Source organism: Pyrus communis, chromosome 9 (genome assembly GCF_041283825.1).
Source record: "Pyrus communis isolate YQ-2024b chromosome 9, ASM4128382v1, whole genome shotgun sequence".
NCBI lineage: Eukaryota > Viridiplantae > Streptophyta > Magnoliopsida > Rosales > Rosaceae > Pyrus > Pyrus communis.
Window position 1 is genome coordinate 23,179,903 of NC_142573.1, and position 121,896 is coordinate 23,301,798.

Below are 121,896 nucleotides of genomic sequence, written 5' to 3' on the forward strand. Positions count from 1 at the left end.
TCAGCAATACCTAATGATTATTTTGTGTACCTTGAAGAAGTGGAACTAAATGAAGGCATATCAGATGATCTTGTTACTTATCAAGAAGCTATGAGTAGTTTGCAATCTGAATTGTGGCAGGAAGCAATGAGTGATGAACTGAAATCCATGCAAACAAACAACGTTTGGACTTTAGTTCATGCACCAGATGATATCAAGGTAGTGGGGTGTAAATGGGTGTTTAAAACTAAAAAGGATTCGACTGGAAGAATTGAAAGGCACAAAGCCAGGCTGGTGGCTAAGGGCTATACACAAACTGAGGGAGTAGACTACTCAGAAACGTTTTCTCCGGTATCGACTAAAGATTCACTTCGGATTGTGTTCACTCTTGTGGCTCATTACAACCTTGAACTGCACCAGATGGATGTAAAGACAGCCTTCTTGAATGGTGATTTGGAGGAAGATATTTATATGGAACAACCTGTTGGTTTCATTAAAGAAGGCGAGGAGAACATGGTTTGTAAGTTGAACAAATCGTTGTACGGTCTAAAACAAGCCTCGAGACAATGGTTCTTGAAATTTGATGAAAAGGTAACTTCTTTTGGGTTTTGTGAGAATAAGATTGATGATTGTATTTATCTCAAGGTCATTGGATCAAGATTCATTTTGCTTGTGCCTTATGTAGATGATATTCTCTTGGCAAGCAATGATCTTAATCTTGTGCTTGAAACTAAGAGATTATTGTCTAAGACCTTTGAGATGAAGGATATGGGAAATGCATCATATGTGCTTGGTATAGAGATCAAAAGAGATAGGGCTTGAGGTTTGTTGGGACTTTCACAAAAGTCGTACATTGAAAAAGTGTTGCACAAATTCAATATGCAAACTTGTGCTAATGGAGAAGTACCAATGGGAAAGGGAGACAGGTTGAATAAGTCTCAATGTTCGAGGAATGAAATTGAGAGACAAAGCATGGTCAATAAGCCTTATGCGTCTCTAGTAGGCAGCTTGATGTATGCACAGGTCTGCACTAGACCTGATTTGGCATTTTCCATTAGTGTGTTGGGAAGATATCAGTCGAACCCCGGTGAACAACATTGGGTTGCAGCCAAGAAAGTGTTAAGATACTTGCAAAGGACAAAATCCTTTATGTTGGTTTACAAGAAAGTAGAGAACTTGGAACTAGTTGGCTACACAGATGCTGACTTTGCAGGTTGTGTGGATGACAGAAGATCCACGAGTGGCTACTTGTTTTTCTTGGCAGGAGCAGCTGTATCATGGAAAAGTGCTCAACAAAAGGCGTTAGCCACATCAACTATGGAGGCCGAGTTCATAGCATGTTTTGAAGCTACCAAGAGAGGTTTGTGGTTAAGAAATTTAATCAGCTGCATGGCTATTGTTGATTCAATTTCGAGACCACTAACCATATACTGCGATAACAAAGCTGCAGTATTTTTCTCTAAGAATAACAAGAAGTCTGAGGCAACAAGGTTGATGGACATCAAATATCTATCAGTGAAAGAACATGTGAGAAAGGGTGAAATCACGATTGAGCATATTGAAACAAATTCAATGATAGCTGACCCTTTGACTAAGGCATTGGCAGTAGGAGTATTCAAGGATCATGTCTCTAAGATGGGAGTGCTTGAATCTCTAGAATCTGCTGAAGTGTGGGAGTGAGAAAAACTTGATGTAAGTCACATGTATATTTCAAATATGGCTTCGAATGTTATTTATGTTGTTCACTATCAAGACCTACTGAATCATATGCGCTTGTTGAGCCTATTGGTTGTCTGAGTTGCTGACTGTATGCATGTATATGTGTATTCTAGTGTCTTGATGATTGGACATGAATAATTCGAGGGATGCAATTCAATGAATGCATCAGGAACGTCCAAAGTTGATCCATGAAATGACTGTTTTGAATGAATGAAGGAATATAAATTCATTGAAAAGTCTAAAGTTTCTTTCTACATATTAGTTTTAAGTATTTGTGGTTTCAGGGTGCTTGTGTTGTCTATAAACACATGATTTTCTGGAGTTCAAATATTTAAATTAATTATAGTAGTTGAAAGGAAGTTAGTATGCGTGAAACTTGATGTGATCACATGAGGTATCAGTGTTGTGAAAGGGCATGACTTTGATTATAATGTTTAGTCTGTGTCCATGTGGGAGAATGTTGGATACCTAATTGGACTTGGCTAACATTATAAGTATATAAATCTATGTTGCCAATATGTTACAAACTGACTAAAGAGTTGTAAGCGTGTAAAACTACTTCCTAAAAGTAAGGATACGTGGATAACATGCAGCAAATGCTTATCCATTGCTTGGTGAAAACTGCCAACAACTGCAGTAACTGATTTCCACGATAGATGGAAATCAGATGAAATCTGTGTATATATAATCCAATTCCCTACTTGTGAAGTTTTGTTCTGAGATTATAGGGTTCTATCACCTTTGGAACATAAGGTCTTAAACAAGTAGAAGAATTGCATTTCAACAAAGAAGGATGACTGCTCCAGGTATCGTATATAAATTGCATGAATGTAATCTGGGATACTTGTTATACAACAAGTTTATATTTATATCAGTTTCCAACAGTGGCACCCCTTATATTTTTTTCCATACAGAATTTGATCAGCAACAATATCCACGAACCAATTGGGGAATAAAATAATCTAAGCTAGGGTTTTCCTTACATCAGAATTTTTGGAACTTCGAAGATTACAAAACAGTAATCAACGCCTTCTTAATTATAAGACATAATTAAGTGTATTAGCATTATCCCTCGTTGTTTAAATAAGAACCCACTACCGCACAAAAAGATAAAGGTTTAGCGTCAAACCCAAATTATAATAAAGATTAACATATTAATCTTAAAGGTCCATATCAACATAAATTCTAGGGCACGTACGTATATTGCAGACCAATTTTTGGGGCACGGCGATAGCTCGAGAGGCCATTATGTAGTACCTGGAGCTGGATGGACAAGTATATAAATTCCCAAGCAATCTAGCATTTCAGTATTATCTGCTCATATCCTTTACTTGGTCAAAACTTAGCTGCTCCATTCCAGTACACTAGCTAGCCAGCTAACATGGAGTTCATTAACCTGCAGCCGTGGAAATGTATGTGCTTGAGCTTGATCCTCATGATGGGAGCCTGGTCATCCGGAGCCACTTCTCGCACTCTACAAGATGCATCGATGTACGGGAGATATGAGCAATGGTTGACTCGTTATGGTCGCGTATATAACAATGTTAATGAGAAGGAGACTCGTTTCAAGATATTCAACGAAAATGTGGCGTTTATAGAATCTTCCAATAAGTATGCAAACAAACCTTACAAATTAAGCGTCAATCAATTTGCAGACCTTACAAATGAAGAGTTCAAAGCCTCAAGAAATGGATTCAAGGGACACGAGTGCTCCACGAAGACAACTTCGTTCAAATACGAAAATGTGACCGCATCATTACCAGCAACAATGGATTGGAGAAAGAAAGGAGCAGTAACCCCCATCAAGGACCAAGGCCAATGCGGTACTAGTTATATAAACTTCTAGCTTATTTATTTATATCAACTGGTTTGATTTGATACTTATCCTAACTAGTTTTAATTCCAATATGAAAATACAGGATGTTGTTGGGCTTTTTCAGCAGTGGCCGCCACAGAAGGAATTACACAGCTTACAACTGGGAAATTAATCTCTTTGTCTGAGCAAGAGCTCGTTGACTGTGACACTGCAGGTGAAGACCAAGGATGTGAGGGCGGGTTGATGGACGATGCCTTCCAGTTCATCCAACAAAATCACGGGATTAGCACAGAAGCTAATTACCCCTACGACGGTGTTGATGGTGCATGTAACTCCAAGAAGGAAGCCAGCCATGCAGCCAAGATAACTGGCTTTGAAGATGTCCCTGCAAACAGTGAAAAGGCCCTTCTTGCCGCAGTAGCTCACCAACCTGTTTCTGTTGCCATTGATGCTAGTGGTTCCGACTTCCAGTTCTATTCAAGCGGTGTCTTTACCGGAACCTGTGGAACGAGCCTTGACCATGGTGTTACCGCTGTTGGTTATGGCGTGAGTGAGGATGGGACTAAGTATTGGCTAGTGAAAAACTCATGGGGTGCAGAATGGGGTGAAGCTGGGTACATAAGAATGCAAAGAGATGTTGCTGCAGCGGAAGGACTTTGTGGCATTGCTATGGCTGCCTCTTACCCCACAGCTTAATTAATTTTACCACCAACAGTTAAATCAATACCTACTATATATATGCGTTATAGGTACTGTGAGATCTAAGAAATTCCTGTGTAAAATACTTGTGAGATCTACGTATTTTGGCTGTAAGAACTAGCCATTTTATTGAACTTTATATCGTAAAAGCGTAGGCTTTCCTATCAAAATGGTAAACAACTTTCCATGCTTTAATAAACTGGTAACAGCCAACTAAATCATTCAGGTAAGATCAGCGTGACGATTTATTCTAATTATTTAAAGAATCCCTGCACAATCGCAATATTAATTCTAGACGGATTTTGTGAAACCGTACACTAGGGCAATTCAAATTCATCTAAATTACAAGGAGGGAGGGAGAGAGTCTAAACTTGGAATGAAGATGAAGACCAATCCACAAGGGAAATCCACTAATTTTTGTGATGTAACAAATTTTGCTCTCCACATTTGTAGAGTCTACTGTAGATCTCTACTCATATCATTTTCATTTGTTCTAGTAATATCGTGCTCGTGCTTGTTCTTAGACCCTGTGTTTTCTTTGATTTTCCGAAGTTTAATTATGTCAATATTATGTATTCTGATAACCTAAGCAGCACTTACGTGACTGCCAATTCGTTGTTTCATATATGCCTGCACTAAACATATTAAGTTTGATTATCATTTTGTTTGTGAGTGGATCCAATTGGGTTCTCATCAAGTTCATCACATACCATCTGTCGATTACCCAGCTAACATTCTCACCAAGGGACTATACAAGTATCACTTGTTCGTATTCGGTCCGAAATTGTCTCTTCCCCGTTGCCGCTGGGGAAAATACCCCCTAGTTAGGATTCATTGTTATGCAAGTATTTGTAAACTAATTGTATTACGTTTAGTTCTCTTCAAGAACATGTTTCCTGATGCCCCAGGAGCTTTTGGTGTATATATATCATTGTACATTAATTGTTGGTTTGGTAATCATTTAAGTGTTTAGTCTTTTAAAGTATGTCTAGCAAATACTTTTAAAAACATAAAATAGAAACTAAAAAATGTTAGTATGAGCGTGATTCTCACAGTTTAGTAATAATCCTTGTTGTTGATGCAAATTTCTGCCGTCTCTAGATTTGATGAAATGCACTTGCAAAACAATCAACACCTTTGATTAAAGACCTAAGCCTCACGCGCCCGTGGGATTGAGGAGGGGGGGTTAGGCCAATGGATCTCTGATGCCTAAGTTAGTTTCTCTGAAAATAGTAAGTGTTTAAGGCTTAGGGTTGTAAAAGCTTACCGAAATTTGGTAGAATTGGGGGTATATAGAGGGGAGTGGTCAACCACGGTGTTAGGGGTTTGCCCTACACATGGCGGCATCCTATTAGCCAAGGTTTATGGAGAAATATTCTCAAGTCATTAAATAGGAAACATTATATTGAGATAATGGAGTAATTATCCCTAATTGATTTCAATTGGGATTACTTACTTCAATGGAGTCAATCTTCAATTGGGAATGTATTAAAGATAGGATTTGGGTAATTAATCCTTATCTTTAATGCTTTGACGTTTCCTTGCTATGGGCAGGTGAGCTATGCCCAGTCGTATTCAGCTGCATGGACTTTCAAGGGTGTGAATTGCGCATGGGAGCATCTGAGGAGTTTGCCTATTTAATGAGGGCAATCTTTTCTTTCTTGAGAAAAAGTCCACGTGTCGCCTCTAGAATTTTAGAATTATTTTAGGCTCCACAAATGCCCTCACACCTGCTAAGGGCAATAAGTGTAGAAATCCCAAGATGCATGGGTTTGTAGACTTGTTTCCTAATTTGAACTAGATCTTCTTCCTTGATTTGGAGATAGACTTCTTCTAGGAAAAGGAAACCAATTGCCCCCAGTACTTATTTAATTCTGCCTTAAGCAGGGGATTAAATAATTTTGGAGAACAATCATCATTCTAACAAGAAAGAGAGAAGCCAGAGGAAATTTGTTCCTCCTCCCCTAGCTTTCTTCTTCTCTTGCCTTTGCAAAGAGTTATCTCTCGTTGTTGTTCTTCCTCTTCGTGCCGCACCAAGGTAAGAAAATTTTGAATTTTTTATCTTCTTAATTTTTTGGAACTTTAAGGCTTGAAAAATTGGCTCGATGAGGACTGAGGAGGTGTGTGAAACGTGGCAGGGGTGCCATGGGGCTGCTGTGTTGCAGTGGGCAATGTGGGCTACTAGTGGCGCTGCACGGGAGTCGGCTGGCATGAGCTAGAGACTCGGCTAGGCTGGGCCGATATGCTAGTGCGTTGGACGTTGGGAGGCCAGCTTGGGCTGAGCCTCTATTGCTGCTGGGCACGGCCTGTGTAGGCGAGGTGAAAGAGAGTGGGAGAGACCAGCGTAGGTCGGCTTTCTGGTCATTGCGACCTGGGCTAAGAAGCCTGGGCCTTTCTGGGCTTGCGCGTAGGTCGACTCTCTTTTCCCATGCCCGGTCTTTTCTAAGAGGTGATCTGCTACATGAAATGGGCACTTGCTCAGTGCTCCCTGAATGCAGTACATGTGATGGTGGAGATTTCGAACTTGAGTAGGTTCTTTGATCTTAGCTTGACTATTAATGAGTTTTGGTACTTCTTCGAAATTAGCCATAAGGAAGGCGTGGGGCAGCTGAGGTTTTGCCATAGGCTGTTTGATGCTTCCTACAAAGATGATCATGAGTGGACGAGAGATACCTTGGAGGTAAGTGGAGAATGAGAGTCTAACTCTTTTCCTGAGCTGCATGTTCTGACTATCTTTATTAGTGGTAAGTGAAATGTTTTTTTCCTGGCCTACTTGAATTTTTGTTAAGTTACTTCATTACTTCAATTTATTGATCATCCTTCTTACTTTGTGTAGATTCAGATTTTGGCTCAACTCTAAGAATTTTGGTAGATATTAAGAAGGTGCACATCGTCTTGGGCATTCCTGCTGAATACCGAGAGTGGCGTTGGTTGCTCAATCCTCTTCACTGGGAAAAAGGTGGGCTACCTCCAAAGGAAGAAGTGTTGCTCGTCTGATCGCTGTTGTGGAGGCTGCTTCCAATGATGGTGGAATGAAGAAACCTTATTCACCTGGTTGAGAGCTTTCAGCCAAGAAACCAACGACTTATTCTGCTGCTCGTGTGGGCTCGTCTACTACTGAGAAGCTTGTCATCGATCTAACTTCTCCCAAGGGGGGAAGAAAAGGACTGTTAAGTTTAAGTATATGAAACCTGCCACTCCGAAGGTGGCCATGACCATTGCTAAGAGGATTGCCCAGCAGAAAGGTTTGATGGTGCCCCCGATGTTTGGGTTTGTGTTAATGCGTATCTGGGGAGCTAAGTCCGGTTCGACTCTAAGAGGCTAGCCACTATGAAGAGCGGGAAAGTGGATTTTGTTGCTAAAGTGGCGCTTTGACTTGTTTTTCCTTCTGCTACAATTGATTCTTCTGTTGAGAAAGGGAAGTCTGCTCGCACAGACAGTTATGAGAGATCCAATAAGTTTGGTTTTAGGGAGTTTTTTGAAATTTGTGCACTACTAAAGGCTGACCTGCTTGAGGACGTCGATGCATGTGCTAAGTTTGTTGATAGTGTCGGGAAAGTTGTCGTCTGCTCAAACTATTTTGTGAAGCGTCCTGCCTACTTGAGGAGATCTTCCATGCTTACTACAATACATAAGACATCAATCTTGGTAGCTGAGTTTATGCGGGTTGATCAAGATGTTGTCAAGTGTGCTAAGGAGGTCGAAGTAGCGTTGACGGCTCAGCTTCGCTCGGTTGGTGAAAAGATCAAAAAGCTCGAATATGAACTCGTCGTTTTGAAGGGGTCTAATGTCTTTGCTTCTACCTCTGTGCAGCTGAAGACCGTTCATCAGGAAGTCATCGATTTGAAGGCTAAGCTTAGTGCGACTCATGCGATTAGGGGTGGATGGTAGAGGAACCGCAGGTAGGGGCGGGTAGTGTAGGTTCGAGGTGGGTACGGGCCGGGTTTTCTTTTTTTTTGGGAACAAACGGGGAAGGGCTAGGTCGGGCCGGGCCATGGTTATTTACAGGGCAGGTTAGTTCTTAAACCTTAGAAAAACGGCCCCGGACCGGCCCATTTCTAATTATATTCAACGGTGGAGATTGAATGATAACCTATCATTCAATCTGAATCGCTAATTTGTAACATAGGTTTCTAAAATCCCAATCAATTTCAAACTTCAATGAATCAGTCTCAGTTACTCTCGAATCTCGATCTTTCCAACACTCCCCAGTCCCCAACCCTCTCAGCTCTCTCGAATCTGTAACACCACTCCTCCATCCACCTTTTCCGACACGACTCCTGCCAGCCACAAGCAAGCCACACATACAGACAAGCGCACGCACCCTGCTACTCACTCTCTAACTCCCACACCCCACCTCTCTAGTCTCCACCGTCATTCCTTCGAGCCTTGACTCCCTCAACAGCTACTGTCTACCATCGGCGTCAAGACTACCATCTACGTAAACAAGACTTTTTGGGGTGGGAAAGTCGAACCTGCTTTCTAGGTTCACTAGGAACGAGTTTAATTTGGAGTCCAAGTCTACCATCGGCGTCGAGTTTGCCACCAAGACTTTAACTGTTGATTCCAAGCTTATCAAGGCTCAGATTAGGGACACTGCTGGCCAAGAAAGGTGATATTTTTTCTCCTATTTCTCTTTTCCTCTCAATATTCTCAATATTTTTAGTTTTTCTGATTTGGGTTTGATTATCTAGCTAATTACTTGGAAATATTTGATATATATAATATCTTGGTTTGAGTTTGGATTGAATTGTATGCGCAGCTCAATAGTTAGTAGGGTTATTCTTTCAATTATTGATATCTGAAGTGAATAGGTGATAGGAGCATATTCATGCGACTTAAATGGCTTGTTCTCGTGCATTTACGTTATGTTTCTCTCGTTATTTTAGTCCTTTATGCTTCTTTTGTGTGTTTTCAGGTTCTAAGGGCCTAGGGAGCAAGAAAGTGCATTTTGAGGCCATTTGGAGCATTTTTGGGCATGGATTGGATAGCTTATCCATGGAGCCAAGAGGATGGACGAATTTGAAGGCCTTGTATTCACTTTGGACATAAAACAAAGGGCCTAGCCCATTCTCTCTTATTCTCTCCCTTATAGCCATGCAAAGAACCATCCATTCCATCAAAAACAATCCATCAATTCACATGCAAAACCACCATTAACACACATGCACCCAAACAAAGCCAACCTAGCTAACCCTACATGCATTCTTTATTCACTCTTCATCATTGCATTCATTCTCCAAACACTTTCATTAATTAAAACACATTTGCACATCCATTCATTCTTTCCCCAAAGCCGTGCATTCCCAATCCCTTTCCAACATTTCACATGCATTTCCACCTTGGTCATGCTTTCCCATTTCATTATTCATTCACTTTGCATTCATTCAATCAACCCACATGCACTTTAATCATTCAAACATGTAGCCACATAATCATTCACCCTATCCATTCTTTGTCACAAAACAATGTCACATACACTCATCATCACACAACCTAGCTAACCCTACATGCATTATTTATTAACTCTTCATCATGAATCAACATTTTAAATCATCAAAAACCAACCCATTGCTGTGCATAATCTCTCATCATTTCAGCCACATTTCTAACTCACATGCATCACATTCATTTCCAAACAACAATCACTTCAAATGCCATGCATTCACATGCATTTACACCACCAAAAACCCCTTTGCCGTGGGCTTTCAATGCCTTTCCAGCTTTCCCTTTTATTTTCCAGCTTTCATTCTTCATCATTGCATCCATTCCACATGCATTCTTCATCATTGCACCACAATTCAATTAATCCCACACTCCATGCCGTGGCCTATTCTCATTTCAGCACACTCCACATGCAATTCCAGCTTTTCTCCTTCTCTTTGCAGCCACAAGTCACATGCATTCACTCATAATCATTCACCAAACATGCAGCCACATTTCCACCCACCTCCTAGCTGTTATGTTCCCTCCATTACTCCTATAAATACCCTTGCATTCATTCATTCAAGGAGATCATCTCATTTCATACACAACACATTACAAACACATTCTCCCTTCCCTAGCCGTGAGCTTCCCATCTCTCCCCTTATAATCCAAACACCATTTTTCCATTCCCCTTCCACTTCTACACCACTCCTCATCCATTTCCATAATCCCCCAAACCTCACCTTAGACCTTGTGCTACAACAACGAGGAAGATAAGAGGGCCTAAACGTTCATACAATTCAAGTTTGAGTTGTTGGAATGTTTAGGTGTTTCTTTGATTTCAAAGTTTAAATTCAATTCTCTTTGTTTTGTACGTATGAGGAATGGAAGAGAAGAGTGCCTAAACGTTCATACAATTCAAGTTTGAGTTGTTGGAATGTTTAGGTGTTTCTTTGATTTCAAAGTTATGAGGAACTAATCCCCCTTTAGCTAGGGGGTGATTCGAAACTATGTTTATATTTGCAATATGAATTGATTAACTTTCGTTGGAATTTCATAAGTTGTTGATTCAATTTGTTTAACCGTTTGATTGATAACTTATTTATGTATGCTTATTAAGAATGCGCGCTTAATTTTCATGCATGAATATGACGCTAGAATATAAGTGAATTTCACCTAATCGTTATGAACTTATATTCACAAGTAGTGGAGGTTGCTTATAAACAATCGCGTTAAATGAATTCTTGGCACGAGTTTCATGCTCATCATAGTAACGAATGTCGCGTCAACACTTATAGTTTTCATAATGCTTAATGATCTTTGATTGTATCTTTATTGTGCTGTTCACGTAAAGGACTTTTGGAGAATGTTGTGAATTGCGTTGCGCTAACCCATCCAATTCATTAACTTAAGGAAAACTTGACGGTTAATTTAAGCGGACCTAATTAACCCGGAGTGTTGAGTTTCATAATTTATCGAAAGACCAACTGAGAATCAATCTTGTATGCAAGTGTAACATGTATGGAGATGAACCCCTTAGCTAGCATTCATCCATAAATTTCATATTTACATTCTGTCTAGTTTATTAACTTGTTTCGTTATTTCAATTTTCGTAAAAACCTCAATCCCCCTTTTGCTTTAATGTTCATTTTAGTTAGAATTCAATTTAGTTTGTGTTTTTAAAGCATTTTGAGTTTTTGGTTTGTCTTAGTGTTTTAAACTTTAATTTTGCATTCTTTGAGTCTAGTTTAGTGTTTTTAAACTTTATTTTACGTTTTTGAGTCAGTTTCCAAGAGATTTGCAATCCCTCCTAATCCCCGGTCCAGAACGATCCCTACTTATACTTATACTACAATTGTCAAAAGAGGGTTTAATTTGTGTGCGTATAAATCAAAAACTGACTCAAAAACTTGCCATTCTTGGAAACTGACTCAAAAACGTAAAATAAAGTTTAAAAACACTAAACTAGACTCAAAGAATGCAAAATCAAAGTTTAAAACACTAAGACAAACCAAAAACTCAAAATGCTTTAAAAACACAAACTAAATTGAATTCTAACTAAAATGAACATTAAAGCAAAAGGGGGATTGAGGTTTTTACGAAAATTGAAATAACGAAACAAGTTAATAAACTAGACAGAATGTAAATATGAAATTTATGGATGAATGCTAGCTAAGGGGTTCATCTCCATACATGTTACACTTGCATACAAGATTGATTCTCAGTTGGTCTTTCGATAAATTATAGGCCACGGCAAGGAGGAGGAATTCTTTGCAATGGGTTCTAGTGAAGAAATAATTGAGGTTGTGGCAGCCCTTGAGTCATTGCCACAACAATATGGTAAGGTTCCACTCTCACTTTCAAATTCAGTTTCCACTAAGATGCTACCTTCTGTTATTCAGGCACCATCGCTTGAACTTAAGCCGTTGCCGGACCATTTGAAGTATGTGTTTTTGGGAAAAGGCGAAACATTGCCCGTCATCATTTCATCAAGTCTCACGGCAATGGAGGAGGAGAAGCTTGTGAGGGTGCTGCGAGAGCACAAAACGGCCATAGGGTGGACTTTGGCCGACATTAAAGGAATAAGCCCTACCACATGCATGCACCGTATACTTCTTGAGGAGGGGGCTAAACCAACTCGAGAGGCTCAACGCCGTCTCAACCCTCCGATGATGGAAGTGGTGAAGAAGGAAATAATCAAGCTTTTGGATTGCGGAGTGATCTACCCTATCTCCGATAGCAGTTGGGTCTCTCCAGTTCAAGTCGTTCCCAAGAAGTCCGGAGTAACTGTTATCAAGAATGATGAGAATGAGCTCGTGCCTACACGCATTCAGACTGGATGGCGAGTATGTATCGATTACCGGAAGCTAAATGCCATGACTAGGAAATATCACTTTCCTTTGCCATTCATCGACCAGATGCTCGAAAGGTTAGCCGGTCATACTTTTTACTGTTTTCTTGATGGATACTCTGGATATAACCAAATTGTGATAGCCCCGGATGATCAAGAGAAGACCACATTCACATGTCCCTTTGGAACATTTGCTTATCGTCGCATGCCATTTGGCTTATGCAACACACCGGCCACTTTCTAAAGGTGTATGGTAAGTATATTTTCCGATTTTGTTGAAAAGATCATTGAGGTTTTCATGGATGATTTCAGTGTATTTGGGAGTTCATTTGATAATTGCTTGGATAATCTGACCTTAATTTTGAAACGATGTGTTGAAACTAACCTTGTCTTGAATTGGGAGAAATGTCACTTTATGGTGAAACAAGGTATAGTTTTAGGACATATTGTTTTAGAAAAAGGAATTGAAGTAGATAAATCGAAAATAGACCTTGTACGTCACTTACCCTCTCCTACTTCGGTTAGAGAGGTACGTTCGTTTCTTGGCCATGCAGGGTTCTATAGGCGTTTTATCAAGGACTTCTCCAAGATGTCCAACCCTCTTTGCCGATTGCTTCAAAAAGATGTGCCATTCAAGTTTGATGAAGAGTGTAATTCGGCATTTAACCAACTCAAGGAGAAGCTAGTCTCGGCCCCCATTATTGTACCTCCAGATTGGAGCCTTCCGTTCGAGCTCATGTGCGATGCATCCGACTATGCATTAGGAGCTGTTCTAGGACAAAGAAGAGACAAGCGGCCGCATGTCATATACTATGCCTCTCGGACTCTCAATGATGCCCAATTGAACTACTCCACGACGGAAAAAGAACTTCTAGCTGTGGTTTTTGCTTTAGATAAATTCCGTTCATATTTAATTGGTACTAAAGTAATCGTTTATTCTGATCATGCAGCTTTGAGGTACTTGCTCACGAAAAAGGAAGCAAAGCCGAGGCTTATCTGTTGGATTCTTCTTCTTCAAGAATTTGATATTGAAATCCAGGATAAGAAAGGAAGCGAGAATGTAGTGGCTGACCATTTAAGCCGAATGATCCACGAGGAGCATGAACATGCCGTACCTATCCCTGAAACTTTTCCCGATGAGCAGCTGCTATCCATTGAGGTAAGTGAACCATGGTATGCAGATTTAGTGAATTACTTGGTGGCTAAACAAATTCCTAATGAACTAAACAAGCACCAACGTGATAAGCTTAAAAATGATGCACGTTTCTATGTTTGGGATGACCCTTATTTGTGGAAGTATTGCTCAGATCAAATTGTACGTAGATGTGTGCATGATTCTGAATTTCACTCAATTCTAAGCTTTTGTCACACATATGCATGTGGTGGTCATTTTGGCACACAACGCACTGCCCTCAAGATTCTAGAGTGTGGTTTTTATTGGCCGACTATATTTAGGGATGCTAGAACCTTTTGTATGTCTTGTGATAGATGCCAAAGAACGGGCAATATTGGTCCTAAACAACAAATGCCGCAAACCCCCATTTTTAGTGTTGAAATCTTTGATGTTTGGGGTATTGATTTTATGGGTCCCTTTCCTTCGTCACATGGGTTTCTTTATATATTGCTTGCTGTGGACTATGTGTCGAAATGGGTGGAAGCAAAAGCCACCCGAACTAATGATTCTCGAGTGGTTGCAGATTTTGTGAAAACTAACATTTTTGCAAGGTTTGGAATGCCACGAGTGCTAATCAGTGATGGAGGTTCCCATTTTTGTAATCGAACCATCAAGGCGTTGCTCAAAAAGTACAATGTCACGCATAAGGTGGCCACACCTTATCATCCTCAAACGAGCGGGCAAGCCGAGGTTTCGAATAGGGAAACCAAGCAAATTCTTGAGAAGACCGTGGGGCCTACAAGGAAGGATTGGAGTTTGCGCTTAAACGATGCATTGTGGGCGTATCGTACGGCATACAAAACACCCATTGGGATGTCACCTTTTCGGCTCGTCTATGGTAAGCCATGTCATTTGCCCGTAGAGTTAGAGCACAAGGCACATTGGGCCGTGAAGACTTTCAACATGGACATAGATGCAGCGGGAGTTCATAGGAAGCTCCAATTGAATGAACTTGAGGAGATTCGGAATGAAGCCTATGAGAATGCCCGGATGTACAAAGCCAAGACCAAAGCATTCCATGATAAAATGATTCGAACCAAGACCTTCACAGTTGGGCAGAAAGTGTTACTTTTCAACTCTCGCCTACGTTTGTTTCCTGGTAAGTTGCGTTCTAAATGGATTGGCCTGTTTGTTGTTACTAATGTTTTCCCTCATGGTGCAGTGCAAATCAAAAGTTCAAGGACGCAGCAAGAATTCAAAGTGAATGGGCATCGATTGAAGCCCTATTACGAGATGTTTGAGGAGCATGTCGTGGAGGAGGTACCCCTCCATGCCGTGGAACCTAGTCAAGCTTAAACGGAGGTACCGTCCGGCTGCAAGACGTAAAAGAAAGCGCTACTTGGGAGGCAACCCATGCATTCAACAAAGGAAGACTTAGAAAGCACTCCAAATCCAGATTCCTAAAAAAAAAAAAAAAAAAAAAAAAAAAAAAAAAAAAAAAAAAAAACTCTTCTCTTTGTTGCTATTTCGTTTCTGCCTTGTTAGGTTGTTTAGTTGTTATTGTTTGTTTGTTTATTAATTGTTTGAGTCTATGATTGTAACATTGAGAAAATGTTTGATTTATTGATAGGCACTGCTAAACAAAGAAAGATGGTGCTTCACAAAGGTTGTTTGCTTGAAGCCCCACTACGTGGCTTTACTCTTGAAGCGGAAGGCGTAGGAACAGAAGGCATCGGAGCGGAAGGCGTAGGAACAGAAGGCACAGGAGCAGAAGGCATCGGAGCGGGAGGCATCGAAGATAGAGCATTCCAGGCCTCAATACTTGGCCAAGCGCTGGATGAGCCAGGAAAAAGGTGCCTCTGGAGGAAAGACGAAAACCTTTGACGGTCACTGTGAATCCGACCTTCAGACTCTTGCAGCTCATCAAGCTTCCTCTTCATGCCCGTCGAATAGTTGTTTGCAAGCACGTGCAAACTTCTATTCTCATACTTCAGCTGCTGGATCTCCTGCTTGAGACTTTCCACCTCTGCCATCAATGATTCCACCTGACGGGAGCGGGCAAGCAGGCGTTGGCCCATGTTGGATACAGAACTCGCACACTGAACACTAAGTGCGAGGGACTCTTGAACGGCCAACTCATCGGACCGTCCTGACAGCAGCCTACTATCTTTTGGAGTGAGGAGGTTCCTAGCTACTATTGTAGCTGTTGTGGCGTCCTGCATCACGGAGTCTTCACCTGTGAGAGGACCGTTAGAAGAAAAGAAAGAAGGGCGCCATACGTTACCTTGACACGGCGCGCCCGTATCACTGCTAAGGCTCAATTCCAAGCTAAGGTTCGATGAGTTTGCCATTTTTCAAAAGTGTTCAAAGAGAAGGGATGGAGTTAAATTTCAAAGGGCCGGAGTCGATTTTCTTCAGAGTGTGTTTGTTGTGGTGATCGATAGCTCAATAAAAAAGCCAAGGCGACGCGTCCACCAATTCAAAAAGCCGGAATTTCCGGCGTAATTTAGGCGACGCTTTCTCGGCTTTTCAGAAGGCGCGTTCAACTTTGTCAAAAGATTTCTTCTTTTCAGACAACACGTGGAGGCCATCATCACAACTACACATCTTTAGCTGACAAGCGCAAAGTTCGGCGACGCTTTCTCTACTTTTCAGAAGACGCGTGCAGCTTTGTCAAAAGGAGCCGCATCTGCACTACCACGTGTCGCTCAGAAATCGAAGGGGCGCCTGCTCAGAAATCGAAGAGGCGTATTCAGAAATCGAAGAGGCGCCACTATTTCAAAAAGCCAGAGTTGCGGGATCAAAACGTTTGTCGACAAAGGTAAAAAGTACCACCACTTGCTATTATCTCTATATATGTCGACCTTCGTCTTTTATGGCAGAGCAAACCTGAAGAAAATGCCCAACTCTCCCTCACCTCTGAGGGTGCACTCCCAGCAAAGCCTTTCGAAAATACTAAATTCTTTCTTTTTCCCCAAAAGATGATACCAGATGTCTGGAGTACAGATGACCCAGGAGGAAACAACACAACAAATACATGTGCTGATTCATTCACCGCTTCTTCAAAAGCAAAGGTATCTCATATCATCAAGGTCAAAAGCAAAAGTATCTCATATCATGCTCTTTCCCTGTCTTTTTCTTTGTCCTTGTTCTTACTCGCATAGCAAAGTAAAAGAAGCAATCAGCCGGCACTTGGAGTCAGTCTTCCGATCTGGAGCCAACTGCCTGGGATCTATTCCTGATTGCTTACCTAGCGTTGCTCTCGAGTAGTCATCTTCAACGGTTGATACACTTCCGGAGAAAGGACCACTTCTGCAAAGGGGAGCGAGTAAGGCAAGTGAAAATGATACATTGAAGCATGTGGAGACAAACATAGGCTGAGTTATCCTCCAACCTTTTTCAATACGAATTGGAAAGATTGAACAAAGAAACAGACCAAAGGGGTAAGCTCAGACCTTCGGGGAAGACCAAAAGAATCCTCCAGCCCAGTAGCACAAAGGAAAATCAATGATGGGCGGAAACCAGTTCGAGAGTAAGCCTGTGGAATCATCAAGATCAAGCCTCAATGCAATCAACAAAGAGAAGAGGGAATTTACACTCCATAACCAGATTTGCGTCCCTAAACTCTTCTCTTTGTTAATTACATTTTGCCATGTTTAGTATGTTTAGTTGTTGTTTGTGTGTTTACTTATGTTTTGTGTGAATCTATGCTTAAAACATTGAGGACAATGTTTGATTTAAGTGTGGGGGGGTAACTAATGTTGTTAATGCAAATTCGTGGGATTTTATCACCCATAACTTCAAATGTTGTTCCTTACTGTTTTAAGGTGTTTTTAAATTGTTTTAGAGTGTTTTAGTGTGTGTTGTTTTATAACTCCGAAAATCACATAAAAATTTGAAGAAAATGTTTTGAAAAGCCTAAAAAGAGTGTTTTGAGTCGTTTTTGTGTGTTTGTGTCTTAGGGTACCTTCCAACGTTTGACGAGGATTTGGTTTGTAATTGCATGACTGTTAAAAAGAGTTATAAACATAGAGAAAAGTTTGATTTACTCTTGGTTTATGCTTAGTTATGGTTATAATGTATGACTTCACATGCAATCATAAAAGAAAAATTCGTTTTTGTAACATGCTTGAAGGAAGGAACTCAAACAAACGCTACAACCCTGTGAGACTCGAGCCATTACCTTCTTTGGAGAGTTATTTTCTGTGATTCTTTGTTTTCTAAAGTTGTTGCATGATCTCATTATTCCTTGCTTGGTTACTACTTAGAATGCAATTGTATCATGATAGAACTAAATGCTAGAACTTATATCCGTTTCATTCAAAGCATGACATTGAATTGCATAACATATATCAAGATGAAGTTGTGTAGTTGCCACCATAGCCAAATAGCCTCACTTCCCATATTTCGTATATGTTGTAAGTTGTACCCCCGTTGAGCCGTGTTAGCCCATGTTCTTTGTTAACCCACTTTTTCCTCACCTAGCCTAGTTTAGGACAATCCCCACCCTTGTTCTTAAAAGATAGTGAGCATGACTTAATTGAATTCCTTTTGAGTTACATTATGAAAGAAAATAAGTGTGGGGGAGAGAATGTTTAAGTGTTTATGTTTTGAGATTCAAAAGAAAAGAAAAAGAAAAGAAAAAAAAAAGAAAAAAAGAAAAAAAAAAAGAGAAAAGAATAAGTGATTGAAGAAAGGTTCCAAAACACCAATTCTGGGCGTAAATTGTCTAAATTCTCCCTTTTTGTTCAAAAGTTGAGTTTTCATTCAAAAGTGAATTCTAAGTTGATTCAAATGCTTTGCTCACTATTTCTTTAAGAACCTTTGTTTTCCATATCCCTTCTTTGTTATCCACATACCCCAAGCCCCGTTACAACCCTTGACTTCTATCTTGAGTGTTGTGTATTTCAATTTGTGGAGTTTGAACTTGGTATGAGCTTATGGTGTCACTGGTTCTCGCGTCTAAGTAGTAGCATTCCATTCATGAGATCATATCTAAACATGCTTATTAACTCCAGATATTGCGTTTTTTGTGATACTTATATGTGAGTGTTCGTTTTCATGTTACATCAATCTTCTCACATATGACTAGATTAGGGTGTGTAGTTAGAAATTCTGAGTGAAAATCGAGTGCATATCTTGTAAGGAATTGAGCAAATTCTCTAAGGCATGTTACTACATTCAAAACATGGTTTTAAATGCTTAATTGTGAACTAGTATATGGTGACTATGATTAAGAATGTACTTAAGTGTGAAGATGACTAAAATCTGTGAGAATGATGATTTTTAACATGTCATGTGCATTGGAAATCCCTAAGACGGTTGTTGGAAGGTTTAGGTTGTGTTTTACGTGTTTAGTGTCGTTTTGTTTATTTGTTTTTATTCTGTTTTGCTCGAGGACTAGCAAAAGCTAAGTGTGGGGGTATTTGATAGGAGCATATTCATGCGACTTAAATGGCTTGTTCTCGTGCATTTACGTTATGTTTCTCTCGTTATTTTAGTCCTTTATGCTTCTTTTGTGTGTTTTCAGGTTCTAAGGGCCTAGGGAGCAAGAAAGTGCATTTTGAGGCCATTTGGAGCATTTTTGGGCATGGATTGGATAGCTTATCCATGGAGCCAAGAGGATGGACGAATTTGAAGGCCTTGTATGCACTTGAAGACACAAAACAATGGCCCTAACCCAATCACATAACACCTTGCCATGGGCTTAACACAAACACCATTCCTTGCCATGCAAGGAGGAACAATTTGGGTCCATTTCATGTACTTAAACTCTAGCCCAATCCACAATCACTTCAAAGCCATGCAAAACCTTTCAACACCCTTTAATCATCCCCCTTTAAGTTATGATTTTATTTCCTAACCCTACATGCATTATTTATTAGCTCCCATTCCCTTATGCCATTTTCAGATTTCCACCCACTAACCTAGTCATCAACACATGCATTCACTTCATCATTACACCACCACTCATTCTTTAATCCACATGCACATTCAATCATTCACTCAAGCACCCTTGTGCCATGTTTCCCCCTTTGTTCCCACCCATCACATGCATCATCATCAAACAAACATTGCAGCCACTATCCAACCACTTCCTATCCCTCCAAAACACTCCTCATCCCCCAAAAACTCACCTTAGACCTTGTGCTACAACAACGAAGAAGAGAAGAGTGCCTAAACGTTCATACAATTCAAGTTTGAGTTGTTGGAATGTTTAGGTGTTTCTTTGATTTCAATGTTTAAATTCAATTTTCTTTGTTTTGTAATGGAAGAGAAGAGTGCCTAAACGTTCATACAATTCAGTTTGAGTTGTTGGAATGTTTAGGTGTTTCTTTGATTTCAAAGTTATGAGGAACTAAACCCCCTTTAGCTAGGGGGTGATTCGAAACTATGTTTATATTTGCAATATGAATTGATTACTTTTGGTTGGAATTTCATAAGTTGTGGATTCAATTCGTTTAACTGTTTGATTGATAACTTATTTATGTATGTTCATTGAGATTGCAAGCTTAATTTTCATGCATGAATATGACGCTAGAATATAAGTGAGTTTCACCTAATCGTTATGAACTTATATTCACAAGTAGTGGAGGTTGCTTATAAACAATCGCGTTAAACGAATTCTTGGCATAGTTTCATGCGTATTCCATAGTAACGAATGCCTCGTCAACACTTATAATTTTCATTGAACTTAATGATCTTTGTTGAATGTCTCTATCATGCGTATTCCATAGTTAGGGACTTTGATTAAGAATAATTTGGTTGTAATGCGTATTCCATTCAATCCAACGAATTTAGGGAAATCTGAAAGTTAATCTAAGCGGACCTAATTAACTTGGAGCATTGAGTTTCACAACTTATCGAAAGACCAACTGAGAATCAATTTTGTTTGCAAGTGTAACATGTGTGGAGAAGAACCCCTTGGCTATTCCATCATCCATATTTTCATCACATTCATATTTACATTTTGCCTTTAATTATATTCTGTCTTTTTAATTTAATATCGTCCAAACACATTTCCCCCATATTTCGTTGAGTCTTAATCATTCGTATTTGTTTTATTTTTGTATCTTTAAGCTTTTGGAGTCATAAACACTTGCAAATTCGTCTAAATCAAGTTCTAGCTTCTATTTGAGTCAATTTGATTGTTTTAGACAATTTGAGTTTTTTCAAAGCCATTCTGAGTCATAGTAGTCTTGTTAAGAGTATTTTAATTTAGTTTTTATGTTTTTAAGTCAATTTAGAAGGTTTTAGCAAGCCCTCCTAATCCCCGGCAACGGCGCCAAAATTTGATGCGAGATTTACTTGACACTCAAATTAAACCCTCGTTTGACAATTGTAGTAGAATGGATAAGTGAGGGATCGTTCGGCAAAATTTGATGCGAGATTTTCTTGACACTCAAATTAAACCCTCGTTTGACAATTGTAGTAGAATGGATAAGTGAGGGATCGTTCTAGACCGGGGATTAGGAGGGCTTGCTAAAACCTTCTAAATTGACTTAAAAACATAAAAACTAAATTAAAATACTCTTAACAAGACTACTATGACTCAGAATGGCTTTGAAAAAACTCAAATTGTCTAAAACAATCAAATTGACTCAAATAGAAGCTAGAACTTGATTTAGACGAATTTGCAAGTGTTTATGACTCCAAAAGCTTAAAGATACAAAAATAAAACAAATACGAATGATTAAGACTCAACGAAATATGGGGGAAATGTGTTTGGACGATATTAAATTAAAAAGACAGAATATAATTAAAGGCAAAATGTAAATATGAATGTGATGAAAATATGGATGATGGAATAGCCAAGGGGTTCTTCTCCACACATGTTACACTTGCAAACAAAATTGATTCTCAGTTGGTCTTTCGATAAGTTGTGAAACTCAATGCTCCAAGTTAATTAGGTCCGCTTAGATTAACTTTCAGATTTCCCTAAATTCGTTGGATTGAATGGAATACGCATTACAACCAAATTATTCTTAATCAAAGTCCCTAACTATGGAATACGCATGATAGAGACATTCAACAAAGATCATTAAGTTCAATGAAAATTATAAGTGTTGACGAGGCATTCGTTACTATGGAATACGCATGAAACTTATGCCAAGAATTCGTTTAACGCGATTGTTTATAAGCAACCTCCACTACTTGTGAATATAAGTTCATAACGATTAGGTGAAACTCACTTATATTCTAGCGTCATATTCATGCATGAAAATTAAGCTTGCAATCTCAATGAACATACATAAATAAGTTATCAATCAAACAGTTAAACGAATTGAATCCACAACTTATGAAATTCCAACCAAAAGTAATCAATTCATATTGCAAATATAAACATAGTTTCGAATCACCCCTAGCTAAAGGGGGTTTAGTTCCTCATAACTTTGAAATCAAAGAAACACCTAAACATTCCAACAACTCAAACTGAATTGTATGAACGTTTAGGCACTCTTCTCTTCCATTACAAAACAAAGAAAATTGAATTTAAACATTGAAATCAAAGAAACACCTAAACATTCCAACAACTCAAACTTGAATTGTATGAACGTTTAGGCACTCTTCTCTTCTTCGTTGTTGTAGCACAAGGTCTAAGGTGAGTTTTTGGGGGATGAGGAGTGTTTTGGAGGGATAGGAAGTGGTTGGATAGTGGCTGCAATGTTTGTTTGATGATGATGCATGTGATGGGTGGGAACAAAGGGGGAAACATGGCACAAGGGTGCTTGAGTGAATGATTGAATGTGCATGTGGATTAAAGAATGAGTGGTGGTGTAATGATGAAGTGAATGCATGTGTTGATGACTAGGTTAGTGGGTGGAAATCTGAAAATGGCATAAGGGAATGGGAGCTAATAAATAATGCATGTAGGGTTAGGAAATAAAATCATAACTTAAAGGGGGATGATTAAAGGGTGTTGAAAGGTTTTGCATGGCTTTGAAGTGATTGTGGATTGGGCTAGAGTTTAAGTACATGAAATGGACCCAAATTGTTCCTCCTTGCATGGCAAGGAATGGTGTTTGTGTTAAGCCCATGGCAAGGTGTTATGTGATTGGGTTAGGGCCATTGTTTTGTGTCTTCAAGTGCATACAAGGCCTTCAAATTCGTCCATCCTCTTGGCTTCATGGATAAGCTATCCAATCCATGCCCAAAAATGCTCCAAATGGCCTCAAAATGCACTTTCTTGCTCCCTAGGCCCTTAGAACCTAAAAACACACAAAAGAAGCATAAAGGACTAAAATAACGAGAGAAACATAACGTAAATGCACGAGAACAAGCCATTTAAGTCGCATGAATATGCTCCTATCAATTATGAAACTCAACACTCCGAGTTAATTAGGTCCGCTTAAATTAACCGTCAAGTTTTCCTTAAGTTAATGAATTGGATGGGTTAGCGCAACGCAATTCACAACATTCTCCAAAAGTCCTTTACGTGAACAGCACAATAAAGATACAATCAAAGATCATTAAGCATTATGAAAACTATAAGTGTTGACGCGGCATTCGTTACTATGATGAGCATGAAACTCGTGCCAAGAATTCATTTAACGCGATTGTTTATAAGCAACCTCCACTACTTGTGAATATAAGTTCATAACGATTAGGTGAAACTCACTTATATTCTAGCGTCATATTCATGCATGAAAATTAAGCGCGCATTCTTAATAAACATACATAAATAAGTTATCAATCAAACGGTTAAACAAATTGAATCAACAACTTATGAAATTCCAACGAAAGTTAATCAATTCATATTGCAAATATAAACATAGTTTCGAATCACCCCCTAGCTAAAGGGGGATTAGTTCCTCATAACTTTGAAATCAAAGAAACACCTAAACATTCCAACAACTCAAACTTGAATTGTATGAACGTTTAGGCACTCTTCTCTTCCATTCCTCATACGTACAAAACAAAGAGAATTGAATTTAAACTTTGAAATCAAAGAAACACCTAAACATTCCAACAACTCAAACTTGAATTGTATGAACGTTTAGGCCCTCTTATCTTCCTCGTTGTTGTAGCACAAGGTCTAAGGTGAGGTTTGGGGGATTATGGAAATGGATGAGGAGTGGTGTAGAAGTGGAAGGGGAATGGAAAAATGGTGTTTGGATTATAAGGGGAGAGATGGGAAGCTCACGGCTAGGGAAGGGAGAATGTGTTTGTAATGTGTTGTGTATGAAATGAGATGATCTCCTTGAATGAATGAATGCAAGGGTATTTATAGGAGTAATGGAGGGAACATAACAGCTAGGAGGTGGGTGGAAATGTGGCTGCATGTTTGGTGAATGATTATGAGTGAATGCATGTGACTTGTGGCTGCAAAGAGAAGGAGAAAAGCTGGAATTGCATGTGGAGTGTGCTGAAATGAGAATAGGCCACGGCATGGAGTGTGGGATTAATTGAATTGTGGTGCAATGATGAAGAATGCATGTGGAATGGATGCAATGATGAAGAATGAAAGCTGGAAAATAAAAGGGAAAGCTGGAAAGGCATTGAAAGCCCACGGCAAAGGGGTTTTTGGTGGTGTAAATGCATGTGAATGCATGGCATTTGAAGTGATTGTTGTTTGGAAATGAATGTGATGCATGTGAGTTAGAAATGTGGCTGAAATGATGAGAGATTATGCACAGCAATGGGTTGGTTTTTGATGATTTAAAATGTTGATGCATGATGAAGAGTTAATAAATAATGCATGTAGGGTTAGCTAGGTTGTGTGATGATGAGTGTATGTGACATTGTTTTGTGACAAAGAATGGATAGGGTGAATGATTATGTGGCTACATGTTTGAATGATTAAAGTGCATGTGGGTTGATTGAATGAATGCAAAGTGAATGAATAATGAAATGGGAAAGCATGACCAAGGTGGAAATGCATGTGAAATGTTGGAAAGGGATTGGGAATGCACGGCTTTGGGGAAAGAATGAATGGATGTGCAAATGTGTTTTAATTAATGAAAGTGTTTGGAGAATGAATGCAATGATGAAGAGTGAATAAAGAATGCATGTAGGGTTAGCTAGGTTGGCTTTGTTTGGGTGCATGTGTGTTAATGGTGGTTTTGCATGTGAATTGATGGATTGTTTTTGATGGAATGGATGGTTCTTTGCATGGCTATAAGGGAGAGAATAAGAGAGAATGGGCTAGGCCCTTTGTTTTATGTCCAAAGTGAATACAAGGCCTTCAAATTCGTCCATCCTCTTGGCTCCATGGATAAGCTATCCAATCCATGCCCAAAAATGCTCCAAATAGCCTCAAAATGCACTTTCTTGCTCCCTAGGCCCTTAGAACCTGAAAACACACAAAAGAAGCATAAAGGACTAAAATAACGAGAGAAACATAACGTAAATGCACGAGAACAAGCCATTTAAGTCGCATGAATATGCTCCTATCAAACTCCCCCACACTTATCTTTTGCTAGTCCTCGAGCAAAACAAAAAAAAAACAAAACAAAACCTAAACCTTCCAACAATCGTCTTAGGGATTTCCAATGCACATGACATGTTAAAAATCATCATTCCCACAGATTTTAGTCATCTTCACACTTAATTACATTCTTAATCACAGCCACCACATACTATTTCACAATTAAGTATTTAAAACCATGTTTTGAATGTAGTAACATGCCTTAGAGAATTTGCTCAATTCCTTACAAGATATGCACTCAGTTTTCACTCAGATTTTCTGACTACACACCCTAAACTAGTTATATGTGAGAAGATTGATGTAAACATAAAAACGAACACTCACATATATGTATTTCAAAGGAAGCAATTTCTGGAGTTAATAAGCATGTTTAGATATGATCTCATGAATGGAATGCTACTACTTAGACGCGAGAACCAGTGACACCATAAGCTCATATCAATTCCAAACTCCACATTTTGAAACACATAACACTCAAGACAGAAGTCAAAGGGTAGTAACGGGGCTAGGGTATTGGCTAACAATGAAAGGTGAAGGATAAACAAACATTCTTAAAGCAATAGTGAGCAAAGTATTGAATTAGGTACTTAGAATTCCCTTAAGAACGCAGAAGTCAACTTTGAACACCCAAGGGAAAGTCACACAAAACTTAGGGCCATATTCAACTTTTTGGACCATTTCTTCAACCATCAACGCTCGTGAGTTCATTCTTACTTATTTTCACTCCCTTTTTTTTTTTCTTTTCTTCTTCTTTTTCTTTTGAATCTCAAAACATACATATAAACGTAAGAACAAACTTTTACTCCCCCACACTCATTTTCTTGCATAATGTAACTCAAAAAGAATTCATTTAAGTCATGCTCACTATACTTTAAGAACAAGGGTATAGGAAAGTCCTACTCTAAGCTAGGTAAGGGGTGATGTGGGTAAACAAGAAATAAAGGCAAAACGAGGCTCAACGGGGTTAACACTTACAACAAATACGAAATATGGGGAGTAAGGCTATTTGGTTATGGTGGCAACTACACAACTTCATCTTGATATATGTTATGCAATTCAATGTCATGCTTTGAATGAAACGGATATAAGTTCTAGCATTTAGTTCTATCATGATACAATTGCATTCTAAGTAGCAACCAAGCAAGGAATAATGAGATCATGCAACAACTTTAGAAAACAAAGAATCACAGAAAATAACTCTCCAAAGAAGGTAATGGCTCGAGTCTCACAGGGTTGTAGCGTTTGTTTGAGTTCCTTCCTTCAAGCATGTTACTAAAACGAATTTTTCTTTTATGATTGCATGTGAAGTCATACATTATAACCATAACCAAGCATATACCAAGAGTAAATCAAACTTTTCTCTATGTTAATAACTCTTTTTAACAGTCATGCAATTACAAACCAAATCCTTATCATTGTGTTGGAAGGTACCCTAAGACACAAACACACAAAAACGACTCAAAACACTCTTTTTTTTAGGTTTTTCAAAACATATTTTTCAAATTTTTATGTGATTTTCGAAGTTATAAAACAAAACACACTAAAACACTCTAAAACAATTTAAAAAAAACACCTTAAAACAGCAAGGAACAACCTTTGAAGTTATGGGTGATAAAATCCCACGAATTTGCATTAAATATACTTAGTTACCCCCCCCCCCCCCCCACACACTTAAATCAAACATTGTCCTCAATGTTTTAAGCATAGATTCACACAAAAAGCAACTAAACATACTAAAAGCAACTAAACATACTAAACATGGCAGAATGTAATTAACAAAGAGAAGAGTTTAGAGACGCAAATCTGGTTATGGAGTGTAAGTTCCATCTTCTCCTTGGTAATTGCATTGAGGCTTTGATCTTTGTGATTCCACAGGCTTACTCTTGAACTGGTTTCTGCCCATCGTTGATTTTCCTTTGTGCTACTTCTTGAACTGGGTAGCAGAATGGTTCTTTTGGTTTCCCCCGAAGGTCTGAGCTTACCCATTTTATCTGTTTCTTTGTTCAATCTTTGCAGGAGTGGTCCCTTTTCTGGAAGTGTATCAACCGTTGAAGATGACTACTCGAGAGCAACGCTAGGTAAGCAATCAGGAATAGGTTCCAGGCAATTGGCTCAAGATCGGAAGACTGACTCCAAGTGCCGGCTGATTGCTTCTTTTACTTTGCCATGCGAGTAAGAACAAGGACAAAGAAAAAGACAGGGAAAGAGCATGATATGAGATACTTTTGCTTTTGACCTTGATGATATGAGATACCTTTGCTTTTGAAGAAGCGATGAATGAATCAGCACATGTATTTGTTGTGCTGTTTCCTCCTGGGTCATCTGTACTCCAGACATCTGGTATCATCTTTGGGGAAGAAGAAAGAATTTAGTATTTCGAAAGGCTTTGCTGGGAGTGCGCCCTCAGAGGTGAGGGAGAGTTGGGCATTTTCTTCAGGTTTGCCTTGCCATAAAAGACGAAGGTCGACATATATAGAGATAATAGCAAGTGGTGGTACTTTTTACCTTTGTCGACAAACGTTTTGATCCCGCAACTCCGGCTTTTTGAAATAGTGGCGCCTCTTCGATCTTTGAATACGCCTCTTCGATTTCTGAGTAGGCGCCCCTTCGATTTCTGAACGACGCCCCTTCGATTTCTGAACGACGCCCTTTTGCTTTCTGAACGACACGTGGTAGTGCAGATGCGGCTCCTTTTGACAAAGCTGCACGCGTCTTCTGAAAAGCAGAGAAAGCGTCGCCGAACTTTGCGCTTGTCGGCTAAAGATGTGTAGTTGCGATGATGGCCTCCACGTGTTTTCTGAAAAGAAGAAATCTTTTGACAAAGTTGAACACGTCTTCTGAAAAGCCGAGGGAGCGTCGCCTAACTTACGCCGGAAAATCCGGCTCTTTGAATCGGTGGACGCGTCGCCTTGGCTTTTTATAGAGCTATCGATCACTGCCAACATACACACTCTGAAGATTTCCCATTCTTGAACATCGTCTCCGGCCCTTTGAAAAATTTTAACTCCATCCCCACCCCTTCTCTTTGAACACTTTTGAAAAAATGGCAAACTCATCGAACCTTAGCTTAGATTTGAGTCTCAGTAGCGATCCGGTTGCGCCCCGTCAAGGTAATGTATGGCGCCCTTATTTTTTATCTTCTAACGGTCCTCTTTCAGGTGAAGACTCTGTGATGCAGGACGCCACAACAGCTACAATAGTAGCTAGGAACCTCCTCACACCAAAAGATAGTAGGTTGCTGTCAGGACGGTCCGATGAGTTGGCCATTCAAGAGTCCCTCGCACTTAGTGTTCAGTGTGCGAGTTCTGTGTCCAACATGGGCCAACGCCTGCTTGCTCGGTCCCGCCAAGTGGAATCATTGATGGCAGAGGTGGAAAGTCTTAAGCAGGAAATCAAACAGCTTAAGTACGAGAATAGAAGTTTGCATGTGCTTACAAATAACTATTCGGCGGGCATGAAGAGGAAGCTTGATGAGCTACAAGAATCTAAGGGTCGAATTCACAATGACCATCAAAGGCTTGCATCTTATCTCCAGAGGCATCTTTTTCCTGGGTCATCCAGCGTTTGGCCAAGTATTGAGGCCTGGAATGCTCTAGCTCCAATGCCTTCCGCTCCGATGCCTTCCGCTTCTATGCCTCCTGCTTCTATGCCTTCTGCTCCTATGCCTTCCGCTTCTATTCCTTCTGCTTCGATGCCTCGTAGTGGGGCTTCACGTAAACATCCTCTGTGAAGGCTCCATCTTTCTCCATGTTTAGTATCTTTCTTTCTTTTTTTTTTTTTTTTTTTTTATTAACATAAATAAAATCAAACGGCATGGAATTGGTCCTTGAATGGAAGGTGATACTTGAAGTGAACCGGCATTGGTTTGAATTCTAGTGTAGGTGCCTGATTCAAAAAAAATAGCAAGTTAGTATAAAATCTAATGGAATTTGGAAAAAAAAAAACTTACTTGTTTTGTCCGACAAGAACTCAATTACAAACACTACTCCTTTGAAAGTTTCAGGGATATTGGACTTGGCCAGATTGCAAGTGATGGTTATGACTTGTCCAATGTCATCAAATTTAACTTCTTTGGATTTTGTGGTTTCAAGAACGTCCTCTTTGATGAATTCATGACATTCCCTACTTGTCACCTTTGGAAGGGCTTCCAAGATGTCTTTTTCACCTTCTTCTTCCTTGGAAGTCATGAATCTACAAGGAATAGGGATACTTGTTGGAACGGGGTTAAAAATAATGAAATTTGGAACAACCATACCTGTATTAGATGGCATAGGAGCAATAGGAGCCTCCGGTAAAGGTGTTTCCACCCTTTCCGTGGGTTGGGTGTATTCCTCTTCCTTGTGATTTGATTTTGATGGTTGAGGGTCCGTTCCAACCTCCTTGTCACTTCTCAACATGAAAGCATTGGTGGTTTCAAATTCTCCCTTCTGATTTGCAATGGTTGAACTAGGGAGTTCGCCTTGGTCGCAAAATTGTCCTTCGAACTCCGCTATCTGCCCAATTTGCTTTTCCAGAGTAGTAAGTAATTGAAAAATCGTATCATTATCATTTGAATTACCTACATTACTTTGGGCAGGTTGTGGTGGCTGCATAGGCGTTGAATAGAACTCCTCATACGGCTGCCAATATCCTTCTTGTTGAGCCTCATTGTCTTGATTTTGTGAGCCCTGCACCAAACAAATTAATTCATTAAGCTTTTGATTATAATCTATTGACGAACTTAAATTTGGTTGGGCATATTGAATATGAGGTTGTGGTGGCTGCCAATATCCTTCTTGTTGAACATGTTGAGGTTCCCACCACATAGAGTTTGAATGATCACTCCAATCCGAATTGTAAGTATTGGAAAACACGTTATTTCTTGATTGAAGATCAAATATATCAACACTTTGCATTTGAGACCTTTCCATGAGCTGTGACAAAAGAGAAGCATTATCCAGTGCCATGTTGTTCTTCTCTAGAATTTGAATTCAACAAACAAAACACAAATCATAAAAACTAAAACTAAAATACATAACAGAAACAAACAATCCAAGAGATTAGCAAATTTGCTAATTCCCGGCAACGGCGCCAAAATTTGATGCGAGATTTATACGCACACAAATTAAACCCTCTTTTGACAATTGTAGTATAAGTATAAGTAGGGATCGTTCTGGACCGGGGATTAGGAGGGATTGCAAATCTCTTGGAAACTGACTCAAAAACGTAAAATAAAGTTTAAAAACACTAAACTAGACTCAAAGAATGCAAAATTAAAGTTTAAAACACTAAGACAAACCAAAAACTCAAAATGCTTTAAAAACACAAACTAAATTGAATTCTAACTAAAATGAACATTAAAGCAAAAGGGGGATTGAGGTTTTTACGAAAATTGAAATAACGAAACAAGTTAATAAACTAGACAGAATGTAAATATGAAATTTATGGATGAATGCTAGCTAAGGGGTTCATCTCCATACATGTTACACTTGCATACAAGATTGATTCTCAGTTGGTCTTTCGATAAATTATGAAACTCAACACTCCGGGTTAATTAGGTCCGCTTAAATTAACCGTCAAGTTTTCCTTAAGTTAATGAATTGGATGGGTTAGCGCAACGCAATTCACAACATTCTCCAAAAGTCCTTTACGTGAACAGCACAATAAAGATACAATCAAAGATCATTAAGCATTATGAAAACTATAAGTGTTGACGCGACATTCGTTACTATGATGAGCATGAAACTCGTGCCAAGAATTCATTTAACGCGATTGTTTATAAGCAACCTCCACTACTTGTGAATATAAGTTCATAACGATTAGGTGAAATTCACTTATATTCTAGCGTCATATTCATGCATGAAAATTAAGCGCGCATTCTTAATAAGCATACATAAATAAGTTATCAATCAAACGGTTAAACAAATTGAATCAACAACTTATGAAATTCCAACGAAAGTTAATCAATTCATATTGCAAATATAAACATAGTTTCGAATCACCCCCTAGCTAAAGGGGGATTAGTTCCTCATAACTTTGAAATCAAAGAAACACCTAAACATTCCAACAACTCAAACTTGAATTGTATGAACGTTTAGGCACTCTTCTCTTCCATTCCTCATACGTACAAAACAAAGAGAATTGAATTTAAACTTTGAAATCAAAGAAACACCTAAACATTCCAACAACTCAAACTTGAATTGTATGAACGTTTAGGCCCTCTTATCTTCCTCGTTGTTGTAGCACAAGGTCTAAGGTGAGGTTTGGGGGATTATGGAAATGGATGAGGAGTGGTGTAGAAGTGGAAGGGGAATGGAAAAATGGTGTTTGGATTATAAGGGGAGAGATGGGAAGCTCACGGCTAGGGAAGGGAGAATGTGTTTGTAATGTGTTGTGTATGAAATGAGATGATCTCCTTGAATGAATGAATGCAAGGGTATTTATAGGAGTAATGGAGGGAACATAACAGCTAGGAGGTGGGTGGAAATGTGGCTGCATGTTTGGTGAATGATTATGAGTGAATGCATGTGACTTGTGGCTGCAAAGAGAAGGAGAAAAGCTGGAATTGCATGTGGAGTGTGCTGAAATGAGAATAGGCCACGGCATGGAGTGTGGGATTAATTGAATTGTGGTGCAATGATGAAGAATGCATGTGGAATGGATGCAATGATGAAGAATGAAAGCTGGAAAATAAAAGGGAAAGCTGGAAAGGCATTGAAAGCCCACGGCAAAGGGGTTTTTGGTGGTGTAAATGCATGTGAATGCATGGCATTTGAAGTGATTGTTGTTTGGAAATGAATGTGATGCATGTGAGTGAGAAATGTGGCTGAAATGATGAGAGATTATGCACAGCAATGGGTTGGTTTTTGATGATTTAAAATGTTGATGCATGATGAAGAGTTAATAAATAATGCATGTAGGGTTAGCTAGGTTGTGTGATGATGAGTGTATGTGACATTGTTTTGTGACAAAGAATGGATAGGGTGAATGATTATATGGCTACATGTTTGAATGATTAAAGTGCATGTGGGTTGATTGAATGAATGCAAAGTGAATGAATAATGAAATGGGAAAGCATGACCAAGGTGGAAATGCATGTGAAATGTTGGAAAGGGATTGGGAATGCACGGCTTTGGGGAAAGAATGAATGGATGTGCAAATGTGTTTTAATTAATGAAAGTGTTTGGAGAATGAATGCAATGATGAAGAGTGAATAAAGAATGCATGTAGGGTTAGCTAGGTTGGCTTTGTTTGGGTGCATGTGTGTTAATGGTGGTTTTGCATGTGAATTGATGGATTGTTTTTGATGGAATGGATGGTTCTTTGCATGGCTATAAGGGAGAGAATAAGAGAGAATGGGCTAGGCCCTTTGTTTTATGTCCAAAGTGAATACAAGGCCTTCAAATTCGTCCATCCTCTTGGCTCCATGGATAAGCTATCCAATCCATGCCCAAAAATGCTCCAAATGGCCTCAAAATGCACTTTCTTGCTCCCTAGGCCCTTAGAACCTGAAAACACACAAAAGAAGCATAAAGGACTAAAATAACGAGAGAAACATAACGTAAATGCATGAGAACAAGCCATTTAAGTCGCATGAATGGCTTGTTCATGCGACTTAAATGGCTTGTTCTCATGCATTTACGTAATGTTTCTCTCGTTATTTTAGTCCTTTATGCTTCTTTTGTGTGTTTTCAGGTTCTAAGGGCCTAGGGAGCAAGAAAGTGCATTTTGAGGCCATTTGGAGCATTTTTGGGCATGGATTGGATAGCTTATCCATGGAGCCAAGAGGATGGACGAATTTGAAGGCCTTGTATTCACTTTGGACATAAAACAAAGGGCCTAGCCCATTCTCTCTTATTCTCTCCCTTATAGCCATGCAAAGAACCATCCATTCCATCAAAAACAATCCATCAATTCACATGCAAAACCACCATTAACACACATGCACCCAAACAAAGCCAACCTAGCTAACCCTACATGCATTCTTTATTCACTCTTCATCATTGCATTCATTCTCCAAACACTTTCATTAATTAAAACACATTTGCACATCCATTCATTCTTTCCCCAAAGCCGTGCATTCCCAATCCCTTTCCAACATTTCACATGCATTTCCACCTTGGTCATGCTTTCCCATTTCATTATTCATTCACTTTGCATTCATTCAATCAACCCACATGCACTTTAATCATTCAAACATGTAGCCACATAATCATTCACCCTATCCATTCTTTGTCACAAAACAATGTCACATACACTCATCATCACACAACCTAGCTAACCCTACATGCATTATTTATTAACTCTTCATCATGCATCAACATTTTAAATCATCAAAAACCAACCCATTGCTGTGCATAATCTCTCATCATTTCAGCCACATTTCTCACTCACATGCATCACATTCATTTCCAAACAACAATCACTTCAAATGCCATGCATTCACATGCATTTACACCACCAAAAACCCCTTTGCCGTGGGCTTTCAATGCCTTTCCAGCTTTCCCTTTTATTTTCCAGCTTTCATTCTTCATCATTGCATCCATTCCACATGCATTCTTCATCATTGCACCACAATTCAATTAATCCCACACTCCATGCCGTGGCCTATTCTCATTTCAGCACACTCCACATGCAATTCCAGCTTTTCTCCTTCTCTTTGCAGCCACAAGTCACATGCATTCACTCATAATCATTCACCAAACATGCAGCCACATTTCCACCCACCTCCTAGCTGTTATGTTCCCTCCATTACTCCTATAAATACCCTTGCATTCATTCATTCAAGGAGATCATCTCATTTCATACACAACACATTACAAACACATTCTCCCTTCCCTAGCCGTGAGCTTCCCATCTCTCCCCTTATAATCCAAACACCATTTTTCCATTCCCCTTCCACTTCTACACCACTTCTCATCCATTTCCATAATCCCCCAAACCTCACCTTAGACCTTGTGCTACAACAACGAGGAAGATAAGAGGGCCTAAACGTTCATACAATTCAAGTTTGAGTTGTTGGAATGTTTAGGTGTTTCTTTGATTTCAAAGTTTAAATTCAATTCTCTTTGTTTTGTACGTATGAGGAATGGAAGAGAAGAGTGCCTAAACGTTCATACAATTCAAGTTTGAGTTGTTGGAATGTTTAGGTGTTTCTTCGATTTCAAAGTTATGAGGAACTAATCCCCCTTTAGCTAGGGGGTGATTCGAAACTATGTTTATATTTGCAATATGAATTGATTAACTTTCGTTGGAATTTCATAAGTTGTTGATTCAATTTGTTTAACCGTTTGATTGATAACTTATTTATGTATGCTTATTAAGAATGCGCGCTTAATTTTCATGCATGAATATGACGCTAGAATATAAGTGAGTTTCATCTAATCGTTATGAACTTATATTCACAAGTAGTGGAGGTTGCTTATAAACAATCGCGTTAAATGAATTCTTGGCACGAGTTTCATGCTCATCATAGTAACGAATGCCGCGTCAACACTTATAGTTTTCATAATGCTTAATGATCTTTGATTGTATCTTTATTGTGCTGTTCACGTAAAGGACTTTTGGAGAATGTTGTGAATTGCGTTGCGCTAACCCATCCAATTCATTAACTTAAGGAAAACTTGACGGTTAATTTAAGCGGACCTAATTAACCCGGAGTGTTGAGTTTCATAATTTATCGAAAGACCAACTGAGAATCAATCTTGTATGCAAGTGTAACATGTATGGAGATGAACCCCTTAGCTAGCATTCATCCATAAATTTCATATTTACATTCTGTCTAGTTTATTAACTTGTTTCGTTATTTCAATTTTCGTAAAACCTCAATCCCCCTTTTGCTTTAATGTTCATTTTAGTTAGAATTCAATTTAGTTTGTGTTTTTAAAGCATTTTGAGTTTTTGGTTTGTCTTAGTGTTTTAAACTTTAATTTTGCATTCTTTGAGTCTAGTTTAGTGTTTTTAAACTTTATTTTACGTTTTTGAGTCAGTTTCCAAGAGATTTGCAATCCCTCCTAATCCCCGGTCCAGAACGATCCCTACTTATACTTATACTACAATTGTCAAAAGAGGGTTTAATTTGTGTGCGTATAAATCTCGCATCAATAGGAAAAACCCCAAAATTCAGTTTTGGGAAAAGGGTTGTCCCCTGTTTTAGGAAATTTCATGGGGTTATGGAGTTTTTGTCTGTCTCCCTAATTTTCAAGCACTTATTTTGAAATTTTACCTGTAGATTTGCGAAGTTTTGCATACTCATATTGTTGCATTCCTCTTTTTCTTGAGGAAAGGTGACTTTGATACTTGTATATATAATTGGTTGAGGAAGATGTTATGTTATATGGAAGATGTTCTGTTATTGGTTGAGGAAGATGTTCTACTATATAGTATGTCTTATGTGTGTGTCATGTGTATCATTCCAATGCGTAACATATTCTGTTTGTAATGTGTATCACAACCAGATATGACGTGAGGGTAGTTTATCCCATACCTAAACAACCAGATTCATTCCTATTCTTCACTAACCCAATTCCAATCAAGTAAACTTGCCATAGGTGGGATAGTGAGCATGGCTGATTTTATTTGCTCATAGTCAGATTTTAGTGTGTGGGTTTCATCCAGTGTTTTAATACGCAAAATAGTATAGGGCTTTCTCTCTCTTGCAAGGTGAGGTGTAAGCTTTTGAGAAATGAATATTATTACTAAAAATATTTAAATATACATATGGTATAGAATTTTGTATATATACATGTAGAATATAAATGCAGTATCAAATACTTGAGCTAAATCGTTGTTTTCTTTGGACAATTGTTTATTTGTTAGTGGTTCCCATAGTCGTATTTTTAGAACACTGGCTGCTTTTCATTCTTTGAGTGTCTTGAATTAGTTGCATAAAAAGTGTTAAATAACGTGATATATATATGGTGGGCATTTCTGTGTGCTGTGCATTTAGTGCAGAAAAAGAAAAGCACCACTTATCTATGCAGAACTGCAGTTTTTGCTTCTTCTGTGTTGTGCATTTCTATGTGATATGCATTTATGTGTTGTGTGCTGAGCTTAGCTTGTGTGTTTTGATTACTATATGGTGGGAAAACAGTGAACGTGCTTTTTCCTTGTTTTGATTATTAATTGGTGTGCATATTTCGAAATATCTTTATTTGATTAATGAATATACTTTCATTATTTAATTTTTACAGATTTTTACATAATGTCTCAATCTCAAAGCCAAAGTACCCTTAGTACTAATTTAGCATCATCTATGGCTACATCACCATCACCGTCACCGTCACCATCACCATGTCCTCCACAACCACCAACACAAGCACAACCCACACAGTCAAAATCATCAATACCTCCCCCAAAACCCTCATCCTCCAGAAAAAGAAAAGCACCACCTATTCCAATGACAAAACAAGCAACTATATTAGCTACACTAAAGAGATCTTCTTCTGAGAGATCTTGGGTTTGGGATCATGTCACTAAGTGTACCGTCTCGAAAATACAATAAGTAGAAAAGGATGGAAAGAAAGAGATGGTGGAGGTACAAGTATTGAAGGCTAAGTGTAACCATTGTAAGTCCCTTTTTGCATGTGATACTAGTAAGGGTGGAACTAGTACTTACATTAAACATATCAATAAACATTGCAAGTCATATAAACCAACCGATGAGTTGCAAAAGGTTCTAGGCAGTTCTGGACCTTCTGGGGACGTTAATAACATGCTTGTTACTAAAGGGTGGAGCCAAGAAGAGGTAGTGAAAGGTATTGTTGAGTATATTGTGATTGATGAGGTGGCTTTTAGTTGTGTGGAGAGTGAGGGGTTTAGGTGGATGACGTGGAAAGTTCAGCCTAAATTGCATGTTCCATCTCAGAGAACTATTGGGAGGAATTTATTCACTATGTATGATACCATGAAAAATCAGTTAAAAAGGGAGATACACAAGTATAAAGTGAGCTTAACTACTGATACATGGACAAGTGTGCAAAATTTGAACTACATGGTGCTAACTGCTCATTTTGTGGATGATGAATGGAATATGCACAAAAGGATTGTAAACTTTTGTTTGATTTCAAGTCATGAAGGCAAAGAAATAGGGAAGTTGATTGAGCAATGTTTGGTTGAATGGGAGATTGAAAATGTGATGTGTATCTCAGTTGACAATGCATCGGCTAATAATGTGGCAATTGAGTATGTTGTTCTTAAAATGCAGAAATGGCCTAATACTAAAATGATTATGAATGGCAAGTTTATGCATGTGAGGTGCTTAGCTCATATTATCAACTTGGTAGTGAAAGATGGGTTGAAAAGATTGGATAGAAGAGTGGGTGTTCTTAGAATGCCGTGCCATTTGTGAGATCAAGTCCCCGAAGGTTTAGTTATTTCAAGAAATGTTTGGAGAATGAGAAGTTGCATAGTAGGGGTCTAGTTGTTATGGATGCGCCTACTAGGTGGAATAGCACATACATGATGCTAGAATCTTGCTTAAAGTTTAAAAAAGCATTTGAAAGGATGTACGAAGATGATGAAGCCAATATATACTCCACCTATTTTAGGGAAAAGGTGCTTAATGATGAAGGAGAAGAAGTGGCGAGTAAAAGGAGGGTTGGACCACCTAAAGAGGAAGATTGGGATGGTGCAAAAGTGTTTGTGAAATTTTTGAAGGCCTTTTATCTTGTAACTTTGAAAGTTAGTGCAAGTAAGTATCCCACATCTAATACATCTGTTCATGATGTCATTACTGTGGAGAACGAGATTGAAAAGCTTTTTTTGCCTGAATATATGCAAACTGGAGGAACTGTAGAGTTGTGGCTACGTGATATGGCAATGAACATGAGAGCCAAATATTGAAAGTATTTTGGTTCAATTGAGTCCCTTAATCAAATATTTGTAGTTGCCCTTGTCTTAGACCCAAGGTTCAAATTGAGGCACTGCATGCACTTATATAGAAAACAATTATAGCTTCTTGAAGAAGAGATTGAACAAAAAAGTAATGAAGTGAAGACATTGCTGAAGGCGATGTGCGATGAATATGTTCACCAAGCTTTCTGTTCACAAACACAACAAAAGGGTAGAGAAGATTTAGTTTTGACACTTCTTGTTCAAGGGTAAAACAATCATCTTCTAGTGTGGCAACTGAAAATTCAATGATATTTAGTCAAATGATGGATGATTGGGAGAAGGAACTAGAAGACACCGGGGATATTGCGCTTGCATATAAGGTGGATAGGTATCTCCTTGACACTCTGGAGAAAGAACCACATGGTTCACCATTTGACGTTTTGAAATGGTGGAAGTTGAAAGGGAAGAGCACATATCCCACACTTGCTTTGATAGTGAAAGATGTGTTGCCAATTCAAGTGTCAACAGTTGCTAGTGAGAGTGCATTTAGTGCAGGAAAGAAAGTAATTGACCCCTTTAGATCAGCTCTCCTTCCTCAAACAGTGGAGTTATTGATATGCCTCCAAAACTGATTAAGAAGTGAACCAATTAACAACATTGAGTATGAAGCAAATTTGATGGAGCTTGAATTTTATCATGAGTGTGAAGAAGGTAATTATTTTGTTTTGTATAGTTTGGTTTATAACTTTATAATAATTCGTTTACAATTAACGTGCTTTTGTTCTTTGTTGTAGAATATAAAAGAAGAAGAGCAGCAGCAAATACTATATCTACAACTATAAGTTCAACAATCTCACCAAGTGTTCCTGAAATTGAAGCTCCTCAAACAACTCGAACGAATAAAGGAAAAGGAATTGCGGTAATATTTTAAACTCAAATGAATAAACTTTAAATTTTAATGATTCAATGAGGATAATATGATGTTGGATGTTAAAAATGTCATGTTTATATTCTATTTTTCCTTACAGATTCATTGAGGAATGTTGTTGGAATGTGGACATTGGATGTGATTTGATTTTTGTTAATCTATGAATTTGGAGTCTTGGACGATGTGTTGTTATTTTGGATGATGTCATGTAATATTGTTATTTTGGACTCTCGGAATTTGGATATTATGTTATTTTGGACGTTGGTAGTGCGGTGGTAGAATCATAGAATATGTGCAATCGCAATCTATGCAGTTGTTGCAATATTGCTGCAATCTGTGCAAATGTGCAATTGCTGCAATATTGTTTCAACTTACTATCATAATTAATGTTAACAGATTTTTTTAAGATGGTATGATCGCATTGCTTATGTCATCACAGACTTAGCTTGGCTAATGAATGATGATTTCAACCATTCAAGAATGTGTTCTACCAGATTCACCAAGTGGATATATCTTTTTCTTTATCTAATATATTACTAAGATTCGGCTATAGTAAATCAGTAATCAACACATCCTCCACCTCTTTTTTTTTTTTTTTTTTTTTTTTTTCCAAATATGTCGATAGTGATACATGTAAAGAGCAAACAAAACAATAAACAACAAATTAAGCAGACAATATGATGAGCAACTTGCTGGAGCAAATTAAACAAAACGATAATTGTTTTTTCCCAAACAAAAAAAAAAGAAAAAAAAAAAGAGGGAGCCATGGACCCAGACCGGACCGACTCGTTTCAAACGGGCCGGGTTTGGTTCAATTCCTGTAATGAAATATGATGTACCTGGCCCGGCCCGGCCCGTGCCCAGGCCTACATGCGATGTTGAAATCTGCAAAGAAGGAAGTTAGTCGTGTTGCACCAGTGATTAAGGACCTTGACCGTGTTAATTTGGAGCTACGATCCACTTGTTTTGCAAAGGATGAGGAGCTTCTATTCATGTATGCTGAAGTGTTTTTTTTCTCAAGGATGTTGCTAGTAAACTTGAGTCCAAGGAAGTGGATCTGCAAGGTGCACTGTTTGCTAATGAGAACTTGAAGAAGGAACTGGATAAACTGAAGGATGCTCACATTAGGCTTGTTAAGGAAAATGTGTAGCTGAAGAATGAGAAGGTTGGTCACAAAGTGGCAGTTGCTTCTTGTCAGGCCAATTTCTACAAGCTTGGCTATGTAGACCATCTCTAGGGTAGGTCGTCAGATTATAAGTTTTTCAAGAAGGACTTCGAGACATTCTTCATTTCTCCAGTTGATTTGCTTGACTTCTCATTTAAGGCTTCCTTTGGTGGAGTAGATGAGGGCCAATCAGTCTAGGAAGGGGCAGCTGAGGATGAATTGATGGAAGCTTTGGCTACTAAGAGTGGTATGGCTGCTGAAGGCGTGGCAGTCTGGGGACCAATGGTTGTGCAGACTTAGGATTTTTCTTTTTTTCTTTTTTGTTCTACTTTATTTGAACTTTGTTGGCCTTTGAGCCGGTTTATCAATTTGCTAGAAATGTAATAAATAGTTTTTCTTGCTTTGCTTCATCCTTGTTATTTCGCCATGTCTTTTGCAAAACTTAAACCGTAGAATATTGGTCGAAAGCGCTGCTTTTGACTAAGTAGACGAGTCCGCATAGTCATAGTAGGTGTAAATCTTAGCTTATAGATTGCCTAGGGCTACCACCCATTGGGTCGTCGACCAGATGTCTTACTTACAGAAGTAGACGACCTGCGCAACCATTTTAGGTGTTGGCCCTGGCTCTCGGAGGTGTTTTAGGCTTAAGTTGCATTCGAAATTGTGACTTAGTGGCCATATCCTTTTGAGTTGCTGGTCTCTTAATTTTTTAAGCTGCATGCAGCTTGATATGGATCTCTTGGGCAGCAATTGTAACTAATTTCGCACATCGTTTGACTAGTATTGCAACACTTTAGAGCCGGGTTACATTCATGAAGATTGCACGTCGTGGATGGACCATCTAGTTACTCAAATTTTTCATGGGTAGGGATCCTGCACTTAGTGTCTCTTCCGGTTAGAGTCCCAGACTCCTGCGGAATTGAATCTTTCAATCGGTTAAGTCTTTTTAGGAAAAATTCTATTGTGGCCAATTCTGGGAGCTATCCGGCGCAAGTAGTCGAAGAATTCATGGAAACTAAGCAGTTGAACAACCCATCCGCGTCTGGATATCCCGGATCAATTTACCCTTTCCTGATGGGAGAGCATACGCCATGTTTGGAAGCGTAGTGACGTCTTTTGCTTTGGCAGGGTGTCAGTTGGGATGTTTATGCATTCGGCCCAGGCTTGTGAATAATTCATTCAATCTTCATTGAAAGGCCTTTTTAGCAAAAATGGTCCATGAGATTTGCATAACGCATCACTTTGGTCCCTGAGATTGAAAATCAATATAAATGGTCCCTGAGATTGTCCACCATCCATTATTTTGGTTATTCAGTTAAAAACTCTGTTAAGTGTCCTAGAGCTCTTGGCCGAAAGTTTTGGCAATTTTCAAAGCTTCATAACTCAATCGTTTCTTAACCAAATTCGACCCATAAATATCAAAATGAAGATAGGAAAATGTAGAGCAAGATTATACCTATTTGGAAGCCCAATGGTTGTCAGAAATGGCTGAAAAATAGCCTGAAAGGTGACTGGTAAGCAGGAAAACTGGAAAACTCGCTGGAAACTGGGTAAATTTAAACGTTCATAACTTCTTTAATACTCAGCGAAATATAGTGATTCAAAAACAAAAATCATACTTCTCGACGAGGCGATGAGAATGGTAATTTTTTTATGGCTAAATCACCATGGTTTGGCTGAAAAACGGCTTGAAATTGGCTAACTTAAGACCAAGACAACCACTTTTGAGCTGTTTTCCTGCCAAACCATGGCAAATTAGCCATCGAGAAAGGTACCATTCTCTTCGTCTCATTGAGAAGTATGATTTTTGTTTTTCAATCACTCGATTTTGTTGAGTATTGAAGAAGTTATGAATGTTTAAAGTTTACCCAGTTTCTGGCAAGTTTTCCATTTTTTTCACAGACCAGTCACCTTTCAGGCTATTTTCTGGCCATCTCTGGCAACCATTGGGCTTCCAAATAGCTATAATCTTGTTCTACATTTTCCTATCTTCATATTGATATATTATGGGTCGAATTTGGTTAAGAAACGATTGAGTTACAAAGCTTTAAAAATTACCCAAACTTCTGGCCAATAGCTCTGGGACACTTAACGGAGTTTTTAACGGAATGACCAAAATAATGGATGGTGGACAATCTCAGGGACCATTTCTATTGATTTTCAATATTAGGGACCAAAATGATGTGTTATGGAAATCTCAGGGACCATTTTGGCTAAAAAAGCCTCATTAAAAATAGAGAAATGTATTAACTTTGCTTGTAGGGAGAAATAGCATAATAACTAATAATCCTCGGCATGTGAGGTCTTGTTCATCAAGCTGCTTGAGTCTTCGAACTTTATTTGTCTTAAACAAGGTCCAAGGAATGATGGGAGGTCACACATGTACTTTATCATGTTGTAGGCATTCCATTGCTTCTCGATCTCCTTATCGCTTATAGTGGTGAGGGTGTAGCTGCACTTCCGCCTACTCGGATGATTTTGTACAGTCTTTCCCATATGGGAGACATCATTTTAGAGCCTTCTCGGTGGGCAGTTATGAAGACTTTTCTGAGGAGTATGTCTCTTAGGTAGAACTGCTGAATCTTCTGGTCTCTGGTTTTCGCATCGAGCAGAGTTGGATGTGTATAATCCAGGCAGTTAGGCCCCCAACTCTTCTCGTATAAGGGCTGAGCTCATTGCTACCTCTAATACCGCCAGATAGATGTACAGGTTCTCTTCTGCTTCCGGCTTAAATAGTAGTGGAGGTGATGTCAGGTACTGCTTTAGACCCTGAAATGCTTTCTCACACTCGTTGTCCCATTTGTCTTTCTACACCTTCTTGATCTCATTTAAGAAAGGCACATTGGTCGGTGGATTGCAAGAGGAAATGATTGAGTGCAGCTGCTCATCTAATCAGACTTTGGATCTCTTTCAGAGTCTTGGGATGAGCTTCTATTCCTCGCTGGGTTATAAGATACCCTAAGAACCGGCCTGAGGGGACTCCAAATGTGCACTTGGCTGGGTTAAACTTCATTTTGTACTCTCGAAAGATGTCAAAAGTCTCTGCCAATTGCCAATGTGGTCTGGCTGCTGGTTGCCTTTCACCATGATATCGTCATCGTAGACTTCCATGGTTACTCCAATTCGCTTCTTGAACATCATGTTGACGAGTCGAGGGTAAATAGCTCATGCGTTCTTGAGGCCAAAGAGCATGACCGTGTAGCTGTTTCCTAGATGTTGAGTCAACGAGCAGGTCGATTTGGAAAACTGGATAGTTGTCTTTAGGGCATGCCTTGTTAAGGTTGGTGTAATCCACATATACTTTCCATTTGCCATTCTCTTTTTTCATCACTAGCATAACGTTGGCCAGCCATGTTGAGTGTGCCACTTCCATAATGAATTCGGCCTTTAGTAGCTTGTCGATCTCCACCTCAATAGTCGCTACTTGTTCCTATGCGAAATGTCGCCTTTTCTGGATCACAGGTTTGGCAGCAGGGTTGATGTGCAGCTTATGGCAAGCTATCATTGGATCAATGCCAAGCATGTCAGAGGGTGACCATGCGAAGACTTCATGGTTTTCCCTAAGGAAAACTGTGAGTTCATCATTCTCCGTCGGGCTTAGACGTGAACCAATCCTAGCCGTCTTTTTCGACTAGTGGGGGTAAAAAATGATGTACTTTGCATCCTCCTCGGGTTTTCATCCTGATTCATCTGCCATGGCATTGTCAACCTTGACGCCATCTTCTTGACCCATCTACTGTGATTGCTATTTGGTGGAGGTAGAATCGTCTTTCTGCACTTCAGCTGCTATCGTTGAGGCGAAAGAGTTCTTTTTCGACTCCTTGAGAACTTGTACAGTGCATCACCAAGACATGGCCTGGTCACCCTTGATCTTTGCTACTACTCCTCTTGGGATGCAAAATCAGATTTTCTGAAACTCGATCGAGGTCACAACTCTAATTTTCACTAGCCAAGGTCGGCCCAATATTCCATTATGGGCAGATGTTTCTTTAACGATCAGGATGGTCTGCAAGGAGACAATTGGAGGGCTCGTTACGTCGAGTGTGATTGTGCCAATGACAGTTAAGGTAAGTCCATTGAATCCGGTGTCCACATGATTCTGTAAAATGTTGTGAAGTAACAAATTTTGGTCTCCACATTTGTAGAGTCTATTGTAGATGCTCTAATTATATCATTTTCATTTGTTCGAGAAATGTCGTGCTCGTGTTTGTTCTTAGACCCTGTTTTGTCTTCTTTGATTTTCCCTAGTTTATGTCATTATTATGTATTCTGATAACCTAAGCAACACTTACGTGACTGCCAATTTGTTCATCTATGCCCACACTAAACACATTAAGTCTGATTATCATTTTGTTTGTGAGCGGATCCAATTGAGTTCTCATCAAGTTCATTATATACCATCTGTCGATTACCCATCTAACATTCTCACCAAGGGACTATACAAGTATCACTTGTTCTTATTCATTCCGAAAATGTCTCTTCCCGGTCGCCGCTGGGGAGAATACCCCCATAGTTAAGATTCGTTGTTATGCAAGTATTTGTAAACTAAGTGTACTGCTTTTATTTCTCTTTAAGGAACGTGTTTCCTGATGCCCCAAGAGCTTTTGGTGTATATATGTCATGTACATTAATTGTCGATTTGGTAACCATTTAAGTGTTTAGTCTTTTAAAGTATGTCTACCAAATACTTTCAAAAACATAAAATAGAAACTAAAAAAAACCAATAAACTAAACTTCAGAATTTTTAAAACTTAAAAAAGGGTAGCTTTCGCTATTTGGTTTTTAGTATTTAAAGTAGTTGCCAAATATGCTTTTAGTTTTCAATTTAAAAAAGATGTGAAAATAAAAAATGAAAACGAATTGTTTATCAAATGAACTAGACTTGACAATTTCTGACACGACCCGTTAACACGATATGTAAAGGATAAAAAAATAATGCGTTTCGAGTAAACACGATAACTAATCGGGTCGTTATCGGATCACACGATAAGAGCTTGTTAATAACGGGTCCTTAACAGGTGTACGAGAGTGACACGCGGGTAACTGTTTTGACACGATAAGAAAAAAGTTATTTTAATGATTTTAATTTTTTTAAACTACTAAAAAAACTTACTATAAAACAATAGATATAAAGTTTAAAAATTAAGTTTTATTTATTTATTTATTTTTATAGTATACTATAGGAAAAGAGTGTTAAAAAATTATAAAACACATTAACAATAAAAATATCAAGTAATTTAAAATAACAAACATATTAAAAAAATTATAATAATTAATTTTTAAGTGCAAAAAAATGTGAAAAAAAAAAAGACAAATGCTCGTAATTGCTTCATCTATGCTTTGGGATGTGTACATCGTCGTTTGAAATTTTAAAACCATGGAGTTCAAAATAAGTAAAATTCATAATCATTAATGTATAAGTCTGAAAAATATGAAAGCATATATAAACACTCGTGATTGCACCTTCTACGCTTAGACGATGGTTACATGGTCGTTCAAATTTTTAAAACCCTCAAAATCTCATAAATAGTGTTTTTTATTTGAGTGTAAAATTAATAAAATTAATAATAATTATTGTAGAAGTGTGAAAAATGTAAAAAAAAATTTACAATCACTCGTAATGACAAGCTTTACAACTTTCGTGAAGGGGTCAACTCCGAAATTTGATACCATAGTCATAAACTTAGATTTAAATTTAACCGTCCATTGTCGTTTACACTTTATTCTACTCACCGAATTTCATTTTTCAGATTTTCTTATTTGAAAAGTGATCTGTTAGTGGATGTAGAAAAATGAACAGTTTGAATCGTTGATATGACATTCTGATATTTATGGTTAACTAAAATATGGGTTGATGTTATATAGTTTCTAGAGACTTTATAAACTCCGAGCTATATTTTCACTAATGGTAAAATTTTGAATGTAATATCAATGATCCAAACTATTCATCTTCATGCATCCTCTAAGAGATCATGTTTTCAAAAAAGAAAATCCAAAAAAAAAAAAAAAAAATTGGTGAAAAGAATGGAGCGTAAATATAAATGATAATCAACGGTTAAATTTAGATCTATAATTTATGGATTATGGAAAACCTTAGAGAAAACATTGTCAATATAACCTTGAAGACAATATTTTAAGCTAAAGTTCCAATACCATTTCCCTTGGTGGTTGATGAAAATTGAAGGATTTTATGGTAAAAAACATGCAAGGTTCCTCAACCTTGAAACACAACTCTATTCATTTTGCATATCTTTGAACATTTGTATTTTGTAATATGCACAAATGTTTTTTCATTAGGCTTTTATTCTGAGGTATCTAAACTTGAAAGACAAATATGTATATACTAATTTAGTACTATGTTTTACATTTTTTTGGGTCGAATTATGTTTTTCATTTTCATTATTTATTGATTTAAATATATTTTTCTTAACGGGTAATGGGTCGGGTCATATTACCTGATAATATTAACGGGTCGATTCTAGTTTGGGTCATATGACTCGTTTATTTTAACGGATGTTACATGACACAACCCGTTAAGCTATCAGGTATGACATGAACACGAGAAACACGACACAAATATCAGATCTAAAATGAACCATTAAAAGTATAAACTCTAGCCAAACACATACATGTTATAATATGGAAGAATAAGTGAGACTATCACGCTCAAACTTTCAAATGTGACTTCAACACCAAAATATAACTGAGGAATGTGAATTGAAGTATTAGAGGAGTCGGTTGTGGCGCCCCTTATATATTCTTTTCCATACAGAATTTGATCAGCAACAATGCACGAACCAATTGCGGAATAAAATAATCTAAGCTAGGGTTTTCCATACATCAGAAATTTTGGAACTTCAAAGATTACAAAACCGTAACCAACGCCTTCTGAATTATAAGACATAATTAAGTGTATTAGTATTATCCCTCGTTGTTTAACTAAGGACCCATTACCGCACAAAAAGATAAAGGTTTAGCATCAAACCCAAATTATATTAAAGATTAACATATTAATCTTACAGGTCCATGTCAACATAAGTTCTAGGGCACGTACATTGCAGACCAATGTTGGGGCACGGCGATATATAGCTTTATAGGCCATTATGTAGGACCTGGATGGACTAGTATATAAATTCCCTAGCAGTTTACCATTTCAGTATTACCTGCTCATTTCATTTACTTAATCAAAACTTAGCTGCTTCATTCCGGTACACTAGCTAGTTAGCTAGCTAACATGGGGTCATTAACCTGCAGACGTGGAGATATGTGTGCTTGAGCTTGATCCTTATGCTGGGGTCGTGGTCATCCGGAGCCACTTCTCGCACCCCACAAGATGCATCGATGTACGGGAGATATGAGCAATGGTTGGCTCATTATGGTCGTGTATATAACGACATTAATTAATGAGAAGGAGACTCATTTCAATATATTCAAGGAAAATGTGGCATTTATAGAATCTTCTAATAAGGATGCAAACAAACCTTGCAAATTAAGTGTCAATCAATTTGCAGACCTTACAAATGAAGAGTTCAAAGCATCAAGAAATGGATTCAAGGGACACCAGTGCTCCACGAAGACAACTTCTTTCAAATATGAAAATGTGACTGCATCATTACCAGCAACAATGGATTGGAGAAAGAAAGGAGTAACCCCCGTCAAGGACCTAGGCCAATGCGGTACTTATATAAACGTCTAGCTTATTTTTTTATTTATTTATGTTAAATGTTTTTGTTTGATACTTATTCTAACTTTTAATTCCAATATGAAAATACAGGATGTTGTTGGGCTTTTTCAGCAGTGGCGGCCACGGAAGGAATTACACAGCTTACAACTGGGAAATTGATGTCTTTGTCTGAGCAAGAGCTCGTTGATTGTAACACCGCTGGTGAAGACCAAGGATGTGAGGGCGGCTTGATGGACGATGCCTTCTAGTTCATCCAACAGAATCGCGGGTTAGCACAGAAGCCAATTACCACTACGATGGTGTTGATGGTATATGTCACGCCAAGAAGGAAGCCAGTCGTGCAGCCAAGATAACTGGCTTTGAAAAGGCCCTTCTTTTCGCAGTAGCTCATCAACCTGTTTCTGTTGCCATTGATGCTAGTGGTTCCGACTTCCAATTCTATTCAAGTGGTGTCTTTACGGGAACCTGTGGAACGAGCCTTGACCATTGTGTTACCGCTGTTGGTTATGGCGTGACTGAGGATGGGACTAAGTATTGGCTAGTGAAGAACTCATGGGGTGCAGAATGGGGTGAAGCTGGGTACATAAGAATGCAGAGAGATGTTGATGCGGCGGAAGGACTTTGTGTAAGAGGTAATTGAAAAACAAGTTACTAGGATCATAGATAAAATATAAATCATTACAATAAACCAATCAAACAATTAAGGGAAATAAACTTATCTTTCAAAGCAGAGGAAGAAGACGCCATGACTGCTAGGGTTTCAAAAGGAGTCTTCTACACTCAAGCAGCCGAGAGTCGTTGCTATCAAATAGGGTTTTTAGCACGAGATAGGATAATATTGTGAGTGCAGGGACCTCCCTATATATATCCATACTCCTTGATATCAGGCATATTAACTGATACCTTGGATATTCCAAACTGATTAGGGTTTCGGTATAGTCCTCATAGGTATTGAACTCTTGTCAAATCTTGATAATAGGTTACTTAAATATAATTGCATGTTATTAGGACTCTTAATCTTAGCCAAGTAGGATCGGAATTTTCTCAACATGATAACTCATACACTGAGCTATCAGTTTGTCGAGAACAAGAACTCATTCTTCTTGACACTCACATCTTACATTCTTCCACTTGAGTGTCCAAGAAGAATGATATTACATAGGCTAAGACTAAGGTGATCACAAGTTCCTGAAAGCTGCAATTAAACCTTTAACGACCTATCACTTATAGCTTCGAATATTGAATCATAAATGCAATATGTAATCTCTTCTACATGTGCACTTTATGATTACAAGTACCTACACCATAAGCACTGTGTTATTTGACAGAATTTAAAAGTTATAGGTTGATAAACAAAATTCAACTCCTGAACTGAGCCTTATGCAAGCATGGCTCATATTTTCTGTCAATTAAAACATAAAAATAAGAGAAGATGCAAATACAATATACTGTTACAAAATTACTCTCTTATCAAGATTTATGAATAAAATTTTACTATTAAACCATTTTCCACTAACACTTCAATTCAATAATACAAAAGCAATTTTAAACTCCCACCGATTAAAAGAGTAAAAAAAAAATCTCATAAACGCACATTGTGATAGCCCGTCCTGAAATATTTTTATCGATGGTGTGAAATTACTAAAGTAACCTTGAACGTTTATGGCGTTGTGTGATTTAAGTTTTGGTTGTGGACCAATATGCTAAGTCCCTAATATTTTTGGAACCAATTAGGAACTTAGAATTAGGTTTGTTTTATTTGTTTTTGGTTGGCTGCCATCTGGAACACTCACACACACACATCCAATCCCGTTGACCCTCTCACTCTCCTCCACATTCGGATTTTCTTGCCATTTTTGTACAACTTGTACGGACAACCCTCAAAACCCTTTCAAACATCGTGGATCAAGTCGTGAATGGTGTTTTTGGACTCTTTGCAGGCTTAGGAGTCGAATGGTGGTGGTGGTTGGACGTGAAACCCTCGGAAACCTTTGAAACCAGAATTCCTGATTTGGTGCATCGTTCATGTAAACATGATCGTGAAGTTTTCAGAGAGTTTTAAGCTTTTAGGGAACTTTAGAACATCTTCATGAAGCTCGGAGAAGAATTTTGAAGTGTTTTGGACGTTGGGAAGCTCGAGTTCATCGAGTTGTAGTGGTTGCCGGAGTGTTCAAGGTTTCCCTAGCGAGATTTCGTTTGTTTCAAACTCCAAAGTGGTAAGATCATGTTCTCCTAATTGAGAACTTCATTTTGGTACAAATTTTATGAATTTTGGTGTTGAACTGAGTAAGTTATCAAGCTTTAAAGTTTTTCCAGAAACCGGCGACGTATCGGCGACTAGCACCGGACTCCGGCAAACCAAGGAAGGAGAAGGAGAATATTCCGTCAACTTTGATGGAATGTACTAACGGCATCAGGTATATATAACAGTATATTCTATTTTTGGACGGAATATTCCCTAACGCTGTTAGGGTTTCCGTACATGTGCCAGGTACGTGCCTGCTCATGGTCGGTGCGTGGGTGGTCGGAAATTTTTTTCTAAAAATATGAGGATGTTCGTGGTGTTAAGTAAATCACATTGGTATATTCAAACACCCTGTTTAAGCAATGTATGAGAAGTTATTAGCTAGTTTTGTTTATGTGCTTTAAATTAACATTTATATAGTTGTTTTGCATATAGGTGAGACCCTTCCACATACCAGTGAGTGGGCTTTTGGTTTTCCGTATATACCTATATACTTGTGATTTTTCCCAGAAAATCGATTTAAATGAATTTATATTTGACATGCCATGCCTATTGATTTATGCTTAGACTATAAATTTGTACAATATGTGCATATTGTGATTTGACGCGGTGGACACTCAGGTAAGTACCAGGTGAGTTGTAGATTGTTTATGTAAATTTATGATTATGTGAGACGCTTAGGTAAGTACCAGGTGAGTTGTAGATTGTTTATGTAAATTGATGATTATGTGAGATGTGTTGAGAACTCATAAACCTGCACCCCGGTGTTAGTGCTTTCGCCCAGAGTTAAGGCACAATCCTTCACGTGATGTTCACCTCTTGCACCATACGCTCATCTTGGATCCAAGTTAGGTGCATAGTCCTGTCGTACAGACCACTTTACGTGGTTCCGACTCGTAGGTGACCCGTGATTATTCGCACAGTCTTCACGTGATCGTAGCACTTGAGCGTATTTATTTATACACAGTCCTGTCGTACATACCACTTTAGGTGGTTCCAACTCGTGTGCAGGTATATTTGTTGAGATGTGGATTTGAGTCGTACAGGTCACGTTAGGTGACTCCAGCTAGATGGATGAGCTATAGATTCAATCGTACAAGTCACGTTAGGTGACTCCAACTGACATATCATTTGCATTGATTTATATCACATGGCTTACATATTTTTATGTTGAGATATTTGGCATGGCATATTGGTGAATTTTTCTATTCTGAGCATAGTTGTGGTTTAGATATATATATTCTATTTTCTGAGAAATTATACAGGTTTTACGGCAAGGGATTAGAACTTTCAAGAAATGAAATGATTTTGAAAAGCTTTGTTTTTGGCCACTCACACTTTCTGTTTTGCGCGCCTCTAGGTTCTAGTTAGGAGTGCTTTTTTATGGCTTGCGAGGAATCCACAACAGCTCTGACAAATTATCACCATTGCATGGTCACCTTTGGGTGTTGTATAATTAGTATTTGTCCTGCTAGACTGCACTTAGGCTACTTATGCTCTGGTTGTGTATTTCACACTTAATCTCGCACTAGCACCTTTTCTTAGCTAGATTGCTAGTAGTTGGTTTTTATTTATTCGCATTTTTATTATTATTTTTGCTTCCACATTGTGTACGTGGCTACGTCACCCTCATGTGATGGCCAGTACGCCTTGATTTTGGTCGGGGTGTGTCACACATACCTCTTAAAAGCTCCCACTGATCAAGCATTAATCAAGGATTTAAAAGTATTGAGAATTCAACATCAACTACTAAATTTTCTGACTATATCTCTATGTCAGATATTGCGAGGAAGTGAGTGGCTAAAAACATATACAAAATCATATGGTCAGTTTTATTCATCTAAAATTTGACAGAAACAGAAAACTTCAACGGAACGTTTTTTTGATTGCAACAAAAACATATAATTCCATAATCATTTTTGGACATAATTTTATTATATTAGGTTTTCACAGCTAAAACATAAAATACAAGGGCAAACATATATAGTTTCAACACTTTTGAGCAGATGAAGTATATACAATCTTGTCAATTCCATGTTTAACTGTTCACTGATTTATAGTTGGACTGAATAAGAAAACACTTTTGAGCAGGTTAATTATCCATCAATAACATATAAATCACAAGTCCAATTTCTTGAACAACAAACAAGAATTAATAAGCAAAACATTTTTGAGCGGAATATACTCATTAACCCTTCTTGAATTTCTTGCAAGATTAGTTGCATATATAACAAATAAAATATAAACAAGTATGATGATGTACGTTTTATCTACCAAAATCATGACCATTAAAAGTATGCAAAATTGATGAGTGTGAAGCCCATAATACATTATATCTCCCACTTGGGCAAACACTCAAAATTGCAAGTTTAAACACTAGAGAAAGTGGTTTTCATATAACAAAATATAGGCTAGTTGAATCAATAAAGATCAAATACATAATTTTTTTTTTTTTTTAAGTAGGTTAGAATTAAAAAGTTCCATAAACAAAAACTTATGTAATGACTACAAATTTTATTTTATTTTAGTGTATGAGAGAAGACTCACATATGTGTCAAAGATTAGGTCATAAATTAAAATGAAACCTAATAAGAGAATCCAAACTCAAAATTTATGTTTTAATTCTAAAACAAAGTCGATTAAAATAAACACTTAGATATCTCAATAACATCAATTTTTCAACAATAATTTTAATTGACACACCCTGACCAGAATGTCCACTAGGACTCCGAGTCGAGTTGTGCTGGCCGGGCCCCCACCACATCCCGGGCTGAGATGTGACATTAATCCAATTTAGAACTTAGAGAAAATTAAGGCAAAAGATTGGCAAATTTACCTACTCATTCTCGATTCTGCAAGATTCATCATGGAAGTAGTCGAGTTATGGAGGATCGAACCAACTCCAAATTGCGTGATTGTTACACATTTGGGCAGAAACTAATCATGGAAAGAAAATACGTGCATAGCTAGCCAAAACATAAAATACACAAAATACATATAGCTTCAATAGCTTTGGCCAAATGAAAATATGTTAGAAGTACTTTATGATTTGCTATAATACTAATTTATAATTGGTGAGTGATTTCCTGAAATTCCCATTGGGACAAAAGTATTCACCATATAAATTAGAATTCTGATTTTTTTTTTTTCAAAATAATCCCTTAGAACAGTATTAAATAACTGTTTTGTTGGATATTCAATGATTCTCAAAAGATTAAATCAGATACAAAAGTATGTCATTATTGACATTGAACAATAGAGTTCTTGAAAAAAGAAAACATGGTTATTCAATTATATAATAGGGGCCAAAATGATCAATTAGTAAACTAATGCCACTTTCCAATTTTGTCTTAAAAGACAATTATCATCATAATCAGAATTGATGACCAAGCAAAATATTGGTTTAAGCAAAATAAATCAATACAGTTTTCAACCAAAATTTAATAAGTATTACCATTTCGAAAAAATTTCATGATTTTTAAATTTTTTTACAAGTGAGTAAAAAATTAATTCGAAACAATGCACGAACCAATTGAGCAATAAAATAATCTATGCTAGGGTTTTCCATACATCAGAAATTTTGAAACTTCGAAGATTACAAAACCGTAATGAACGCCTTCTGAATTATGAGACATAATTAATTGTATTAGTATTATCCCTCGTTGTTTACTTAAGGACCCATTACCGCACGAAAAGATAAAGGTTTAGCGTCAAACCCAAATTATATTAAAGTTAACATATAATCTTACAGGTCCATATCAACATAAATTCTAGGGCACGTATACGTATATTGCAAATCAATTTTTGGTGCACGGCGATAGCTCCATCGAGAGCCATTATGTAGTACCTGGATGGACTAGTATATAAATCCAAGCAGCGTACCATTTCAGTATTACCTGCTCATATCATTTACTTAAACAAAACTTAGCTGCTTCATTCCAGTACACTAGCTAGCTAGCTAGCATGGGGTTCATTAACCTGCTGCCGTGGAAATATATGTGCTTGAGCTTGATACTCATGCTGGGGGCCTGGTCATCCGGAGCCACTTCTCGCACTCTACAAGATGCATGGATGTACGGGAGATACGAGCAATGGTTGACTCGTTATGGTCGCGTATATAACGACGTTAATGAGAAGGAGACTCGTTTCAAGATATTCAAGGAAAATGTGGCGTTTATAGAATCTTCTAATAAGGATGCCAACAAACCTTACAGATTAAGTGTCAATCAATTTGCAGACCTTACAAATGAAGAGTTCAAAACCTCAAGAAATGGATTCAAGGGACACGAGTGCTCCACGAAGACTTCTTTCAAATATGAAAATTTGACTGCATCATTACCAGCAACAATGGATTGGAGAAAGAAAGGAGCAGTAACCCCCATCAAGGACCAAGGCCAATGCGGTAGTTATATAAACGTCTAGCTTATTTTTTATTTATTCATATTAAATGGTTTTGTTTGATACTTGTTCTAACTACTTTTAGATCCAATATCAAAATACAGGGTGCTGTTGGGCTTTTTCAGCAGTGGCCGCCACGGAAGGAATTACACAGCTTACAACTGGGAAATTGATCTCTTTGTCTGAGCAAGAGCTCGTTGATTGTGACACCGCTGGTGAAGACCAAGGATGTGAGGGCGGCTTGATGGATGATGCCTTCCAGTTCATCCAACAAAATCGCGGGATTAGCACAGAAGCTAATTACCCTTACGACGGTGTTGATGGTACATGTAACGCCAAGAAGGAAGCCAGCCGTGCAGCCAAGATAACTGGCTTTGAAGATGTCCCTGCAAACAGTGAAAAGGCCCTTCTTACCGCAGTAGCTCACCAACCTGTTTCTGTTGCCATTGATGCTAGTGGTTCTGACTTCCAGTTCTATTCAAGTGGTGTCTTTACCGGGACCTGTGGAACAAGCCTTGACCATGGTGTTACCACTGTTGGTTATGGCGTGAGCGAGGATGGGACCAAGTATTGGCTAGTGAAGAACTCATGGGGTGCAGAATGGGGTGAAGCTGGGTACATAAGAATGCAGAGAGATGTTGCTGCGGCGGAAGGACTTTGTGGCATTGCTATGGCTGCCTCTTACCCCACAGCTTAGTTAATTTTACCATCAACAATAAATCAATATGCCTACTATATTTATGCGTTGTTGGTACCATGAGATCTAAGAAACTCCAATGTGTCAAATACTTGTATGATCTATGTATTTTGGCTGTAAGAACTAGCCATTCTATTGAACTTTATATCGTAAAAGCGTAGAATTTCCTATCAAAATGGTAAACAGCTGTCCATGCATGCTTTTTAATAAACTGTTAACAGCTAATAAAATCATTCCGGTCCGATCAGTGTGACGGTTTATTCTTATCATTTAAAGAATCCCAGCAATAGCAATATTCAAGACGGATTTTGGGCAACCGTACACTAGGGCATTCAAATTCGTCTAAATTATAAGGACGGAGAGAGTTTGAACTTAGAATGCAGTGTGTTAAAGATGAATACCAATCCACAAGATAAATCCACCAATTTTTGTGAAGTCACAATTTTGGCTCTCCACATTTGTACTTTGTAGAGTCTATTGTGGATGCTCTAATCAAATCATTTTTATTTCATCACAAGCTTTTCCGTTTTACAACAATCTTGCCATTATGGAGTAATTTTTTAATGACCGTAACATCACTGAATTGTGTTATCAATTCTTTGTTTACGTACATGATAGAATAGCTACCTAGTTAGGATTCCTTGCTATGATTTTATCGCTTCAATTTGTTATTCGCAATGGCCTGACTTCGAGCACTGTCGACTATTCCCTTTATATCGCATCAGATCTTTCATTAGATAAGGTAGAATAGTTGATGAAGTCATCAGCACAACGGGTGAACGCAAGTCTCAAATTTAAGAAAGTATGCATTTGTAGTAAAACTTACAAAGCCTCGCTATGGTAAAACCCAATGGTATGGAGAAAATCCATAGACTAAAGTGAAAAGTGAGAAGTATGCATAATGTCTAAAACAAGCATCAAACAGGACGAAAGTAGTTAACTCAACGAAGTATGATCATCCCAGGATGGATGCCTCATTAAAACCTCATTAGGTAGCAAAAACCCAATCGGAAAAATGCTCTTAATCATAGGAAAAAGAGTACATTAAGATCAAGTAAGTATGCTTCTAGATACTCCCCCTAAGTTAGACATAACTTCTAAATAAGAGAACTACAAGTGATTCAACTCAGATAATTTATGCATAACGATTCTTGGACGAGCTTTTGAAAAGTAGACTTGGGTAATGACTTGGTGAAGAGATCGGTCAAGTTGTCCTGGGAATGGATTTGCTTGAATTCAATGTTCTAATGCTGCTGTTGTTGCTGGTGTGAGTAAAAGAACTTCAGCTCTATGAGCTTGGTGTTGTCTCCCTTGATGTATCCTTTCTTTAACTGCTCGATACATGCTGCATTGTTTTCAAAGATCATCATAGGAAGGTCAACGACTGATGTAAGACCACTAGTGCTTCAAATATGTTCCATAACTTCTCTCAACCAAAAGCATTCATGCAATGCTTCATGCAGGGCGAGAATCTCAACATGGTTCGACGAAGTCGCAACTAGCGTATGCTTGGTAGACCTCCAAGATATAGCGGTGTCTCCAACGATAAAGACATAGCCCGTTTGAGAATGTGCCCTATGTGGGTCAGACAAATATCCAGCATCTGCGTAACCAACAAGGCGAGAATCAATCTAAGGACTATAAGGGGAGGCAACACTCGAAGATTCGCGAGTATAGAACAAGCCCAAATCCATCATACCCTTAAGGTAGCGAAAAATGTCTTTAACACCATTCCAATGCCTACGTGTGGGCACATTGTTGTATCTTGCCAAAAGATTAACAACAAAGGAGATGTCGGGTCTAGTGCATTGAGCCAAGTACAATAAAGCCACAATTGCACTTAGGTAAGGAACTTCGGGTTCCAAAATCTCTTCCTCGTCCTCCTTTGGACGAAAGGGATCTCGTTTAGCATCTAGAGTCCGAACGACCATGGGTGTACTTGAAGGCTTTGCTTTATCCTCATTAAAATATCGCAACACCTTTTGGGTGTAGTTCGATTGATGTACTAGGATTCCATCCGGACAATGCTTGATCTCCAGGCTGAGACACTATCGAGTTTTCCCAAGATCCTTTATCTCAAATTCCAATTTCAAGTGTGCAGTAATTTCCTCAAGCTCTGGGGGAGTCCCGATGAGGTTCATATCATTGACATAAACTACAATGACTTGACCTCCAAAATATCCAGAAACGTCAATCTGGAATTTTGACACAATCATGTCGAAAGACTCATGAACATCCTCCAATTGGAATCATTCCAAAATTCATCCATTTGATCACTTTTTGCTTAAGAGGAAGTCGAATATTCTACATTGAAAAAACATAACAAAGTATCAAAATTCTACTAAAATAACCAATAAACTTTAACCAAGAATATAGTGAAATATATAGTATAATATGGACACATCAAGCATCAAACCCAAATTATATTAAAGATTAACATATTAATCTTACAGGTCCGTATCAACATAAATTCCAGGGCACGTACGTATATTGCAGATCAATTTTTGGGGCACGGCGATAGCTCGAGAGGCCATTATGTAGTACCTGGATGGAGTAGTATATAAACCCAAGCAATCTACCGTTTCAGTATTACCTGCTCATATCATTTACTTAATCAAAACTTTGTTGCTTCATTCCAGTACACTAGCTAGCCAGCTAACACGGGGTTCATTAACCTGCAGCCATGGAAATATACGTGCTTGAGCTTGATCCTCATGCTGGGGGCCTGGTCATCCGGAGCCACTTCTCGCACTCTACAAGATGCATCGATATATGGGAGATACGAGCAATGGTTGACTCGTTATGGTCGTGTATATAACGACGTTAATGAGAAGGAAACTCGTTTCAAGATATTCAAGGAAAATGTGGCGTTTATAGAATCTTCTAATAAGGATGCCATCAAACCTTACAGATTAAGTGTCAATCAATTTGCAGACCTTACAAATGAAGAGTTCAAAGCCTCAAGAAATGGATTCAAGGGACACGAGTGCTCCACGAAGACTTCTTCTTTCAAATATGAAAATGTGACTGCATCATTACCAGCAACTATGGATTGGAGAAAGAAATGAGCAGTAACCCCCGTCAAGGACCAAGGCCAATGCGGTAGTTATATAGACGTCTATATCGTTGAATGAGCCTTTCATTGTAACGTTCATCCCTTTGTAATGGTTCATGTTGCACGGGCTCATCGGTGGCGTCATGAGCACAATATATACGTGTTCTTGAATTGTTCATCGGGTCTGGCTCATATTCATCAACAGCTTCATAATCGTACTCATCTTCCACAATCATGTTGTGAAGAATGATGCACGTCATCATGATGGATCGAAGCGCCTCTACATCAAACAATCTGGCAGCACCCTTGATGATCGCCCAACGAGCTTGGAGGATACCGAAACAACGCTCCACATCCTTCCTGCACCCCTCTTGACAGCTTGCAAAGTGTTTTTCCTTTGCACTCCGCGGACGTGGCACTGTTTTGACAAATGTTGACCAGCGCGGGTAGATGTCGTCAGCTAGGTAGTATGGCCCGTCGTACATACGTCCGTTGACCTCATACATAACTTTTGGTGCCTTTCCTTGCAGGACATCGTTGAACACTGGGGATTGGGCAAGGACGTTGATGTCATTTTGAGCTCCCGGGACCCCGAAAAAGGCGTGCCAAATCCATGTATCAAAAGATGCCACCGCCTCCAGAATGATACTTTTTGCTCCTTTTCTGTCCCCGTAAGCGCCTTGCCATGCACTTGGACAGTTTTTCCACGTCCAGTGCATACAATCAATGCTTCCAATCATCCCAGGAAAGCCACGCATCTCCGCTTTCTTCAACAGCTGCTCCAAGTTCATGTGTGTAGGTTTGTGGAGGTACTCAGCGGTGTAGATAGATTCGATTGCTCCGCAAAACCTCATCAGGGACTCAAGAATGGTTGATTTCCCCATCCTCATTATCTCATCCACTTGGTCTGCAGATGCTCCATATGCAAGTATCCGTAAGGCGGCAGTAATTTTTTGCTCAGGCAGTAGACCCATAGCACCAAAAGCATCTTTTTTTTTGCACAATATAAGAATCATGGTTGCAAATAGCAATCATGATTTTGTTGAACAAATGTCGTTTCATTCTAAAACGACGTCTAAAGTACGTATCAGGGAATGCACTATTAGGAACAAAATAATCATCCAAGAGTTGCATACCTCGTCGTTGCCTGCTTCTATCAAGGTTTCCGGAATGGCTGGGCCTGCAGATCTGAGCCGCAGCTTGAATGACTCGACGGGAATGTGAGGCTCTGCCCTTTCTTACTTCGTCATCTCTCATTTGACGCTCCTCATCCTCTTCCCTCTCATTTCTTACCCCCTGGTGATTGAACATTGCTTCTGATTCGTTAAACAATTCTTCCTCTTCCTGATTGAATTCCCACATCATCCTTGAGGAAGAAGAAGAAGACATTGAAATAAAGAAACAGAAACTATGAATAATGATACAGATTTTTGTGAATAAGGAAGCAGAAACTATGAATAATGATAGAGATCTTGAGAATTTTGGTGTGAGATTTGTGAGGATGGATGGTGGATTATATAGAGGATTCAGAAAGGATTAGGTTGTGCATAATGCCACGTGGCATGCCGTCATTCGTTACAAATCTGATGGAAATCTATCCTCAAAGATTGTGAACAGATTATGACACATGGCATGCCGTCATTCGTTAAAAATCTGATGGAAATCTATCCTCAAAGATTGTGAACAGATTATGACACGTGGCGCGACGTGATTGGTTAATAATCTTATCAGAAATCTATCACCAATAATTGTATTATTTTGTATTATTTTGTATTATTTAATAATACTTCGGATAATGACACGTGGCGCAACGAGAACGATTAAAAATCTTATCCGATATTACAATTAAAATTATTTTGTATTATTTTATAAATAAAAAAAATACTAATATTTTATTACCTATTGCCAGGGCTATTGAAGTATAACGGTGGAGATGCAAATTCTATTGCCAGGGCTACTTACTGTTCATTAAGGGCAGTTACTGTTCATTAGGTGGATTGAATAGTGTATTGCCAGGGGGGAGGGCTCCAACGCTGGAGTTGCTCTCAGAGGAAGTCGAATATTCTACATTGAAAAAACATAACAAAGTATCAAAATTCTACTAAAATAATCAATAAACTATAACCAAGAATAGAGTAAAATATATAGTATAATATTGACTCATCAAGCATCAAACCCAAATTATATTAAAGATTTAACATATTAATCTTACAGGTCCGTATCAACATAAATTCCAGGGCACGTACGTATATTGCAGATCAATTTTTGGGGCACGGCGATAGCTCGAGAGGCCATTATGTAGTACCTGGATGGAGTAGTATATAAACCCAAGCAGTCTACCATTTCAGTATTACCTGCTCATATCATTGACTTAATCAAAACTTTGCTGCTTCATTCCAGTACACTAGCTAGCCAGCTAACATGGGGTTCATTAACCTGCAGCCGTGGAAATATACGTGCTTGAGCTTGATCCTCATGCTGGGGGCCTGGTCATCCGGAGCCACTTCTCGCACTCTACAAGATGCATCGATATATGGGAGATACGAGCAATGGTTGACTCGTTATGGTCGTGTATATAACGAAGTTAATGAGAAGGAGACTCGTTTCAAGATATTCAAGGAAAATGTGGCGTTTATAGAATCTACTAATAAGGATGCCAACAAACCTTACAGATTAAGTGTCAATCAATTTGCAGACCTTACAAATGAAGAGTTCAAAGCCTCAAGAAATGGATTCAAGGGACACGAGTGCTCCACGAAGACTTCTTCTTTCAAATATGAAAATGTGACTGCATCATTACCAGCAACAATGGATTGGAGAAAGAAAGGAGCAGTAACCCCCGTCAAGGACCAAGGCCAATGCGGTAGTTATATAGACGTCTAGCTTATTTTTTATTTATTTATATTAACTGGTTTTATTTGATACTTATTCTAACCACTTTTAATTCCAATATCAAAATACAGGATGTTGCTGGGCTTTTTCAGCGGTGGCCGCCACGGAAGGAATTACACAGCTTACAACCGGGACATTGATCTCTTTGTCTGAGCAAGAGCTCGTTGATTGTGACACTGCTGGTGAAGACCAAGGATGTGAGGGCGGCTTGATGGACGATGCCTTCCAGTTCATCCAAAAAAATCACGGGATTAGCACAGAAGCTAATTACCCCTACGAAGGCGTTGATGGTACATGTAACGCCAAGAAGGAAGCCAGCCATGCAGCCAAGATAACTGGCTTTGAAGATGTCCCTGCAAACAGTGAAAAGGACCTTCTTGCCGCAGCAGCTCATCAACCTGTTTCTGTTGCCATTGATGCTAGTGGTTCCGACTTCCAGTTCTATTCAAGCGGTGTCTTTAGCGGAACCTGTGGAACAAGCCTTGACCATGGTGTTACCGCTGTTGGTTATGGCGTGAGTGAGGATGGGACTAAGTATTGGCTAGTGAAGAACTCATGGGGTGCAGAATGGGGTGAAGCTGGGTACATAAGAATGCAGAGAGATGTTGCTGCAGCGGAAGGACTTTGTGGCATTGCTATGGCTGCCTCTTACCCCACAGCTTAGATAATTTTACCATCAACAATTAACTATATAATATGCGTTGTAGGCTGTATGATATGGATCAATTTGTATGAATATTATACGATATTGTGGCTGTAAGAAAAAGTAGCTTGCCAGCTTGTGAAAATCCTCTTCAGTTTCGTCTATTTGAACTAAATATATGGAGTGCATGCTCTTTTCAATTCATTTCCCTTACCAGATCCTGAATCTCAGCTGCTTCCAAGAATCTCATCAATCAAAATCATGAGATTAGCTCTGAGGCAAATTACAACACCGGTGTTGACCATACTTGCAACAGCCATGCCCCTTACGCATCAATATAACTAACTGGCTATGGCCATGAAGACCTGCCGGGAAGCAATGACAAGGCCCTTCCCAAGGCTATTGCTACTCAACTTGTATCCATTGCATTGATGCCGGAGGAGAAGATTTCATGTCCTATAAAAGTGGCGTCTTTCAAGGGGTATGTGGACTGGCCATCGATCATTGTGATTCCACTATTGGTTATGAGATCAGTGATGATGGAGAACTTACATGGCACAGGATATACAGCCACGTAGAGTTCCGTACCAATGAAATAAGGACATGTGAACAAACTTACACGCGTCTTTTATTTTGTTGGGTAGGATGACACTGTGGCAATGTCCCATACCATTTAAGTCATATTATTGTGTATCAGATTGTATACTCAAACGAACCACCAATTTCACAATTGCAGAAGCAGAGACATTGCTTCAAGGGGCATGCATAAGTGTGTGCCCTTTCTTTTCCCTTTGAAACTTACATCCATAAACCAATCACCAGACCTTTGAATGAACCACCATGCGCAGTAACATGGACTCAAAAATGCAAACATTATTAATAGTATAGCTACTTGTTACTCCCGCAAAATCATAATACAACATTCAGCGTTAAACACAACTTGCAATGTGCTGAAGTAAACATGTAAAGTAAAAACAGATTAAACTAGGCAAAACTACAGCACACCTTAAATATGGAGCCAAATGGAAGTTCGTAGGCCAGCTCAGGCAGAAGGTTCTTTGAGTTTTAGTTGCTCTGACGCAACTCTGGTCGCACAAAGTCTGCATCAGCAGGCACTGAAATGTCAACTGTAGGTCTCAGTTCAGCGCATAACTTGATGGCTCCATGCACTGGATCTGACATGAAGTTGCTGATGAGGTCTCCGTTGATGGGTGCACCATTGTCCACAGAAACTAAGGCCTGCTGAGTAAGGATGTAATCAAATCGTGGAGCCCATTTCCTCGATCCCAACCGAGCTGTTGTTGAACAGTTATCCACCATGAAAGAAACTCCCCGAGCATGCATAAAAGGATTCAAAGAATCCACCGACTCAATAACACTTTCATTAATGATCTCCGAATATGAATGTCCTTTCTTCCTCAAGACTTCGATCTGGAAATTCATAGAGCGGTTAAAATCACATGCAGAAGAAATTATCCCCAGTTAACTAACAAAATCATTCATTTCTTATTAGGAAAAAATAAAATAAATTCCCAGCATTTATGTTCCAAGGAACTGAAGTTTCAATTGATAGAAAGAAACCTACAATTTGCATTATGAAACATTCAGTATGAATGTTCATCGTTTCTACCACAGATCCTCTAAAAGATGATAACTTAAAATACATATTTGAAGTAGAAGTTTCATGATTTTGACTAGATATATTGACAGAATAATAACCCTTTATGAAATCCACAATCTTAACTATATGGTCGAGAGCTGATATGCATCTTAGTGTGACAAAAAGTAAAACCATCAAAATATTTTCATATACCAATCTTTTGTTGCCAATTTTCTAATATTTTATAGGCACACACTTGCTATTATTAACTTAGTCTGGTGTCAATATAAAGTAATCAATGAAACCCTAGTAATTTTGGCAAGTTAGTATGAGAACATGTATCATTATAGTCTACTAAACTTTGAGATCAGAACAAAAGGAAAATATCATTCATTTGTAAGCAACTCAGAACGATTGCTTGTTGGAAGGTAATCTCTTCTTTTGCAATGTTACGTTCTCACCCATTCTAAAGAGTTAGGCTAATACCTGCGCCATCATTAAGGCAACAAAAACACCAGCAGTGAAAGGATGCAATGGGCCTAGATCACCAGCTGGCCTTGTCGATCGGACACGCTCACCGACTTTCCACATGCGGGTCTGATCAATTTTACCCATTGGGAATGCAGGCAGACCCTCCTTCTCCTGTAAACAAAGGCATGTTCATTATCAATTTGCATAACATGAATATTTGTTTACTTAAAGTATTCAAAGTACTATGACACTGAGAATCATGTAATTAAAATAGGGATTTCACCAATTGAAAACAGATGGAGAACATACATAAAAGCGACGACCGGCCAAGACAACACTGCGGATCTCGCTGCCACTGGCAACATCTTCATAGCATTCATACAAGATGTCCATGCATGGATAAAATGAGGCACTATATGCAGCCTCAAATTCCTTTTTGCCATCTTCAGACAAAGAGTTGTAAATCTCTAACATGCCCTGTTGGGAAAAATAATTAAATTGATATACAAGCACGGATGTGCACAGGAACACACAGATCTAAACTACAAATAATGAAATCCATACGTGGGCAGTACCTTAGTCGAGATGGTCCTTGACACAACTCCAGTTATGCATTCAACAGTGTTTTTATAAGCCAAATCCTCACTCATTCCATTTTCGGTGTACCTTCTAAATAGTGACTCCACAATTCCATGAACAGCACCAAGTAATATGCCTACAAAGCAAAGAAGAAGAGATGAGATATCAAGTTTACTGGATTCAAAGCATAAGCAAAGAAAAGAGAGAAAGTTACGATGAAGCAAATAAAACATACCTCGTTCGCCAAAGATGTCACTTTTGTATTCCTGCTCTAGTGTAGTGGCAAATGTGAAAGGAGAACCAAGGGCAACTGACCAGCCCAGGGCCACATCTGTGGCTCTACCATCAACATCCTGTACAAACACAGAACATTTAGTATCCAGGATATCAGTTATATTAAGGCCAGAAAATATGTAGTGAGAGAGAGAGAGAGAGAGAGAGCTGACCTGGTGGACTGCAAAACTGGAATTAATTCCAGCACCATTTATCTCTTTGCCTTGGACATAAAGCCTCCTTACAGATGGACCCATTCCCTTGGGACATACAGCAATTACACTGATGTTCTTGGGAAAGTCAAGTCCCACTGACTGCAAATGCCCTAGAAGGAAACCATGGGAAAGACCAAGTATACTATTTGGTTTCATGTGTGAAAATACCTTCTCATAATTATCGGCCTGCAACATGAGACAGTTCAACCCTTTCAGAAAGATACTTTTAAGGGTACCCAGAAAACAGGCTCGTTCACCCACACACCCATGACTTCATTCCATTAGAGATTACTTCTGTAATATGACCTGATTCTCAACAAAGTAAAACTTCACCAAGCAAACTCTACTTCCATTAGCACGGCATCAAATAATTTCTAACCAGCAAACAAAATCATGCATAATTATGAAGATATCCATGAGATGACAACTACATACTGAGCCTAATACCACTCTGGTTTAATGCTAACAAATGACATGTTAAGTACTCACATGGTAGAGAACTTAAAAACACTTGATTATCAACACCATCTCAACACCTTTCAGCAGATACAGTCCGCAATATTACATCAAAGAAAAAAAAAAAAAAATATAACCGTGTAATCGCATTATCAGTACTTCAGTCTTTCTTAACCTATTTTCCTAAGTGACTTATTAGTAAGTACGACAAGTCAGTGCCCAGGGCCAAAAAGATAAAGATGGTTTAAAATGATAAATGGATTAGCAGACCAAAAATTATTTTAGCAGAACAGAACAGAAGCACCTGTGCAACTACAAGTTACAGCCAATATTAGAAGGAATAAAATTTCCAAAAGTGCAATCAACAGACCTGCGCAGAATCAGAAATTAGAAGCAACACGAGATCACTGCCTGAAACTGTTTCGTATATATCACCCAAAGTCCCATTCTCCTCAGTGAAACCAGCTGCACGAGCTTCAGCACAAGAACGGGAACCCTTCCTGAGCCCAATCTGTAAAGTCACGGCAGGTTATATAATATGTATGTATAAGAAAAAGATAACCGCAACACACTGAAAACATAAGTCGGTAACTAAATTTTTTTTTTTTTTTTTTCGTATGAAATGCATTTTTGAGTGTAAACAGGAAAGTATTTACCTTGACAACAATGTCAGACTTTGCTTCAACTAAAGAATCTCTTAGATTCTGAGCTTGAGCAGGTCCCTAAGGTGAAGATAGGTTAAAGACCCAAATAACATATAGTGACTGAGACAGAAAAATACATTCACATTTTACAACAGTGAAAAATGCATGGAAAAGAATTATGATATGTAGACATCCCCTCTCTTGTTCCCAAAGAGAAGGTTATTTGAAAGAAGCAATGTTAGAGCATAGTCCGCAAGCTAGACTTCTACATTCTCACATGCTCTGCAGTAGAATGTTACAACAAAACCTCATGTACCTTACTGTCAGTCTGTCAAACAACCCATGTGCAACTCACAAATTATTCCAACCGTCCGGCCTAATTATGGTGCTCCATGAGAAATTGAGAAGAGACAACACTCAGCTTATACACATATTCGGATTCAGTTTGTTAGTAATATAGGATCCTGAAGCAAATAAATTTACTCATACCAGATTACCATAAGTAACCTATTGACATAGAGAAAAAAGAAAACAGAAAAGAAATCAACACCCATAAGTCATGCATTTCTTTCTGCAACTCGTTTAAAAGGACAGATAATCTCCAATTATTTAAAGCAGGTGCTTCTGGTTTCGTTTTCACAGGTATCGTTTGGTATGCAAACAGGATGGGACGGAAGGGAATGGGACGGGACGGGACAGGACGGAACGGAGCGGGAGCAAAGATGCCCTCGGATGGAAACAAGGAGGAAGAAGAAGGAGACGGAGAGGTTATAATTTTGTGTTCCACGGATGTGGAACAAGTTGTTCCTGGGGGTGAGGCGGAACGAAAATTCACCCAAAACTCGTTCCGTGGAACAACTCGTTCCATCCGTTTTAGGCGCACCAAACGTGGGACGGAACGCCTTGTCCCACTCTGTTCCGTCCCGTCCCACGTACCAAACGGTACCACAAGGAACCGTACGGATACATAAATGATGCGAAAATCTAAGAAACAATGCAGACACAGATACTAATCATTATGTTCAATAAATACAACCATTTAACAAATAGATAAAAGATATGAGAGAAGTTCATTCACCTGAGAACCCCAACCAATAACACCAATTTGCTTAATACCCTTGAAAGCATCGGGCAATAAATGGAACAGATCCCTTCCTCCTCTCACAATATACTGCAGTTGGCATCAAACCCAACACACACACCAATAAGAAACTCCAAATGGAAATCATTTCTCAATCATTATCAGTAATATGCATAAATGCATATAATATCAAGAAATAGATAAAATGTACATGTATTTGCATACACGGAGAACAGCTCAACACTTTTCCATCATTTTCCATTCCTCTAACCTAACTGCCTTGTTTAGCTTTCCATTTCCTACCTTTCTATTGTTTGTTAGTTAATGATAAGTACAAAGAGCTTCCCATTCTCTATCCCCAAACCCATTTATCGAAATCCAAGCAAAACCCATAAACTCAATTAGTAAATTAACTGAGCAATATCGGAATGCGTTTGTACAAATAGACAGATAGTAAGAGAGAGACCTCGTCGTGACCAGCGAGGTTGATCTTCTCTTTGGTGAAAACAGAGGTCTCGAAATCGAGAGAAGGAGGGGACTTAATGGACGGCATTGACACCATGCAAGCTCCGAGAGCTGAGCCAGTGCCGGAGACATTATTACCGCCGCGGGTAGCTTTCGCTCTGAGAGGGTTGATAGACTTGGAGATGGCGGATGAAAACCCTAAACTGGAGGGAGCCACATGGGTTTTGGATGTTGACGATGATTGGGGAGCAGGGCAGAGGGCAGGAGAGAAAGAGGAAGTAGCCGCCGCCATTGATAACACAGAGCAAGAGCGCGCAGAGAGAATCAGAGGGTGTGAGTTTTGGCGTTTAAGCCCCTTTTTATGGTCAAGGTTGCTCTGGTGGGATGTGGCTAACGTGCGCCGAATGCTTAAAGCGTTTTTTCTTTTTCTTTTTTACTTCTCTTTTTTTTTCTTTTTTTTTTTGTGTCAAGATAGATTTTGTTAGATACTTCGACGGATTTTGAACTCACGTTATTATGCAAGAGCTCAACACATTTCTACCACTGTGGTAAAGCGTATTGGTCTTGTCTTTTTTGGGAAGGAGGATATGCCAGCTGGTTTCCCATTTGCCTTCCTCATAGCCTCCCTAACGAGGAGCTTTATATAGGGCTAGAAAAATAGTGGATATAGCTCAATTTAGAGCTTTGAGAAATCTTTGGAGCTCTAAAAAAAATATCTCCCAATGAAGGACTATACATTTTTCAGGCTCTATATGGGGCCATAAATTTTATTTATATAGTAATTTGATTATGGTAAATTTAGTTTTGTCTTAACTTTTCTTAACTCGATTTTTGAGCGTGTTATCTTAAATTTTAATTTATAAACATTTTAACCTAAAAAAATTCAAATTCTAACAAAGTTAGACTTCATAACTTATGCACTGTTGTAGGCTCTCTTATCTCAATCTCATTTGTTAGTTTGTTTCTATGAAATCAGACAAAATAAGATTTCATTTCATAACAACCATTGGATTTGATTATCTTATCTCAATCTCATATGTTGGTTTATTTCTCTGATTGACACATTCTCCAAAATCAAACAAGATTATCATTTCATAACAACTATTGGATTGAATTATCTTATCACAATTTAGTTATATTATTTGTTTATATATTCGGTTTAGGTCTCTAAACTACCAATGTTAAATTTCATCACTTTTTAATGAACTTTTCAATCTAGAAAATTAAATACAAAGCACTACGTTTTTTTTCCTAATAAATCTCACAAAAAATAGTCCTTGTTTGTATATGTTTTCTTAATCAAACAAACTGTGAAAATAAACCCTTAAAATCCTAAACAGTTGAAAAATAAACCCTTAAAATCACGTTTTGGAATTAAAAATAGGGTCACCCATTTCTAAACTAAAAACAAACAAAAAACCAAGATTAAACCCTCAATTTGGTGTGGGTCCCCTAATTTTTGGGTGGGTCTCGCGGTGAGGAAGGGATCCAGGAAGGAGGAGAAGGAGGGAAAACAAATCCCATAAATCATCCTAGTGCAGAGGGTGGGTCGCGCGCTGGGGAAGGGGTCCAGGCACGGAGGGTCGCTGGGCAGGGGGGAGGGAGATATGGCATCTGGGTTTTTCCCGGTCGCTGGGCGGGGGGGAGAGATATGGCATCTGGGTTTTCCCCGGTCGCTGGGCGGGGGGGGGGGGGAGAGAGATATGGCATCTGGGTTTTCCCCCGGGGGGGGGGGGGATATGGGATCTGGGTTTCGCGGGAGGGTCGCTGGGTAGGGGGCGGGGATGAAACGGAGCTGGGTTGGGGTGGGGGGGGAACGGGAGGGATAGTTTCAATTTTTGTTTTCCCCTCCCTCCTTCCCTCTTCCTCTTGTTGTTGTTGTTGTTGTTGTTGTTGCAGATGTGGGTCACTTCTTCTTCTTATTCTTCTTGTTGTCCATCTTCCTCTTCTTCTTCTTCTTCTTGCTGATGTGGGTCTCTTCTTCTTCTTATTCTTCTTGTTGTTGCAGATATGGGTCAATTGGGAGGGGGGAGGGATAGTTTCAATTTCTTTTTTTCTTTCTTCCTCCCTCTTCTTCTTGTTCTTCTTGCAGACTGTGGGTCGCTGTGTGTTTCAAACTTTTTTTTTTTTTTTTTTTTTTAGGTGAGAAAATTTAGGTTTTGGGTGGGATGGGATGGGTTTTTGGATGGGAGGGGAGGTGTAGAGAGTGGAGGAGAGGGAGGTGGTTAGGATGCTTGGGAGGGAGAAGAAGGGTTGCAGGGATGAGGTGGGTTTCTACTTTTTCAAGTTTTTTTTTTTTTTTTAATTCATGTTTTTCAAAAACAAAAAAATAAAAAATTATTTTTTTTGTCACGTGGCAGACATTTGGCAGCCACGTCAGCATTTAACGAATCAACGGATGGAAAATGTAACGGAGCTATTATTTTGAAATAAAATAGTACTTAAGGTATGAAAGTGAAATGTTTTGAATATGTTGTAGGGAATTGAAATAGACTCCAAACCTGAGGTATGAAATGTAATTTACCCTAAACAAAATGTTAGAATGATAATACAAACTATGACTTAGAACCCCAAATATAAGTTTCAATAAAAATTGATTATAGAAGTCATGAAATGATGGATATGAGGTTGTCATATTTGATGAAGCATTGATAGAACATTCACGATGGATCCATTGTGCTTGACAAGATCTCCTTCTTTAATAGTGGTAGTTTATTGATTATGTTACTCTGCAAGTGTACATATATTCATTACGTAGTAATAAAACATAATCATGATAAAAAGTATATAGTGTACCATATAGAAGGAGTATTACCAAAAACTATAGTATTAGGTGGTGACACTTGAGAGGTATGTGATGCGAAAATTAACTTAACACACAAATTAACCCTCTTTTGACAATTGTAGCATATAAATAAGTAGGGATCGTTCTTAAACCGGGGATTAGGAGGGATTGCTAAACACTTTAAATTGACTCAAATAAATAAAACTAACCTTTAAAACACTTAACTCAACTTAAAAAGACTCAAAACAAGTTCACAAGACTCAAAATAAGCTAAAAACACTCAAAACTGCCTAAAAACACAAACTGGGCAGTTTTGACTCTAAACACAAACTTGGACGAAAATTGGTTCTAACTTGACTCAAAACTCTTAAAAACACAACCTAAAACATATTTGAACTTATTAGACACTCTAAATTAAATTGGGTTTTGGTTTTGGACGAAAATCAAACAAACAAAACAATAAATTAAACTAGGCAGATTTGGACGAATTTGATGGAATTAAGTGGATGGTGAGATAGCTAGGAGGTTTTTCTCCATACATGGCATACTTGCATACAAAAGAATCTCCAATTGCTTATTCAATGAATTATGAACCTCAACACCCCAAGTTAATTAGGTCCGCTTAAATTAACTCTTAGGTTTCCCTTAGGTCATTGAATTGAATGGAATTAGCGCATTGCAATCAAATTATTCCTTAAAAGTTCTCTATATGAAAGCGCACAATAGAAAAACAATCAAAGATCATTAAGTTCTATGGAAATCATAGGTGTTGACCAGGCATTCGTAACTATGAAAGCGCATGATACTTATGCCAAGAATTTACTTAACATAATTGTGACCAACAATCTTAACTACTCATGAATATAAGTTCCCAACGATTAGGTGAAGTTTCCTTATACCCTAGCATCAGATTTATGCATGCAAATTAAGTGTGCACTCTCAATTCATATACATAAACAAGTTTTAATTAAAACAGATAAGTAAATTGAATTCACCATTCATGAAATCACAACTGAAAGTAATCAAATCATCATGCAAATATAGCCATGGTTTCGAAATTCCCCCTAGCCAAAAAGGGGATTAGTTTCTCATACTCGCAAAACAAAGATTATTGAATTTAAACATTGAAATCATAAGAAAGATTACACCTAAACGTTCAGCAATTCCAAGATGAATTTGATGCACGGCTAGGGCTTTTCTTCCTCCTCCTTGTTGCGGCACAAGGTGTGTGTGGTGGATTTGGGGGTTTTGAATGGTGTGTTCTTGTTTAGAGGGATGGAGGATGGCTGATTATGGTGGTAGGGGTGCGGCAGGTGTGTATGGAGGTGTATGGAGTTGTATGGAGGTTGAAGAATGGAGCATAGGGGTTGCGGCAATAGGGTTTCTGAATAGCATAAAAGGTGGTGCGAATTTGTGGCTGATTTGATGTTTATATAGTCCTAGGGTTAACTAGATTAGGGTTACACTTAACAGATTTAGTGGATTAGGGCCCTAGGGTTCGGCTATAGGTGATCAAATCCACTTAGGAGGGGGTTTGGCCCACTTAGTTTCATACAAGGCTTGTGTAACCCAAATCCAAAAGGAATTAGGCCCTAGAAATCAGAATCCACAAGGGATGCCTAGAAAGGTGCGGCACACATGGGGGAAAGGGTGGAATAGCTTGCAAGGCAAGGCAAGGCCTTCTAGAAAGGATTAGGTGCCACATTTGTAGGGTTTCTAGAAAGAATGAGCTTTGTGGCTGATTTGGGCCTTCTAAAAGAGGATGCTTCTAGAAATAGGTTCTAGAAATATCTATTTAGGTCCCCTTGCAACTAGGATTAAGACATGATAAGGTTAGGATATGATAAGATGAGATAAGGTTTGGATAGTGTTTTAGATAATGTTGGATAAGGTTTTAGATAGGGTTTTGGATAGGGTTTCCTCTTTTGAGCTACTTCCTTATCCACTTTGTCTTGAGCTTAGTTCCTTCCTCTTCTCATCACATTTCTAGCCTCGTGAAGTCCAAATTCGTCCATCCATGTTGGCCCATATGCAAGCTATCCACATAATGTCCAAAATTGCTCCAAAATGCATCAAAATGTACTTCCTTGGTACTTTAACCCTTAGGACCTACAAACACACCAAATTGAGTTGAAATACGACATTAACTAAGAAATACTAGCACAAATGCACAAGAATAAGCTAGCTAAGTCACCTAAAAATGCTCCTATCAGTATGTCTAATTTTTGCCACTTTCTTCAATTTTTCCAAAGCACTCTTCAATCTCTTATTGGTTACCACTTTAACTCTCACTGTTGGAAGATCCAATATAGGTCATCTTGAACTCCAGAAGTATAGAGGCTATTTTTCTTGTTAAGCTTATTTGAGACTTTCTTTGCTTTCATGCCTTTTTCAACAAACTTCATTGCTTTTGATAATTTTTCATCAACAACGTGACCAGCCCAATCACTCATTAACGCTAAGCTAAAAAGAATTTTCCCTTATGCATCAATTGAGTAAGACGTAATGAATGAGCAGATTTCAGATTTCTGGTGACAAATCATCTGTCACTACTTAACACTACCCCTTCCTTGACCGTTTTGATCCATCTCTTTAATACATATTGAGTTGATATGTAATATTTTGAATCAAACAACCCTCAAAGCATAATGACACAATATACCCTTAACTTCAAACATTTTTCATGAGCATGAAACCATGGAAGTATGAGAGATACACTTAATTGTGTTCACTTTTTTATGACCTTCTTTAGTTGCTTCATATACAGTAATCCTCGGACCGCCCTGAGGGAGTGCAGAAGGTGCAACCATAATTTTCGTTTTCATGGAAAAACTGGCACGGTGGGTGAAATTTTTTTCCTAAAGAATAAAAAGACATACTTGAATCTTTGGTGTGATCAGTCCATACAAAGAGCATTGACGATAGCAAACAACAAAAAGACTATTTTAACAATTGACCTACAACAAATAATGTGATGATTACTTCTTCAATGTATGCATTTGTAGGCGCACATCAAAGCGGGGAAGGCAAATGCTATCGTCATCAGGAAGAGTGCTTCTCTTCCATTCTTCATCCACAATATATCTATTAGTATACCCGAGTTCAACTTAACCATGTTTGCTTTATACCCAATGCAAAATTCAATCCATAATTTTTGTTCAGTTATTGTTATCGGTATATCTACAAAAAAGCAACATGAACTAACACATTAGTAAAAACACAGGCATTCACATTGGGTAGGACCGATTTATTAAACTATCAAGAAAAACACAACTCTACCATAACATGCTTATGTTACACAAGCAATCTCTAAGACCGGGTGATAGTATCTCTATTGAACTCAACCTAATGACATATAACTATAAGCAGCAACTTCATAGTTCATACCATAACAAACTAAAGAGTAGTGTAACACTGCAACATTTGCTATTTTAAACAAATGAAAAGACCGCACACAAAAACAGCTACCGCATTCAGTAACTCATGTTAAGTTGATTATAAGTTTCTGAACTTTATGTTTTTTGTGTTGTTTTCAGGGCAATCGAAATGTACTTATCTTGACATTATGGATCAGATCATGGCCTCTCTTCATTGTCATGAAGCAAGAAGACGGTACAGGTACAACGAAACAGCGATTCGAGAAAACTAATTGAAAGAAGAATAATAAAAATATGCCGCTTCCATCAAATATTCAAATCCAAAGTACATAACAGAATATCAAAGTACTAAGTTCCCAACCAACATAACTAAACATGAGTCATCTCATTGCCCTCGTCAAAGGCAAATATTGTTAACTCAAACTAAAGTTCATCAGGAGTAGCAAGAAATTAACACAAATTGCAACCAACTAACAAGCAATTATCAAAGCATTAGATTTAGAGCAAATAGAAAGCAATTAATTATAAAAATCAAAGCAATCAACTTAACAAAAAGTTAGTTAACAATTAACCCATATCACACATAACATACATTAAGGCAACCATTGAGAAAGAAGTAGAGAACCCACCTCATAACTGAGAAGAACGGAGAAGGGACAAGGGCGACTCGGTGACTCGGTGCAACCAGAAACTGAGAAGAACAGAGCAAAGAAAATAAATGGGCTATGGACCAATACCGAATTTAACCAGCCGAGCCCTGCCAAAATTAAGTAGGTCCGGATGGTTTGGTTATCATTTGAAAACCGACTTGAACCACATATTTATCTTGTTAGTTCGGTTCACAATTTTAAGAGTGAACCGGTATCAAGTCTATTGAAAGAATGGCCTATCTTATTAGCACTGGGCTCCACATAACATAATACATAAAATAATATTTGTGTCATGTTACTTTTTTTTTCAAGTCGGTAAAATATTGACCATGCTGTGGAGTACGTCATTAGTGTAGTTAGGATTTTTGAGTAATGAGGCCATAATATCAACCAAAAAAGTTTCACTGGACCATTTTGTTGAGCACCCAGTAAACACCTTACAATTCTTGTCAACATCTGCCAAAAATTTATGCCAACATATGTCTACAACTACTATTATTTGTAGAGGCTTGTCGATAGTGGATGTATGATATTGTGAGAGAAAAGGAAGACAAATATAATATATAAAAATAGAAGTAGTAGGAGGAAGAGATTGTAATTTAATTTTGCTTTAGCTATTTATAGGGATCAAATATAATATTCAACCAAACAAGCATGAACTTTTTAAGTTGTTGGGATCAAGGACAATCAATAATCTCATGCTAGTTCCGCCACTAAGTACATGTGACTGCTTCAGATTGCAAGTTGTTGAAGATGATAAAAATATTTAAAACTTATATCTAAATTTTATTTTTCTTTTATTTAAAGGTAAGTTTGGTTGGGTGAATATATTTAAAATTTTGAGAGTAAAAATAGCCCTTCAAATAGCCCCTCATAGGGCTGGGTTCGGTTCTCATCGGTTCGGTTTTTTCTCAAAACCGAAACCGAACCAAAATTTCGGTTCGGTTCGGTTCGGTTCAATTTTATTTCGGTTTTTTTCGGTTCGGTTTTTCTCGGTTCGGTTTCGTTTTTTATTTTTTTATTTTATTTTTTATTTCTCCCTCCAAAATTATTAAAAAAAAAAATGGAAATATGAAAGTTCACATTCAAAGCCACTTCTTCAAAGTCATCCACATGAAAACCTACAAGTATGAAATCAATTTTACACATCTACATTTGACATAAAAGGAAAGATATGCCATTTGAGAAGTGGTTACTACTATCATAACCTTAGAGACCATATTCAACAACAAAACCACAATGAGAATCCAAAGTTTAAGTCTTCTAAGTTCCAACTAGAATCATCAATCAAGTCTTCCAATTTCCAAAGTCCAAACTTCAATAAACATCAAAGTTTAAGTCTTCAAAAAGTCCAAATTTAAAATAAACATCACACAAGTCAAATAAACCTTCAACGTTTCATCATTTCATGTCTTGGGACAAATAAAATCTTCCAAGTCCTCAAGCTCAATGCTTAGGCGGCCTAGGCGGCAACATAGCACCTTTGTTTGAGTTTCCACTTGCCATTTCTACATACAAATAAAAAATGAAACATGTCAACATGATGTAAAGCAAGCATGTAATTAAAATAGTCTAAGTTCTAACAAAACCAAATGGAATAAGTAAAATTACCTTTCTCAACTTCTTCACAAAATTCAATCTCCTCAATGGTTGGCTCATGATGTAATGCTACATGAATTGACCTAAGCCAATTTTGTGTACAAATCAAAGCTTCCACCATTTTTGGACTCAAAGAACTACGATATGGATCAATTATTCGTCCACTTGTGCTAAAGGAGGATTCCGAAGCAATGGTTGATACGGGAATAGCTAAAATCTCTTTTGCAACTTGTGCCAAAATAGGATACTTAGAAAGCCCATTCACCCTCCACCAATTCAAGATATCAAAGTTTGCCTCTTCTTCCCCTTCAAATGGATCCGAAAGATACCTATCCAAATCATTGTGCACAATACGGGCTCTCTTTGCTTTTCTCATTTCACTTTTCTCTTTCAACTTTCTTTCAATCTCTGTCATGCTTGATAAAGGATCTCCACTTGTAGTTGTCGATTGAGAACTACCAACACTACTTGTGCTTTGTTGTGTATCAAAAGACAACTCTTCATGAATCTTGTAAAGATCAAACAACAAAATTTTCACCGCATTGGTTGCAATTTCAACTTTTTCCTTATCCTCGCCATATAGTATCTCATAATAATCAACCACCTTCTCCAATTTATGACGAGGATCAAGCACAAGTGCAATAAAAACATATTGATTCATATCATCAATTGAACCCCAATATTTGTCATATTTTTCTTGCATCAACATGGAGATCATAGACAAGAATTCATTATCTTTGTTTTCAAGGAGGAGACTTTTGATCTTAAACAAATCACCAAAAGTAGTATGAATTGTTGGAGTATTAGAACAACACACTTTTAAAGTGACTTCGTAGAAAGGTCTAAAAAAGGATGCAAATATTCCCGCCTCACTCCAATCATGAGTCGAAGGTGGCCCCTCCCTTATATTATCATGATTTTCTTTAGTAAAGTAAGGAAGGTAATGACCATCATCTACTTTCAACCTATCAAAAGTCATCTTGAACTTCAAAGCCGATTCTAACATTAAAAATGTGGAATTCCACCTAGTAGGCACATCTAAAATCACCAAGCCCTTTGCTTTCTATTCTCACCTTCTCAACACACCTTTTAAAGCTCTCCAACCTTTGAGGGGAAGATCTTACATACCTAACCGCATTACGAATGCTTTGTATGGCGGTATTCAACATCTTTATCCCATCATTCACCACCAAATTAAGGATATGAGCAACACACCTCATGTGCAAATACTTTCCATCATGCAAAAGTGCATTAGGAATCCCCCACCCACTTATTCGGTGCACCAAATCCCTTAAGCCGGAATCATTTGCCGAAGCATTGTCAACCGTAATAGTTAATACCTTCTCTATGCCCCACTCCACCAAACACTCCTCCAAAAGTTGAGCAATGGATTCTCCTTTATGATTTGGAATGACACAAAAGTTCAAAATCTTTTTATGCAACATCCAATCATCATCAATAGAATGAGCGGTGAGAACCATGTAATTTATTTGTTGAATAGAAGTCCATGTATCCGTTGTTAGACACACCCTAAATGTTTTCAATTAACTTTTCAATTTCTCCTTTTCGGAGTAAAACAAGCCAAGTACATCTTTAGCTATTGTCTTACAACTAGGTACTCTCCACAAAGGACATGCATACATGCAAAAATGACGAAAACCATCTCCCTCGACGAAAGAAAAAGGTAACTTGTCTATAATTATCATCTCAACACAAGCCTTAGTAACTTCCACTTGAGAAAAACCAATAGCTTCCAACTTATCTTTTGTGCCGGCAAAGGTTAAGATATTTTGCCTATTTGCGGCAAATATTTCCTTATTAGGACCATAGCTCCTACATCTAGCTAAGTGATTTCTTATGCTAGTTGTACCATTTTTATCCGTGTCGGCCATATACGATTTGTTGTAATACTTGCACACCCCTTTAACTCTACCTCCCTCAATTATCCTATCAAAATGCTCCCAAATTGTAGATCTTGAATGACTTTTTAGTGAATCCAAGAGAGTGTCTTCTTTACTTACTTGATCACTTGAGCCACCTTGTTTTGGAGTTGCATCGAATACATTTGTGGATCCACCATGAGTAAGAGGAGCTTGTTGAGTTGCCACCATGGGGGCTTGAGGTGGAGTTGATTCACCAACAATGTCCTTCAAAAATAAGAGTAAGAATCATTACAATTAATTATTAAATAAATTGAGACATAAGAACCATAGAGAAAGTATAGAGAATTAGAGATGATAACTTACTTGCGATGGAGTAGAAGTAGGTGAGTTTATTTTTTCACGGGAGCTATTTGATGATCTCATTGAGTTTGAGCTTGAGCTCGAGGCCTTTGATGCACTTGACTTCATCTAATTAAGATACAAAACATATAATAAGCAAAGGTACAATGCACATGCAAAAGCAAAGATACAAAACATATGAAGTTCTTGTCTTTGAAGGAGAGGAAAGCATTATTTCTGATTATGGGTGTTTTTTCCTTGTATGAAACTAATGGAAGCAGCTTGCTTTATTATTATTTCTCATGAAAAATTTCTGCATAACTGAAGCCTAGTGTAAATTGCATGAAATCATTGGGAACAATGGTAAATAAACAATATCTATCAACTTTATTAACAATTCTAATCAGCCTACAGAGGTTCCTACAAAGGTTCCTAATCAGCCTACAGAGGTTACAAAATTAAAGTACATAGAGTGGCAGAGTGCTATGGGAGTAAAGCCAAGGTACATAGAGTGGCAGAGGTTACAAAATTTATGTATGTGAAAATTCACTTATGCATCAACAAAAATATAAGAAGCTAAGAAACAGGAAAAGGGAAATATAATAAGTAAAAGTAATGTCTATGGTTAAAAGTTTTGATGAACATAGAAGTTTGTCAATGTTTTGTGACATGAGGTTCTCACCTAAAAACGCTTAAACTGAACAATATAGATGTGAATGCATATGTTTATAAAATGGAAGCCTATTGGAAGGCTGGAGAACCTAGGAGCTCCATATAAAATGAAAGCCTATTAGAAGCTTTTTACGGGCCTATCAGATCATACATAAGATTTTTTTTTTACTCTTGCAGGTTTTGGTTCAATATGGAGGTGCATATTCAGCCCATAACATGCCCCATCACAAATATCGTCATTTGGGAGCCTAAGATTGAAGAAAATGCTAAAAAGTTCTCAAGGTATCTCTCAGATTATGAAGAGTTGCAGATTCTTGGCGAAGGGTCCAATGGGGTTGTAGCGCGCTGCAGGAACTTATTAGACAACAAAGTCTATGCGGCAAAGAAAATTACTCTAGGGGTTCATTCTTTGGACTTTGAGACCATCCAACGGTAAAAAAATAAGAATTTGAAATTTACCGTGAAATTATATTTGTATTTTTAGGCTATTGTATTCTTCTCGTTTAACTAAAAAGGCATTCTATGTACATATGCAGCGAGGTTGACATTGTATCGGGATTAAAACACCAAAATGTGGTGCAATACTACACCTCTTGGACTGATATGACTTTTGCTGGTGAGAAAAGTTAACTTGAGCTGGAAGAAGGCCGAAATATGGATGATGATGGAAGTAACAGTTCCCTTGAAGAAGGACCTGGGAATACGAACAAAGACAAAGAGAAGCAGCAACTTCCATGCTTGTACATTGTACAAGAATGTTGTGAAAGGTACCAGATTGAGACTACCTAAACATATGTGTTCTGTATTTTTTTTCTTATGTTAACTTTGTTTGGTTAATCCTCTTTTGCAGAACTTTGAGTGAAGAGCTATTGAAGAGGGGAGGTAACATGACATGGGATGAGGCATCGACTGTTTTCACAGACATAACAAAAAGGTGCTTCAATTGTGCTCAACCATGACTTGAACTTTTTTCAAAAATGGCAAACTTTGGTTTTCACTTTCAGTTCCAGCAGCACATGCTTTTTATTTTATTTTCCGGTTGTAAGAATATGCTATTGGGAACAATGGTAAATAAACAATATCTATCAACTTTATTAACAATTCTAATTAGCCTATAGAGGTTCCTACAGAGGTTCCTAATCAGCCTACAGAGGTTACAAAATTAAAGTACATAGAGTGGTAGAGTGCTATGGGAGTAAAGCTAAGGTACATAGAGTGGCAGAGGTTACAAAATTTATGTATGTGAAAATTCACTTATGCATCAACAAAAATATAAGAAGCTAAGAAACAAGAAAAGGGAAATATAATAAGTAAAAGTAATGTCTATGGTTAAAAGTTGTGATGAACATAGAAGTTTGTCAATGTTTTGTGACATGAGGTTCTCACCTAAAAACGCTTAAACTGAACAATATAGATGTGAATGCTTCCACATCTGTGATAGTGGAAGGATCCAAGTTTATAGTGGAAAAGTCTTTTCAATTTCAGCTATCTTTGATCTTAAATCAGACAAAGAAAGCCTACTAAATTATATCTTTTACCAGAACCATTATTGTCCGACAGTTACCAACATCAACATTATTGTCCGACAGTTACCTTCTTTTACACTTCAGTTTTAAACTTTTAATCATGCTTGGAAAAGAAACCACTTCTTTTCCAATTTCATTTGCCTAAACCTTCTTTTACAGATTCTTCCATACCTTATATACCAACAACTGTATAGCTTTATTAGGTTTAGGTTCTGTGAATTCTTCTGTTGTCAATGTCAGGTGTCTTGGTTATAGTTGCGTATTATTCGTTTCAAACAACAAATCACAATTCAACTATCATAATCATACTGTTTCTAGTTAAGTAGATCACTTAAATCGCTAATTAATTTAACTTAAGCCAATGTAATTTTGGGAGGTGGGGATTTAAAAATTTACAGATCAGAAGAACCAATGTTTATAACCAATTACAAATGTCTGAGACTCTTAATAAGGTTACACAATGTCTGAAATCTGAATAATGTTTATAAACCAAAATTAAAACAATGGTTATAGCAATATAGCATACCCAACCCAAGAGAAATGTCTACAGATTATAACCAATGAAATCGAAAGAAAAAAAATCTACATAACGCATTCGCATCACAGTTCACAGCAGAGCAGGGTGACTGGGTCTGGGTGAGAGACTAACCTTGCAAAGGAGGGAATTTATGGGTCAAGACTGGAGACTAGAAACGGCGAGAGGAAGTCGTGGGTCGCGCGCGGGTTACTGATCACAGGTCACGCCATCACGGGGGTGAGAGACTGAGAGAGAGTAAGACGGCGTCGCATCGGTGAGATGTGTGAGGTAGGTCTCAGGGAAGGAGGAAGAAGACGAAGCGAAAGAGCGGCGGAGCTGGGAAGGAGATGGTCCAGAGTGAGAGTGCAGAGGAGGATAAGGGAAAGGGAAGGCCGGAAGCGGAAGAACGGCGGATCTGTTTAGTGTTTAGGGGTTTTTTCACACTTTCACTTCACTTTCAGACTGAAGACGAGATTCGAGGAGTCGAGAGTGAGTGCGACTGTGCGAGACGACGCCGTTCAAGTCTTGAAGATAAAAAAAAATTATTAATTTATAATTAAATATAAAACGACGTCGTTTTACATTACTTCGGTTCTGTTCGGTCCGGTCCGGTTTCAGAACCTCAGAAACCGAACCGAACTGAACCAGATTCGGTTCGGTCTGGTTTTACACTTTCGGTTCGTTTTTTTTTTCGGTTCGGTTTTTTCGACCTCGGTTCGGTTTTCGGTACGGTTTTTTTCAGTTTTCGGTTTTTCGAACCCACCCCTAGCCCCTCATATAGCCCTTAAGCTTGTGCTTGGGGCAATCCAAAGCATATTCCCTTGTACCTATGAAATGAGGTGACCCTCCAACTTTAACCAATCTCTCTCACTACATCAAATCACAGTTTTGGCTGACTCCCATCTCCCATAGACTTTCCGCTCATCACAACCGTTGAAAAATCCCAATTTTTTGCTTAATCAGCATACAGTAAAAGCCTCAGATTGACTATACTAACCGTAGGATTAGAAAAAGTAATCTCATCCAACGGTCCCTGTTGTATCTTGTAAAATTACCGACCAGAACACTCGTAGAAAAGACTGGAAGAGGAAGGGCCTGTTTGGGATTGAGGTGATTAAAAAAAAAGCTACTATGAAAAAAAGCTATGAAAATTTTTGGTGTTTGGTAAACTTTGAAAAACAGCTTTGTTTCAAAGTTGAGGGTGAAAAAAAGCCCAAAACCAGGAGATGACAAGAAGCTGCAATTTGCAGCTTCCAAAAGCAGCTTATTTTCACCCACACACGGGTGAACAGTGTACATGTTTAATGAAATATGAATAACCCAAAACTGCCCTCCCTTTCCCTTCACCTACGCTCTAACCTTTCCAGAGCTCTCTCGTACGCTCTTCACCTCAGAGCTCTCTCGCATAACCCGAACCTCTAGAGCGATCTCTCTCGTTCTCTCGTTCTCTCGTTCTCTTGTTCCAAAAACTAGCGAACTCGTTCTCTCGTTCTCCAGGTTTCTCCAGGTAAGCTTCTCATTTATTTGTTTGGATTTTTCAAATTAGGGATGGGGAGATTAGGGAAAGAGGGGTGGGAAGAGCAAAGGGATGAGGGTATGGGTGTCGGGAAAAACAATTGGGGATGGAGGGTGGGGAAAAATTAATTGGGGAAGGTGATATGGTTTGTGGAAAAAATTAATTGGGGAAAAAATTAGGGTTTGTGGAGGAAACAAAAAAAAATTGAGAGAGAAGTTTGATTACTTGTGATATTTGATTATTTGTGATATTTGATTCTTTGGCGGAGATTGTAAGACATGTGTTAATTATTTGTGATATTTGATTTGTTTCTGTCCATTGTTCCATGATTGCTTGGTTTCTGGTTTTTCTCAGTGTGTTCTCATGCTGTCTGCATTATCTTTTTTGTGGTACGGTCTAAATTCTGAGTAGAGTTTCCTACTTTCAGTAGTTTGTGCACTCCTGAAGGCCGTCTTTTGGTGCAATCAGATTTTAATAAACAAAGTGAACAACATAATGCTAATTGAAAAAAAAAACATGAAAACAAGAAAGAAAGGAACGGATTTAATCTAACCTGGTAACGTTTCAGGTAATGCTATTACTGTTAAAAGTATGGTCATACTGTTAAAAGTATGATCACAAGGCTTCACACATTCTGACTTGTTAGGTAATGCATTGTTAGCTCATTAATTAACAATTTAATCTTTTGGGGTTCATTGGTTGTCTATTATTGACCAAAATGGATGCCATTGGAGGAAGTTTAGTAGTAAGAGGATGCAGAGCAATAAGTGTTTTTTGTTTTGAGAGACAAACTAGCTGATACGATGATGGGTATCACGTGTTGGCATTGCTTGTACAAAGATTGAACTTAATTTTAGGTACATTTAGAGCTGCAATATTATACCCCCATGATGTTTGGGTTTATTATCCCTGTTTCAAGATGTTTTTAGTTCTACATATTGGGAGTCGATGATGAAATTTTGGTTTAAACATGGTATTGGATGACAAAAGTGCACCGAGAGATAGGAAGCAATCTGGGTAAGGAGAAGGTAGATTCTGATGATTTATCTTTGTCAATTTAGTCTCTGAACACATATAATCGGACCTTAGTGATGGGTCCAGCCAATTATTAATCATGGCACCTTATACTCATGGACTCTTTTTTTTTTTTTTTTTTTTTTTTTGGAGTTGTAGTTTGGTTGCATGAATGATTTAACAACTTTTTGAGCTATTGAAGATTCATGTGGTTCATGTTGATGTTACAGTTAGGTTTGGCCACATATTTTAGAATATATAAATATATGAGTTTGATTCAATAAGAAGGAAGAAATACCAAGGATGAAGAGCAACATTAAGTTGTCATGAGTTTGAAAGAATTAGTAGAATTACTTCGATAAGGCATGGCATCCACCACGTGGGATAAGGCTTGGTTGTTGTATATGATAAACAAATAATTTTCAAAACGAGAAACAGGTATTGGTGCAGTAATACCTCTGGCTCCAGCATGAATCTAATAGCACTGTACATCGTAAAATAGTGCAATTAGATATCCAACAAAAAAATTACAATGGTGAACGATAAAGCATCCATTCTCCCAGAAATAAATGATTTTAGAACGACCACACTGACTGAAAAGAACATTACCCCAGCTCTCAATCCTGTAGCCGTAGTCCCAGCACCACCATGATGAACCTGCATATTTACAATAGTACAGCTTTTAAAAACATGCAGTAAAAATCAATATCCACAACTGTGAACCAAAACTGTGATGTAATCTTTTGTATGTATATGTATGTATATGTATATGTATGTATATGTATGTATATGTATGTATGATTTCGCCAATCTGGGAGTGTGGGATGTTAAATAGGCCGCAGTTCGAATGTCAAACTGCATTATTATGCTCACATTCCTTCATTGTTGTTCTTGTTGTTTCTTTTACTCATTGTATTTTTAAAGTTCTTTCGGAGGGATAAGTTAAAGGATTCAAGTTAATGCTCTCGTCGATGAGGTTTAAGAGTAATGCTTTATTTTCTGTAGGTTCAATGTGGTTTAGGTCGAACTGGGTATCTCTGGGCGCATGAGGCTTGTGATGTATATGTATGTATATGTATGTATATGTATTACAAACTGTAATCTCTTGTATTACAAACTGTGAACCCAAACTGTGATAATTTGGGATGAGATGATGTTGCTAGTTCAAGAAGGGTACGACTTGATTTATAGGTTTAATTTGGAGGATTATTTTCCCTTGAGGTTTTTGGACTTGTATGTATATGTATCAAACTGTATATATATTACAAACTGCACCGAAGTCTGTGATGTAATCTTTTGTATGCATATGTATGTATATGTATGTATATGTATTACAAACTGTTTCCACTTCAAACGCTGTCCCCAAACGCTGTCCCCAAACACTGTCCCCAAACGCTGTCCCCTTAACTGTTTCCACTTCAAACAGGTATTGGACTCGGGACTACATAAAAGTCAATTTTTTGTCAAATTATGTACCAGTGTGTATACGATTACCATAATTAAAACTTTAATATATGTGTTCAAAGGCTTATTTTCACATTCTTCTTTTGCTCTATATTGCTTGCTGTTGGTATAAATGTTTCATGTGGACCGCCTTTACTGGAATGGACTGCATCGTAAGAGACAGCCAGTAGCCACTGTATTTCTTTAGAAACCACTTGATTACTCATTTGTCTACAAATCTAACATTCTGCTGATATAATTCGACTTCTTTTTTAGTTGAATTTTGAGAGTTTTCCATTCAAATACTGCTTGTAGCTGTGATCGTGTGAGGGGTGTTTTAATGCCTTTACCTTTTCAGTTATCTACAAGATTCTAAATAACATTTAGTGCCAACCGTTGTTTTTTTGTGCCACTGCTTTCCTTACAAGCTTTGTTGCACTAAAATTTTGATTAAAATTTTATTTAAATTGTATTTTTTTTTAAATTATTAGACTTTTGTCTTGCGTGTTTTAGTTAATTATTTTCTCTTAGATTGTGCTCTTTGGTGTGTTTGAATAGGCAATGCCCTTAAAACATTTTTTGTCAAACTGTGAACCCAATTTGTGATGTAATGTATTTGTAGTTGTATGTGGATCATTTATCGGTTATTTCTTGGTTATATTACAATATCATTTGTTCGTGTTTTAATATATATATATATATATATATATATGTATATATTCAAATCAGTAGTTGGTATCGATGGCAAAGAAGGGGGCATCTTCGTCAAATCCTGTAGCTACATGGAATGCGCACAATATATCAATATTTTGTGATCTTTGCATCAAGGAGGTTGAGGCCGGACATCGTCCGGGCACTCACTTTGACAAAGAAGGATATGCAAATATTAGAGCTAACTTCAAGGCAGAGACAAGGCATGATTATGAAAAAAAGCAACTGAAAAATAAGTGGGATGCACTTAAAAATGAGTGGAAGTTGTGGAAAGAATTAGTTGGTAAAGAAACTGGCCTAGGGTGGAATTCAAGCAAGGGTACCGTTGATGCCTCTGAGGAGTAGTGGAACAATAAAATTCAGGTTTGTGTATTTATCTTTTAATATGTATTATGATATCATGCAATATGTATTAACCATATTCTTTCTTACTTGTAGATAAACAAAGAATATGGAAAATTGCGAAAAAAAAAGGCATTAGTCCTGAGATGGAGGACAAGTTAGATAGGATGTTCTTGAGTACAATTGCTACCGGTGAACATGCCTGGGCACCTTCATCTGGAGTACTACCACCAGAGTCAAGAGAGGAATCTGTAGGACAAATTGATTCATATGATGAGGAAGAAACTGAGACTATGCAGGATCTAAGGCAAGCAAGTAGGAAGGGAAAAAAAAGAGCGGTTAACCAAGGAGAATTGCAAAAGAAGAAGGTTGATAAGAAAGGAAAAAAAATTGGAGGTGCTGCAAAACTTTGTGGTCAAATTGACCGTCTTGTTGAAGCTTATGAAACTAGGAGTTCTGCAAACTCATTGATGAGGTCGCTGCATATAGGTAGTAGTATTCCGGAAGTGTTAGCGGTTGTTGCACAATTGCCTGGTTATGAGCCACCTAGCGAGTTATGGTTGTTTGTTACATGTTTATTTTGTTCTGCAGAGAAGCGAGAGGTGTTTACTACGATACAAGATCCTGAAGTCCAGCTGACTTGGTTGAAATATATGTTCAACAAAGAACAATAAGAAGCTATAACTATGAATTAGAACTTTGTGTAGTTTGTACTTTGCATTAAGACTATGTGTTGAATGTGGCTTGTATTTTGTGTTTATTGAATGTTGGATTATGATTTCTTGTTAAACGTTGGATTGACTTGTTCTTGAATGTCGGATTATGACTTCTTAGTGATTGTTAGATTATGACTTGTGGAATGTTGAATTATTTGTTAGGTTACAGGTATATTCAATATGAACACCTCTGATGATGATGTTGAGGAGTTGGAGGATGGTCTAATTATATGCGCTGTAGCGAGAGCTGTTGAAACATATTATTTAAAATATGTCCACAAAACTCCATGTATGAATTCTTCCCATACAGGTAATATTTGGTTGATGGAAGTACTGCAAAGAAATGATGTGTGATGCTATAGAATGTTTAGGATGAACAAAGATGTCTTTTATAGATTATCCAATGACTTGCAAACTAATTATGGATTGAAAGGTTCAAGGAAAATGAATGCAACTGAAATATTAGGAATGTTCTTGCATATGTTGGGACATGGTGTGAAAAATAGATTAGCTCAAGAGAGATTTCAACATTCTGGTGAGACTGTTAGTAGATATTTTGGTGCTATGTTGGATATCGTATGTAAGATGGCAATAGATATTATCAAACCAATGGATTCGGAGTTTCGTGGCATTCCCCCAGAAATAAGGAGAGATACAAGATACATGCCTTATTTTAAGGTAAAATTTGACTCGTATTCTAACTTATTTGCAAACTACAAGTGTAGGTTGACGATTTTCTTTTATATTATTATTTTTAGGATTGTATTGGTGTCATAGATGGAGTGCATGTTGAGGCTTCAATACCACCTTCGGATCAAGTTCCATACATTGGTAGGAAAGGAATACCGACTAAAAATGTTATGGCTGCATGTAATTTTGACATGCAATTCACATTTGCTTGTGCCGGATGGGAAGGCACTGCACATGATACAAGGGTTTTTCTATCCGTGCTACGGAATCCAAATTTAAACTTTTCTGAGCCTCCAAATGGTAATCTTCATACTCTTATTATAACATTTTACATACTTGCTTTGTATAATTATTACAATACAAAACAAATTTTCAATTGTCAGGAAAATATTACTTGGTAGATGCGGGGTACCCACAAATGAGAGGTTATTTGGGACCATATAAAGGTGAAAGATATCACCTCCCGAACTTTCGTAGGGGTGCCGAACCAACGGGTCACAAAGAGGTATTCAACCACAGGCATTCTTCTCTTAGGAGCATCATTGAACGAACTTTTGGGGTATGGAATAAAAGATGAGCAATTTTAAGGGATATGCCTTCCAATCCTGGATGGGTGATCACTTGTAGGAATGACATAATGCTAATCCATGTTCCACACGGCCAAGGAAGCATCATTTTTTAATCAGTCTGGGTAAAGCTTCCTAAACCTCGCGATTCGACCGTTGGAGCTGAGTCAATCTTGCCAAATTGGCAACGTTCAATAAGCAAGTGAAGATTGTCATTGCTACAATGGCTCTTCATAACTACATACGGAGGTATTCTGAACGTGATCGTCATTTTGATGACCCCAGGAACTTTTGTGAAGAAAGCGATAGTAGTGATGATGATGATGATGAATATCAAAATTATCAAGTTGAAGGATCGCATGAGATAGAGGCATTAAGAAATAGAATAGCAATAAGTTTGATGAATGTATCTAATTAGACTACTTTCAAGTACATTAACAATATTGTACTAATGAATCCTAGCTATTCACTCTAAAATATTTCTATTAAAGTAGTTTGTCATACTAATTAATATTTAAGATAAAGTTTATAAATATTTTTTTTCTAAAAATAAAATATATTTAGTAATTCACTTTTATTTGTTAAGAAAATTAAATTAATAGCACATCTAGTAATATACCCTTTTTGGTCATTTCACACAGTCACATCTGTTTTACAAAAAAGTTTACCAAACACTATGATACTGTTTTTTTTTTTCAAAAGCACTTTTACAAAAAAGTTTACCAAACACTTTGCTGGCTTTATTTCACAGCCGCTTATTCTCACAGCACAGCCGCTTATTCTCACAGCAGCTTTTTTTCAAAGCACAGCAATACCAAACCAAGCCGAAGAAGAAGCTCGAACGCCTTGTGATCGTCTGAGAGAGGGAGAGAGGGAAGAGGGAGGGGGGAGAGAGGGAAGAGGGAGGGAGTACCAAATATCCGACCAAATTCCGATCAACTCCCAACCCTTAGAAACCAGTAGTTTCAGATTCAAATTTCCATCTCACTGGTTCTGAATCCTGATCCCAAATCTGGAAGATGGAGAAGGAGCCGGCGGTACCGACTGATCAAGAAGAGACGGAAGCTGAAGCTCTGGAGCTTGTTCTTTTTCAAGTGTCTGAATGTTACGTATACTTGGTAATATACATACATATATACATACATGGATACATCGTTTGTCCAAATCCTTGTGTTTTCTTAAATTTTTTGAGTAATTCTGTTAATTGGTATCTTGGGAATGCTTAATCCAACTAGATTTCTTGATGAACATTGATGCATGTATTAGTTGAATGAATGAATTTTATAGGCGGGCAAATTGCAAATGTTGGTTAATTCCTGAATAAAATGTAAATTATATTTTTTTTAATTTTTGTTGATTTGAGTGCAAAATTAGGGTAATGGAGGAATAGATTGAATATTTTTCATAGTTCAAGTGTTGACTTCAGTTAGTAACCACTTAGTGCTTGATTTCGATCTGACATCGAATACAAAATCATGACTCTTGATTTTGAGTTTACAAGTAATCATAAGGAATCGATAATGTGAGAAATGTTTGGTTACTCTTGTTCGGGGTTCTTGAAGTTACCTGTGGTGTTAAACTATTTTGTAATGTTTTGCAGATACCGCCGAGGAAAAGTGCAGCTTCATACAGGTTATGCTCAACTGTTGGAATAGAAAATAGGATATTCATTTGACAGTTTATGTATGATTGATCTGATACGATGCCATCTGTTTTCAAGGTTGATATGATGCATTTGTAATTTTGATGCTTCCATCCACACATCGATCAGTAACATTGGAATGATCTTAAAGTTAGGGTAGATTGTAAGAGGTTTTGTATGGACTATTTTGAGATTAAGTTTACCGAGGTTGAGTTTGACGCATAAGCAAGGAATCAACAAAGAGGCAAACATACAGAGATGAGTTTTATTAGTACTGAGATTACGTGCTTCTTAATCTTGGATCAAACAAACGAAAAGAAGAGTGCTCTATCGATTGGCATTGATTACTTCCTGAACTCTTTTTTGCATGTGTTGGAGATGAATTTTAAGTCTCTGAAGTGTTTTTCAGGGCGGATGAATGGGATGTAAACAAATGGGTATGGGACGGGATATTGAAAGTAATCAGCAAAGGAGAAGAGTGCATTATCAGACTTGAAGATAAGAAAACGAGTGAGGATATTTTAGTTTTTATAAGATGAAGGCTGTGTTATATGCCTTCCTTTTGTACCATGAGACGTTTGTTATTTAAACTATTCTGTGATATGTCCTTGCAGATGAACTATATGCTCGGGCATTTTTGAGAAATGGAGAGCCTCATCCAGTGGAACCTGTAATTGATAGCAGCAGGTTTATCCTAATTCTCACTGAACTAGAGCATATCTTTATCGGACTCTTAATGTTAAAACATCTTGCGACTACAATACTCACAAGAAAGATACCTTTACATTAAGTTTATTGAACCGCAGAATCTTAATAAATTTTTACTGTTATATAGAGGGTGACTAAAAAATGTTTTTTATTCTGCAGATATTTCGTTCTACGTGTAGAGGAGAACATTGGTCAGTTTTTATTGTTGTAATCTTTAATGTTTTAGTGAATCCTGTAACCTAAAGTTGGAACAATTCAAAGAGTGTCTTTTAGTTTGTATTTCCATCTGTTATCGACTCCTAAGGTAGATGTTCCCCCTGCCCATTTTACTGTTGTGCATTGACCTATGATTCATATATAGAAGGTATTGAGTGAAAAATTGCTATAGATCAAGAGAAACCACGGAAATTCATCCTCTGATGCATATCCATTCTAGGCATGAGAGCTCATGCATTACTGCGTGCATGACTTTTAAAATTTCAAATAGATGCCTGGTAGTGGGAGAGGGGCTAATATTGACAAGCCTCCCATTTGCCCTTAGTGGCTTGGACAAGAGTAGACCAGAACATTGAAGTTAATTAGTGCTATCATCATGTGGCGTTTTGCCACAAAATCATAGTCCTGGAAGTTGACCAAGAATTGTGGCTCGTATCTAAGTATAGTGCCACTTCTTTGGTTTCACTTTATTTTTCTTATCTCTTGTATTCCTTTTTTCCCAAAGTTTTGTACCAGACAGCGATGCAATTTCGGGCTTCTGAGTTATATTTTTATTTCCAGTGATTTGTTCATGTTTGATCCTCATTACTTTGAAATTTATGCAGATGGTCGGCTTCGGCATGCTTTCATTGGCATTGGATTTCGAGAAAGAACAGAAGCTTATGATTTCCAAGCCGCCTTGCATGATCACATGAAGTATGTCCTATATGTACAGTTACAATTTTGCTTGTTCTTCATTTTCTACTATAAAATGTTTAGAAGCTTGGGATTTGATTTTTTAATGCATGCATATCAGAGGATGAATTTCCGTCTATCAAGATCATATACCTTTCTAAATTGTTTTGAAGATATCTAGACAAAAAGAAAACTGCAGAAGAGATGGAACAAAAATTTCAGCAAACTTCCTTAGTTGATTACAGCTTAAAAGAGGGGGAGACTTTTGTACTACAATTAAACGTTAGTGATCTGTATCGCATTTTCTTTCAAAATGTGTGCTTTTACGTGTGCTACTTACTGGAGCATGCTGATTGAATTTCTTTTCGGTGTCAACAGAAAACTGCCGAAATCGTGAAGTCCAAGGTTTCTGAGAACAACTCACCAGAGAAAAAGGCCAACCAAAAAGAACCATTGATTTGTATCAAACCACCACCTCCTCCTCCGGCACCACTTTCGCCTTCTCCTACTGTTGACAAGTCTTCCTCAAACTTGCCTCCAAATCTCAATCTTGAAGGAACATCTAAGCACGAGGCCTCGGAATCAACAGAACATGAGTCGAAAGAAACAAACTCTTCTGGGAATCAAAGCACTCAAGATATACCAGATGACGACTTTGGGGATTTTCAGGCAGCTGGTTAATATGAATTTATAGAATCTGATGTGAGATATTAAACGCCAGAACATGTCTTCTGCTTTTTGATGCATTGGGGTTGTGACGGTTTAGATTTTGTTTGAAAAATATTTGATTGATCTGGTGTATATCTATAAATTAACTAAAGTGAAGTTACTGAGAAAGCAAAATTTGCAAATTATAAAGAGGGGAAATTGAATTATTTTTGTTTTTTGGGTATAATTTTGTATTACCATTTAATGTTCACAGACATTTCTTAACGCTAGAGAAACCATCTACTTGAACAAAAAATAATTCAACCATCAACTGTCATAATATGTTGGTCTTAAAATGGTCTCCTTAGCATTTTCTTTTTCCACATGCGTCCCACCGGTGACGTAAAGCGTTACCATGATAAATTTTTTAACAGAATAGCATTATTAGTAACATCTAATGAGAGTCTCATCTGAGATAAGGGTTTTTACTTTTTATTTTTTGGTCAAATGATAGATTTATTAGGTTAGATGTTAGATCAGAGAGCTGACGGGGTTCGAAAGCACGTCGTGATGTAAGGACAACACACATTTCCACCATAGTGGTAAGCACCCACTTGCTCATCTAAGAGAAGGTTCACCGAGTTTAGTTATCTACCACAAAGAAAAAGACCCACTTGCTCGTTGCTCATCTGAGAGAAGGTTCACTTTGTTTAGTTATTTCCCCACAAAGAAAGAAAGTTGAGTTAATTAAAGATAAAAATTTAGTCCAACCATGCATTCATTTAGTTTTATCAAATTTTCTAAATACTTAACAGTTAGTTATTTAAAAAATTGAAAAGATAAATATCACTCGTCTTTTATTTTGAAGTACATGGTGAGTAGAGCACACAGAGACTAGAATGAATTTTTAAATGTGTAAAGTCAAATATAATTAATGAATTTGCTGATGTGAAATCTAGTCAATGGGTTTTATTTGAGAAAAAAACTTATGACGGGTTTTATGTAGAGAAAATTAAATTTTAAGGGTTAAAGTCATATTTTCAGTTAATAAAATCATTTGGTTAAATTACCTACTCGATCAAGTCTCGGATCTTGTTTGTTTATACATATATATATATATATATATATATATATATATATTTATGTATACACATACATACATACATACCTGGTTTTGGTTATCCAGCAGAGGTTGAAGTAAAGAGTCTGAACAGGACAACGCCACGGAGTTGCACCCGTTTACTGCAGCTTGTTGATTTTGCAGCTCCCATGCTTTCCTTTCTTGAACACTACTAGTACTTTGATTGATTGGATTGGAAGCAAGAAATTCCTTAACAACAGGATTCAAGTAAGATGGACATGTCAAGGATTTAATACGCGAAACCAACTCCCGCGTTTCTTTCCTTGCTTGGCTCCCCCGCTGGATTACTTGGCAACCAATATAACAGGAAACGTTCTTTCATTGACATGTGCCAAGAGCACACACTATCATTCACTAACAACCAAATATTTGAAAAGGAATGAAGATGATTTCCGTTCCCGCATTTACTAACACCTCGTAATGAAAAAGTGAGTGGATAATAAATTTTGAGCATCTTGTACATTCTCATACCTAAAGAAAAAAAAAATCAAGATATAAAATTATTATGGGATCTCATTAATTCTCATGACAAGTAAACATACTTTAAATTGCAAATCTTTTAAGCTTATATAATATGGTAAGACTAACATTATTTTTTCAAATACGTCGTTGACAATTTGTTTGGGCTTGTCCCACAATGTATTCTTGTGATCCGAACAATTTATTTTGCAAGCCATCATTCATAGATCATTCTTGTAAAGATTTACTCCAATCAATAATCATTTAGCTCTTTAGTTAATATTGTGAACATTTCGTTGTTTATTAATAACATTGTGTTCGTCTATCTACGAGAGCATAATTAAATATCTAAACAGCTTCCAAATTTAGTAATTTTTGGTAAAGTTGATATTTTAGGTTTTGTGATTAATTAATAAATAAGTGCTTTGCTATGTATTAAGTTATTAATTAGCTAGTGATTAGATCCTATACGAAGGTAAGAACATGGCAAATATGTGAAAACAAAATTATCAGCAAGACTAAGATTTTAATAAATATTCCACTAAAAAAATTAAATTGGACACGTGGAGGGTAGAAGAATCCCCCAACGAAATAATTGTGTCTTTACGTTTCTTGTACCTCTCTCCTTCCGTATTATATTTTAGCTTCCAACGGGGGTTTATGCATTAATCCAAGACTCTTATCAGAGATTTTGGGTTTCTGTTCTTCTCTTCTGGGTTTCCGTTCTTCTGCCCTCACAATTCACAGCAACAAGTAAGTTCTCAATCCTCAATTTTCATCACGATCATCAAACTTTGCTGCTTCTGATCATGATTACAATCCGCAAGCAAGCTCTCTTTGGTTACCTGGAAAATTGCTGGAAAATGGAAATTCATATGAAGTAGCTATTTTTTCAAATCAATTTTGTGCTTTCTGCGTTGTGAGAGAGAAGTTGTAATTTAATTGTAGGGTTCTATGTGGGTTTCCGTTGATTGCAGATGGGTTGTTTTCCTTTTCAAGTTAAGGATCGTTTATGCTGTTGCTTCCTGAAATAAATAGGTTTTGTTTTATATTAAAATATATTTGATCATTTGTTTGGGGGTCTCTCAAACTCTCGGGCATTTGTTTTCCTTTTGGAAAAATTGGAAGTAACAATAGGATGATGAGACTTGCAATCATAGTATGATCGGGGTTCCAATCAATAATATTTCAACCTCTGTTTCACTAAACTAAATTGTACCGAATACCCGTCAAACCTTATGCTGTGGTGCTTGATGATAATCCTCTTTTGAGGTGATATACAGTGTACAATTGGTCACTGGATAAAGTTACCGTTCAATCAGTTTCCTTGTTTGTCGGATTTATTTGGTTCGCGGGGTGAAACTATAACATGGCTCTTATGTAGAACACTCACAGTGATTTTTATGGAAACATGGTGTAATTCTGCTGAACTTTATGTGTTCTTACAACTTAGTGTCATTTTGAGGGATGGAAGATCTCAACGTTCTATGGGGTTCTTCTTCCTAAGAGCCATTTTTATGCATTCTTTGTGGGCTTCTACTAAATTTCATATGATTTCGTGCAGATAAATACCAATTTGATGTAGAAACTGAGTGGGGGAATTACAAAATACCAGGAGACATACAACGATTCTGTAAAGTTTAATATATGATCAGTATGGATGTGAAAGGTATAACCTGGGTTGGGGGTGTATACCAGAAATTTGAGACAATGTGCTTGGAGGTAGAAGAAGATATGTACCAGGTAAGCCCTTTGGCAGTCCTTTTATGTCTCTCGGACTCCTAATTTGAGGTCTCATCTACATAAAAGGAATGATGACCATAGACTGCTGGTCTGGAAGTGTTCATCATAAGTTTTCATTTTCCTTCCTCTTCCTCTTCATCCTGCCACTTTCAGTGCTTATGAAAATATTTTTGTCGTGTGTATTTTTCTTTGGAGTAATTTGTTTGAGATCACCAAAAAAATTCAACACTAGGCGTGAGTCAATTAACATTTTAGTGCTTTTAGAGAGACGTCAATGAATAGAAGCAAGTGGTGTTGACCTTAGTTGGAGAGGAAAATTGTTTTAAATTAACCTTAGCTGAAGAGGAAAATTTCTTCTGTTGACCTTATGTTAAAAAAAGAAATGTCTATTAACCCATTCAGAAATATGAAATTGAACTAAACCATTTTTTTTATATATTTATCTTCTACTGGGGTTTTCAATTCACAATTATTTCTGTGCTTATTTGTATTAGTGTGGTCTATGCCAAATATGGTGTTTATGTGGTTCAGTGATTATATGAGATAGTGGTCATGTTAATTTTGTTCCAGAGTCCAGTTAACTTGTTTTGTTGATCGTTCCTTTATTTGGAACAGGACACAGTCAAATTTGTTGAAAATCAGGTACAGACTGTTGGTGCAAGTGTTAAGAAGTTCTATGCAGATGTAATGCAAGATTTGGTTTGTGACTCTGCAATGGATCCAGAGGCTGTGCCTGCCTCTGGGGACCCTGTAGAAAATAGTTTTCATGTTGATAGTTCTAAAAAATCAAAGGTTAGCAAGAAAGGAGAGCCGGTAAAAGTTGACGTTGAAAAAGTAAATGGGGATTCAGAGGTGATTACTGCAATGAATATGGATGTGGAACATAAATCATTGTTCCATGGACAGCACATGGATGAATATCGCATGCTATCCTCAGGGAATTGTGCAAGAGGAGCGTGCTTTGATGTATACTCAAGACAAGACCATGATAGGAGTAATTTTAATAATTCAAACTCAGTTGTCAAAGAAAACCCAATCAAGGACAGATTTCCCAGGGCAATAACTCCTATTGAATCTGATTTGAGCAGGCACTCAACATCCTGCCGTGTAAATTTGGATGATACCCATGAAGTTTCGAGCGACCATAGAGATACACCTATAACCCCATCTATAACCGAAGGTATAACGTGTAAGTTCACAAGGGAAAGTTGTGTGATTGCAAATGCAAGCCAACGTACAGCTGATGCTTCAGTTGACTGCCGAACATCTAATATGTTTGTTTTGGATGAATTGGAAGCAAAAGGGTGGAAGGAAATATTAGATTCATCCTTTGGTTGCTCATCAGTAGAAATAAATGGTGGCTATTCTTTTTAACCCTATAAAAGTGTTTGTTTTGACCAGCCTTGCTACTTGTTCTCTTTCGATTTCCGGTTTGGCTGCTGCAGACAATTGTTTGAGCTATTCGTTTATTTCTTTGTTAGGATCCTCTCCAAGTGGACAAGCACACTCTGAAAACAATGCTGACAAGGAAATCTCTTCGTCTCATCCTGGTAACACTGAGTACATCTCATTCAGATGCACAATAACCTCATATCAGTTTTTATATTGACAACTATTGACTCAGAAATGTCCATGCAGAGATAATAACTCTGACAAAATAATGGAGAGATTTTTTTTTTTCAACTATGGACCATAATTGATTTACATTCATGTGGGGTCTAGAATTATACTAGTTCACGAAAAATTGCACGTTTTTTTATACATGTAGAGTTGTGTACTTGATGTGTTTACTGGTTCATGATAAATTGAATGTTATTTTGTGCTCCTAGTAGTAGTAGTAACCAATGACTAATTTCCCAGGAGGTTTGCATGACTCCAATTTTCATGCAACTGAGAGTAATACTGTTGTAGATGGAACGGAAACCATTCAACAATCTGAAAGGGCAAAGCTTGAGGAGACTTGTGTAATGGTGACTGGTGAGGATGTTCATTTTGTTCCTCATATGGAAGGCAAGCGTAGGCCTTACAAGGTTATCTCTCTCCCCCTCTTCCTCTCCCTCTCCCTATCTTTCTCCTCATTCTCTCTCACCCCCTATCTTCTACCACGTAATTGGCTTTAATTGGGACCTTTTTTCTAGAAAAAAATTCAGAATGCTTTGAGAATGAGGTCAGCAAGGAAGCAAGAGTATGAGCAGCTTGCATTATGGTATGGGGATGACGGGAAATCAAATGTAGAAGGTGGAGAACGCCTCGGGCATTCTCCGACTCTGGAGGAGACACAGAAATCACCAGCTCATGAATTTTGTGAATCTGAATGGGAGATTCTCTAGGTACCTTGTAAAAGCTTGTGTAAATAAACCGCCTCACTGCAGCCTCTCCTTGCTGATCATGGTGCCATTCACAATTCCTAGCTTAGGATAAAATTTGTACCGAAGTGGGTAAAATGCCCAATTGTCTCATGCTCTGGTATCGAGTATATTAACAATTATGTAATGGCCATAAGATTAAGTACTTGGAATTTATATTACAAACGGCTCCGACCCAATAGAGTCCTACATTTATTGTCACCGTTGTTAATGAGTTGTTTACTATTATTGTCTATGGTTAGCTGTTGTTTGCTCTGCTATATGCTGTATCTTTTGTTCTTCGTTTGCTTTTCTTTTAATTATTTTTATTTTTATGTTGGAATTTGAAAATAGAATCTGTCGAACTTGTGTTACTGGTTCAAATAAGTGCCTAGAGGGGAATGACGGATTGTAGTATCATGCTTCTGCTACTGATTGGAAAAACGGATTTAGAATACTCAATTTTGGTTGTCTGCTCCTTTAGACAGGGTACCCCGACATGTCTTGGCAGCTGTTCAGGTTAAATAGTTAATGGCAGGTACTGTTTCTGTACATTTCGTCTTCTCTTATAACTCCCGTCTTCTCTTTGAAATTTCATTGAACCTTATGAAGAACGAAGTATATTAAGTTTACTAACACTCATGGCAGATCAGACAAGAGGTTAATAACTAAGAATGACTTTGGAGGTGCCCAAGGCCAAAGATACATGCAGCCTATTCCAGGCATCTGGCAGGCCAGGTAAACCCCAGGTGCTGAAACCGTGTTGAGTGACGCGCCCCCACGAGCAGGTGAGGTGCACGCGCCTGACAGAAAAAAATAAAAAATTGGGTTGACGCCTGGATGACGCCAGCCCTGCGTCAGATCCACTTCGGGCTCACAGGCTGGCAATTCCTCACAAGCCCAGTGCTCGGGCCTCCACTGTCCCTCAGGCTCCCCATGCTAAAGTGTGTAGGCCGGGCTCTCAGGCCCTTTTGCCTGGCCTGTCCCCCGAGCAAACTCCCACGCTGGAGTTGCTCTAAAGAAGACAAGCTAGGGATTCCCTCTGGTTTCTGTTAAGCTAGGGAAATCCGTCCTTCCATTCCTTTGGCAGCTGACTTGATCACTAAGAAACGGACACTGTGCCCCTTCGTGCATAGGACTTCCCTTTGGATCGTAAACCCATTTTCCATAAAAAATGTTGCACTTGTCTTCTTCGTTCATTTGTGTCACGTGTTCCTCGAAGTTTCCTTCTTGTAAGAACTGCATGTTTGCATCCGATTCATGGGCCGATATTGTTGATGTTATGTCTATGTTTCTAAGAGTTGTAGGTTTACAGTGTTGAGGCTGTGTTTGAGAAAGTATAAGCAGTTTGTCTTATCATTTTTTTTTTTTTTTGAGAAACCATAAGATACAAAGATGACATGGAAAATTTGACCTACAATAATAGGTACCAAACTCATCATAAATATGTATCATTCTTGTTGTATTCATGTGAAATTGCGAATCAAACATGAGAACTTCAACTATTTGTGACACCCAAAAGCAAGCTTATTACGAACATAATTTGAATAACAAGTTAGTGACAAGATTATAGGGTAGTACTATCCACACTCATTTTTATTTCTCACACACCCTTTCAATTTTTGGCCACAGATCAAATAAAATGAAAAAAAATTAACAAGGGTGTGTGAGAGGTAAATATACGTATGAAAATAGCATCATCCTTAATATATTTGTAAGGATTGGTAACTTTAAGTTTTGGTTTTACCAATTTTTCGTTCGGACGATATTTCAATATAAACCTGATCGAAGAGAAGTATTCGGGAAAGCTAAGAAGCGCACTTCTCTTGCTTACGCTTCAGTCTACACCAATACAGAAGGTAATCGAGCTGCATGGTCTGGGTCTGCATCTCCAAAGCGAGTCCTTCCACAAAATCCTTGGTGTAGTCCAAAAACTAAACTATCAAAATCAACAAAGAATGAATGCCAAAAGTAGAATGAAGGTGTGCGAAACCAAGCACTTGGGTTCGACGTGGACCTTTTCCCCGCCTCCTTTGGTTCTGAATTCATGTCCTACTTTACCGGCGTTAGAACTGTTTTCTTGTTGGTCCTGGAGGGGGTGTTTATAGTTGTGAGGTTTGGCTACTCCTTTTTGTTTTTGGATGAAATCGTTGTATGTATTTTGTTTTATGTACTTTTATAATTGTTGCAGAGAAAAACATTTACTTATGCTTTGTTTACATTTTCTGTATGTTGGTTCTTCTTAGGGCTATGTACGATGTAATCTGTCTGTTTGGAATTTATTTTATAAATGTTCTTTACCTTCTAACAAAAAAAAAAAACCTAAAGAATCTAAAATTCAAAAGGGTTAAAATAAGATAACGTTAACGAAAAGCTTCTGATATTGTTCACTTAAATGAAAAACCATATTTTTACACTAAAAAGTCAATCCTGATACTATTCACTTTAACTTTTATTTTGTCCTTATCGTTGAAACTCAAAGTTTTCAAATCATTTTCCTTTTTAATTCAAACTCGAACTGATTAACCGAGTATAGATTGAGGGGTGAAATCTGTAAAGTGTAAAACTGAGAATTGGGAATTGCACATTTTTTGTACTGATTGGAATTGGGAATTGGCATTTAGTACGTTCCATTTGGAACTTTCGCTGTTTTAAGTCCCCTTACTAAACTTCCGACTTCTTCACGGGAACTGCCAACTACATGCTTCTTCCTATGTAATCTTTTTTCTCCATTTGTTTTTTAAATGGTTTTGTATTGGGTGATTTTTAACCAGTTTTTCCTCATTTTCTTCATTTTTTTGGATTTTTTTTAGTGAAGAGAGCAGAGGGTGTTTTAGGTATTATATGAATTTTCAACCGTAAAGCCTTCTGCCTTAGCTTAATGCAGTTCCTAAATATGGGCTGTTTTTATTTTGGGTATTGTTATTGGCACTTCAAAAATCTTGTTTTGCACTTCAAACTTTATATAATTAGAAATAAAAATACAATTATAAGGAGTATAAAATGAAATTTTGAAAATGTTAATAACAATTCCTTTTATTTTATCCAATATATAATCTAGTCCTTCAATGTATAGCCCAATGTTTGGCTCATTGGATTGGTGAAAAATAGGCCACTCCAGGTTGGTAGCTCCCGGTAACAAGGCCCATTGATCCCTTCATGTAGTTTTCTTGTTAAATTCTTTTTACTCAAGTCCAAAGGCTCAAACCACACCTATTTCTATCTAAATCTAAAAATACTAATACCAATCAACTAGTATTACGGCTTAATGTTATTCTTTTTCATTTATGAGAAGTCTCATTATCGACTCACATGAGTGGCGGGAATGTACAATATTTGCGTAGAGTTTGATACTTATTTATGTCTAGCTCATTTTATGGCTAAGTTGATTCTCCTCGATAGAGTAGAATATCTCTTTTCATAATTAGACTTGAATATTGTTGTATATAAAAAAAATGCAAGGGCCAATTTTTTTTTTTTCTTGAGGGAAGGACCATGATTTTTTTTAATTACTACTACTGTATGTAGTTTTCTCATCATTAGCAGATATTTAATTATCACTAGTTTTTAAGTTTAGTGGTATTGATCTCCAATTGTAGGCACAAGATACTCGATTCAACTATTGTGAACTGGGAGACCACAATGACGTGCACATTGTGGAATTTAGTCCAATCTCAACCTAAAAATTATATTTATTAATAAAATGCACATAAGCATTGCCCACGTGTCATGCAGTGAGTGAGTGGTTGAAAAAAGTACGACGGGAAAGAATGAGGATTCCGAAGATCCATCAATCACATTGTTCATCATACATCGTGCGGTCAATTTTCGTCAAGTACTGTTTATATGTAATTTTAAATGATTTCTGATCGCAAGATGTACGATGAACGGATGTGATTAGAGGATCCGGAGTGAATCCTCATTCCGACGGGAAAGAGAACAGATGAAGTTAGATAGCATTCATTTGGTAAAGAATAAATTGTAGCAATGATCCATCAACTTAAAATCCATTACCATTGGTCCCTCAACTCATCAAAATGTGTAGCTATGGTCATTTTCATCAATTTCGTCAGAATTTTATTAAAATAAGTTATGTTAAAATGCCCATTGTTACAATTGGGGTCCCTCAACTCATCAAAACATGTAGCTATTGTCCTTTTTCGTCAACTTCATTAGAACTTTGTCAAAATGAGTTATGTTGGAAGTATCATTGCTATAATTGAGTTAAAGTTGGGAAATCATTACTCCAATTCGATTAAAGTTGAAGGACCATTTCTCCGGTTGAATTAAAGTTGAGAGACCAATGATAATGAATTTTTAATTGAGGGACCATAACTACACGTTTTGATGAGTTGAGTGACCAATGGTAATGAATTTTTAGTTGAGGAAATATTGCTCCAATTGAGTTAAAATTAAAAGACAATTGTTACAATTTACTTTTTAATAAATATTTTATTTTCTTTTGGGGTTAACAACGGGCTAAACGCCTATAGGCCAATTAATCAAGCGAAACTAAGTAAAACATCATGTAGTATAGAATTCCAGCAGTGTTCGCCACTAACAAATATCAATAGCAGCAACTTGATCGAAATAAACGGCAGGAGTTAGCTTATTCTATTTTATTGTTATTTTAAAGATATTTATTAAAACAATTTTAATAGTAAATTAAATACGTGTACAATACACACATTCTAACATAACTACAAAAACTACAACTCTAAATGACTAAATTAATTAACAACTAAAGAACCCATAACTACACCCCAAATCCAAGCATTGAACCCACCGTATCTACCACGAAGAACCCGTAGAACAAAGCGAGGATCTTGGGAAGAGTCAATCTCCAATGAACCAACCGCGCATATTTGCAGAGAAGAGTCTCGTAATAGCAACTAGAGTTGTTATCAGACAAAGTTGGCCAAAAATAAATGAACAAATCACATCGAAGTCCTTCGAATAGGAAATAAAAATAAAGTTAGAGAAATTGAAGATGTTTAGAGAGGATTTGGATTGTCTACCCTCCCCCATCCCATCTTCTTCTCATCCCTTCTTATTTAAACGGTCATGGTTAAGCTACGTTAATATTTTTATTGTTTTTTGTCTTATTATTTTTATAAAAAAAATCGATACAAAATATTGACATGATTTAACCGTGATCGTTCAAATAGGAATGGATGGAAAGGGATGAGACGGGAAGGGTAGGTGCATTTAGAGAAGGCGTTCTTGGAGAATGATTAGAATGAGTGATGAGCAAAGCACAAGTGACTGGAACACTTACAGTAGTGATAGTGATGAGTCGGTGCGACAGGAGGAGCCAAATGTGACAACTCACACCAACCTCAATTAAGATGTCAATTAATTAATTGGCTTATTAATATGGTAATGGTATTGAGCACATGTTACGACAAGAAGATTAATATCCTTAATTTGTATGTAATTCAAATTTAGGGTTAGGGAACGCATTGTGCATTTTTGCTTATCATCTTTAAGTGGTGGTAATATTTAAAACTTTATTTATAATCGTTAAATGAGTTTGAATTTTGAAATTTATGTCTATCTACTATTAGAATCTCGAAATTCAAATTTATCTAACGGTAATAAATAAGATGAGGAGCATACACCCCAATTTACGGTGCTAAGCAAAAATGCTTCCGCCAAACGAAATAGTTGGCCAAGTGATCCATATTATATTTAAATACTAAAATGGCTGCCCAAAGACCGTCTGTTAATTCAAAAGCGCAAGTTAGGTAGATGAATCCAATTCTCAAATTAAATCAATCATCACAGGATAATGTTAATTGCATTCCCATAATTGAGTCTTCGGAAGAAAATGGGTCTACTTTAATTACTTAATTAATTAGTCACGTTACATGTTTCGGAATCATTTGTTTTACAAGTCCCACGGAGAAGATTATATAATCCAATCCTTCCTTCCTACATAATATATCCAATTAATTATTTTTGTTTTGTTGTAATTATCCATTCAAAGTGTACGTGTTGCTGCTGCTGGACATGACGTAAACTGCACTTAGTAACTAACTATCCGGCTAATGAGCTTCTAAAGCTTCAGCTCTCACTATATTTTTATCCCAAACAAGATATATAGTAAGTGCGTGTGTATATAAAGCAACTTTTTGTGTTTATAATATTTTTCTGCCGAGGGTGACATTCTTCTGGAGACTGAATTGCTTAGGGCTCAATAGATATTTAAGAAAGTAAAAGAAAGATCATAAAATTTAATGAAATTAAGGGCCGGAAAGACATATGTTTGAACTTTTATATGTTAACAACCCAATAATTTTAGGGAACAAAATGAAAATAATGCTAACTCACATAAACATAAGAAAATAATAACATCATTCGTCAAAATCACTCCATCTATTGATCTATTTCTTTGGACCATATCTAGTTATAGATGTTTTTAGGGCATATTTACTTACGTAGTATGTGAATGAAAATGAATAGGTATGAGAAAGAATGAGTATGGGATAAACAACTTTCGTTATATTAACGGAATACCTTTATTTTTTAGGTATGTCGTACCTAAAACATATAGGATCCGCCTACTTTTCAATTCCTTCTTGGTAAACAGATGAATGTGAATTATACATATTCCTTCACACTCCATTACTTGTATTGTAAGTGCAATGCCCTTAGATTTTGTTGTTATGTCCGGCAAATTTAAACTAAATACAAATTACAGAAAGTTGATAATTTCAGATCGCCTATTAGAGACAAGTGTTGTGTAGGATTGAAGGCATCTTTCATTATTTGTCCCAAAAAGAAAGGTATCTTTCATGAAGTGTAAAGCTTAAGATTTGATTATTAATTACTATTTTATTGTTTGGTTTGTTGATATGAACAACTTAAATGTGTATTTTATTTCAGCGTAAGGGATAAACATGAGTTATTGAATAAGCTGGCTCCACTAATGTCGAAATATATGGTTAGCAAAGTTGATCAATGTCGTAGAATTATTCTAAATTCGAGTACAAATGAAGTCTCTTAAAAGTTCACAAAACCAACCGAAAAAGTCTACTTTTTAGGTCACTAGACAACTTGTAGATTAGAAATAAGAAATCGATCACTATATCTAAAGGAGGTAGAAACCGATTACATAGAATGTGAAGCTCGTAGTCAAATAAAATAATTTGAGAACATTATCAAACTTGTATGACAAATTACTAAAATGTTATTTTGTCGACATGAGAATGAGGCCGAATACAAAAGGTTTTGTGAGAGAGTGACACTAAGAAAGGCGTGTAACTTTTTTTACGAAGTTTTTCCTGCTATGCTAATTACCAGTCACTAGAAAAAGGCAAACATTCTCCGTTGTAATACCCGCGCTATTTAGAAAAAAATATCAAAATTCAAAGAACTACACTACTACTCTTCTCTCTTTTACAAGTAATTTCTATTAATTAATAAAACACTTATTGTCAATCAAAATTCTATAAAATTACCAGTTTAATCATCTAATTAAAACAGAACATGAATAAGAAATATATAGTAGAAATGTAAATTCACACAACCAAATTTTTTTTATTTTTTTATTTTTTTCAAAACATCACGGTCGGTGTGGGCCAGTATTCCTCATTTTTCTATAATTTTCTTTTTCCTGCCGTGGGTGCAGGGCTGATTAACTAGCCGATGAACAATCAATCATCATGCGGAAGAATCAAAGAAACAACAAGCAGGCCGATCGATCGATCGAAGGTGGAGGTGGTGACTGGTGACTCTGAGTCTCTGTGGTGGAGGTGGCTTTCAGGACAGTGCATGATTGATCCAAGAACAACAAGACAAATCGGAAACCAAAAGTCAATTATTGTTTTTGGCTTCTTCTGGTCACCGGCCCTCCATGTTACGGGTTAGCCCCATGTCAATGTGAGCGTACCAATAATGGCAATGAACTTTCCACGAATATCTTTCTGCCATACATGACATTACAGACATTATCCTCATGTGTTGGAGTATTATACATACGAAATCTATCTTTCGATCCACTAATTTATTAATATAGCAGAAAATAGGAATATATTATATTTTTTTTAGCCAAATGATCTATAAGATTGACATAATTTTTTATTTTGATTCTTGAGATTTAAAATCGATATAACTGGTTCATGAGTTTGTCTACCATCTATCATTTTAATACTTCTTGAAAAAACTCTGACAACTAAAGAGAAAATGATAAAGTTATCCTCATTTTTTGTCAAATCATTTTTAATCATTGGTTATTATAAATTGAGGGTATTTTTGTCATTCTAGTCCTTATTTAACAAATATTTTTCATGAAATACCAAAATAATTTATGATGGACAAACTTAGAGATCACTTCTATCGATTTCAAATTTCAAAAATCAAAATAAGTAGTTATATCAATCTCAAAACCATTTTAACTAAAACACTTTTTTATATATAAACGCATGTTATCGATATCATGTTCTGACAAACAAAACCTTTTTATTATTGGATACTGAAGATAATCTAAGGTAATTCTCATAATCATGCGTCATCCTAGCACATATCATATTAATCGAAGGTTACTAACTAATTACTGTTCTAGTTATATATTTTTTGTTTTCAACATTAGAAGAGCTCTCTAATTGAGATCTCTACTCTTCCCATAATACAAAAGAAATTGTTTTTATATTTATTTTCCATAAATATGTATCTTGAATATGATATGATCTATTGGACGCTAATTCAGTTCTACAATTTATTTTTTATAGATAGATCAATAAACAACTAGAGACATTGAATAATTTATTTATTTAGTTTATAAATGATAAGATTGACACCATCGTTAAATTCATCTAAACTATAAAAATGAAATTCAAACTTCCGTGTGAGCGCAAATAGAAAAACACAATATTTCAACAAACTTAACTAAGCCTATATCAACAATTCTTCTTCAGTTTGTGTTGAAAACTTGCAGTTTAAAGTAGCAAGAAAAAAGTGACAATATTACAAATGCAGCCTAATTAACCATCCATATATGTGGACTACATAGTCGTGACTCGTTGGGCTCCCTTCACATATGACTCTCACTGAAAATCAGACCGAGCTCCTAACAAGATATGAATTTTGCTAGTATTACTCCCAATAAATCGTAGAAAATACGTTTTTCGTCCATACAAGTTATATGGACGAGGCATGTACTTTCTACAACTTATTGAGACTTGATTGTTGACACTTGCATGAGAGCCATGCATGGATATGTAGTCATTCATTTTTTAACATCACCGGCCTTATATGTCATCTTTATATCGTATAAATTCTAATTTGAACCGTTCATTTTATTGATCATTATTTAATGATATTCCCAATTGAAAAATAAATAAAATTGAAAATTATCGAGTCATTCATATGTATTGAACAAATCAATGATTTTAATTTTAGTGTAATGATAGGGAGACCAAATTGTGTAAACCAAATAATGTGACTGTTTATGATTGGATTATTAATTAATTATCGATTAACGTGTTTATTTTCTATTAATGATACATAATTTGGTTTGTAAATTCAGTTTAAAATTTTGATTTTCCTAACATTATCCAATTTAAAGAAAGGTAATGTTAGAGAAACTAAATTTTGTAAACTAAATGATATGAGAGTTGATGATTAGATTATTACTGAAGCATTGATAAACGTGCTCATTTCTATTAGTGACATATCATTTAATTTGTAAATTTTATCTACAAATTTAATCTCCCTAGTATTACTCTTAAAATAATGTTTGCATGCTTGCTAGACCATTTATTAATCTAGCTAGTCAGATTTGGGTCCGTGTTGTCTATATGGTCCAGTGGTCCCTCCAGTTCCTCGTTTATCACGCGAAGATTGACCCAAAAAACATCAATTAATTAAACATCCATCAACGGCTTAGAGTAATTAAGAGGGAGGAGGATTCTCTATCCTCATATTCTTATCCCTTTTTATCTCCTCATTTCACATATTATTTTTTGTCTTATTATCTCTATAAAAAAATCAATAGAAGATGTTGACGTGATTTAACCGTTACCGTTCAAATAAAAAGAGATAGAAGGATAGAGAGATTAAGAAGTTAGATAATCCTCCTCCAATTAAGAGGTCCATTTCAAAACAACCATACTAGCTAAGATCTTATCCATATAACATAAATGGAATATGGTTGAACCACCCCGCAACCTCCACTTGGACTAAACCTGGATGACCCGTTCTAAGACACATTGCATGCAACGTTTATGCCATAATTTACACTCAGAGATCTTTTCGTGTGCACGATCATAAAATAATATATCACATATCATAATATAAATGAAGAAAAATTATAATTATCAATGTCTCTTTACTTATAATATGATAATATTAACTTTCACGTTTTGAATATACTGAAAAATCTCTTACAGACTCTCATATTATTGCATGCTAGCTTGCGATGCTTGAGATAAAAAGGAAAGATGGCTGAAAACTTTGTTGAATAAGTCAGTATAGAACTTAAAAATTAGTCAGCAGAGTGGTGTCTTCCATTCAAAATATGGTGGCCGCAAAGGTTTATTTGTGGTTTCTCAATTAAGCTATATTTTTTTATCAAGTAAGTAGCAATCAGTATGTCTCCAAGTGCTATATATGATTCCAGCTCACCTTATTATATTAATAGCTCGTTTAATAATACGTAATTAGAATGAGAGAGAGTGAACTGACAGGAGTTAGAATGGGATGAGATTAGAATCAGATTCTTATTAAAATTGTTTACCAAAATTTTCTAGAATTAAAGTAGAAATGGTACGTACTAAACCATATAAGTTGTTTACTCAATTCATATGAATCAGAATGAAAATCAATGTGATTACTAGAATGATCCTATTCTAAGTGATCTATTTTATATGCTAATATTTTTTTAGTTGTTTTTGTAACACTTATCACCCACCCCCACCCCCCAAAAAAAAAAAAAAAAAAAATGCCCTTGTGAGAAAAGTTAAAGTTCTTTTCATTTTTTATTTTTGATTTTTTTGGCTTTGAGAAAAATACCTAGCAAAAGAGAAAGGTCATGTCCCCCCCATCCTTATGAGTCTGTGACCCTCTCCCGTATCTATATATCTTGCCCACTTTCCCCACCCTACAGCCGCCACCACCTCTCCTCACCTCCACCAATTCTTTGATTTGATGGGAAAACCTGTTTTGACTTGAGTTGGAGGATGTTGAATTTTGTTATCCCATCAATAAATAAGAAACTAGGTACTCAAGACCTGGTGCCAATACATCATCTGCAGATGATATTAAATAAAATTTGGATCGGTTAAATCCATGGCAAGTGTGAAAGAATGACTCTTTACATGCACACCCTAATTAACCCTTGTCATGTAATATTGATTATGAATCTTTATCTAATTACTGTTGGAGAATAGAGTCCCACATTAGAGAATACAAAAAAAAAATATATAATTTATGTAGAAGTTGTACTTCTAATATTACCGAAACTTTTTATGATAAAACTCAGAACCTAACAATAAGTGGTACTGATGGTGGACCACTTAACGTAAAAAGTTTATCTATTTATTTTTCAATACAACGACATTGAGGTTCTGATTTTGAATTCTCATGTATGTGATGATGATTCTTTATTGCTCCATGTATGAATATAAACGAATGAAATTAGATAAAGAATTACATGCTCTCATGTATCTTTCACCGAGCTCCAAGCTAAATGATCAGTTGATAATTATACACCGGATGAAAATCAGTATATAATTGTGCTTTCAATTGCTTAGCTCGGAGTGTCGTGCCACTAAAGTTGTCTCCATATGTGAATCCGATTGAATCACACATCATTAGTGCTTCCTTCGATGTTCATGATTGAATTTCATTTGATAATGTTCGAGTAAAAGAGAGTGCTTTTTTTAAATAATGTTTTGTTTTTCATTGATACGAAGGGATTGTGTACAATTGATATGATCAATCAGCTCCTTGTAAAGTGGAGTTGACGTACTAACTAGGCAAATATATAAAAGGTAGATGTACAACAAATCAGGAATTCGTTTCCAATGATTTTTCAATACTCTCCTTCAAGTTGGTGCATATATTCTGCAAACAAATTCCAAGTCATATCTCTGTATTCTACTTCTGCACTAGAACAGGCAACCACATTATGTTTCTTACTCCTCCATGTAACCAAGTTATCCCCAATAAATGTAAGGTAAGCTATGTTGAGTGCCTATTGTCAATAGAACCAGCCAAATCTTCATCAATATAACCTTCAACTCTAAGATGGTTATTCTATTTAACAAAATTCCTTTAGCCAAGCCTCCCTTCAAATAACACAAAATTTTCATTACCTTATTCATATGTGTTGTTCTCCAGGATCATGCGTATATTAAATCACCACACTCAAGGCATAGGCAAGGTTAGACCTTGTGTGTGCCAAGTACATTAAACGATTTGCTAACTTTTGATATCTCTTTTGTCAACTCGGCTTACTAACCTTTGGTATCTCCCTTTGTCAACCGGTACTTGATTAGGATCAACACTAAGTTTTAATCCTTGCTCTAATGGTGTAGCTACTGGCTGACAAGCTGACATGCCCATTTCGTGCAACGAATCTATAATATATTTTTGCTCTATGATAATAAGCTCATGAGCTTAGTCTTACTATTCACTATTGAGAAACGAAACAAGAAAATTCCATAACCATTTCTCGATGCCTCAATCCCTATAAATATGTCAATGATCAAGGTCCTTCATCTCTAATTCTCTAGAAAAGTATTTTTGCAAGGTCGCACGTTCTTCCAAATCATTACATGTTACCACCATATCATTTGCATACACAATATGTGCAATGAGTTTCCCACTTCACATTTTCGGGAACAAAGTATGATGGGAGTTACTTTGTTCGCAACCAGAATGGTCGCTCAGATTTCATGAATCTTTCAAACCCTGCTCGAGGACACTATTTCAAACCATACAAGGATTTCTTTACATGCACACCTTTATTTTGTTTTTATTTGGAGCATTACATCCTAGTGGAAGATCCATATAAATCTTTTCTTTCAAATCTCCAAGTAAGAAGAATTCTTCACATCAAACTGTTGTAAAGGCCAATTAAAAATGGCAACCAAGGACAACAAAACACAGACTGTGTTGATCTTGGCCACATGGGCAAATGTATATGTATGGTTGATTCCATATTTATGGGTGTACCCTTTTAGCTACCAGTCTCTCCTTAAAGCAATCCATCATCCTATCAACTGTGTACTTCACATTATAGACTCATTTGCATCCCATAGATTTCTTGCCAGTTGGGAAGTCTATGATCTACCAGGTCACATTCTTCTTCAAAGAATTCAAATCTTCATTCATTGCTACTTGCCAACATAAATCAATTAAAGTCTCTTGCACACTGTTAGGAATAGATACAATAGACAATTGATACACAAATGACTTATTTGATTTTAACAAGTGATTAATAGACGCATACTTAATGGGTATAACACATTAGACTCAAGTTTGGATTTCTTCATCGGATATCTAGTATTGCACTAAGGGCCAGCTTTGTAAGTAAGTTTAGAAATACATCGATTCACACGGTTAGGGAGATGACATTGTGGTGGTGCATACGGGATTGAAGACAATTGATATTATTATTAGGGCTCCGAAGTGGCGAGACTGACAATGAGGTAGCTAGCGGCAGTGAGAAAGCATGTAGTTAACTGTCATACGTCGACTCATACCTTTCAAGGTTTTCAACAATGTTTTTCTGTGAATGATCACCATTTGTCTCCAAAATGTTACCACTTAATTCCAAGTCATTCACAACATTATTTTCTTGTGAATGGACACCACTTGTTCCAAGTCATCACTACTTAAATCTAAATCATTTACAATATCGGTATTTGAATTACTATAATTAAGAGTTTGAACATCCGTCTGATTCTCCCCCTTGAAGTGAGAACTAGAGATTGTCAAAAAACAAATCATTCTGATGAAAGGAAACATCCATAGTGACAAACATATTTGTCATCAAAGGGTGATAACAATGATATCCTTTTTTTATCTAAAGCATACCCCACAATCACGTACCGTAAGACATAGAACATGATTGATGAGATACATGATGGAGGTGATGGAGGTGAGATCTTCTCTCCAATACGATAAGTGCATCAAGCAAGGAAGCATGATCAATCTCCATAAGTTGATAGTTCTTTCTTTTTGCAATCTTATTTTGTTATGGAGTATATGAACATGTAATTTGATGAGCAATGCCATGATGATCAAGAAAAGCTTGAAATATAGAGTTCACATACTCGCCCTTATTATCACTCCTGAGAATATGTATTTGTGACTTATATTGTACTTGTACCATTTTGTGAAATTTCTGAAACGAAGAACTTCACTTTTAGACTTCATCAAACAAATTCATGTCATACGTAACAATATTAACTAGGGCTGGTTCGGTATAGGATACCAAACCGAAACCATGTCCCAATTCTCGGACCAAAGTTTTCGGGAATCCCAATTTCAAGACCGATCCCAAACCAAATTTTCGAGAATCCCGAAATAGTTTCGGAATTTCTGGACAAATCGAGAATCCCAAAATAGTTTTGGGCTTTTGGGCTATTAGGCTGAAACTTGACATATTATGCTTTTGGGCTAAAATTGTAATGAGGGACAATTACGTACGTGCTCTCTGTTCATACCCCAAACCCTAGAAGCTTTGCATTTGACTGCTTAATCGAATCTTGAAAGTAAGATTCTTTGTCGACGTACAATAGAACCATGCATCTATAGATCGAGTTATACCAGATAATATATGTTGGCAGCTACCTCTCTGATAATTTCCCAATCGACGTTAAGTTAATTTTATCGAATCTTTTGTGTCACATCCCGGGCCCATTCCACCACCGTAACACGATATTATCAGCTTTGGGCTTACCATTCCCTCACAATTTTATTTTTGGGAACTCACGAGCAACTTCCCAGTGGGTCACCCATTATGGGATTGCTCTATCCCCCATCTCACTTAACTTCGGAGTTCCTATGGAACCCGAAGCCAGTGAGCTCCTAAAAGGCCTCGTGCTAGGTAGGGATGGGAAAATACATATAAGGATCACTCTCCTGGGCAATGTGGGATGTCACAATCCATCCTCCTTAGGGGCCCGACGTCCTCGTCGGTACACATGCGACCAGGGCTAGGCTTTGATACCAAATTGTCACATTCTGGCCCGGGCAGGACCACTTCCCGGGCCCAACTCCACTACCGTAGCACGATATTGTCCGCTTTGGGTTTACCATTCTCTCACGGTTTTGTTTTTGGGAACTCACGAGCAACTTCCCAGTGGGTCACCCATCATGGGATTACTCTAGCCCCCTTCTCGCTTAACTTCGGAGTTCCTACGGAATCCGAAGCCAGTGAGCTCCCAAAAGGCCTCGTGCTAGGTAGGGATGAGAATATACATATAAGGATCACACCCATGGGCGATGTGGGATGTCACAATCCACTCTCCTTAGGGGCTCAACGTCCTCGTCAGCACACTCGCGACCAGGGTTAGGCTCTGATACCAATTTGTCACATCCCGGCTCAGGGCGAATCACTTCCCGGGCCCGCTCCACCACCGTAGCACCATATTGTTCGCTTTGTGCTTACCATTCCCTCACGACATTATTTTTGGGAACTCACGAGCAACTTCCCAGTGGGTCACCCATTATGGGATTACTCTAGCCCCCTTCTCGCTTAACTTCGAAGTTCCTACGGAACACGAAGCCAGTGAGCCTCCAAAAGGCCTCGTGCTAGGTAGGGATGTGAATATACATATAAGGATCATACCCCTAGGTGATGTGGGATGTCACAATCCACCCCCCTTAGGGGTCCGACGTCCTCGTCGGCACACCACGGCTAGGGTTATGCTTTGATACCAAATTGTCACATCCCGGCCCGGGGCGGATCATTTCCCGGGCCCGACTCCACCACCGTAGCACGATATTGTCTGCTTTGGGCTTACCATTCTCTCACAGTTTTGTTTTTAGGAACTCACGAGCGACTTCCAGTGGGTCACCCATCATGGGACTGCTCTAGCCCCCTTTTCGCTTAACTTCAGAGTTCCTACGGAACTCTAAGCCAATGTGCTCCCAAAAGGCCTCGTGCTAGGTAGAGATGGGAAAATACATATAAGGATCACTCCCCTGGGCGATGTGGGATGTCACAATCCACCCCCTTTAGGGGCCCGACGTTCTCGTCGGTACACACGGGACCAGGGCTAGGCTCTTATACCAAATTGTCACATCCTGGCCTGGGCGGGACCACTTCCCGGGCCCGACTCCACTACCGTAGCACGATATTGTCCGCTTTGGGCTTAACATTCCCTCACGGTTTTGTTTTTGGGAACTCACGAGCAACTTCTCAGTGGGTCACCCATCATGAGATTACTCTAGCCCCCTTCTTGCTTAACTTCGGAGTTCCTACGAAACCCGAAGCCAGTAAGCTCCCAAAAAGCCTCATGCTAGGTAGGGATGGGAATATACATATAAGGATCACACCCCTGGGCAATGTGAGATGTCACATTTTGTTTATGCAACGAACTTGATCATGTGTACTGTGTTTTTGTCAAATTTATATGTTGCCCTATTGAAGTTGTAATACACATTCAGATAAGACTTAACTTCGTCGATAGTTTTGATTCATATATAGTTTCTTAACGTAAAATGCTTATGTTGCCATACATTTTATTAAGAAAACAAAAGTTGTGATTGTGAGAAGAGAACATTTTTATGCATCAGAGAGCTTAGTAAAAGAATACTTCCATAATAGATCATTATGTTTCCAATTTCCATCAGCATTAACAAGGGTTGATTAAGCTCTTAAATAATGCTACCAAGTTCAAAATCTTGAAGGTTTTGAAAAGTGTCAAACTTTTTTATTCAACACAAAACAAATAAGATGCATTAAGCAATGGAGAAGGAATACACCAAAAACAGAAATATTATATCTCAGGTCCATTACAAAGATTAAGAGCAACCATAAATCAAGCTAAATGAACCATTATGGCTTCCACTCACTAAATCAAAGGTCAGTGCATGATACTGTTCTTAAAAAGACTCATCTTGTTAGTGGCAAAGCAATCATAATAACATACAAGACTAGGAAATTGGATATTGTTTCTAAACCAACATATGAAAAGTTGAAAACAATAACACTACTAATAAAGCAATGCAAAATGCTTACCTCCAAATCCTCGGAGGCAATGTTAAAGACTCCAGAAACTAGTTGAGAAGAATGTTCAACCAGCAACACTTGCTTTGCTAAAGCTAAGGCCTATAAGAACAGTAGAATCAATTATTTATGAGCTCCAACGTCTAGCAAATTTGCGACAAATTCAAAATGAAAGACAATAAGAATGGGGTGTAAATGTTCGAGGAAAAAACCCGATGGAAATTACTTTATTTCTTGTGAAAACAAATACTATTGGTGAGAAGAACATGCTCAGAGGGTAGAAACACTAAAATTTATAATATTATCGTTTAGCCATTACATATCTTCTCCCTCCATATCAGTTCCAAGTGCTAAATTTCACAAACCCTAATCTAGAATTCGAACCCCAAATTAAATTTCAAACCCTAAATTAATTCCAAAATTTACCTGATTTAGGGGAGAATCGATGCATAGTGCACTGGAATGTGGATGAAGAAGTCGAGAGAGAGAGAGAGAGATTAAAGAAGTGAACAGCGCCAGTGGTCATGGCTCTGCCTCTATGCTGTGAAGAAAGGCTCATCCATAGTGAGGGTCTGAGGGATGAGAAGTCGAGAGAGAGAGATCAGAGAGGTGATAGGTCAGTCGAGAGAGAGATGAGCCACTTATGTGATGTGGGTGTGGCCGGATTCAAAGACGGAGAGAGAAATCGGCGAGGAGGGTGATGAGGTGAGGTTGAGTCGAGAGATAGAGAGAAAGAGAGTGTGTGACTGAGTTTCTGAGGGTTTGATTTATATTCAACAGTTGAGATTAAATCTTAACCAAAATCGATGGCTGTTACAATTCTAAATATATATTTAAAATTAAATAATATATTTTTTTTCATTTCGGTTCGGTTCGGGATTACCAAAAGAATGAAAATGTGAGACCGATTCCTATACCAAAAGTTCAGGATCGGTTCGGTATTAGGTACCGAAATTTTTGGGATTTTCAATTTGGTATTTTTTCGGTTCAGTTTCGGGATTTTTTCAGTTCGGTTTGGAATATTCGGTATTTTTTTCCACCCCTAGTTTCAAATGGTCCCCAAATATTAGAATGGATTATCATAAATGAAGCTGAACATTTATTTAAACTTGATGGAAACGAAGTATGATAAATTTTAGCCAGTTCACAAATATCACTTTCAAAACTAGAAACATCATACTTAAGAGATACGCTAGAAAACAAATCCTACAAATGACCGAAAAAAGCATGTCCAAGGCGACGATGCCACAACCAAACCTCTGAATTTTAATTCTTCTCCTCGTGAGAACGTTTCACGGAAAGAGCTTTAGTCAACAAACTAGTATTGTAGATATTAGCTCCAAGTAGTAGATTTTTCCCTTTATATTGGCATAACCTATCATCTTGAGAGCCCGAATGTTCTTAAAAACACAAAAATAAGGGCAAAACATCACCAGACAATGTAAAGACAACAATGATTTGAGCAGCATATAATAAATCATAATCTAGGGAAGGAACAAGAAGTACGATATCAAGATTAAGGGTATCAGAAAGCCATATAATGCCTTCCCTAATAATGTGGGCAGCATTGCCATTGGCAACACTCTCGACAATTTTGGTGAATCGTTTTAGGGCTTGTACCTTTCTAAAATCACAACTCATATATTCAGTAGCACCAAAATTAATTATTCATGTATTATTCGTAACAAATGCAGAAGCTTTTAAAGCCTTATCATCGTTACCTGAGTTAGTGAGCAATGTAGACACTTTCTTGGCTATATGTTAGAATCTTCCTTAGTTTCGACAATCGTGGCACACAACTTGTTATAGGAGGGATCACGATTCTTGTACCAATTATCAAGATAGCCAACAAGCTCAAAACATTGATTTTTGAAATGTCCCTTCAAGCCACAGTGAGGACATTTGCTTGGTAGACGATAGGAGGAATAACCAGGCGTATTTTGTTGGTCCAATCGTCCGGGCGAAGAATTTTGTTGGCTCTTGCCAATTAAGTGAAAGGGTGAATCAAATATATTAACATAAGTATTTTGTCCTCCAAAGGAGAAATTTTTATGTGTACAACTTGGTTGATAGAAGTGGACTACTTAGTTCACATGCTTCATTTATGATGTGTTTTCTAATGCCTCTCTATTTATATTATAATATGTAGTGTATCGCTTTTCGAGTAAAGAAAAAACCTCTCCCTTCAAAGAACATCAGTAAACTATGTACGGGATAAACCTGGACCAAGACGGCAGATTTGATATTTTGGCCACACACCATATGGAAAAAGTTGTTGAATGAGCCACCAAAATTTACCTTGAAAAAGTAATTCCCACTCTTTCTTTGTTGGGGAAACTGTTTCCCATTATTTACGAATCCATGATTCCAAAGTTTTTAAAACATGAGGTTGGACAAACCCCACATGCCACACTTCCAAAAATTAGAGCTCAACCAAAGATTTCCCAATGCCTGCCTGCCTGTAAAAAAAGTATTAAAATGTTGAAAGTGCAGTCTGTCTCTCATCCCATGTGAAGGCTCCTCTCTCTTTCTCTCTCCTCGTCTCTCTCTCTCATACATTATATAAGAAGGCGTTTCGGAAACCTTTTGCCTCATTCCTCGTCCTTTTTTGTTGTTCCCTCCCGATTTCTTGTCCTGAAAGTCAAAAAAACTGAAAATTGTGGATCGGAACCCAAGGGAATGGGTTTCCTGTTCAGAGCTCTGTTTTTTACTCTGTTTTTAGTTTCCCACCAAACAAAAGCACAGGAATTCAATTCCTCCTCCAATAATGCTCTTCCGTCTGCTTCTGCTACCAGTACTAGCAGTTCAGTGGCCAGAAAGCTCGCAGGAAAATGCAACTGGTTCCGCGGTACATGGGTCTACGATGCTTCTTCTAAACCCCCCTACTACTCTTCCACCTGTCCCTTCATAGATCCGCAGTTCGACTGCTTAAAGTACGGCCGTCCCGACACGGCTTTCCTCAAATACCGATGGCAACCCTTCTCCTGCCCCCTTCCCAGGTACTCAATTCGGTAATTCAGCGTGAGAGGTGAACAACTGGCCGAGCCGGCAGTAGTTGCAATGAGAACTCAACTTAACCAAAGCTGAGCTCAATTGTGAATTCTGACTAGTACAGAGATTGAACGGTCATGATTGAGTTAAGAAAATACTGTTTTCGCTTTTGTTTTTGCAGGTTCAATGGCTTGCATTTCTTGGAGAAATGGAGGGGGAAGAAGATCATGTTTGTGGGAGACTCATTGAGTTTCAATCAGTGGGTGTCTTTAACATGTATGCTTCATGCATGGGTGCCAAATTCTAGGACTTCATATGTTAAGAAAGATGGTTTAGCTTCAGTCACATTCCAGGTAAATTCTAACCTTTTTTATTTTTTTTTGGGAAATAGATAATTCCAACTTGTTAATTCCTTGTTCAACTTTTTGTTTTTACTTTTTTTGTTTTTTTGTTTTTTTGGTGTGTTTGAAATCACTATAAATTGAATAGAATCATTGGATGAAATAGTGCTTTGCATGTTTTGTCCCTTTTCACTCTTTAGCTTTCAAGAAAAGGCAATTAAAGGTTTTTTCTTCCTTTCAAATTTTTTGGAAGAAAATTGAGTTTTATAAATCTTGAGTCAGTCACAATCTACAATAGCTGGATTTGAATGATTAGATTTTAATGGTGATGTTTTAACCGTTTAATTATCATTGCGTAACATACATTAGTATACTGTAAAAATAAAAATAAAAAAAACCGTAATTCATGCTGTGCTAGTAGTAAGTAGTAGTAAATGATTCATATGAGAGGTGGCGAGATTGATTTTATTAGGCCTTTTCACTGTGCAGGGAGGCTACGTCAGAGGTTATTCATTCCTGCCTCAACAAAAATGAAAATAATAACAAAAAAAAAAATTGAATTTGCCTGCTATGTATTTTTCTGGAAATTTTAAATGATAATGATAGGAGGACTATATATTGATGAAAACAACCTACATGTGACACATGATATTCGGTATTAATGAAATAAGAATATATGAACAAAATTTACACGTGTTTTTATTTTATTGGCACGCCACTTTATATTAGTAATGACATTGTACTATTTGTTTGGATTATATGTGAACCAAACTAACCAATTGATGAATATATAAGAAAGACAAACAGATAGTCCAATGTCATTACTAGTGTTGGCCACTTGATATAAGACACTCATTTTTGTGATAGGTTCTTACCCACTATTGCTAGAAATATTTTTCTATTTGATTGTACTGAGAACGGTTGTACTAGAGGTTTCTCTCTTAATTAGATTTATTTTTCTCTATATATATATATATATATATAATAAAATGAAATATAAAAAAAAGAAAGAAAAAAAAGAATACGTTGAAAGTTTCCATTCTTTTCAAAGTCGTGTTAGATTGAAGTTTGGAACACTCAATTGTAGTGCCTTAATTGACAAAGATGGTAATCATCCATCCATTGCGCTTGCAGCACATTGTCTTTCCAAATTTAGACATGTAGTTAGGTAATATAACATATATGACACGACACTCCCATCATAGGGATGACCCACTTAACCAATCATTTAAGCCAAAATGAAAACTTGTATTTGTTCTTAGATCTGTAATTTTATTGATTAAGTCTTTAACAATATTATCTTTGTATTAAAAATGGACTTTTGGAGGTAGGCAGACTTTGTGAGTACGCGACTGTAAGTGCAGAGATGAATACTCTTTATTTACTTAATTATAAGTTTTTTTTATCAATTATTATTACAATCTAATAGTATCTTTCGGCACTTGTAAATGAAAAATTTTAAGTTCAACTCACATAGATAGCGATGATGTATTATATTTGTATTAAGTTTGATGTTTAGTTAATCCACGCTCCATTGTATGGCCTAATCCTATCTTCATCGTATGACAGAAAGAATAAGTATCACTTATAAAACTAATAACAATTGAGTGCTCGCAAATTTTTTCACCATGTTGGACCACCTAACAGCTTTCACTATTATTTTCAAATATTGAGCTAGATATATATAGTATAGTATTTAACTTTGATGCTTTCAAAAATTAAAAAACAAAAAAATTGTAATTTTGTTTTTAAAAAGTAATATTTTTGTTGGACTCCAGGACTATGGAGTACAAATACTGCTGTATCGCACACCATACTTGGTAGATCTTGTCAACGAGAAGGTTGGACGAGTGTTGAAGCTTGACTCAATTACGGATGGCAAAGCATGGAGAGGCATGGACATGTTGATCTTCGACACGTGGCACTGGTGGACTCACACTGGAAGAGCACAGCCGTACGTATATATATGTATATGTATATGTATGTATGTATATATATATTATATAGTGCACATGCACTGTTTTGTTGTTGTATATCACATGCACTGTTTTGTTGTTTTTTTTTTTTGAAGAACTGTTTTGTTGTTTTTATTAACGTACGAAGAGGGTGACAATAATATTTGGGGCGCCTGCTGCCTGCTGTCTGCTGCAGATGGGACTACCTTGAAGAAAGGGGAAAATTGTACAAAGATATGAACCGTCTGATCGCATTTTACAAAGGAATGACAACTTGGGCCAGATGGGTCGACCGAAATGTCAATCCTTCCAAAACCAAGGTCTTCTTCCAAGGCATTTCTCCTACCCATTACCTGTGAGTAATTCCATCTTCAATCTCCTTTCTGTTCTATTGTTTTTGAAGATGAGTTTTTCTCCCCTGCGCATGTGGGTCGCCCACATGATTTGGACAAGTGACTTGGATGACGTGAACGATGATATGTTGCAACTAAATATTCGTAATAACGTTATATTAGCGTATTGTTACCAAATCAACAATATCAACATCGTATCAATAATATCTATTGAATATGAGTGTCGTTGCCACAATGTTGATATTCAGTTGCAATATCGTCATGTGCATCGACCGAGTTGCTCTTTGGGTCATGCACAACCCATGCACACGGTCCATTTTTGCATAGGAGAAAATTTGTTTTAAAGATATGTAACGATTAGTTATCCAATGCGCATAAACTTTCATGTTTATAAGTGTTTTCATGAGTTAATTTATGCAGATGTCAAATTGTGATTATTATGTTTTTTAAAACCCAAATCCTTTTTATTATCCTATATTTTGCTTTGTGAAAATAAACAATAAGTGATTAAGTGGGAATTAATTGAATCTTATTTGTTTGTGAAATTAATTAGGGGAAAGGATTGGAATCAGCCAACAAGATCATGCGCAAGTGAAGCACAACCATACTTTGGGAGGAAGTATCCAGCAGGAGTACCTTTGTCTTGGGTTGTAGTCAACAAAGTGTTGGCTAGGATTAAGAAACCAGTCTATCTTCTCGACATCACATTTCTTTCCCAAATCCGCAAAGATGCACACCCATCCAAGTACAGCGGCGAGCACGGCACGGACTGCAGCCACTGGTGCCTTCCCGGCCTGCCGGATACTTGGAACCAGCTCCTCTATGCTGCTCTATTTGCTTGAAAATATTAACAACCATTAGGAATTTGTTGTATTTAATTAGTCATTCATTCTTGAAAGAAACTCTCATTGTTTCAGGAAAAGGTAGGGTTTTTCTTTTCCTTGTTTTGTTTTTGCATTTTACTTGCGCACGCATTTGAGCAATAAGAGGGCGTTGGAGTTTTGAGCTCCTTTTAAGTCCCACATCGGGGAACTCAAGGGAACTTGAGGTCGTTATTACGTTCGTCTTCCTTTTTAGTGATTAGGTGTTGAACCATTTCGAATTAAATTTTTAATTAAAATTAATTAAAAGCGTTTTGATTAATACAATTGTCAAAAGAGGGTTTTAATTTGTGTGCTAGAATTCTATAATTCAATGTTGGTTGTATAATCAGATAGTTGTATCCTGGTCAAACAGACGTTGTAAAACCATAAGCACAAGAGTGAGACGGAAATAGTGTTCAAGGGATATAATTTTTGCGCTAGCCTCTACCTTCGATTCATTCAAGTTGGTATCATTTTAATTTCTGTATTTATTGTGTAATTTCATTCTGTATTGCAAGTATTTTTTTAATAATAAAGTATAAGTATTTCGGTTCTGTATTTCTGTTATTTTGTTGGTTCTAAATTGTTCTCCAACAGAGGGTTCTTCGGTCGTGATTCAATTGTATATGAATACAGTTTAATTGATCTCTTGAATCGTAGAAACTTCCCTCAAATTAGAAAAACAAATTGGTGATTGAGCATGAGCTTGCAGCATCTGTTACGTACTTTATGAACCAAGTTGCTTCTAGCTTGTGAGCTATATGGTTTATTTGGATTACAACTCTACAGGTAAGATAAACTGGGCCAATACCCGTTCGCGTGCTTCTTTTTGGTAAGAATCAAAATTGCAATTATGAATTAGTCATTTGTTCACTAAGACTCTTTTTTTTTTTTTTTTTTTTTTGTGTCAAACGATAGATGTTGTTAGATTAGCTACTGATGGGGTTC

At 37.4% G+C, this 121,896-nt stretch overlaps 7 protein-coding genes and 4 pseudogenes across 13 annotated transcripts in view; 10 read left to right on the plus strand and 1 right to left on the minus strand.

Moving 5' to 3' along the window:
• The window catches only part of LOC137741006 (senescence-specific cysteine protease SAG39-like), an 8,427-nt gene extending 4,217 nt beyond the window's left edge, over nt 1-4,210 (plus strand). Inside the window, exons 2-3 of one of the 2 annotated variants that reach the window (XM_088700329.1) lie at nt 3,124-3,521; nt 3,618-4,210. In XM_088700329.1, the coding sequence (XP_088556455.1) occupies nt 3,134-3,521; nt 3,618-4,210 (981 nt within the window). In that variant the 5' untranslated portion in view covers nt 3,124-3,133. Of the gene's footprint in view, nt 1-3,079; nt 3,522-3,617 lie in introns of those variants that run through there. The other variant, XM_068480814.1, reaches the window with a different exon arrangement.
• LOC137740701 (secreted RxLR effector protein 161 pseudogene) lies at nt 889-1,659 on the plus strand (annotated as a pseudogene).
• A 39,730-nt stretch (nt 4,211-43,940) lies between the features above and the next one.
• On the plus strand, nt 43,941-48,263 carry LOC137740702 (senescence-specific cysteine protease SAG39 pseudogene; annotated as a pseudogene).
• A 5,568-nt stretch (nt 48,264-53,831) lies between these two features.
• Nucleotides 53,832-54,963, plus strand: LOC137741147 (senescence-specific cysteine protease SAG39-like). Its single transcript, XM_068480949.2, has 2 exons — nt 53,832-54,270; nt 54,371-54,963. Exons 1-2 carry the CDS (start codon nt 53,832-53,834, stop codon nt 54,961-54,963), a joined length of 1,032 nt encoding a protein of 343 aa, XP_068337050.1.
• A 5,458-nt stretch (nt 54,964-60,421) lies between these two features.
• LOC137741160 (senescence-specific cysteine protease SAG39-like) lies at nt 60,422-61,675 on the plus strand. Its single transcript, XM_088699712.1, has 2 exons — nt 60,422-60,881; nt 60,982-61,675. Exons 1-2 carry the CDS (start codon nt 60,440-60,442, stop codon nt 61,572-61,574), a joined length of 1,035 nt encoding a protein of 344 aa, XP_088555838.1. The 5' UTR covers nt 60,422-60,439; the 3' UTR covers nt 61,575-61,675.
• Nucleotides 61,676-62,384: 709 nt separating this feature from the next.
• Nucleotides 62,385-67,737, minus strand: LOC137738954 (ketol-acid reductoisomerase, chloroplastic). The gene is made up of 10 exons (XM_068478423.2): nt 67,339-67,737; nt 66,870-66,962; nt 65,804-65,869; nt 65,518-65,658; nt 64,650-64,877; nt 64,439-64,556; nt 64,200-64,339; nt 63,934-64,101; nt 63,640-63,795; nt 62,385-62,984 (listed from the first exon to the last, which is right to left on the minus strand). Exons 1-10 carry the CDS (start codon nt 67,627-67,629, stop codon nt 62,619-62,621), a joined length of 1,767 nt encoding a protein of 588 aa, XP_068334524.2. The 5' UTR covers nt 67,630-67,737; the 3' UTR covers nt 62,385-62,618.
• Nucleotides 67,738-85,399: 17,662 nt separating this feature from the next.
• On the plus strand, nt 85,400-86,524 carry LOC137744758 (L10-interacting MYB domain-containing protein-like; annotated as a pseudogene).
• An 83-nt stretch (nt 86,525-86,607) lies between these two features.
• LOC148694427 (uncharacterized) lies at nt 86,608-88,101 on the plus strand (annotated as a pseudogene).
• Nucleotides 88,102-88,587: 486 nt separating this feature from the next.
• Nucleotides 88,588-91,783, plus strand: LOC137740809 (uncharacterized protein At1g03900). 3 transcript variants are annotated; one of them, XM_068480611.2, is made up of 8 exons: nt 88,588-88,801; nt 89,284-89,315; nt 89,735-89,835; nt 89,940-90,012; nt 90,193-90,224; nt 90,855-90,945; nt 91,098-91,191; nt 91,303-91,783. In XM_068480611.2, exons 1-8 carry the CDS (start codon nt 88,703-88,705, stop codon nt 91,603-91,605), a joined length of 825 nt encoding a protein of 274 aa, XP_068336712.2. In that variant the 5' UTR covers nt 88,588-88,702; the 3' UTR covers nt 91,606-91,783. The 3 variants fall into 3 exon arrangements, with proteins under 3 accessions (XP_068336712.2, XP_068336713.2, XP_088556503.1); XM_068480612.2 differs by lacking the exon at nt 88,588-88,801 and having other exon boundaries at nt 89,284-89,403; XM_088700377.1 differs by lacking the exon at nt 88,588-88,801 and having other exon boundaries at nt 89,284-89,366.
• A 1,986-nt stretch (nt 91,784-93,769) lies between these two features.
• Nucleotides 93,770-97,482, plus strand: LOC137740047 (uncharacterized). Of its 4 annotated transcripts, none has more exons than XM_068479835.2 (6): nt 93,770-93,925; nt 94,737-94,915; nt 95,531-96,272; nt 96,397-96,465; nt 96,776-96,945; nt 97,054-97,482. In XM_068479835.2, the coding sequence occupies exons 2-6, from the start codon at nt 94,820-94,822 to the stop codon at nt 97,243-97,245; spliced, it is 1,269 nt and encodes a 422-aa protein (XP_068335936.2). In that variant the 5' UTR covers nt 93,770-93,925; nt 94,737-94,819; the 3' UTR covers nt 97,246-97,482. The 4 variants fall into 4 exon arrangements, with proteins under 4 accessions (XP_068335936.2, XP_068335937.2, XP_088556626.1 ...); XM_068479836.2 differs by having other exon boundaries at nt 93,787-93,925; nt 97,066-97,482; XM_088700500.1 differs by having other exon boundaries at nt 93,787-93,925; nt 96,827-96,945.
• Nucleotides 97,483-116,860: 19,378 nt separating this feature from the next.
• Nucleotides 116,861-121,233, plus strand: LOC137740057 (protein trichome birefringence-like 39). Its single transcript, XM_068479846.2, has 5 exons — nt 116,861-117,444; nt 117,618-117,789; nt 119,556-119,731; nt 119,929-120,087; nt 120,639-121,233. The coding sequence occupies exons 1-5, from the start codon at nt 117,125-117,127 to the stop codon at nt 120,925-120,927; spliced, it is 1,116 nt and encodes a 371-aa protein (XP_068335947.1). The 5' UTR covers nt 116,861-117,124; the 3' UTR covers nt 120,928-121,233.
• The last annotated feature ends 663 nt before the right edge of the window (nt 121,234-121,896 follow it).

Bases quoted from the DNA above. Each gene is read 5' to 3' on its own strand.
- LOC137740809 (XM_068480611.2), top strand. From the start codon at position 88,703: ATGGAGAAGGAGCCGGCGGTACCGACTGATCAAGAAGAGACGGAAGCT. The intron at 89,316-89,734 runs GTTATGCTCAAC...AGTGTTTTTCAG, and splicing joins AAAAGTGCAGCTTCATACAG to GGCGGATGAATGGGATGTAA. The intron at 89,836-89,939 runs GTGAGGATATTT...ATGTCCTTGCAG, and splicing joins ACTTGAAGATAAGAAAACGA to ATGAACTATATGCTCGGGCA.
- LOC137740047 (XM_068479835.2), top strand. From the start codon at position 94,820: ATGATCAGTATGGATGTGAAAGGTATAACCTGGGTTGGGGGTGTATAC. The intron at 94,916-95,530 runs GTAAGCCCTTTG...TATTTGGAACAG, and splicing joins TAGAAGAAGATATGTACCAG to GACACAGTCAAATTTGTTGA. The intron at 96,466-96,775 runs GTAACACTGAGT...CTAATTTCCCAG, and splicing joins AATCTCTTCGTCTCATCCTG to GAGGTTTGCATGACTCCAAT.
- LOC137741160 (XM_088699712.1), top strand. From the start codon at position 60,440: ATGGGGTTCATTAACCTGCAGCCGTGGAAATATACGTGCTTGAGCTTG. The intron at 60,882-60,981 runs GTAGTTATATAG...ATCAAAATACAG, and splicing joins CAAGGACCAAGGCCAATGCG to GATGTTGCTGGGCTTTTTCA.
- LOC137738954 (XM_068478423.2), bottom strand. From the start codon at position 67,629: ATGGCGGCGGCTACTTCCTCTTTCTCTCCTGCCCTCTGCCCTGCTCCC. The intron at 65,659-65,803 runs GTAAATACTTTC...GTGACTTTACAG, and splicing joins AGTCTGACATTGTTGTCAAG to ATTGGGCTCAGGAAGGGTTC. The intron at 62,985-63,639 runs GTATTAGCCTAA...ATGAATTTCCAG, and splicing joins TTGCCTTAATGATGGCGCAG to ATCGAAGTCTTGAGGAAGAA.
- LOC137740057 (XM_068479846.2), top strand. From the start codon at position 117,125: ATGGGTTTCCTGTTCAGAGCTCTGTTTTTTACTCTGTTTTTAGTTTCC. The intron at 117,790-119,555 runs GTAAATTCTAAC...GTTGGACTCCAG, and splicing joins TAGCTTCAGTCACATTCCAG to GACTATGGAGTACAAATACT. The intron at 120,088-120,638 runs GTGAGTAATTCC...GAAATTAATTAG, and splicing joins ATTTCTCCTACCCATTACCT to GGGAAAGGATTGGAATCAGC.
- LOC137741147 (XM_068480949.2), top strand. From the start codon at position 53,832: ATGGGGTTCATTAACCTGCTGCCGTGGAAATATATGTGCTTGAGCTTG. The intron at 54,271-54,370 runs GTAGTTATATAA...ATCAAAATACAG, and splicing joins CAAGGACCAAGGCCAATGCG to GGTGCTGTTGGGCTTTTTCA.